The sequence below is a fragment of the Ictalurus punctatus genome, chromosome 7, assembly GCF_001660625.3.
Source record: "Ictalurus punctatus breed USDA103 chromosome 7, Coco_2.0, whole genome shotgun sequence".
NCBI classification, from domain to species: Eukaryota; Metazoa; Chordata; class Actinopteri; order Siluriformes; family Ictaluridae; genus Ictalurus; species Ictalurus punctatus.
In genome coordinates, this window is record NC_030422.2 from 151271 (window position 1) to 275141 (window position 123871).

The 123871-nt window shown below is 42.4% G+C and overlaps 3 protein-coding genes across 4 annotated transcripts in view; all 3 read left to right on the plus strand.

Annotated features, from left to right (window-relative positions):
• The window catches only part of dhx9 (DEAH (Asp-Glu-Ala-His) box helicase 9), a 14725-nt gene extending 4217 nt beyond the window's left edge, over positions 1-10508 (plus strand). For both annotated transcript variants that reach the window (XM_017471362.3, XM_053681317.1), the window contains 21 exons: positions 87-223; positions 318-407; positions 2110-2265; positions 2407-2484; positions 2612-2803; positions 2927-3068; positions 5139-5221; positions 5345-5501; positions 5628-5725; positions 5891-6104; positions 6205-6299; positions 6385-6458; positions 6607-6759; positions 6940-7100; positions 7223-7334; positions 7435-7596; positions 7777-7904; positions 8067-8296; positions 8394-8509; positions 8632-8832; positions 9020-10508. In XM_017471362.3, the coding sequence (XP_017326851.3) occupies positions 87-223; positions 318-407; positions 2110-2265; positions 2407-2484; positions 2612-2803; positions 2927-3068; positions 5139-5221; positions 5345-5501; positions 5628-5725; positions 5891-6104; positions 6205-6299; positions 6385-6458; positions 6607-6759; positions 6940-7100; positions 7223-7334; positions 7435-7596; positions 7777-7904; positions 8067-8296; positions 8394-8509; positions 8632-8832; positions 9020-9329 (3089 nt within the window). In that variant the 3' untranslated portion in view covers positions 9330-10508. The remainder of the gene's footprint in view (positions 1-86; positions 224-317; positions 408-2109; positions 2266-2406; positions 2485-2611; positions 2804-2926; positions 3069-5138; positions 5222-5344; positions 5502-5627; positions 5726-5890; positions 6105-6204; positions 6300-6384; positions 6459-6606; positions 6760-6939; positions 7101-7222; positions 7335-7434; positions 7597-7776; positions 7905-8066; positions 8297-8393; positions 8510-8631; positions 8833-9019) is intronic.
• A 12256-nt stretch (positions 10509-22764) lies between these two features.
• On the plus strand, positions 22765-97179 carry lamc1 (laminin, gamma 1). Its single transcript, XM_017471361.3, has 28 exons — positions 22765-23492; positions 64301-64605; positions 69931-70061; positions 73273-73439; positions 79812-80000; positions 80099-80216; positions 82448-82546; positions 84891-85027; positions 85112-85234; positions 85514-85703; positions 85921-86033; positions 86194-86415; positions 86525-86713; positions 86818-87060; positions 87914-88067; positions 88152-88294; positions 88392-88570; positions 89581-89734; positions 89836-90041; positions 90157-90236; positions 90955-91092; positions 91172-91316; positions 91454-91603; positions 92299-92413; positions 93447-93646; positions 93734-93892; positions 94803-94902; positions 94990-97179. Exons 1-28 carry the CDS (start codon positions 23120-23122, stop codon positions 95244-95246), a joined length of 4779 nt encoding a protein of 1592 aa, XP_017326850.1. The 5' UTR covers positions 22765-23119; the 3' UTR covers positions 95247-97179.
• A 5256-nt stretch (positions 97180-102435) lies between these two features.
• On the plus strand, positions 102436-116291 carry lamc2 (laminin, gamma 2). The gene is made up of 22 exons (XM_017471365.3): positions 102436-102628; positions 106222-106395; positions 106896-107019; positions 107107-107198; positions 107286-107417; positions 107540-107729; positions 108995-109107; positions 109218-109433; positions 109689-109862; positions 109962-110195; positions 110311-110447; positions 110571-110724; positions 111842-112047; positions 112321-112400; positions 112633-112770; positions 112999-113143; positions 113439-113588; positions 113713-113824; positions 114134-114327; positions 114653-114811; positions 114900-114999; positions 115728-116291. Exons 1-22 carry the CDS (start codon positions 102562-102564, stop codon positions 115979-115981), a joined length of 3345 nt encoding a protein of 1114 aa, XP_017326854.2. The 5' UTR covers positions 102436-102561; the 3' UTR covers positions 115982-116291.
• The last annotated feature ends 7580 nt before the right edge of the window (positions 116292-123871 follow it).

Genomic DNA, 123871 nt, shown 5'->3' on the forward strand with positions numbered 1-123871 from the left:
AGAGGATATGTCAGCACAATGCCAGTTCTGCTCTAGAATTTCTACATTATAGTGCGTTATTGTTGTGTGTGTTTAATAACGTGCAGATATTTTTGCTCGTGAGCATGGCTCCAATAAAAAGCTGGCCGCCCAGTCGTGCGCTCTTTCCCTGGTCCGTCAGTTGTACCATCTCGGCGTCATCGAGGCTTTCACGGGACAGACCAAGAAGAAAGATGGAGAGACGGTGAGTTGAACACCTCGCACATGTCCAGAGAAGTAGAACGGTATTGGGATGGTACGGTTTAACCGTCTTTGGTGATGTTACTATTTTTTGCCAGTTGGAGGTGTATAACGTGAACGTTAGCGACGAGCTGAAGCATCAGCTACGGAGCGTCATCCAAGAGCTTGGCATCCAGGTTCCTCCACCTGTAAGTATTAATGTCCAATCCTGTCCTTTATCATGTGGTCGTCAGCCAATCATAGGGCAGCAGCGTGATGCATTAAAAAGCTTCGGTGAACGTTCACGTCATGCGTTTTAGAAGAACGTGATCCCGGTGACTTTGACCTTAACGGGGTTGTTGGTAACCGTGTTTGTGAGAATTTTTTAAACTCCTTGGATTTTCACACACGATTTTTTTTGCCTGGGTGAACTCTAAACACTGAGAAGAACAGAAACTCGGATAATCACTCTTTTCAAACGAACCACAAAGCATTGTCAGGAATCTTGATGTGGATTGGCTACAACTGTAGAAGAGTCTGAATTCTCACAGTAACTTGATAGTTAAAGATTTGGACAACCTTGCCTAGGTGCTTCTGTTTTTGTTTTGTTTTACATGAATGTAAAGGTTGTAGGGCTGCACGATTATGCTCAAAATGATGATCGTGATTATTTTGATCAATATTGATGTCACGATTGTTTATTGCTTTATTTTATTAAATTTATTAAGGGACAACATATTTTTATTGCACTTTCACTTTTAAATAAACAGACCGCTGCTTTCACCTCCATGTTGTGCTACATTCCTGTTAATGTCCAAATCTTTACATCAAATTAGACTGGTCCTTAAAGTGCATCATCTCGTAGAAGCAAAATATAAATAAAACTCTACCCAAAATATAGGGATAAGTAAAAATAAATATCATCAACCAAATGAAAATATGCATCAAATATAATAATATATAACCAAATGAAAATAATTCAGGCGAATGCAGAAAAGTCAATAACAGAGTTTACACTGTGACGCAGACAGATCACCCAACAGAGAGGTGCAGGGACGACGTCATTTCGTACCGGAACCCGGGAGTTATCATCACACCGGTTCCCTCCACAAAAACCCAATAGGATTTTCACACAGACTTTTGGATTATCACAAAAAATAATCTCTGTGACCACCAAAAGTTTACAGCACTAACACGTCCCGTCCATCAAGACCATTTTCACAAATGAACACGTACGCTTTAAAGGAACTACACCACGGTCGCTCGACTTCAACGCCACCATCACCGAGCTTCCGACTACTCCAAACGTTATTTAAAACCTTTTCCAGAACACGGATTTACTCTGTGGATGAACCTTATCCACTTTTTTGGGAGTTGTGCAAACCTCAACCAGTTTATCCGCAGAGACGTTTCCTGTTCAGCGCGACGATGTTTAATGTCCCCGACAACATCTGTAGTCTCATTTAGCAACATGTTAGCGACCGCCTTTTGCAATACACTTAAGCTGTAAAAAATCATGCGTGGGGTATTACTGTTGTATTTTATGTTGTAGAATAAAACCTGAAAATACTTTTGTTCACCACAGATCTTATTCCAGGGTTTTTACCAAAATCCCATTTAAAAAATGGGACCCACTGACCTCGGGACGATGTAACCAGAAGGGATAAAATGCTAACTCGTTTCCAGGTTTTGGCGTTACAAATTGACGTCATCCCTGTGCTCTCTATAGTGACTTGCTGTACGTGTAGGAAGCGCTTGATTTGATCTGCAGCGGAGTTTTCTATGAGCGGAGGATGAACTTTAAACGTCAGTATCGCATGTTCGTGTAACCGTGGGCCGTCAACATCAAGATCGTTATTTGATTAATCGTGCAGCCCTAAAAGGTTCCTTTTTGTGTCCCCCACCCCTCAGGATCCTAGTGGTCCAGTGTCTTTGATTCAGGGAAAGTTGGCGCACTTTGAGCCGTCCCAGAAGCAGAACACAGGAGGTGTGGTGCAGTGGTCTCCTCCTCAGATCAACTGGAACCCTTGGACCAGCAGCAACATCGATGAGGGACCTTTGGCTTTTGTAAGTTTATTGGTGTTTCTATTCTCTCGGAGAATGAACGTTTTTAGATTTTTCAGTGAGGAATTTTTTTGACATAAATATTATCTGAAAATGGCTTTTTTATATATTTTTTTTCCCCACCCACTACGAACCTGTTGGCAGTGCACCCCAGAGCAGATCAGTTCTGACCTGCAAAGCGAACTCCGCTACCAATTAGATCATGACCCCATCCTGCAGGAGGTGAGATGAGGGGGATATGCTCCATAAGCACGGTTTTCAAAGACCATTCTACTTTCTTCAGCATACTAATCATCAGGGTTATCGTTCTAGTCGTTCAGTAGTTTGATTTTGTTTGTTTGTTTGGCAGAGGCTGCATGAGCGAGAGCAGTTGCCTGTTAAAAAGTTTGAAGAAGAGATCATGCGCACGATCAATAGCAGTCCGGTAGTGATCATCCGCGGGGCCACCGGCTGCGGAAAGACCACTCAGGTGCCGCAGTACATCCTGGACCAGTACATTCAAGAAGGAAGAGCCTCTGAGTGCAACATCGTCGTCACCCAGGTGAGCTGCTACACCCCGGATTCAGCAGAGTTTAATCGTTAGGCTTGTTACAGATTTTTTTGTGTATGTGCATTAGCAAACACACTGCAGATTAACTCTGAACAAATCTGGTTTCAAACGTAGCCTCGGCGAATCAGCGCAGTGTCTGTGGCTGAGCGCGTGGCGTATGAGAGAGCTGAGGATCTTGGGAAGAGCTGCGGGTATAGCGTGCGTTTTGAGTCCATCCTGCCGAGGCCGCATGCCAGCATCCTCTTCTGCACCGTCGGTGAGTGGACATCAGACCCGCCGGCCTTCACACCTTCTGCGCAGTATTCATGTGCTCGGTTATTTGGAGAGGGGAAAAAAATAGTCGTATAAAATAATACGATTTTGACTGCCCATGAACATAATCGACTGCGATACTGACATATAAAGTTTGTCCTCCACTAATAGAAAACTCTGCTGCAGATCAAATCAAGCACTTCCTACACTACAGCCAATCACCTTAGAGAGGCGCAGGGATGACGTCATTTTGTAGTGCCAAAATCCCGAAATGGAGTTAGCGTTTTAGCCCTGGAGCGGCCAGCTTCGCTTCGCGCTCCAGCGCTTTGCTAAATGGCACTACAGAGGTTGTCAGGGACATTAAACGTCATCAAACCGAATGGGGAAAAAACTTTGCAGATAAACTCAGGGCTCTACAGTGCCACAATTTCACTCGCATTTGTGACTGAAAAGTACTTTGTGCGACTGTGAATAAATATTTATTTGCACCGGTGCAAGTGACCTGTTCGGAGTTGTATAATACAATTGGAATAAAAACTACAGGAAGTCCAAAATGCATGTACCCCGAGCAACAGTTACTTTCACACTGCTTTTCATTTCCTCAGTCAGCTGAACAAGTGTGTAAATACTGCAGAGAAGCCATTATGATGACGAGAGTAACTCTGTGCATCATCTGTTTCAAATTCCCGATCTCACAGACCGCCATCTTTTATTGATCCCGCAAAATGACCTGAACTTTCACCTGCTTGTGCAGACACAGCAGTGTCGGGTGGAGTAAATTAATAATAATGCTACAAGGTGGGTTTAATTCAGACTACTTTATTAAATAATTCACCAATCATAATCAAGAATAGCAACTGTTCAGTCTGTAAACATACAGTACACTGCCGCTCTCCTTCACTAACCCTTATTCACTCCATTTAAACTCACGGTTGCCAGGTATCGCTAGAAAAGTCAACTCCAGTTTCCATGTTTTGATTTAATCCCCCAAAACACAGACATGGGCACTGTACTGGTGAACTGATCTCAAAGGAACAACTGATAAACAAACAAACAAACAGAAAACTAATAAAATGTAAAGACAGAAAATGTGCTTAGTTATAAATAAATTATTTACTATAAAAAATAGATATTATATTAACGTCATAAAATATAAATAAAATGAGAAATTAAGTGATGTTTAATTACTATGGGTTGCATTTAATATCAATTTGACATTAATTAGGACTCTATTGTTTTTAAGGTATTTAAAAGTAAATATTTTATGCTGTTTATTTATTAGTTAACCAACAGTATTTCTCATTGCTATTATTTTAATTCAATTAACAGTGACCATGAGCAGAGAGCTTACATTTAACTGTTTATGATAGACTGTTTGATTAAAGTTTAAATAAAAAAGATTGGTATCTGGATCGGTATCGGCTGTAAAAATCCTGATCGGAGCGTCAGTAATGAACACCATTAAACTAAAGCGCTTTGCATCTGACGGGTAAATGAACTCACCCAATCACATCCTATATGAGATTATTCAGATATCTACACAATACACACAGAGCGGGTCGAGAACTGACTCCAGCCCAGAACCATGACAGTGGAAATGTCTAATAGTGTAGCTTTAAATATATTTAAGAGGAGCAGGCTTCAAACACTGAATATTGAGGTTTATTGAATTTTTGTTTAGTATTGTTTTGTTGTATTTTTGTTTTGTTCCACCATGTAAACAAATGCAACATGTTAACGGTTGTGTTTTGCATACAGTCTGTAAAATTAATTGAAAATATACAATTTTGTTTATCAGAAGGTAAATTAATGTGTCATGGCTCACACTATGTTCCTAAATTCTATCATAATTGACAAATTCAAGGTTTCTCATGCTACCTGTGTGTTATATTGTGTCATGAGACCTTAATGAATATGAAAGTGCAATAAAAAAAACGTTGTCACTAAAATCAATTAATAATCGAGATCTCAGTATTGATCAGAATAATTGGGATTATCATTTTGGCCATAATCGTGCAGCCCTACTTTTCTTGATTCTTCATAACTTGCCTTCTTTTGGTTTCTTCATTGTAAGGGGTTCTCCTGAGGAAGCTGGAAGCCGGAATTCGAGGGATCAGCCACGTGATCGTGGATGAAATCCATGAGCGAGACATAAACGTAAGTTGATTCGTTTCAAATGTGTTCAGTGTCTGATTCCTGAATTGGAAGCTGTCCAAGTTTGTGTGATTCTTAAATTTAAAAAAATAAAAAATTCAAGCATGGTTTTGTCTTCGTCTCCAGACCGATTTCCTGATGGTGGTGTTAAGAGACGTGATCCACGCCTTCCCCGACGTCCGCGTTGTCCTCATGTCCGCCACCATCGATACGACCATGTTCAGAGAATACTTCTTCAACAGTCCCATCATAGAAGTGTTTGGACGCACGTACCCCGTGCAGGGTATGTAATTAGCGGACCCCCTATCACTTTATTTTATTATCTTATTGTTTTAAAGAAATGTTTGTGGGAAGTTTTGCAAGAGAATTTTATATATATCGCCATGCTGAAAAGAAAAATGTTCTCCAGAGTATTTCCTGGAGGACTGCGTTCAGATGACCGGGTTTGTCCCGCCGCCGTCTGATAAGAAGCGAAAAGACAAAGACGAGGAAGGTGGTGAGGAGGAGGTACGCGAGAGCGTTTTTGAGTCTTCAGTCCGTCATATCCGAGCTTGTTTTCTGTAAATCTGTTTATAACATTCTTTTTAATGTAGACAGTATGTTAGGTACTCAGGTGCGAGTACATTTTCCTGACATCACGTTGACTCGCGACGGGGTTTCTGTGTTCCACAGGTCAACTGTAACTTGGTGTGTGGCCCCGAGTACGGTCCGGAGACGAAACGCTCCATGGCCCAAATGAACGAGAAGGAAACGCCGTTCGAGCTGATCGAGGCGCTGCTGAAATACATCGAGACGTTACAAGTGTCCGGGGCCGTGCTGGTCTTCCTGCCCGGCTGGAATCTCATCTATTCCATGCAGAAACACTTGGAGATGAACGCACATTTTGGTCGGTTAGACTTTGTCGTTCAGTCGTGTTGTATTGTTGAGTCAGCTTAAGCTGCCGATGAAGATAGTTCATCTGCGTGGTTTTGTTTTGCGTGTACTAGGTAGCAATCACTACAGGATCCTGCCTCTCCACTCTCAGATCCCCAGAGAGGAGCAAAGGCTGGTGTTTGAGCCTGTACCTGACGGCGTGATCAAGGTGTGTTTGTGCGTTTTTAACATGTGGTTTAACATTACTGTAAAATACGCAGCTCCCTCACTAACCTGTTCGATCGTGTTTGCAGGTTATTCTATCAACAAATATTGCCGAGACCAGCATTACAATCAACGACGTGGTCTACGTCATTGACTCCTGCAAGTATGTTCTATGTTGATTAAGAAATCTTGCACATCAGCTTTGCATAATGTTTCTCAACGTCCATCTGATCTGCTTGAGCATGTTTTGTTTTTGAAGGTTTTATTTATTATTATTATTATTATTATTTACTGTGATTCTGACTCCACAGACAAAAGGTGAAGCTATTTACTGCGCATAACAACATGACCAACTACGCCACCGTTTGGGCATCCAAAACCAACCTGGAGCAGCGAAAGGGCCGAGCTGGCCGCGTCAGACCGGGCTTCTGCTTCCACCTGTGCAGCAAAGCACGCTTTGAGAAGTACGCGCGCATTAATTTAACACCCGAGCGAAACTATGCACGTTCTCACGGATGTACTGATTCCCAGTCTTTAGTGAAATTTAACTTTTATACTCTTAACTTTTGTGTTCGGTATTTTTTTTTTTTTTTTTTTGAGAAATATTCCGGTGCCAATTACCCTGTGATTTACCCACTCTGTAGATTGGAGACCCACATGACTCCGGAGATCTTCCGCACGCCGCTGCACGAGGTGGCCCTCAGCATCAAGCTTCTCCGGCTCGGTGCTATTGGACATTTTCTGGCCAAAGCGATCGAGCCACCTCCTCTGGACGCCGTCATCGAAGCCGAACACACACTCCGAGGTAGCTCATCACACCACGGCCTTGCAGATTAGTCCAAACTGTTACTTTAAAGGGCCACTAAGATTAAATTAAACTACGTGGGGAATTAAATTTTATTTATATACTTTTAAATTTTCCCCCAGAGCTAGACGCCCTCGATGCTAACGACGAGCTGACCCCAATGGGACGCATCCTAGCACGACTTCCCATTGAGCCTCGTCTGGGAAAGATGATGATCATGGGCTGTATCCTAAAGTAGCTGATTTGGTGTTATTTTTATTTTTTTAAAAACTTTTCTTATTTGCTTGCCACGACTATTTAATAATTTCCACGAGTCGTGTGTGTGTGTTTCTAGCGTCGGAGATGCCGTTTGCACCATTTCCGCCGCCTCGTGCTTCTCCGAGCCGTTCATCAGCGAGGGCAAGCGTTTAGGGTTTGTTCACAGGAACTTTGCAGGCACACGATTCTCTGACCACGTGGCCCTACTTTCTGTCTTTCAAGCCTGGGATGAAGTTAGGTAGGAATGTCCTGCTTTTGCACTAAACTGTGTATGAATGCATGTTTATACACAGATTTTTATTTATTTCTTTTTTACAGCATCTGATGATTTTTTTTTTTATGTCCTAAAGGATTTTATGAAGTAATGAACACATGGGTATGGGGATTTATTTTTAAAAAAAGTGTTTATCTTGTGTAGGATGGGTGGCGAGGAGGCAGAAGCCAGGTTCTGTGAGCACAAGCGTTTGCATATGTCCACTTTAAGGATGACTTGGGAAGCCAAAGTCCAGCTAAAGGATATCCTAATTAACACCGGTTTTCCTGAAGGTATGTAAACGGTTCTTTAATCAACCAGTTAATAGTGAGCACTGTTATTAAGGTCATTCTTTTCATAAAATGTCTTGTTCTGGCATTTTCTTAATTCTTCCTTATTTTCATTATTCTCAGTTACATGAATGTTTGTTTTATAAAAAAAATTCTTCTATACAGAGTGCCTAATGAATCAGGTGTTTAACAACGTGGGGCCGGACAACAATCTGGACGTGGTGATCTCCTTGCTGACTTACGGTTCCTACCCCAACGTCTGTTACCACAAAGAAAAGAGGAAAATCTTGACTACTGAAGGTCGAAACGCGCTCATCCATAAGTCTTCCGTTAACTGCCCCTTCTCCAGTCAAGACCCGAGTTACCCGTCACCTTTCTTCGTCTTCGGGGAAAAGGTCCGCGCTGTGCTCATCCTGGCCCCTAAAACAAATGATGCGTCATCGTTTGTTAATCGCAGCTGTTAACGTCAAATGCTGTTTGTAATTATTGCAGATTCGAACCCGAGCCATTTCAGCCAAAGGGATGACCATGGTCAGCCCTCTGCAGCTTATTTTGTTCGCTGCCAAGAAAATCTCATCTGACGGAGAGGTGGTCGTACTTGATGACTGGTAAGTTTAGAAAATGGCTGCATTCTTACACTTTTTGGTTTGTTCTGTAAGATGGATGAAAGAGTTGCCACTCCCCTACCGGTTGTTGCCCCTTGAAGGACGTGAGTTTATTCCGTTCACAGGATCAACCTGCGTATTGAGCATGAAGTAGCTGGTAGCATCGCAGGACTAAGAGCTGCGATGGAGGCTCTAGTGGTGGAAGTGACCAAAGACCCAGAGTACATCAGAAGTATCGATCCCACCAATGAACGCCTGCTGAATGCCATTCGGCTCCTCTCCAGACCCTCTTCTGCGGGACTCAACCTCATGACCAGCAATCCACGGTGAGTTTCCCATTCACTTGAGCACTGTTTGCCCTCCTGTCTTATTTTTGAAAACAAATTTATTCAGACTACTGAAAGAATTGTAAACGGAGATAAGGAATGCATTTTAGTCCAAAAATGGCACATTTGTGAGAGAATGTACCTGCTGTAGTATACATCCCATAATTTAAAAAAATTTTCCCCTCAGTTTTGGAGATGGTCCACGACCTCCGAAGATGTCCCGGATGGATGGCGGAGATGGAGGGTTCCGGGGACGGGGAGGATACAGAGGAGGTGGAGGATACGGTGGTGGAGGGTATAGGGGGTCTGGGGGATACAGGGGGTCTGGGGGATACAGGGGGTCTGGGGGATACAGAGGATCTGGAGGGTACAGAGGTGGAGGTGGATACCGGGGGTCGGGCGAGTATCGGGGTGGAGGTGGAGGTGGATACAGAGGGGGTGGAGGTGGTTACGGGGGAGGTCGTGGGTTCAACAGAGGTGGATATGGAGGATTTTAGAGAGGGATTCAAAGCTAGTCTTAACCTTTGCAGATGTCCGTGCCATTAGCACTATGTTCACTGATTCCTTGCATGATTAATTTGGTCTGTTAAGAAAAGCCTGGTTTGCATAGTGGGGAATACAGGTGCATTTTTTTTTTTTTTTTTTTTTTTTTTTTTTTTTTTTTTTTTTTTTTTTTTTTTTTTTTTTAATATATTGAAATAGTGAAATATTTCAAGCCTTTTTTTGTTTTAGTTTTAATCTTGATTTAATCTTGATTACGGCTTACAGACCTTCTGAAAGGTATGTTAATTTATGAACTGATACTTGGGCGGGGCTCCTTTCACATGAATTACTGCATCGATGCGGCGTGACATGGAGGCGATCAGCCTGAGGCACTGCTGAGGTGTTCTTGAAGCCCAGGTTGCTTTGATAGCGGCCTTCAGCTCGTCTGTATTGTTGGATTTGGTGTCTCTTGTAGATTCTCTGTGGGGTTCGGGTCAGGCGAATCGGCTGGACAATCAAGCACAGTAATACCATGGTCAGGAAACCAGTTACTAGTTGTTTTGGCACTGTGGGCAGGTGCAGAGTCCTGCTGGAAAAGGTAATCAGCATCTTCATAAAGCTTGTCAGCAGAGGGAAGCATGAAGTGCTCTAAAATCTCCTGGTAGACGCTGCATCAACTCTCGACTTGAGAAAACACACTGGACCAACACCAGCAGATGATATGGCACCTCAAATCATCACTGACTGGAGAGGAACAGAATCCAAGTAGCTTGAAGTCCAGTGTGAAGTTTCCACACTCTTCCTCCAGACTCTGGAACCTTGATTTCCATAATCATCACGATCAATAAGAAAAAAGGCTTGAAATAATTCGCTTTGTGTAATGAATCTAGAATATATTAAAGTTCCACTTTATGAATTAAATTATGTGGAAAAATTAAGTCTTCATAGATATTAATTTTTTTTAGATGCACCTGTAGTAGAAGCTATTCAAGTTGGACAATTGTTTCACAAATCTATGCATCATGGTAGAGGCTGGTACTTACAAGTTTTCCTTTGACAAGTGACCCGATTATTGTTTTAATTTACTGTAATGAGTTACATGCAATGTTTTGATAAATTGCAGAGTGGTTGTGAAATTGGTATTCTTTCCATGAATGAAATGTCCCAGTAAAGTCAGTCATTAAAATATGAAATGAGCGTCATCATTTATTTAATACATAAATAATGCATCACTATTAAAAATATTGGTTTAAAGTTAAGAACTCCAAACTGCTGTTAGTACACAGCTTGCTGAAGTACATTTTATCAACCTCTGAACTATTAATGGAGTTAAATATAATTATAAAGGCTCCAACTGGTCCTCTTAAGCTTTACCTGTGAATTACAGGATTCCATTTTAGGAGCTGACCCACATCACCCATACTGTTGGACTCAAGCTTGTTGGTGCTGATTTCTAGACTGGTGGGTTTTTGTTTTTTTTTAAAGCTGTTTAGTTTCATAATCGTCTCTCTTTGCAGTTGCTCCTGAACTTCATCTATAAGGCCTTGGCTGTTAGACACCAGGATTGTCACCACAGCCATAGGTTTAGGGCAGGGGTGTCCAATCTTATCCGGAATGGGCCGGTGTGGGTGCAGGTTTTCATTCCAACCAATCAGGAGGCACACCTGATTCCACCTGTTTAATCAGTTGATCTTGGCTTTCAATAGACTCAGGTGTTTCTTCTGCTTGGTTGGAATGAAAACCTGCACCCACACCGGCCCTTTCCGAATAAGATTGGACACCCCTGGTTTAGGGGTTGGACCAGGGGCGGAACATGTTGATGTATTGGTTTAATTTCATTTGTCCTTGTAAGTGGTCCTCCTCAATGGAACGTGTACACTGATTTGTAAATAGATGAGTATTACCATTTGGAACAGCATTGTATGTATGCTGAGATGATTTCTCATGGATGTTAAACAAACAAAACACCGGTTTATCCAAAAAGAAATATCTTTAAATATAGATGTGTAACAATTATTGGCACTTTTTTTAGTCAATACTTTGTGCTAGCTCCCTTTGCCAAGATAACTGCTCTGAGTCTTCTCCTATAACGCCTGATGAGGTTGGAGAATACATGGCGAGGGATCCGAGACCATTCCTCCAGACAGAATCTCTCCAGATCCTTCACATTTCCAGGTCCACGCTGGTGGACTCTCCTCTTCAGTTCACCCCACAGGGTTTCTATGGGGTTCGGGTCAGGGGACTGGGATGGTCAGGGCAGGACCTTGATTTTGTGGTCAGTAAACCATTTCTGTGTTGATGTTGATGATGTTTTGGATCATTGTCCTGCTGGAAGATCCAACCACGGCCCATTTGAAACTTTCTGGCAGAGGCAGTCAGGTTTTTATTTAATATCTGTTGATATTTGATGGAGTCCATGATGCCATGTATCCTAACAAAATGTCCAGGTCCTCTGCAGAAAAACAGTCCCAGAACATTAAAGACCCTCCTCCATATTTAACCGTGGGCATGAGGGACTTTTCCATACGGCTACCTCTCTGTGTGCTCCAAAACCTCCTCTGGTGTTTATTACCAAAAAGCTCTATTCTGGTTTCATCTGACCATCGAACCCGATCCCATTTGAAGTTCCAGTCGTGTCGGCACACTGAAGACACTCGAGTTTGTTTTTGGATGAGAGTAGAGGATTTTTCTTGAAACCCTTCCAAACAACTTGTGCTGATGTGAGCATTTTCAATGCTGATGCTATTTTCTTATAGACACTTCTGCTGCACATTACAGGTATATTCCTTGGTCTCACCCATGTGTTACTTTATATTTACACCCCTGTGGAGCAGGAAGTCATGGTTGAACAATTTCCTCTTCCTAGTCACCAAGGTGTACTAAAAAATGTAAAATATCAAGTGAAGATATACCAATACAGGTGCATCTCCAAAAATTAGAATATCATGGAAAAGTTAATTTTTTTTCCGTAATTTAATTAAAAAAGTGGAACTTTCATATCTTCTAGAGTCATTACACATAAAGTGAAATATTTCAAGCCTTTAATTTTTTTATTATTATTTTTAATCTTGATTATGGTTTACAGCTCATTGAAATCAAAAATCAATTTTTCACTGGCCTTCTTTGCTCATATTTACCAAGGGTGCCAATATTAGTGGAGGGCACTGTATTACTTGTATTGTACCTTTTGATTGTGTGTTAGATTATCGTGACCAAGACTTTATTGTTATATGTCCTAGATGCACTGAATACTGAACTATAAAATATGAATCAACATTTATATTTCGTTTTGTCTCGACTGTAAGATTTGCAAATGAAAGGTGTGTGTTTTCAAATCAGCATTTCCAAAGAGGAAGATGTTAAATTCAGTTACTGAAACTGGATACAAATCTGTTAATCGGAGATGAAGGTCTGACTGTCTTTGTGCAGTCTCTCTTCAGTCTTTTATAATGTGCTATTAATTCAGTATATTGACAATATATTCAAAATATCTCTCCACTGAACACTTCAAGTGACTCTCATTTTATTTAAAATGTTTGTATACACTAAGTATCACTTCAGACGTTCAGTAGCTCCAAAAAATATGGGATATTTGAAAGAAGTGCAGTGTGGAGTGATTGCCGATAGAGGGCGCATCACGACCAGATTCTCTCAGTCACTGTTTTAACAAGAGAGACCTCTGAGTTTCCTGGCACAAATACAGTGAAATGGTTTATGTTAAGATAGTAACAGTGGGGAACCAGATGATGGCTGTTAAAAAGCGTGATCTAAATATGCTATATTATATAACAGTTAGTTCCAGCCCAATAATTTGATTGGTCGAGCGGCCTTTCAAGCGTGCCTCTGTTTCCTATAACCACACTGGGACGATTCACTCTTTGCATCACTCCGCTTGTCTGTGTTCGCCATGTAAAATTCTAGTTCCTAGTTCGGAACAGTAGTGTTCACTACATCTCAAATGAAGATGAACAGGAAGAAGGGACACCGGTTTCAACAGAAGCACACCTCTAAAGGGAATTGTATAAATCAATGTGAGCTAGCCAGCAAGCTATAAAGCAGGTGTGGCTTCTTCGGGATCTACAGTACTGTGAAACATGTTTGTCTGATTTCTTCTGTGTTTGTGTGTATCTCGTACTAAAATGTTTCAGAAATTAAAACAAAATGGAAGATAAAACAAAGGCGACCTGAGTAAACACAAAATACAGTTTTGGTAGTTATTTATTGAAGCAAAAAAAGTTCTTCACTACCAACAGCTTGTGTGAAAATGTATTTGTACCCATAGTTACTAATTCCCCAAATCTATGAAACTGCATTGATAATGGGGTTCAGCTGGATGAGATGCAACCAGGTCTGATTACTGCAAACCCTGTTCAGTCACATGAATACTTATATAGAACTTTTTCAACAACATGGAGTTGGTTAAAGATCTTACTCAGTAACACACTACACCAGAGTGGAAAGAAATTCCAGAAATGATGAGGAAGAAGGTGATTGAAGTACATCAGTCTGGGAAGGGTTACAAAGTTATTTCAAAGGCTCTGGGACTCCAGAGATCCACAGCGAGAGCCGTTATCTCCAAATGGAAAAACTCAGCACAGTAGTGAACCTTCCCAGAAGTGTCCGACCTTCCGAAATTCCTCCAAGAGCACAGCGACGACTCATCCAGGAAGTCACAAAGATCCAAGGACAACATCAAAGGACCTACAGGCCTCTCTTACATCAATAAAGGTCACTGTTCATGACTCCACGATCAGAAAGACACTGGGGGAACACGGCTCCATGGAAGAGTGGTGAGGTGAAAACCACTGCTAACCCAGAAGAACATTAAGACTCGTCTGAATTTTACCAAAACACTCCTTGATGATCCTCAAACCTTTTGGGAGAATGTTCTGTGGACTGAAGAGGTGAAAGTGGAACTGTTTTGAAGACAGGGGTCCCGTTACATCTGGAGTAAACCAAACACAGAATTATACAAAAAGATCATCATACCTACGGTCAAGCATGGTGGAGGAGGTGTGATGGTGTGGGGATGCTCTGCTGCTTCAGGGTCTGGGCAACTTGCAGTAATTGAGGAAACATGAATTCTGCTCTCTAGCAGAAAATCCTAAAGGAGAATGTCCGGTCTTCAGTCCGTAAGTTGAAACTCGAGCGTAACTGGATTATGCAGCAAGACAACGATCCAAAGCGTACGAGTAAATCCTAGTCCTGGAAGTAAGTGAAAGACTGATCTTCAGGTATCGGAAGTGTTTGGTTGAAGTTATTGCTGCTAATGGTGGCACAGCCAGATTTAAGTTTAAGGGGCAATTGGTTTTTTTCTTGGGTGGTAGGTGTTGGAGAACGTATTGTTTTTCGCCGTGGCTGTGATTTATATACTGCTGATGTTCAGTATAAACTCACTCTTGCTTGTGTGATATTGCTTAATCAAATTGAAGAACCTTCCTTTACGCATGGTAATATCTGGGCTAACAGGGTACCTGTCTTTCAAACCTGAAAAGACTAATAATAATAATAATTATTATTATTATTATTGTTGTTGTTGATTTTTGGCATCCATATCTGATTACAAATGGTCATAATAAAAAATACACTGGGTGGTATGAAGACGTGAGACTGTAGCTTATCAGTGAAAGTTGTGTGCATTAGACAGAGTGAAATGCTCCCTAGATTTGCTCTCTATTTGGGCTGATATTTTTTCGCTGACACGTCACCAGACAAGGTCGGTCATTTCCTGATTAATAGTTCTTTTTTGCCATTTGGAGGAGAAACTGAAAACAGGACTCGTTTGCCCCACATCATTCCTACTGTTCCATGGATGAGACATCGTGGTATAATGCACTGTTCAACCATAATAGCTTCATTGTTGAGCTATTGATTAACATTTCCATTTTGACCAAACATCACTGCTTCTACTTGATATTTTCCCGAATTTATCTGTTCTTACTCTGCAAATGTCATAGGATGTCTTCTTCAGATCAGATCTCATGACCGAGAGGGTCATAGGAAAACTTCTTTATGTTAGCACTTTCTAGGTCATGTGATCGTCTCAGATTAACTGAGGCAAAACTCATGTTAGGTTTAATCCTAACAGAATGATCAGATTTGAAATAAAATGAAAGTACAAGACCTGTCCCAGCTATTTAAAAAAAACAAAAAACTAACCGATAAAGCTTCCCTTGGAAGCAACACATGGCCATAACACATCCTCACAGCTGTGGAAATGTGAGATTTCTCTCTGCTTTCCATCTCTCTCTTTATGTGCTTGTGGAGGAATGCTTAGATTATTGTCTCTGTTTACTTTAAAACTGCGTTTGTGGAGCCATTATTCAATCCACTACCATATTTCTCCAGTTGAGGTCATGTGCACTCTTTAAAAATAAATAAATAGGAAATTCAGTTGCTGGGTTTTAGCTTGTTGTGTCAGGTAGTTGGATCAACATGACCCAAATTGGATTCATAATGGAAAACTCAGCGTGCGTGGTTGCTGGGGACCTGAAAGGAAACAGGGACATTGCGTCAAGATTCATTTTCTGGAATATTCCACTGTGTCTGTTGAGTCAGAACAGCAGCCAGAGAAAAGCCGAAGTAAATTAGAAGAAAATAGCTACAAGTTTTTATTCACTTTCAACTTAGTTGGACTTTTCAAACGAATATTTCTACATTAAATAGACATTTAACATGTAATAACTTTGTATTGTGTAGTTTAGCTTGATAGCCAATGGTAACTCGCTGACAAAAAGTATGCTGCCTAATGTTATTTGGGGGAAATGTGGCCTAAGTTGGCTTCTAGTTTAACTTCTTACACAATTATATTAAGAGTTAGAAGAAAGTTACCTCATTTTGGGATACAATGTAACTAATGTTCTATTTAGTTCATTTTGTATGTAAACATTACGTTGCGTTATCAGCTAGCACTGGTCTCTCCAGCCCAGCAGTATTGTATATACGTTGGTCTCTCCAGCCCAGCAGTATTGTATATACGTTGGTCTCTCCAGCCCAGCAGTATTGTATATACGTTGGTCTCTCCAGCCCAGCAGTTTTGTATATACGTTGGTCTCTCCAGCCCAGCAGTATTGTATATACGTTGGTCTCTCCAGCCCAGCAGTTTTGTATATACGTTGGTCTCTCCAGCCCAGCAGTATTGTATATACGTTGGTCTCTCCAGCCCAGCAGTATTGTATATACGTTGGTCTCTCCAGCCCAGCAGTATTGTCATTTCACCCACAAGTTTGTGTAAAACTATTAACTTGGCATGCTGGGTCAACATCCTAACTCAACTGAGTCTTGGGTTTCCAAATTGCTCCCAGGTTGGTCATTTTTAACCCAGCAAATATTAACGTGTGGTTGTTTTTAACTTTCAGTTATTACTTATAAATCTGTTTTAATGGATATTTTGATGTTTATAGATTTCTATAATCTTCCAAAGCCTAGGGCTCCTGACATTCCCCGTTATGTTATATACAAGTAAAGGAATCTTACATTGATCTTATATGACTCCATGAACGACCATGTCAAATTGAAGGACCGATATTAAAAATGCGCATTAATTATAATTCTGAACTAGATGTCTTTACTTAAGATTTTTTTAGGACGGTTTTCTTAATGGGTATCATCAGTAATTTGAGAGCGCACCATAATGTCAATTGGTCTGAATACAGCAGACAAAATTGTACTATAACATGAACGTCTGGAAAGAACAAAAGGCCTCGGGATAAATTCTGGTAGCTGCAGAAATCCTCTTAGACAACAATTGCTGGTGAAGGTTTCAATTTCTCGAGGCTAAGGAATTGAGACAATGCGCATTTGGGGCATGCCTGCACATGAAGCCGAAGAGGATTGTCTCAGACAGGAAAGGTGGAACTAGTAGATGACTGAGGGTGTTGACATGCTGTACTCATTTTGACACAGAACGACAAGTCAGATTTGTCGAGGCGCTGCAATGATAGGTGAGCACATGAACCGTAGCATAAGGGGCTGCAGTTTGTGTAGGCAAAGAGATGAACGGTTCGGTGAGGAGACGGTGTTGAATTTTTCATCTATTAAGACGTGCTTGGATCTCATGAGTGCTGGTCTAAGAGGTGTTCCGCATGAGAAGGAGAAAGATTCAGAGCTGTTATCCTGACTCCTGCATGATTGAGTTAAATGCTTACGAGTCTGTATTTATTGATTGTCAGTCTTTGATCATTTAAGATGGCTGCCAGTGAGAGAGCAGATCTATAATGGAATCATGATAACGAATGTGCCTTTCTGTGTTGAGGATAACCATCAGTCAGGAATAAGGTTCAATTGATAACATTCTTTCAGAGGAATTATCGTTTGCTGGTCTGTGAATATCACTTTCATGCCATTTCTGTATTACTTTTTTTCAGTCTTAGCTAATAAGTGATATAGACTTATACTTTATTCCAAAGCGTAGTTGAATTCTTGGATCTGATTGGTCAGACAGTAATTCAAATACGTGTGATGGGTCAGTCATTAATTGTTGTTGTTGTTCTTGCGGCTGCTGCAGTTAGAGGTCACCACAACGCGTCATCGGTCCGCATATTTGATTTGGCACTGTTTGTTGTTGTTTTTTTTTTTACGCCCGATGCCCTTCCTGAAGTAACCCCCCACATCTTATCCGTGCTGGGTTTGGGACCAGCACTGAGTGCATCCTCAAGTGGCTGGGGTTCCCTGCCCGGGAATAGAACCCGAACGTGTCGTTCGTTAATAAATTCATCATTGTAATCATTGGCAAATTGCTGCGGTAAAACTCCGACCACTCTGTTGTGGATTATTTTACTTTAACAGCATGCCCTGTCGTGTTTTGTTTAGAGATGCACCGACATATAAAGGCAATTTTTCATGCTATGGGACGATAGTTTAAAAACATCCGCTGATCAGGGCCGATTATATCCTGTCAATCAAAAGAGGGCGGGAAAACACATGGGTGTGGTGCTGTGTGTAAAGATGTCGTCTCTTGTGTGGAACGAGGATGAAACTGCAGTGTGTGATGTCTGTGATCTCGGCACTGATGATATTTTACACCGGACTCTGCAGCAGTGAAGCGGGAGTTTCAGCGCGAGTCGAAATGATTTATTTATTTATTTTTGCCGAACTGCTCGCGCTGAATTAAAGCGCCAGTGCACTGTTGGAAGATTTAAATGAAGATGAGGTGATAAAGTATATACTACACAGAAATATATTTATAGAGTAGTGTATTTCATATCCAGTGAATGTTGATATAGGTTAATATATATAAGTTGATATTATATATGACCAGTGTGATGTCAGAGATGAAGTAGAAATGCTTGTGTTAGTGGAGAGTGAATGTGAGACTAACAGGAGGGTTTTTACAATTCAGTCAATGTTCATATGAATTAATAACATTCAGTAAGTTAATAATCTTACTTTAATCTTCAGAATCGAGTTCATGTGTTCATGTTCATCAGAGTAATGTGTTAATGTTTATGAGAACAGTTACTGTCAAACAATGTGTTGAAATGGAGAGAATAAAGTTTTTATTTGCATTTCTTTCAGAATTATGGAATTAATTATTATTCATTTAAAAGGAGGTATAAAAGGCAGAATTATCGGTATCGGTCGATATCACTCTGAATAATCGGTTATCGTATCGGTCGATATCGCTCTGAATAATCGGTTATCGTATCGGTCGATATCGCTCTGAATAATCGATTATCGTATCGGTCGATATCGCTCTGAATAATCGGTTATCGTATCGGTCGATATCGCTCTGAATAATCGGTTATCGTATCGGTCGATATCGCTCTGAATAATCGATTATCGTATCGGTCGATATCGCTCTGAATAATCGATTATCGTATCGGTCGATATCGCTCTGAATAATCGGTTATCGTATCGGTCGATATCGCTCTGAATAATCGGTTATCGTATCGGTCGATATCGCTCTGAATAATCGGTTATCGTATCGGTCGATATCGCTCTGAATAATCGGTTATCGTATCGGTCGATATCGCTCTGAATAATCGGTTATCGTATCGGTCGATATCGCTCTGAATAATCGGTTATCGTATCGGTCGATATCGCTCTGAATAATCGGTTATCGTATCGGTCGATATCGCTCTGAATAATCGGTTATCGTATCGGTCGATATCGCTCGGAATAATCGGTTATCGTATCGGTCGATATCACTCTGAATAATCGGTTATCGTATCGGTCGATATCGCTCTGAATAATCGGTTATCGGTATCGCTTGATATGACTTTGAATAATCGGTTATCGTATCGGTCGATATCGCTCTGAATAATCGATTATCGTATCGGTCGATATCGCTCTGAATAATCGATTATCGTATCGGTCGATATCGCTCTGAATAATCGGTTATCGGTATCGGCCGATATCACTCTGAATAATCGATTATCGTATCGGTCGATATCGCTCTGAATAATCGGTTATCGGTATCGGCCGATATCGCTCTGAATAATCGATTATCGGTATCGCTTGATATGACTCTGAATAATCGATTATCGGTCGATATCACTCTGAATAATCGGTTATCGGTATCGCTTGATATGACTCTGAATAATGGATTATCGGTCGATATCACTCTGAATAATCGGGTATCGGCGGAGAAATTTAGTATCAGTGCATCTCTAGTTTTGTTCCTTAGTAAACAGCTGACAATCCCTTTTTACTGTCGCAATCACCGTTAACTCGAATGACTCTAATACCTACAGCTCATAAAGATAATAGGGAACATAAACGTTTCCACTTGAACAATCAGAGACACTATCTTGAACTTTCCCAAGCACTACTGAATCTACAACCTGACTCATGTGTCCCCTGCCCACATTAGAAAACACTGTCAAATATTGTTGTGAATTATTCATGTTTTGATGCCATTTTGTGGCTAATTGTCCAGAGGCTCATGGGAAGATTGATACCATCGCAAACACTGCTAAGTACTGGGATATTTTTGCCCAAAACATTGTTGCCTCTGCCAGGAGGTTAAGACTTGACCAAAAATGTATGACAAGATAATGACTCCAAACATACATCCAAATCAAAACAAAGGCTTGTGGGTATAGGTTTGCGAGGCCCAGCTCAGTGTTCAGATCTGAAAACAGCGGTCCGACTTGTAGAAGGAATTCTTGAACAAATCTAAGAAAAATGCAACGCTATATATGGAGTTACGGAGCAAGACGCGGACAGAATGCTGTTCTAACCATGTTCAAATATTCTGTTAAATGAGTTTTACAGCAAAAATCAGTTACTACAAGCGTTATGTTTCACTTTGGCACGTTTTCTGCAAAGGGTGCCAATAATTCTGAAGCTGACTGTATGTTGCATGGGCAGTCAAACAAAAGGATTTGACGACGTTTACATAGACGTGAGGAATTTAGCGCTTGAGCGGCAGTTAAAATGGCCTTTATGGAGAAATGTGTACTGTAAACTCTGAAAAAGAAAAGCTCAGCAAAGTGTCCGCTAATCAGTAAACAGATATTCTCACCACTCATAACAAAATCCTGCGTGAAATCAAAATTGGGCTGATTCCGATATTGATCCAGAACTATTTGTCCAGAGGAAAGAAAATTAGGGTAGTACATATGTAGCTACGTGATGCTGAGATCCATTTTTTCACACTGAGGACGACTGAGGGACTCGTGCACAACTATTACACAAGGTGCAAACATTCACTGATGCTCAGGAAGGCAACACAATACATTAAGAGCTGGTGGGGCGGCCGGGGGGGTAAACTTTTGAACAGTATGATCGGGGTGTAAATTGTTAATATTTTGTTTAAAGATCTTTTTTTTTCATTTAGTACTGCACTACATTAGAAGCTACTACATTTGATATTTACATGTTTCCTAGAAGACAAAATAATAACAATTTACACCGATTATCCTGTTCAAAAGTTTACACCCCCCCCCCCCCCCCCCGGCTCTAAATGTATTGCGTTGCCTTCTTGAGCATCAGTGAACGTTTGCACCTCGTGTAATAATTGTGTACGAGTCCCTCAGTTCTCCTCGGCGTGGAAAAGATAGATCTGAACATCATATGGTTACTGTTGGAAAGGGGTCAAACATGGTAAATGGCGCACTTATATAGCGCTTTTATCCAAAGTGCTTTACACTGGTTCTCATTCACCCATTCACACACACACGGTAGCAGAGCTGCCATGCAAGGCGCTAACTTGCCATCGGGAGCAACTTGGGGTTCAGTGTCTTGCCCAAGGACACTTCGGTATGTGGAGTCACGTGGGCCGGGAATCGAACCTCCAACCCTACGATTAGTGGACAACCCGCTCTACCACCTGATCCACAGCCGCCCCATGCAGAATATGCTGAACATGCAGAAGATGCTGGAAAAGTAAAGAATGTGCAGGACCTGGAGGATTTTTCTGGAACTTGTAGTAGTTTTGAAAATGCTAAATGGTCTTGTTCCTCCAGTGCTTGGACAATTTGTCTATAACTTCAAAAGCAGGTCAACTAGGCTTTTAGGTGTTTTATTCAAAATGGTGTCCATGACAAAGGTCCGAGTCTGATTCAGTATGTGCTGGTGTAAGAAACTTTGAGCAAGTGTCAGACATAGTAACGTAAGCCTCTGCAGCTATAAATTCTTACCATCCACTGCTATTCTTGGTTTTCTGTGCGAGGTATATTTAACCTAGCTTTTTGGCCTCTTTGCTCACAGCATGGAATGGCTATCTTCTTCTATTTTATTCACAGCACCGGAGAACTGTTTCTCTCAGGGACATGTACACTGAACCTTTAAGCCTCACGGAACATAAACCCGTGCACGGGAAAATCTAAGATCTTTAAGCTCGTAGATATAACCCAAGTAATATTTACTTCAATATACACAGAAAAAAAAACCCAGGCAGCTCTATGAATCCAAAGATGTTTATTTATGTTAAGCATTTCGACTACTTTCTTTCTTTCCATTTGATCCACTCCTTCAGTGAGGTGTGCTATACCCAGAACAGAGAGATGTAATTACTTCAAATCACTTACGATAATGGAAAATAATGAAGGAAAAAATACATACCAAAAAAGCTTCCATCTCCGTTCGACAGATTGAATCTTTTGAATTGAAGGATTCGTTATTTTGATAGATACATAAAAAATATTTGAGCAATTTAAAAATATTTGAATACTATAGTTTTAAATACCATTTTTAGAATATATATGTCTATTTTTTAAATGCATTTTAATACTGTCATTTACTTGTCGTTTTATTTTGTTACAACTGTTCTTGTTTGTTTGTTTGTTGTTATACTCATGTACTAAAATGTTTTCCCCACTCTTTAATAATAATAATAGTAATAAAATCCAGCCCTGCCCACTGATTCGCTCACGACTGAGACTGACGGGGAGGCTGACCAATAAGAACACTCGCTCCTCATAAACCACGCCCACTCGTGTCTCAGCTATTCCTACTCGGCTTTCCCAGTGGCTCTGCGGAACATCAAAGAGAGTTCCTCGACCGGAAGTAGACACAAACTTTTTTTTCCTCTCCCCTCCACTGAAGTTCTGTGACTTGCGCACTAGCGGACAGGGTGTAGCCTGGATGGTCAGATGTAGTACTTTTCTCTCTAAAAGTTTCCCCCTCCATGGCGCTGCTCAGGAATCAATAGCCGAACGAGTGGAAGGAAGGAAGTAAAGTCGGGAAGAGAAGAGAGAGACAGACAGACAGAGAGAGAGACAGAGAGACAGAGACAGGCGTCGCGGTTTCCTGCATGATTTTATTAGTCCCTCCGCACAGGTTTTGAGCAGGCGCAGGGAGTCCAGGTCGAGAAGGAGAGTGTTTTGGGGACAGGGTCACAGGACGCACGGAGACCATCATGCACTGCGTGGCTCTAGTTTTGAGTTTACTGACTTTGTGCGCAGCGCGCGTTCACGCAGCAATGGACGAGTGCGTGGACGAGAGCGGTCGGCCTCAGCGCTGCATGCCCGAGTTCGTGAACGCGGCGTTCAACGTGACCGTGGTGGCTACCAACACGTGCGGATCTCCGCCTGAAGAGTACTGCGTGCAAACCGGCGTCACCGGAGTCACCAAGTCGTGCCACATCTGCGATGCCCGAGATCCGAGACAGCATCACAGCGCCGTCTACCTCACCGACTACAACACCCAAGCCGACACCACCTGGTGGCAAAGCCAGACCATGTTAGCAGGCATCCAGTACCCCAGCTCCATCAACTTAACCCTGCACCTAGGTACGTCTTCCCTCCTTCCATCCTCCATCTCTTCTTTACAGCTCGAGATCAGGAAAGGGCATCTACTGCACGGTCCTTCGTTACACTGTGGCTGGTCAAATGTTTGTGGACACCTGGCCATCACACACAGTGTAGATCACCCCTATCCCCCCCAGATGTTTCTCTCTATCTCTATGTACTGTGCAAGTTCTCTGTGCAGGTCCATAAAGGCGTGCGAAGTTTAGGCTTAGAACACCTACGCAGCAGCGGTCACTTGGAGGTCTACCTTCCTGAAGACTTGAGCTCCAACCATAATCTAGTCATTAGAAGCCTTAAGAAGAACAGCGTTTGCTTTGGAGATAAAACCTGCAGGAAGGTAGATCTCGAGGAAGACGCTCGGTGACCACCGGTTTAGAAGAACTTTAGCGCAGGATCTTGATCTTTCAGATGAACCTTCAGAAATCTAGTGGAAAGCCTTCCCGGGAAGAGTGGAGGTTGTCATAATGGCAAACGGGGGACGGAATCTGGAACGGGATGCTAAAAAAAAAGCATAAGAGTGTTATGGTGAGGTGTGCACAAACTTTTGGGTGGTATAGTGGACCTCGGTACGTGACGAATCGACTCAAAACTGATGTTGTATCTCAGCGGGTGATCATGATCATGCAGACCACCGTATTGGTGATTATAAGCCAAACCGCTATATACCACCACATGAATCATGAGCCTGGTCAGAAGCGGGCTGGTGTACCCCTGTGTCTCTCACTCTCTCACTGCCTTTCAAAGATCAATACTCTGTAGCGTTTACTTTTTGACCCCCACATCAGATTGTTTGCTGGTGATTGTTTGTTGTTTTCGTCAAACCGAGTGCAACAGGTCTTGGGAAATACAACCTGGATAAACATGGTATAATCAGTCCGTACATGATGTCAGGGAGTTTTTATTTATTTATTTATTTATTTAGTGGTGATTGTTGCGAGCAAAAATGTTTCGCTGCACGAGACTGTCTTGCACGCTCGTTCGCAGTGATGTTTGTTGATAAACAAGACCTTTTAGCTGTACTCATGTTCAGCGCACTTGAGTGGAGCAAGGCTTTGATTGAACGTGCATCAACGTCATGATTACGTCACATGACACAAAATTTTTAAAAAATTGCACACTCCTCTGGATATTGTGGAGTTTGCCCCCCCCCCATCCCCATCGCAAAAATCCTGGAGGGACTGTGTAAGGAAGCAAAAGATGGGGCTGATTAAAATTTTTTTCTAGCCCAGTCTGTAGATTCGTACAGTGATTAGTTTTTAGAATGAAAAAGTTATCGCTTCAACATGTTTGGAATTTCGAGGAAACCGGTAGAGCGTTACAGACTTAAAGTGCACCTATTATTATATTTTTTCAAATCTTACCTTTCATGTAGTGTTATATACGTAGCTGTTTGTGAATGCAGAAAGTCTGCACAGTTTCAAAAAGTCTAAGCGCACGTCGACGGAGTTACCGACCCCCAAAAGAAGGAGCCGATTCTGAACAGCTGAAACGAGTCGTTAGTCATTCCAGACTTTACAGGTTTGTAACAAAAAGCCCCGCCTCTCATCTTCATTGGCTGCTCGCTGTCGGCAGTAGACCAATCACGACGGACTGCGACATCTGACCAATCAGAGCAGAGTATGCTCTCTGAAAGGAGGACTTTAGAATGAATCATTTAGAACGAGTCATTTGTGACACTGGGTGGGGGGCGGTTTGCTGCATTTAAATGATGAGCACATTGAAGTGTTTTTTGACCTCGGATGCATGTAAATCTATTGTATGAGACCTTTAAAACAAAATTAGGCACGTTTCTAATCCATAATAGGTGTGCGCTAAATTATTAGAAATCATATTGTCGCTTGTAATATAACATGTTCCTCAATCCGAAAAGTTCTACGAATCTCTATATCTACGAATACTAAAGTTGACAAATGTAGTTTTACACTCTGACACGTTATTTTATTATGGCCGTGAATTTAATCTTCACACGTTGTTTCAATGAATGTTCCAGTGTTACACACGAGCCTGTAGTTCTCTATTCCAGACGTCGAACGAGAAGCTGCTGTGACAGCGAGTTTGTCCTTATGGGAGTCATTTCGCTGTTTTAGGGACAGCTGGACACGGTTTACAGAGTCATGTGTAGTTTACTCCTAATGGGAAGGCTTTGATGTGAAATGTAGTGCAAGAAAAATAGACAGTAATCACATTAAACGTCATGTTTATAGACTTAAAAACAGTGAAACGCTAATTCACAGCGGAACTCCGAGCTGGTACGGGCCAACAGGAGTCGTCTAGCTTCGTTTTCTGAGGCTGTGTGTGTCGTCGTATCCATCAGAATTGTCCAGAAAAAACATGATTATGTAATTCAGACAGTAACAGCAAACGAGAAGGCAGCTTCACTACTACCGAAACTACTCAAGCGACTACACTTTTCACCGATCTTTCACCACTCAGTTCACTGCTGCCAAGTTTAAACAGTGTGCTAGAGAAATGAGACTCGGGCTTTGTTTACACCGGTGCGTTTTCGTGTAAAATGAAAATGCTCCTCGTCCACGCTGGCTTTTCAGAAACGATCTCCGTCCACACTACACGGCCGAATACGCATGTCACATGACCATTCATACACACTGGGCATGCGCATAGTGTAAACAGGAAGTTGGCAGCTGGTCACCAGCAGGGACAACAAACTGGTGTGTCATGTAGGGCTTACGCTGCTTGAAATGACATTTCTTGCCGTTTTCTCTGATCATAGCTCGCCTCTTGTGCATGTAGCAGCTGCAGTATTATAAAATACAGAAATTAATTAATGTTAAGGATGACGACAGAGCCAGCAAAGCTTGCGGTTCAGTCTCCATGTTGATGTTGTGTATAAGATCAAGGAGGCATAACGGTCATGTGGTAGGGGCTTGACGAATCAGGGAAGGATACGTGCTGATCCAGAAGACCCAGTCAGGGGGCAAACGTGGGTGGACCCAGGCCTGCATTTTCAAAAGTCTTCGTTTTGGTCTTTTTACACGGCAACACGAGCCCGGAGTTTTCAAACTGAAACGCCCGAGTAGTGTAGACGACGGGCGTAACCGTAGCAACAGTTATGCATTTTAAAACAAAAACGCACTCATGTAAACAGGGCCTCATAACAAGCAGGGGATTGGAGTTAAGACATTAGAGGATGCAGGAGTACGGCGTGGTACACGTACTAATCAAAAGTCGGCGCCATTCGTGACCGTTTGTTTGCATGCACCCCTAAAAGTAGGAAGAGGGTTTCTGGAGGTTATGGAGTGAATAGTGGTACTCGAGTAGTCAGCGTATGTTTATCAGATTACATGAAAATCCAACAGAAACACGTGATGCTATCCTTTGCCGAATCTCAAACGGTGTTCTATTGGACGAATCGCGCACTACATTCGCTCTACAGGGTCAGTATGTTCGTATGTTGTGTTCCTTCTGTGTGCAGGTGTACTTACTTACTTTAATTCGAATAAAAACGTCTCCTGAAGCAATCCCATGGGATCCAATACGCCAACGAATGTTCCCCTCAGCCTTTGCATACAAGGATGTGCTTTTCACGTGATTTCATTTACTTCCCCCACATAGCTCATCGGATGAGCTCAGCCTCGGTCTGATCGCTTACGAACCTCGTATCGGATGAAAGATGGCACGCTTGGGGAATGTGGTCTCTAAAGCTGATCAGCTGTCGGCTTTGAGGCTGGCATGGCCAGGGGTGCTGAAGAGACCCGCATCTGTAATTACAGATGACTTTACTGCTAACGACGGGCGGAAGGGGTCTCCCATGCAGTTCCACATACTTGTACTCAGACACTATAGTTTAACCCCCCCCGGTTTTCATGGGAAGTGAAGTTAAAATATCTGTCCGTAATGATGGTGGGATTCTTTTCTTTCTTTTTTTTTTTGGATAGGATGTTGTGTGTGCATCTCAGTAGGTGGGAAGCCACAAGAAGTCTGGAGCTTTGAGGCGTAAGCTCTTATTTTTATATACTTTGCCTTTGAAGGCTTTTATCTCTTTTCTGCCTGGTTTGGGCAGGAAGCAGACATGTCCTGACTCGACAGTTCCCTCACTCTTCCCTGAACACTGCGAGATGAAGCCTGATCTAGCAGCCAGACAGAATAAGAGATGACTCGGGTCGATATAAGCAAGTAGTTTCAGATTATGTAAGCCTGGTATTTTCAAATATGTTAGCAATCAGATGTGGGCAAGTCATCCATATTATCCACGGCACACTGGTCTTTTGCGCAGGAGGAATGTATGTCTGATTTGGGTGTAAAATATGAAACTTGGACACGTCTGTAAGTTGATGGCGAGGCGGTGCATGTTGGACGCCAATCAGGGCTTTTTACACTTAATACCAGGAATATTTTCCTTTCCTTTTCTCAAAAAAGCAAACACAGACCAAGGTTTACATTTATTTAAGTTGCATTGCATTGTTATTGGGCATATTTCTTTTAGTTGAAACACAAACTCCACCTACCCTAGTTTAATCAATATTACTTATCTTTTGATAGACCTTTTCTTTTTATCTGTAGTCTTAAACTGGACTGAAAAACAATCCAGTAGTAGTTGATAAGCTCCCCACCCCCCTTTTGCGATAATCTGGAACTTTTAACCCGAGAGATCATTGTGCAAAACCTTATTCCTGATAACGTCCATGTACACTTTAAAAGCGAATACCGTTGAGAAATAATGGCAGATAATTCATTAACCTGAGCTGGTATGAATGAAATGTGTCCCAGTGGTGCCTTGGCATTCTGAGCTTATCATGCTGTATTTCCTGCCTGCAAAGAAAAGAAAGAAAGGACTGTTTACTCCTAGATAACCACTATCCTTTCCCAAATCATGTATCATTTGCTGTCAAATTACACCTAAATATTCCAGTGCCACATAAGGGACCAGGGAAGCTTTCCAGTAGATCCTAATGAACCTAAAATCCCTCGGCAACATGGTTAAATTATTATTATTATTTTTAATATGACGCTGAACATCTGTTACTTAATACAAATGACCAATGGTAGGTCAGAGAAACATATAGTACTAACTACAAGTTCAAATTATAACCAAAATCTACAAAAAGTCGGTACTGAGTGCAAGATAGTGACTGACCTTGGACTGTCACCGGCAGCGAGAAAGGTGGTAGTGCTAGAAAAGCAGGTAGGAATGCCATCCATTTTGGTTTTTCCATGCGGCTCATGAATGTCGAGTGAAGCTTGGCAAGGTCCGAGTAGTTTTCCGTTTATAACACTGAGATTTTTATCATATCTAATTACATGTGCCCAATTACACAATTATACTCATTCTAAATATTGATTAATTAGACAAAAATACAGATTGCCTACTTGCCTTTTTGTAGTATTTATCTCAGTAATAGCCTGCTATTTAACAAAAACCCAAGGTAGAACTACTCACTATTACATCACATAAACTACAAGAAGTAAATATTGTGTATAAACTGGTGACGATTCTAACTAGATGCAGTTTTGCCCACATTCAGGCACGAGGATGCTAAGCAAAGCAGGAAAAACGTAAGATTCTATATTTAGAGCTTATGTAAACAGGTTGATTCTGATTGCTTCTTTGTTAAAAACATACGTTCACGCAGTGTCTCCATGGCCAGTCTCCAAACCAAATCATTCAGAAGCAGAAGTCTCTTGACTGAGAAGTGTTCTTTTTTGCAGTGAATGGTCAATTCAGACCGACGCTACAGCTTTCAGTGAGAAGCTGATTATGAAAAGGCGCTTTAAACAATGATTATGCAGCTGTTTTTCATTCTGCCCATTTGTCCGCTGAACAAGACTTGGCCCTGTTTGCAGCTGTTTTAATGGAAAGAAGTTGGCCGTACATCTGCCTAACATTCGTTCGGATCTGGGAATGCTCCTATGACGCTCGTTTATACCAGTCGCAACATTAGCGATGCCTGTTTCCTGATACACGTCCGTTTATCGGGACAGCATTTTTGTCCGCTTACGGTATAGGATTTCGGAGTGTCCCTGGTGTACTTCACGAGGGTCAAGCATGTAGGAAGAGCGTTCTCTTCCGGTTCTCTAGCTTGCACCGGCACCCCCTCTTCCCCAGCCTCCTCCGCCCCAGCTCTCTTTCTCACTGGCCGAGTGTGCGCAGAGGGCGAAGTCCTACAGTGTGGGAAAGTAAAAAGCAGATTGTTGCCTGGGCCCTAGGGTCCGTTCTCCTTCATCCCTCGCAAGTTTTCTCCCCCTCCCAAACTCAAAGACCTTGTCATTTCCAAAAGGGACCAGCTGGGCCAGATTATACCAATCGCACTTGAGAAGGCTGGAGGGAGTGTGAGTTATCTGCTTAGAGCCTGGAAGGTATGATCTCACTGTGGGAAACTTGTGTAAATAAAGGACTGTGAAGTCGGGCCATTTACAATCGTAGGTATGCAGTCAATGCTTTGTTAGATGCAGCCAACACTGGTTGAAGTAAGTGACGGATTCATGCCAGAAAGGTTCATAGGGCATTTGGCCGAGAGTAAAAGTATGCACCGGGGACTGGGGTCCCGTCAGACACAACAAAAACGCCACTCAAGCGGGAGGTTTTTACTTTCGAGAGGTTTGATATGAAGCTTGAATTACAAGACCCGCGGAATGCGTTTACACCAATTAAAGTACTAATTTGTTTATATTTAGCAAAAATAGAACCAGCTAAATTGGTTTGGAAACATTGCAGGAAGGTACAAACCCTAGTAAATAGCGGTAGGGTTCATATTTAATAAAAGAAAACACCAGCGGTTTACTCCACACCCCATCTGGGCTTCAATCTGAATACTGAGACAGTACTAAATGGATGCAGATACAGATTCTGGCATTTCCTTACACCCCTCTGGCATTGTCTTCTTTGGTGAGAAAAGAAGTCGAGGCTGTTAATTGCTTCTCTAATTGTGTTGCCGAAGGTGGAACCCGAGTATCAGACCACCCAGGGTGGTCAAAGTGCAAAGCGTCGCCTCATTCTCCTGGTGATAAAGCCATTGTGTGCAGCTGATTCTGGCCCACATGGCCAAACACTCCAAGGAAGAGCTCCTGCTGCTTTCAGATTGTACCTCATAGGAGCTGTCAAACATACTGCTCCTGCTTTTGTCAGTGGACAGAGCTGTTTAACCATGAAAGGAGCGAACCTCGTGGCCAGACTATTTACCATTTCTTATAATGGTTGTTGGTAAGAAAGGAAAGATGATTTAGCATTTGGACTTGAGCACACTTCATTAATTCCATTACATCATCTTATCAGGAAATCTTCGGTGGTGGCGAGTGTGACTCATTTCTAGGCGAGACGCGATCTTGTCCCTGAAATGACCCTAGAGTACTTCATTCCCACCCTTTTGGCACACATGGCTGTGAAATGCACCTGAATCCAACGCGCTCTTGCAAGTCAGAGGGAGCCGTATTCTCTCTCACCTCCAATTAGTTTGTTTGAGTTCAGCTTATCTTTTGTTTTAGCTGGCTTTTAGTTACTTCAGTATGCCAAGGGCAAATTAGTGGGGAAAATTCCTCCTGGGTGAGGTTATACTTGAGTCTGTGTGGCTTTTACCCAGATGGTTGTAGTAGTACATCTTCAAATTCACATTTACATTTCCGAGGAAATATTTTCCATTAAAAAGAAAAGACGCACAATCATGGTGCATGCAGTAGAGACCATGCCAGCCGGCCACGCTGCTTCAGGATAGCCTTTGAATTGCCAGAACATACAAAGGTTCGGATAAGCAGCTTACGTGACTGGTGATTACGATGACTATTGCCTTTTAATGCGTAACCACTGGTGATTCGTTTATTGCTACAAATAGGACCTTTTGGAAGTGGTTGCTGCGACCCAAAAAAATGGCCGACCAATCCCACCACCTTGATCAGGACCTGCCTAAGAGCTTTTCCAGCAAACGTCATTGGTTATATTTCCCAAAATGTAAACAAATGAGTCCTTCAAAGCACCTACTCTGTCAGGGATCGAGCAGCTTCTGAAGATGACTGAATGAATGAATTAAATACATTTGTTGCACCTTTATTTGTATTAAAACGGAAACTGCCCACTCCCATGACTTTTCTCAATACACACCTCTACTCTGAACCCTCCATCGATCTATCCATTTTCTGTACCGTTTATCCTACACAGGGTCACGGGGAGCCGGGAGCCTATCCCAGGTGACTCTGGGCGCAAGCCAGGGGGCAACCTGGACAGGGTACCCATCGCAGGGCACATTGCTCACACATTCTCACTCAATCAGTCTACGACGCATGTCCTTGGGGGGAACCAGTTGACCGCCTCCGATGATATTCCTACCAAGCCACCTGCATTAACCTATCGCTATATTTTTATCATTCGTAATATTTTCCTTTAGATCACCTGAGGATTCTATCCATCAACACTTGAGGCCTGAGCGATGTTTTGCGCGCGTCACGTCATCGTGCCGAAGCAGATGGTGTGATGTGCTTTATAATTTACTCGCGCATCTCCATTGTGAAGGGACTCTTGCTTAAAAGCATATCCACCGCCGCAGCTTTTCTTCTTTATTTCCCAACAAGCAGCTCTTCAAAGACTTCAAAGTGGAGTCGTGAGTGCTTGAAGTGTGAAACCGAGTGGGGTGTCAGTGGCCAAATACAGCTGGTTTTCACACATTAATGACGAAATGGATAACCCTGAAAAATGAGAAGGCGTCTCTTGCTGTTTGTTTGTTTGTTTGTTTGTTTGTTTGTTTTTTCACCCCCGACTGGTACGGCGCTTGAAGCCGTTCTGACTGCTTTGTATTATGATAAAATGTCCTCCCTCAGGCTGCAGTGTTAACACCTGCTTTTACAGGAGGGGGTGTTTATTTTTCTTCTCCAAGGTAGTGCTGCCAACCATGAGAGCCGCACAATATAGCCAAGGGAGAAAAAAATGAACTTCTTTCCGGATATGTTTTCATCATACAGCGGTAAACTGTGTTTAGGACATGTACTTTCTCCCCTGCCTTGTTTTAAAGCATGTTGATGTTTGGCTAGTGTCACATTGTGCTTAGACATGTTTTTGTCCTAACTAACTCCTTTGTCAGCTCTGGTGCTTTGGGAGGTGTTGTACATTAAGCAGGGAGTTCCCTGTACTGTATGGGGCAGGGTTGACAAACATCTATGGTGGCCTGTAAGCACCAAACATTCACAAAAACAAAAATGCAACATTAAATCTGAAACCGTAACAGCAACTCCACAAACAAAAGTTTGGAAACATTGACATTACCTCAAATCAGAACAAAGGGGAGGTCCTTAATGAACATGGCATGCTTGTTGCTGATTGGCTGCATCATGTGTCGGTCTGAGAGACTACGCAAAACGAAGGTCGTTTACAGTCTGAGGAAATGGAAGCCTATTTGATGGTTTTAGTCTCAACAGCATTCATGTGATGATAAAATAGATGTCAGTTTTAACCTTGGTGCGAGTAGCGAGCGCTGGAAAGATGCCTCCAGGAAGCCAAATTATTCAGAAGAAAGGTATCTGCTGTAATAACTTCAATAAATGAGTTTCGCTCGACTAACTAGATAACAGACTGCAAAAGTGCAATTCTTTCTTGCTGTGAGAGTCATATGCCGTGTCCGATCAACAACAAGCATGAGATGTTTAATAACATCCTCCACTTTTTTCAGTTTGAGTCAATTTTGATGCGTTTACAAATTTGTTGTTGTGCCTGCTGTTTCACTGTTGCGTTTTTTTTTGTTTTGCTGTTGTCTGTTGTTGTCCTCCACTTTTTGTTTGAGTTAATTTAGCTGTTTTTCTGATTTGCTGTTTCTATTTAGTTGTTTCTATTGAGTTTTTTTTAATTTTATACAGCCGAAAAGGCTTGATTTTGCTGCGGCATTTTTCAAAATTTGCCGTGCAGTTTTTTTTAGTTTTTTTTTTGTTTTGTTTTTTTTTTTAAAAAATAAAAAATTTAAGCAGGAAACTTCTTGAACTGGCAAAATTGCAATTGCATGAAACTGTTCGGCACGCTCTTTCACAGCAACGCACACGTCGAGGCCCGAATCTGCGTTTATTATTTTTTTAAATTGCACGGATCTCAGAATATTGTGCCGTTTGCTTCATTCTGTTTTCATCACAATGTGTGCGATCGCGAAATCCTGGAGGGACTGATCTGAGTGCTGACGGCCACAGGAACCCCGAAAAAGTCTGTGTATTTAATCCCTTTCTAAAGATCGGTCCTTTTGTAAAGGGTTTTGGGGATTTGTAAAGGGTTTGGGGGGTTTGTAAAGGGTTTTGGGATTTGTAAAGGGTGTGGGGATTTGTAAAGGGTTTGGGGGGTTTGTAAAGGGTTTGGGGGATTTGTAAAGGGTTTTGGGGATTTGTAAAGGGTTTGGGGGTTTGTAAAGGGTTTGGGGATTTATAAAGGGTTTGGGGGGTTTGTAAAGGGGTTGGGGGGTTTGCAAAGGGTTTGGGGATTTGTAAAGGGTTTGGGGGATTTGTAAAGGGTTTTGGGGATTTGTAAAGGGTTTGGGGGTTTGTAAAGGGTTTGGGGGGTTTGTAAAGGGTTTGGGGGGTTTGTAAAGGGGTTGGGGGGTTTGTAAAGGGTTTGGGGATTTGTAAAGGGTTTGGGGGATTTGTAAAGGGTTTTGGGGATTTATAAAGGGTTTGGGGGGTTTGTAAAGGGTTTGGGGGGTTTGTAAAGGGTTTGGGGATTTGTAAAGGGTTTGGGGGGTTTGTAAAGGGTTTTGGGGATTTGTAAAGGGTTTGGGGGATTTGTAAAGGGTTTGGGGGATTTGTAAAGGGTTTGGGGGGTTTGTAAAGGGTTTGGGGGGTTTGTAAAGGGTTTGGGGATTTGTAAAGGGTTTGGGGGTTTGTAAAGGGTTTTGGGGGGTTTGTAAAGGGTTTTGGGGATTTGTAAAGGGTTTGGGGGATTTGTAAAGGGTTTGGGGGGTTTGTAAAGGGTTTGGGGGGTTTGTAAAGGGTTTGGGGGGTTTGTAAAGGGTTTGGGGGATTTGTAAAGGGTTTGGGGATTTGTAAAGGGTTTGGGGGGTTTGTAAAGGGTTTGGGGGATTTGTAAAGGGTTTGGGGGGTTTGTAAAGGGTTTGGGGGATTTGTAAAGGGTTTGGGGGGTTTGTAAAGGGTTTGGGGGGTTTGTAAAGGGTTTGGGGATTTGTAAAGGGTTTGGGGGGTTTGTAAAGGGTTTTGGGGATTTGTAAAGGGTTTGGGGGATTTGTAAAGGGTTTCGGGGGATTTGTAAAGGGTTCGGTTTGACACTTTTGTTAATCTTTTTGAGTCGAAATTGATTTATTAGATTTTTTAAAAAAATATTTCAGCGGCTAATGTTGACGAAATATATAATTTAATGTTAGCGAAGTTCATTGAACGATTTTTATTTCACATTTATGAGCTTAACATATTCGGAGTAGCTGAGGGGGCGGGGTATGTTTGGTGTAGCTTGCGCTAGTGTATGCTGATGTTAAATTGTTAAGGGCTCCTACACGAAGTTAGGAAAGATTAGTCAGGATTGGTAAGACAGTATATTGTGAGTAGACATCCCTGGATGTCATAGCAGCGTGACATCACGTAGATACAATGAACAAATCCTTAGCTATAATCACGCAAGCCTACAGTGAGCTCTGGTGCAGCGATCGTTTGGTCTCCAGCAGTACTTTCATTTCTGTATTTTTTGTTAAACGCCAGTCATTCACATCTTTCTGTTGTTGTTCAGCCAGAGGTCAGTGGGGCTTCCGGAGCACGGGAGAAGTAGAGCCAGGGCTGTAATTGGATTCCCCTCGGTCGCTTCCTTTTGTCTGGCTTGACCAAACATGCTGTCCTTTTATACGTCAGCCAAGCGAATTCTACACTTTGTTGTGACATTCCAGCGTGCTTTGTGCTCTGCGTACTCCCGGCTTGTACGCTCGCCTTGACAAACTTCTAGTTTCTTCATCTGTTGAAGGTGTTGTGACGAGTCGTATTATAATTTCTGTAGTGCGGAAGTTCTTTCGAATGGTGTTTAGCACATGTTCTAGTCCAGAGCAACGCTGGTGATGAAGTTCCTCTAGAAAAGGAAGCGAATGTCGCTGTAACGAGGATGTGGAGGTTTATTGCCGCCGAGGTTCATGCGTGTGATTTCAGTAAAGCGCTGTAAGATGTTAACTTTAAGGAATGTATACTTAACTATTCCAGGAGAGCTCACCAATGGATAACATGGAGAAGTAAATGTATAACTTAAAAAAACAACAACCCTGTAGCCTTTCCATTTTTTTAGTCTCCAAGCTTTGGAGAGACGTACCTTCAGGTTCCTCCTGGAGATCGTCAGTAATCAGGTTTAGATGCTTGTTTTAACCCCTGCGGGTGTTTATATTCCGCTCCTATAGGACACGCCTGAATAACGCCTCAGCACGTGTGGGAAACAAGCACCATGTTGATCCTCCGCATTTACATCGGTTCATAGTCCTCAAGCGTTGCTAAATAAATCAGATTACTTCAGTAAATCCTCAGATCAGCACTGTGAGGAGGTTTATTAAAGGAAAAATAGGAGTGTCTTCACCTGCGGCTCCATCTTTAAGCCTTCTGAAATGTCAGTCTGCACTTTAAAGATGATGATGATTGAGTGTGTGTGTGTGTGTGTGTTTGTGTGAGTGTGTGTGTGAGTGACACAGAGAGAGATGCACAAACAGAGAAAGAGACCGAAAGAGAGAGACACGTGGACAGGGAGAGATGGAGAGAGACATATTCACGGACGGGATGGGACAGAGCGAGACACACAGAGACAGGCAGAGACCAAGGGAGAGACATGTACACGGACAGAGAGGCACACACATGGACGGGGAGTGACCGAGACGAACAAAGAGAGAGACCAGTGTAGAGAAAGCAACACAGACACAGGGAAAGAGAGACACACACACACGGACAGGCCTAGTCCGAGAAAGAGCGAGAGAGAGACACGCGCGCACAGACGGGACTAGACCGAGAGAGAGACACACACACACGCGCGCACGGGCAGGCCTAGTCCGAGAGAGAGAGAGACACACACACGGACAGGCCTAGTCCGAGAAAGAGAGAGAGAGACACGCGCGCACAGACGGGACTAGACCGAGAGAGAGAGAGACACACACACACACACGCGCACGGGCAGGACTAGTCCGAGAGAGAGAGAGACACACGCACGGACAGGCCTAGTCCGAGAGACAGACACACAAAGACAGAGGGACACACAGCGAGAGAGACAAACATGAAAAGAGAAAGAGAGACAAAAATGAAGAGAGAGACACACGTGTCTAGAGAGAGAGAGACGGGGTGAGACGCAGAGAGAGACATGAGAGAGACCGGGAGAAGACGTCAGGGTCCTATCTTTAGATATGAGGTATAAGCTGTCTCTCCCCCTCTGTCTCTGGCCCACCTCTCTGAGCTCTAGAACATCACAAAACTCCTTTGTCTTGTTGTGTGTGTGTGTGTGTGTGTGTGTGTGTATGTGTGTGTGTGTGTGGGGGGGGGGGGGGGGTGTGTCATCCTTTCATGAATTACTCTTTTTGTTTGCTCATTCCTACTCCTCTGTACCTCTTGCTCTCTTTTCCCTCTTGTCTTCTTTCATTTTACTGCTGTCCATCTCTCCTGTGCATGATCCCACCTCTCTTTCTCTCTCTCTCTCTCTCCCTCTTTCTCACACACACACACTCGCGCACACACACTCGTGACACAGGTCAAGACTTCATCTGGAGATGTTTTACTGCCTCAGATTTCTGTCCGTTCATCAGTATTCATTTGGAGTTAAGACTCGACACTCTTTGGCACTGGAAGCTAACTGAACGTTTGAACGTTTGCTTTGCAGTCTTCGCGTTTGCTGCGAAAAGTCCCAAATAACAAAAAATAAACGATGCAGTGGGATTCTACGCCACATTGAGCGAGTAATCAGCTCCTGGATAACCGCGTCACATTCCGCACGCGTTTCATTCGTCTTCTGAGGTTTCCAGGCGTGTCCTCCCGTCGTTACTTCATCGTATACTTTGTGCCGGGACGTCTTTCCCTGTACTTCGTCTGCCCGCGTTCTTGTTCTCGATGAGCCTCCTCATAATAATTCCCCATGAATTTGTCCAGATCTCGTTGTCTTCACGCCGAACCCCTTCCTTGATTAATTGCGGTTAAATTTCCATGTTTTTTTGTTTGCCCGTTCAGAGTGCTGCTTCACGGTCACGCATGGTCACCAGCATGGTGTTCGCCTCACACGATCATCCGTGAAGGAAGAGCGAGAACACAAACTCTGAATCATTCTGCGAGAGTGCACTTTTTCTCCTGGCCTGAAGGCGCTGACCCGAATCTGACCCGTGAGATTTTACTCTGCAGGTAGACAGCCTGCACGCTGAGACTCGTTATACGCGGTGTATCGCCTTCGGGATACAGTCAGCCAGTAGCCGTTACCCAGCTTCCCATGTTTCATTGACTACGTTTACATGGACAGCAGTAATCTTATTATTGAGCTTACTCTGAATAAGACAATGATCTGATTAAGGTGTTCACACCAGTCATGTTTAGAATACTCCTGTCATGTTCCCGTGTTACATGTTCTAGAACAGAGATCGATTAACGGCTCACGTCATCACGTCACCGCGCCACGCCGTCCGACGTCCCTCCAGAATTTCACGTATCGACATACAGTTGGTCTTCGTTATGGGACCGTATACAGTTCTGGGTGTTTTTATTTTTAATTTTACGAAAGCTTCGAGTGCAGTTCATTATTTGTCATGCTGCAGATAGACGACAGCTTGAAGCCGTGGGCTGCGTCCCAAACCGCGTACTTACTTATATAGTATATAGAGATGCATGTATTTCTCCTACTATATCGCAGGTAAGTACGCGGTTTGGGACGCAGCCGTGCTCTCTTGTTTACGTGAAACGGTCGAGCGCCGCCGTGTGTGTACGTGTCCTGTCGCACGATGCGGTGAAAACTCTCACAGGATGTTAATAGTGTGATTAAGGCGTGTACATGTCTGTAATGCGACTAAAACAGGAATACTCCACACGTCTTAATTCCATTTGTGTTCACTTCGAGTGTGACTTTAATCAGATTAAGGTGGTCAATAATCTCTGTTCACATGCTAGTTTCTTAATCAGAGTATCGTCTAAATCGGGTTCATATCGGATTATTGTTGTCCGTGTAAACACACGGAGTGACTTCCAGTTAACTCCTCACCTGTTTTTAGCCTTTTTTTTTTGGTGGAAGCTCTGGCATTACACCACCTTTTGTTCACGTGGCTGCTGATAACAACACCGAGAGCCGAGCTTCTGAACTCCCTGCACCTGAAATGCTCATATGAGGATTTATGCATCTTCATGAAAATCCACTTAGTTTATAGGGATAAAAACACCGGTGTTTGTGTAATGTGAACCTTCACTGAAGCTTCAAATCATAGAATTAGTTGTTGTAAATACATATTATTTATTTAATATGTGCACAGAGATTTCTTGAAAAATATGTGACAAATAAGATTTGCCGTTCAATTCGGACAAAAGTGGTGGGGTTCTAGAAAGGGAGGCGGAGTTAGGGTGTGTCTGTGGCAGCTGCAGTCCATCCCTCCAGGATTTCGCACGTTTGCGATCGCAGAAGTGAACGTGAAACTCCGCGATATTCCCAAGGAGCTTGCAATTCTTTTCCAAAAGTGTCGCAGGTGTTCTGCGGATTTGGGCCAGGACGCGTCACGTGACCTCATCACAAAGCCCGATTCAATTCGCGTGCGTCGGACGTGAGTACAGCTAAAAGGTCTCGTTTACCAACAAACATCACTGCCAAGACACGCACAAAACGGAAATGTAAAAATGTTTGTGCTTGAGCAGAAGTGTGCTGAATGAAGCCAGCTGTCCGGATTTGCCTGCAGGGGAAGTGCTAGCTCTGAGGTTAATCTGAAGTCCACAAGTCCTAATTCAACTAACGGACCAACTAATGGTTAACATTTTATATAACGTATTATAACTATTTCTTGAGTTCAAACCCCAGCAGCAACAAGCTGCCACCGCTGGGCCCTTGAGCAAGGCCCTTAACCCACAACTGCTCTGCTGTAAAAATAATTGATCATTGTAAGTCGCTCTGGATAAGGGCGTCTGCCCCCTGCCGTAAATGTAATGTATATTAGTCCAAGTCACCTTCCAGTTCTCGCTGTAGCAGCCGAGTTCTGCGCAGAACTACCTGCCGCTCTCTCCTCATGTCATAATTACATGCATGGATATAAGCAGGATTTACAGGCTTTCCACAGCATGCAATATTTGCCTTACCGAGCGCTGCGAGTTCCTTCTGGAGCGGAAATTTGCTCGGATTACAAGCCTGTGTAATGGTAGGGGAGGCCTGCCAGCTCTCTCTTCTCGCTTCACTCATGATGGAAACATGGCATGCCCAGCAGTGCATTACATTGTCACCTGCAATAAAATTTGAATTAGGGAGAGTTTTCTTGTTGGCTCATGCTTGGGGCTTCCTTTGGGTCTTTCTACCCCCCCTCCCCCCTCAGGAAAGTTGAATAAAAGCTCATTATTGATGATGAAGAACAGGCCTTCATCTCAGGCTGTTTTTAAAGAGATAAGCTCGGCACAGACATGGAAACCAGCAGCACAAAGGTCTTAGAACGCAGATTGTGGCGTCAGTGGTTACTGATTAAGACGGAAAGACACGGCACCTGGTTGCCATCATGTCTCTCTCTTGTTTGAGTGTAACAGGCATCTGTTTTTAACCACGTTCTCACACAGATTTCATGTTAAAACGACATATTGGAGTTACATATTACATTTGTACAGCACTTACAAACAGAATAGTGTTTTAAGTATGTACGAAGTAGGGCTGCAACAATTAGTCGATATAAATGTCCAGATAGCAAAAGGATGTTGGGCCAACATGGTCCCGCTGGGCCCACCTCAGCCGTTCGGTTAGGTGCCAACACTGGCTCAGCATAATATTGTCTGTTGGGTCAACGTTGGGTACCAGACTTTCCGCAAACTTCAAATCCACCTTAAGTCCACCCTGCCACTTGGCAAAATTATGTTGGGCCAACGTCGGCACCCAACTGAATAGCCGACGCTGGGCCAAAATCATTCTGCCCATCGGACCAGTGTTGAGTACCAGACTTTAACTCACCTTTAATCCAGCTTGTCGCTGTCGGGCCAATGTTGGGTGCCAGTGTTGGCCCACCATAAGTTTCTGTTGGTCCAACATTGGTATGCCAGGGCCGAGAGACTTTTCATCACCTATAAATCCAGCTTGCCGATGGATTGGCAACCAACTTGGCCCAAAAGAATGGCCGACAATTTTGTCCATCAAGTTTGAAAAATGATCAACATGGATTTTTATATTCAACATGTTGTTTACTGTAACCTACAGCAGCTATTATCTATATCTCTAAACCAAACAGAACAGTGCGACTGAATGTGTTTAAAAAATAAAATGAAAAAAGGGTTAATATTGTTTCACGTGCATTTTGTTTTTCAGGTTTGTGTGTACTTTAACGCACATTTCCAACCGTTAAACGGAGGACCGAAAACTAATGGTTAACAGTTTGATATCACATTTCATAGAAGGGGCTTGATATTTTGAACAGGATACAGGGAGAGAAAATACGCACTGAAGAAGTAAACAGTGGGTTGTTTTTTTTTTGCTGTCAAATGTAATATGATGTCCCACAAATGTGAGAGACAATTTTATTGTTGTCATTAATATAATTTCCCCCCCATTTGCTATACAAAAACACAATGTTATATGAATGACTCTAGTCTCTTGCCAGTATAGTGCAGCATTAATGGTCCTCGTTGTAAGTACCACGGTAGTCACTGCACGTTTGGTTTAAAGGTGCATCAGGTGGATTAGGTCTCGGTTAAGCGGGTCCGACATTTGAACGTCCGTGTTCGCGACGCTCCGTCCCCAGGATCTTCGGCGGCCACGTGGTATCTATAAAATGACCGACAGGAGGCGTGTCCAAACACACACGCACGCCAGACCAGAAGTTTTCTCAGCAACTTGGTTTTTCTGAGGCCATGGCTTGATCCACTGGTTTTTCCTCATGTTCTGCGTATCTTCCGTGTTGTGTGTGTTGTGTGTGTGTGTGTGTGTGTGTGTTTTTGTTTTTTACATGGAAGGAATTTTTTTTAAAAAATCAACTTTTTGTACTTTTAATTTAACAACATGGCTTCCACCCTCCATTACTTGGCAGCTTATAAAATAGCACTTGATCCAGCACGTCCTGTTAGTGCTCCGATAGATACACAGCATTTCCACACAAGATACACAATCGAGGTGATGAAACTTTTTGGCTAAAGTATTTTATTTTTAAAAAAAAAATATTTTGTAGACTTCATGCTCTCACATGTAAAGAAAACATGCCCCTGGTTTAAAGGATCAGCTGACCAAGCACTTATCCGCTACTCTTGCAGCTTACTTTTAATTTATTTCATAGCTTTTCACGTCAGGATGAGACGTTACCCGGGCCCTGTGCGACCGTCTGAGTAAAGGTCTTGTTTTTGATGAGGTAAAGGGAATGTGTGTAGACCTGGTTTATAAATCAGGACATTACAAAGTTCAGAAGAATGCAGCTGTCCATGGTATTAGAGGCGATAATCACTGCTCTTTACAGCTCCTGCATGTTCCTGTATAGCAGTCGTACGCGGAGTCGGAGAATGCAGGTTACTGTATTATTATCCACCAGCCCTTCAGCCATTCTGTGTCCTGAAGTAGCGGCAGATTTTCCCCTCGTGCTCCTTCAGCCTCACGTTAGCCGTAGCAGCTGTTCAATAGGCGTCTGTCCCGTTTTAGCCTTTTCAGAGCTGTATTTAGCACCAGCAGATAAGGCCACTCCAATTAACCTCCGATTCTGTTCTTTTCTTCTGGAGGATTTGCGAGCCGAGTTTGTCCAGGGCTGAATAGCGTACTCGGGTCCATGCTAATTAACGTGTTTTGCAAGCTTCATCTAAGCCTTCATGCAAAGCTTTGTAAACTGGAAACGTGTCCGCAGGAAAGCAGTGACGGGAAAGTCATTAAAACTGGATTTAAGTGAAAGTCGTTGAATATTTTGTAGTTTCCACAGACCAAAACCTTCAGAAGATTTAAAGTAGCTTTGTGTTATTTATCTGTATGCTGTAGAATATTCTGTGGTTTAGGTTTTTGTTCTTACTGGGTGATTATAAAGATGATCACTGAAATATACAGCGACGTTACGTCTCGACACGTGATGCAGATTTCACGTCTGGGCCGTTTTATTTATTTATTTATTTATTTATTTATTTATTTATATATTCATTCATTCATTCATTCATTAATTACTTCAGTAGTTGCCCAGCAGAGAAGTAGGACACAAAATCCCGGACACACAAGTATGTGGAAACGCAGCAAGTTTGATTGTAAACATACCGAGAGACGATTTAAAAAAAAAAAACGCAGACCAAACTACATCGAGATATTTTATCTCGTAATCAGAACTTTTTGCTCGACAGCTTCCTGTTTTCGTGGAAGGACAGAATGCAACGTGGTACGTTTTTAAAAGTGACGGAGAACTGTCTTTACTCTTAGTACCCGTCGAGACACTTCAATAACTTGTCGTACATTATCGTATTGTTATACACTAGCTACCACTTGTTATTTTGTTTGTTTGCTCGCACAGTGTGCTAGCTATTAGACTTCTGAATCCCTCATCGTTAACCTTTACCAACAGGTTTAGTGCGAGACAGCAACCTTCGAACAGATGTTCATTTTACGGTAGCCTCATCGGAGTTCCTGGAGCGCCTTCGTTCTTTGACGTTGTAGAATTGCTGATGGAATATAACTGATGTGAAGAGACCTTTGGCTCGTTTCTTTCCTTTTCTTGTACCGTGGTCCACGTCTATAGGAGTAGAAGTAGAAGACTGGCATTACTAGTGCTCTTTTATAAGATGTATAAAATATGGTGACGATAATGACGCTCGACTTGAGCCAGGTTTTCCTTTTAAGTGCGTCACATGCAGGTTCAGACTAAACAGGTCTGAAGCTTATGATGGCAATCTTCAAGCCAGAGTAAGTTCAGCAGGAGGTTGGAGAGACTTTATCTCCTAGCAGCAGGTAGCCCGAGCTCGTCTCTTGCTTCAGATCGATCAGCAGATGGTTTTATTTATTTTTTTGCTGAGTGAGGTGTCTGTGGCTTTGTGTATCCCCGCCAGCTGTGAGGCCTTTTCATGCTCTTAAGCTGCTGTGTGTGCTGCGTGTTATTCGGATGATTTTTGTTAATGATGATGAATTCAGTAAGGCAGAGCACAGGAACTGCTTACAGCTGGCTCTCGGTGTTCTCCTTCCTCCTCCTCCTCCTCCTCTTGTGACCCTGACCCTGGTTTTGTCTGAGTCAGCCAAGGTTTCCAAAAGCGTAGGTAGAAAGAGCGGATGGTGTGTGTGTGTGTGTGTGTGTGTGTGTGTGTGTGCGTGGGGGTCGGGTGGGGGGTGGGGGTGGGCTTGGCTTACATCCATGTTTCCCTTATCTGCTGCTGTTTTTTTTGTTTTGTTTTGTTTCACAGGAAATACTAAATCGCTTCAGGGAGTTTAGAAAAATCAGACACAGACTGGACTTGTAAGAATAAGTGTGTGTGTGTGTGTGTGTGTGTGTGTGTGAAAGCTAGAGCAATAGTATTACACATGCAGATTTAATATCATTTTAAATCCCCTCATGCAGTAAACCTAGACACAAAGGGAACACAAGTATAAAGAGTTGCTCGCCATCGTTAGCGGAGACGTTGCTCTGACAGTCACAGGAGAATGTTACGCATCTGCTTGTAGAAGCTACAGTGATGCTTGAAAGTTTGTGAACCCTTTTTCGAATTTTCTATGTATCCGCATAAATATGACCTAAAACAACATCAGGGTGATCCTTGTTGGTCTGCGCTCCTGTGGAGGGGAACAATGGTGTTAAATTTCCTCCATGTGTACACAATCTGTCTGACTGTGGACCGGTGGAGTCCAAACGCTTTACAGATGGTTTTGTGACCTTTTACACCATGATGAGCTTCAACAACTCCACAACTACTCTTTTTTCTGAGGTCTTCAGAAATCTCCTTCATTCGTGCCATGATGCACTTCCACAGACACGTGTAGTGAAGATCAGACTCTGATAGATCCCTGTTCTTTAAATAAAACAGGACGTCACTCACTCACACCTGATCATCATCCCACTGACTGAAAACTCCTGACTCTAATCTCACCTTCACATTAAACTGCTCATCCTAGAGGAGATCTGTAATATTGGCTCATTTTCCTCGGTAAATAAATGACCAAGTGTAATATATCTCTCTCATTTGTTTAATTGGGTCCTGTCTACCCGTTTTAGGACTAGTGTGAAAATCTGATCCTGTTTGACGTCGTGTTTATGCAGAACTCTAGAAGACGTTCAAGCACCACTGTATATGCTGGCAGAATGCACTGCAGTGTCGAACGCGGTCATTTTTAAAGCGCTAAATTCCATCGGATGTCTCGCGTCCGTTCGTTTCAGTCCCGGGAGCGTTTCCATGACTCCGTAAACCCTCATGTGTTTGCGTCCTCGGCAAAACACGATAACAGGAAGTCTCGTGTCTCTCTTGCGTCTTTGTGTTTCCACACGAGGTGTTTGTGGAATTAAAATCTCATTGAAGCACAATAACCCCTCAGGCTTTTCAATACACACTCCTCGTAAACCTGACGGGAGAGTCTCCGCGCGGACTCTGCTTATTTCCTCCCGCGGATAAACATTATTTACCTGTGTATATAGGGCTGGGCGATACGTTGATATCGTGCGATATCGTGATAAATGATTACGCGATACACTTTTGAGATATCGTTGGTATGGTGATGTATTATTATCATTATTATTGTGCTGTTTTTATTTGATTTATTTTGCTACAGTTTGTTAGCTACATTGCTGCTTATCCCTGATGGGTTTAGTCACTCATACTGAGAAGTGAAGGTCCATGCCCCAGTGAAACTATGAAAGGAAAAAAACACAACTAAACAACAGCGTTTAAGAGTTCCTAAAGCACTTTTTACACACCAGGGTTAGACGCACTCATTCTTTATTTATTTATTTCCCCCCACGTCTTAGAATAATTATAAAGTCATCAAATCTCTGGAGTAACACAAATGGAACTATGGGAATTATGTTGTGATAAAAAAAGAATTGAATATTTTAGCATGTTTAAAGTAAACACCATTTTCCCTAGAATTTCCAGAAATGTGTTCTTGGCGTTTTCTCGAGTGATTTCTTGAGGAATTTCCCCGAGATGATCTTTAAACAGTATTAAAGGAGTTCACACCGACGCCGGACTCTTATCGGCTGCTTTCCGGAATGTTTCCCTCAGAGTCGCCCGTTTAAAAATACATTTTTGTTGTAAATAAATTCTCTTTCATTAGAAAACTGTGTCGACACAGTTATATTTTTGATTTCAAACGTTTAATCACACACCTTCAGATCAAAAGGTTTCTTTAACATCATGAGAAACGTTTCACTCGAGTGTCCACAAACTTTCGAGCGGTAGTGTAGATCTTCCTCCCCAAAGCCGTACACTGTACAGTCGGTGTTATAGATTTAACGTGCAGATATGTCTGTGTTGATTTAAGCAGAAATCTAGACCAGGTACTTGTTTGTACAGAGTCACGCGTCGGAAAGTCAGACACGCCGCCGTGTTGATTTGAGATCACCAGTCGGAATTCCCAGTTCATTTTTATGTGGAAATTACAAGTTATGATCTTTAGTTGAAGTGCAAGACGAACCTTTCAGTTCCGTGTGTGTGTGTGTGTGTGTGTGTGGTCTCAGTAGTAGTACACACAGTATTTACCTGGTACACACCTGGTGTTCTTTTTTGGTGAGAGTGATGTGTGTTTCTGTCCAGATAAAGCTGCACAGCGCGAGAATGAAATGATTCCATGCATCATTAGTTAATACAATTGAAAATAATCTGAAATTCCCTGCGGTTGCTGTTTAAACAGAGACAATTTGTCACCTTTTTTAATCAGGAAGCGTGACCTCTCCTCCTCTTCCTCTCCTCAACCAGAGCCCATGAATACTCCCCTCCCCCTCCCCCTCCCCCTCCCCAGCGCAGGGCGTGCTATGTTGGGAGCTTCTCCTCATATGATTTTGACAGAACCTCAGACTGTTTATGCAGCTGTTCCCTGTTTGTCGCCAGTGTTAAAATAAAAGTACGAGGGCCTGGATTTACAGGGAAACTGCTCTCGCCCTGTCCTCGGAGCTACGGTTCGCGACTTTCAGATCTGGAAGGGCCTCCAAACGTGCGTAGATTTGGAAAGAGGTCCTCACATGCAGAGCAAGCTTGAAGTTAATGAGCAGCAGAGTAATTGCTGGGCGAAAGAGCGCTCCCTTTGTAGAGCTTTCACTGCTGTGATTGGGGGTTGATCATTAACTCGGTATAGGTTGAGTAGAATGTCATTTAGGAGCTGGCTTCAGGATGCAACATGTAGAACTCGTGGTTCTCTCCGAATGCCTCATGGGTACGGGCTATACTTTATCTTGGATTTGAATGCTGTGTTCCTGTAATTTGGAGGAACTTCATAAAACATGAACCAGCAGGTCGGACGTGCTGATGAGCTGGTGTTCGACTAGAACTGGATGACGAGATCTTCCAGACGCTCCATCATGGCCCACTGTAGCGTTTAGATTCCTATTTTTGTCTGACGGGACGAGAACCCGATGTTGTCTTGTACGGTTGTAGCGCATCGGCCTCAAGGTTCGACGTGTCGAGATGCTTTTCTGCTCACCTCGGCTGTAAAGAAGCGGTTATTGAAGTTACTGTAGACGTCCTGTATATCACCATATACAATTTCTGCTGCATAGTCCACGCTTTAGTCACATTCAAACCTCACGTGTGTGTGTGTGTGTGTGTGTGTGTGTGTATGTGTGTGTGTATGTATGTATGTATGTATATATATAATATGTGTGTGTGTGTGTGTGTGTATGTATGTATGTGTGTGTGTATGTATGTATGTATGTATATATATTGTGTGTGTGTGTGTGTGTGTGTGTGTGTGTATGTATGTATGTATGTATGTAACTCGCTGATGATAGCAGACAGACAGGATGAGCTCCAGCAGACTTCCCACCGCTGGTGTCCTTGAGCTTTCTTAAACTCGACAAGATACCAGCATGTGTGTCGCTGCATCGAGCAGAAAAGCCTATTGTTATGACTGGCGTACCACAAAGACTCGTCTGTGAATCGTCTCTGATGTGGTTCCTGAGTATTTGCAGTGTGTGTGTGTGTGTTTGTGTGTTAGGGCTGCACGATTAATCGAATAACGATCTTGATGTTGACTGCCCACGGTTACATGAACATGCGATACTGACATTTAAAGTTCATCCTCCGCTCATAGAAAACTCCGCTGCAGATCAAATCAAGCGCTTCCTACACGTACAGCAAGTCACTACAGAGAGCGCAGGGATGACGTCAATTTGTAACGCCAAAACCTGGAAACGAGTTAGCATTTTATCCCTTCCGGTTACATCGTCCCGAGGTCAGTGGGTTTTTTTTAAATGGGATTTTGGTAAAAACCCTGGAATAAGATCTGTGGTGAACAAAAGTATTTTCAGGTTTTATTCTACAACATAAAATACAACAGTAATACCCCACGCATGATTTTTTACAGCTTAAGTGTATTGCAAAAGGCGGTCGCTAACATGTTGCTAAATGAGACTACAGATGTTGTCGGGGACGTTAAACATCGTCGCGCTGAACAGGAAACGTCTCTGCGGATAAACTGGTTGAGGTTTGCACAACTCCCAAAAAAGTGGATAAGGTTCATCCACAGAGTAAATCCGTGTTCTGGAAAAGGTTTTAAATAACGTTTGGAGTAGTCGGAAGCTCGGTGATGGTGGCGTTGAAGTCGAGCGACCGTGGTGTAGTTCCTTTAAAGCGTACGTGTTCATTTGTGAAAATGATCTTGATGGACGGGACGTGTTAGTGCTGTAAACTTTTGGTGGTCACAGAGATTATTTTTTGTGATAATCCAAAAGTCTGTGTGAAAATCCTATTGGGTTTTTGTGGAGGGAACCGGTGTGATGATAACTCCCGGGTTCCGGTACAAAATGACGTCGTCCCTGCACCTCTCTGTTGGGTGATCTGTCTGCGTCACAGTGTAAACTCTGTTATTGACTTTTCTGCATTCGCCTGAATTATTTACATTTGGTTATATATTATTATATTTGATGCATATTTTCATTTGGTTGATATTTATTTTTACTTATCCCTATATTTTGGGTAGAGTTTTATTTATATTTTACTTCTACGAGATGATGCACTTTAAGGACCAGTCTAATTTGATGTAAAGATTTGGACATTAACAGGAATGTAGCACAACATGGAGGTGAAAGCAGCGGTCTGTTTATTTAAAAGTGAAAGTGCAATAAAAATACGTTGTCCCTAAAATCATTGAATAATCTTGATAAATAATGGAGATCTGAATATTGATCAGAATAATGGTGATTCCAGCGTGTGTGCGCGTGTGCTGTGGTGTAAAGAGCATCAGTTCTATTTGTATTCGAAATGAAGAGGTGATGATGGACGTGGTGGTTTGTGTCCGAGTTTGAGCGTCAGACCTTTTGAGGTCATTCAGTATTTAAGGAATAAATCACTCGGAGGCATGCTGTAGTATTAAAATAACGTGTCCGGACATGAAAAGGAATTACTGATACCACATGATGCGTTTTTTTCTTCTTTCTTTTATTGTGAGTGTCAAAAATGCGTATGAATTTATTAAGGAATGACGCACGGTAGGTTTTGTCCATTTGTAGTGGAATATCCGTGAGACGTGCGACAGTCGTTCCCTCACCAGCCACTCGTATTCTCTCCGTCAGTATTCCAGATGCACCGATGTGTCGGACGATAGTTTAAAAACCTCCGCTGATCAGGGCCGATTATATCCTGTCAATCAAAAGAGGGCGGGAAAACACATGGGTGTGGTGCTGTGTGTAAAGATGTCGTCTCTCGTGTGGAACGAGGATGAAACTGCAGTGTGTGATGTCTGTGATCTCGGCACTGATGATATTTTACACCGGACTCTGCAGCAGTGAAGCAGGAGTTTCAGCGCGAGTCGAAATGATTTATTTATTTATTTTTGCCGAACTGCTCGCGCTGAATTAAAGCGCCAGTGCACTGTTGGAAGATTTAAATGAAGATGAGGTGATAAAGTATATACTACACAGAAATATATTTGTAGAGTAGTGTATTTCATATCCAGTGAATGTTGATATAGGTTAATATATATAAGTTGATATTATATATGACCAGTGTGATGTCAGAGATGAAGTAGAAATGCGTGTGTTAGTGGAGAGTGAATGTGAGACTAACAGGAGGGTTTTTACAATTCAGTCAATGTTCATATGAATTAATAACATTCAGTAAGTTAATAATCTTACTTTAATCTTCAGAATCGAGTTCATGTGTTCATGTTCATCAGAGTAATGTGTTAATGTTTATGAGAACAGTTACTGTCAAACAATGTGTTGAAATGGAGAGAATAAAGTTTTTATTTGCATTTCTTTCAGAATTGTGGAATTAATTATTATTCATTTAAAAGGAGGTATAAAAGGCAGAATTATCGGTATCGGTCGATATCGCTCTGAATAATCGGTTATCGTATCGGTCGATATCGCTCTGAATAATCGGTTATCGTATCGGTCGATATCGCTCTGAATAATCGGTTATCGTATCGGTCGATATCGCTCTGAATAATCGGTTATCGTATCGGTCGATATCGCTCTGAATAATCGATTATCGTATCGGTCGATATCGCTCTGAATAATCGATTATCGGTATCGGTCGATATCGCTCTGAATAATCGGTTATCGTATCGGTCGATATCGCTCTGAATAATCGGTTATCGTATCGGTCGATATCGCTCTGAATAATCGATTATCGTATCGGTCGATATCGCTCTGAATAATCGATTATCGTATCGGTCGATATCGCTCTGAATAATCGGTTATCGTATCGGTCGATATCGCTCGGAATAATCGGTTATCGTATCGGTCGATATCGCTCTGAATAATCGGTTATCGTATCGGTCGATATCGCTCTGAATAATCGGTTATCGTATCGGTTGATATCGCTCTGAATAATCGGTTATCGTATCGGTCGATATCGCTCTGAATAATCGGTTATCGTATCGGTCGATATCGCTCTGAATAATCGGTTATCGTATCGGTCGATATCCCTCTGAATAATCGGTTATCGTATCGGTCGATATCCCTCTGAATAATCGGTTATCGTATCGGCCGATATCGCTCTGAATAATCGGTTATCGTATCGGCCGATATCGCTCTGAATAATCGGTTATCGTATCGGCCGATATCGCTCTGAATAATCGGTTATCGTATCGGTCGATATCCCTCTGAATAATCGGTTATCGTATCGGTCGATATCCCTCTGAATAATCGGTTATCGTATCGGTCGATATCCCTCTGAATAATCGGTTATCGTATCGGTCGATATCCCTCTGAATAATCGGTTATCGTATCGGCCGATATCGCTCTGAATAATCGGTTATCGTATCGGCCGATATCGCTCTGAATAATCGGTTATCGTATCGGCCGATATCCCTCTGAATAATCGGTTATCGTATCGGCCGATATCGCTCTGAATAATCGGTTATCGTATCGGTCGATATCCCTCTGAATAATCGGTTATCGTATCGGTCGATATCCCTCTGAATAATCGGTTATCGTATCGGTCGATATCCCTCTGAATAATCGGTTATCGTATCGGCCGATATCCCTCTGAATAATCGGTTATCGTATCGGTCGATATCGCTCTGAATAATCGGTTATCGTATCGGTCGATATCCCTCTGAATAATCGGTTATCGTATCGGTCGATATCACTCTAAATAATCGGTTATCGTATCAGCTGAAAATTTAGTATCGGTGCATCTCCAGTCATTACGTTTTCCAACAATGAAAAGTCTACAGGAATGCTATGACACTGGAGACTCCTTCTGATCAATCAGATTTGAGAATTCTCCAGCACGGTGGTGTTGCCCTTCTCCCTTCACTTACACTAAAGCAGAGGTGCAAAAGCTAATATGCATTGTAAGGCCTCATTTGGGGGGAAAAAGGGTTCAGATCTCATCAGCCGAAGGATCAACACTGAATGCAGCATTTTGTTTCACACAGCAGGAAGTCCTTCAGTCGTTTTGTTTGTTCCTCTCGGTTCCTGTACTCTCATGAGCCGTCCGGGTGGGCTGTTTTTGTTTTCTGTCTCTCGTGTGCTATCCCTGTTGGTCAGCTCATGGCTTTTTGGGTGGCCTAGCATGGCGAAGTAGAAGCAAATGAAGCCTCAAAAAAACCAACGTTAAAAACTTTACACTTAACTTCGCTTGATGATCATCAAGGTGTGGAATTCTTTAATACTGAAGGATAAGCTGTAATCACCGCCTGTGTGTCTCTTCCTAACACTCTTTCCCGTCGCCCAGGGCCGTTATTGATTCTCAATCGTTACCGCTGTCCCGTAGCCTTTCCTTGGTCCCCAGTCATCCCTTCTCATCCCGTCCTGCCCAGAGTTCACCCCAGGGGTCCGGGCACCCTCCCGGGCCTCAGGGCTCAACGGTGTTGACTTCTCACCAAGTCAGTACGAAGCCCTGAATAGCCACTCGGGTGAACAGAGGAGGATTTTAAGAGGATTTCTCCAGACGAAGACGCGAAGAGCTTAAGATGCAGGCGCACCCCCCCCCCCCCCCCCCCCCTCTCCTGCTGTTTAAACTAAAGCAGAGTTTGTCCTGACCTCTTTAATTATTTTAACATAGTAATTGAAAGCATGCAACTCCCACGTTCACCTCTGACCTCTTAACATTCGCACCTGCTTATATACGAACACTGGGACAGAGGGCTTTGTTTGAAGAGAAATCTGGTCAAATACGGAGATTAGAAGAGCGAAGGTACAATTTTCTCTCCTTAATCCCATCATCAGAAGTTCTCTTTCTCATCAGCTCGTCTCCGACGACGCGTTTGAGCGCATTCTTCACATTCCTCCATTGTAAATGTGCGCCCCTCCCCTCCTCCTCCTCCTCCTCCTCCTCCTCTACCCGTAATCTCCAAATAAAAGCTCTCTGTTTGCTCACTGCTTAATCTGGACAAGATTTGCTTTATTCCTTTTGCTAATCTTAGCAAGTGAACATCGTGGTGTCTATTCTTTCCCAGTGACAGAAAGGGAAATGCAGTCCTGAATCTTTTTAAAGCGAGCCCTGCTGCACGAGTTTGGAGGTTAAACCGGGAGGCTGTGTTCAAGTGGCTAATGGCCACAGAATTTTTTTTTTCTTTTGTAAAGTATCCATGACTCCCAAGCTTCTCCTGCCAAAGTTACTCGTTCCTCCTCACAGGAGGACGCAGACGAGTGGGGGAACAGTGCAGAGGATTTAAAAAACGTTCATTTAACATCAGAATTTCAACAGTTTTAGACGGGATGAAAGAGCCGAAAAATATTATAAATACACAAATAAATGTACAGACATCAAGTTATAGTTCAATTCAGTAGTTTTAATTTGAAATAATGACATTTTTAAAATGTATATATAAAATCTCTACTGTAAAATACCAGCCCATTTCTTAGTAGAGAGATTATCAATATATTTGTTATTATATTTCAGTCAGGATTTCACCATCGCAGAACTGAACGTGAAATCACGCGATATTCAGAGGAGCTTGCGATTAAAACGTTTTTCCAAAACGAGCAGATTTTCCACAGATCCGGGCCGAGACGCATCATGTGACGTCATCACGACGTGCATTCAGCCGAAGCCTCTTCGATTCACGTGCGTCCAACACGAGTACAGCTAAAAGGTCTCATTTACCAAAAAAAATACAGTAAAAATCTCTGAAAAATCATTCAGAATAATTTTGTGCACTTGCAGTTTCGCCAATTCAACAAGTCTTCCACAAAAAAAGCACAAAAGACCGTTTGGGAAGAGCGGCTGCTAAATCCAGCATAACTCTGAAATCCTGCACGGACTGATTCATTTAATATTAATTATATATTGTATGTTGATATTTTATAATAAAAATCTGTTTATTTAGTTGTTTTTTAATTTATTTGTTCATTTTATTAATTTGGTATGAAAAGGTGTTTTTAAAATTAATTTATTAATTTTTTTTTACAAATAATTAACGTACATATTAGTTTTCAAATAACTGTTTTCCAAAGACGATAAAGCCTTCCAAAATATATTTATATACTTATTTAATTAAAAAAAAAAACTGTATGTGCTTGTTTTTGTTTGTTTCCACTTTTAACCCCGACATATTCTCGAATGACGTTTTATTTCAGAACAACGTTTTTCACCATGAGGAGCCTGTTTCAGTCAGTGCAGTGCTGCCACACTGGTGATTTAGCGGACCCTCTCGAATTCTTGCCAGTTTCCCTGTTCTTGGCTGGTGGTTGTGACGAGATCGTTGTGAGACGTTAACGTGGACGACTTCAGGGAAGTGAATAATTGATGCTTGTGCTGGCTGATCGTGTAGACCAGCGCTCACCAACCCCCTTCCTTGAGATCTACCTGGCCGCAGCTTTCCCCTCCAACCAAAATCTAACCCCGCTGTTTTAGTTGATCAGGAACTTCGTACGGCAGGGATTAGATGGTCAGGTGGACCCGGTTATGGTCTTCACGAAGGCAGATCTCCAGGAACAGGGTTGGTGACCACTGATGTAGACGGACACGCTTTAACACCAGGAGAGCTCTTGGTACGCGTTCGGCATGCTGGGCCGGATGTATATAACTTCAGGCTTGCTCTTTTTTTTTTTTTTAAGTGCTTAGTCGTGTTTAGAGAAGGATCTTGAAAATGTAACCGAATACCGCACACATCAGTCTCATGGAAGGTTCCGTGGGAGTGAAGAATCAAACAGATGTTCTGCATATCTCCCAGCTGGCTGATGGGCAGCTGGTGGAAAAACTTTTGCACAGGGGGAAGAGAGGACGGTCATGCCCACACGTCAAGAAAGTCAAGGCTGTGATTGTTCAGTGCACGGAGGAAGAATGTGATGAGGTCATGGGAGGAAATTTAATTGGGCCAAAGCGTTGGGCTGAGGCGTCCCTCTGGATTCTCACAGCGCCCCCTAATCCTGGCTTCTCCCAGGGGGGACATCTTTCTCTCTCTGTCTCTCTTTCCTGTATGTGTGTGTGTGTGTGTGTGTGTGTGTGTGTGTGTGTGTGTGTGTACGTGCATGTGTGCACTCGTAGGCTGTACTTGGGACTGCAAGAGGAATGTTTGAATAGGCACAGGTTCACAATTACCTCACTTGGTCTAGTCCAGCAAACACCCTGCTGAAAGAAAAAAAAACAATAGAAATCCTCACAGAAATTCTAATGGTTTCCACTACCAATACCATTACAAACAGTCAGCTGACCATTAAAACCATTACCATTATTAGTCCTCAATGGTATCCACTGGACATAACATGCCACCAATAGAAGGCAACAAATTATCAGTAGAGCCCCATTACAGATTCCATTAAAACCAATACAATTCCCATTATAACCATTACAAATTCTATGAGGGTTTTTAATGTTATTGTTGTGTTTTTTCCCCCCACAGAGCGCACACTACAATCAGAGCAGAGTGACAGTCAGGAGGTCGTAGTAACTGCACATCTGCTAGTAATTTGAAATGAAGTGTTTTTCTCAGCTCAGCATGGCGTAAGACGTTGAGCACATGACTCACACGTGTGTGTTCTGGAGCCTGCCTGGACTTTTTAGACTTTTCTGTCTTTCCAAAGCTGATGTGAAGTGTTTGAAGCTTGCTTTTGTGTGTGTGCTGGTGGATACGGTGTAGAGGACGAGCAGCACCTTGCCTGGCTTTGGCCCTGTGAACTGGAGACTCCTGGGGGGTGTGTGTGTGTGGGGGGGGGGGTTTACCTCAGATTTAACATCTTTTTCTCACAGAAATTTCTGTCAGAATTTGTTTCAAACGAGAACCGAGAACACCTGAGGCGTGACGCAGCTCGACACAAAGCCAGTCACTGTTGTCACACGGAAATGGATCACTTTCCGCTACGTTTTATTCCTCTTATACTACGGAATTAAGTTTGTGCCTGAAGTATTGAACGTATCTTTTCAAGAAATCTACAATGAGAGAGCAGGAATACACTCAGAGAACAACTGAAAACCGTGAACTCCGTGGCGAAAATCTAACATGGTCTTCAAATAAACAGTATCCTCTGTTAACAGTCTCCACTATTCACGCTTTATGAAGGCGCTGCCAGAGTTATCGCTCACGCAAGTTTACGTTCACCATTCTGGCACAAATCTCTTGTGTAGGCGGGGCTTAACAGTGATTTACTCTCATCGGCTAGTGAGGTTAGGATCGACTGATCCCTGACCAGGAAGTGGAGACTTCAGTGGCGTGAATTTTGGCAAGCGTTCAGGATGCGGTTCTCTGTATCGTAGTGTTTGTACTTTGTGGTGGAAATGACTTACTTACTTATTCTATGTTTTAATTCGTAAATAATACTTAAGGTTCGGCGGTCTCATACGACTGTGTTGTTTTTGATAAAGCATCACGCAGCGTCATCATCATCAACAACATCCTCCTCCTCCTCAGCTGGACACAAGCTGTCAATCCAAATCTCACTAGCCAATCAGAGTAAATCGCTGTTAAGCCCCACCCACACGAGAGGGTTTTTGTCAGAATGGCGAGCGTAAACGAAAACTCTGGCAGCGCATCAGTTTCAGTGTTTTTATTCTTTCTCATTGGAGATTATTGTTTGTTTCTGGTAAAGCTACATTCAATGCTTTCTTGGTACAAATTTCATTCCATAGTATACTACAGCGAATTGCCAAGCATTACAGTATTATCACTTTGTGCTTTTTAACCGTTTATGGTTAACTGAATTGCTGTGGAACATCCATGAGACAGGGTTACTCGGTAACAGCTGGGAACAGTTGCTCCGTTGGTACAAAATGCTGCCACCGGAGACTCTACTTACAGGAAGCTTCACCATATCAACAATTATGCGATTTTCTTAATTAGTTTATTATTAGGCTTCGATTATGTGAGCGTCCACCGTACAAGTCCCTGTGTACGAGTCGTTACTATAGAGACGATAAAGTATTAAAGCGAGCGCAGTAATATAAAGCCGGCGTGTGTTTGAGATTTGAGAATTCAGCACTGCTGTGGGAAAAGGGCAAATAGAGAATGATTACGGATCACTTTTAGGTGTACCCAGGACAGAAAGAGCTGCAGGTGCAGAGGTGGAAGCGTTTATGTTTTAACCATAACATCTACGATGTTTGACTCTTGGTGTTTCACACTTTGGCTTTCTTAGTCAAAGCATCAGTCAGAACAATCTCGTGCTGTTTAGTCTGACATTTATGTTGTTAGCCTGGAGCAATCTCAATCACCACCACCACCACCACCATCATCCGCTAGTGGTTTTGTTTTTCTGCCTGCTGTTGATGGCGACAGTGTTGTTTTTGTAAGATTTTCAAGTAAACATTGTGAATTCTAGCTAGCAAAGAGGCCCTGTGAGTTTTGGTCTGTTCTGATGATTTGTCGTCAGTTGTTTGCTTTAGCAGCGTTAGCTCAGGCTCACTCAGGCAAAGTTAACATCCATCACCTTTTGAAGGTCTGTGGCGGGATTTGAAGGTGAACTGAAAAGGCGTGAACTCCTTTATTATTATTTTTTTGTCGAGTTGGGTAACGTCCACGCTCAAAGGAGTTTCTCAAATCAGAAAGGTGGGTCTGACTTTTAAACTCGTGAATGAAGGGGGAAAACGCTAATGGGATTAGCGCTATCTTGTGTGGATCTTGGGGCTGGTCATGGGCTTAAGTAGAAGCTGAGATAACTATCCTTTGACAAGAATTATTAATCTAGCTCGAAAAAAGGCTTTGTTTAAGCCAGTTCCTTTCCTGTGTCCGAGCTAGCATTGTGCATCACACGCAAACCAGCGAAACTAGCATGTCATCTGATCTGATTTTCCAAATAGCGCCACTTGTTCGCACCTTCTTTCAGACTGTGAGTGATGGACATTTTGTAAGGACAAGCTCTCCATGTTTTAAATGAGTCTTTTGTAGCTTGAGCGAATGAATGAATGAATGTTTCTGGCACGTCTGTGGCTCCTTTGACTGCTAAACTACCATGTAGCACGCAAGAGCTCAATGAGGCTCTTATTGTTTTTTAATCACTTCGCTCAGATATTGTAGCAGAACACTGAAGGAGGAACAGCGCGGTTGTGTGGTCTGGTGTCGAAAGGCAGGAAAACACAATGACTCCTCGCATCTGATGCTCCAAGTGTGTTAAACATTCCAAGTCTGCAGTGGTTGAGTAATCACTAGTGTGGAAACATTTGGATGCAGTAGTAGCTTTCTGCACTTGCTTCCTAACTGAACAAACCATTCATGATAAATGAGGCTCCAAATACTCAGCTTGTGCTATTTGTGCACCAAATGGCCTGTTTAAACATTAAACATTAATCCGGACATCCATCATTAAAGAAGGGTTCTTTATCTGGCTCATTGGTTAAAAATAATCATCACTCTTATAGCTATTTGTTTTGTTTAATAGCAGCATTGCTATCTCTCAGCTCCGTGGTTCCTGAAGTCGGGTCATCTTCTTCCCATGTCTGCACGGGTTTCCTCTATCCAAAAAAAGTACCAGTATGTGGACTGGCTTAGATGACTCGGGTGAAGTGTGTGTTCATGGTGCATTGCGATGGACCCGAGGGTGTTCCCCTGTCACGCCCAGTGCTCCCAGAATAGACGTGGGATCCACCCCAAACTCCAGTGAGGATAAGCAGTAACTCAAATTTTGAGGAGAGTTATAGAATTAAACAGATTTACTCCAAGCCTCACAATAACCTCCATGTCAAGCGAGGTCATTTATTGTCCTGTTAAAGGGCTTCCTGCCTACAGCGAACAACATCCTCGCATATATTAACCTTCCATCACAACACACTAATAATAGTAGTAGGTAGGGGTAAGATGATTTTGGTACGGTTCTTAAGAAGTAGTACTTTATTTACTTTTAACTAATAAACGTCTCGTCAGTGAAGGACAACATTATATCTTATTTGCGTATCTTTTCATCAAAATAGGTAGAATATTTTAAAGCCAAACACTATTCAAACTGAAACGTGCGTCTCTGAGAAGTTGGCTGAGAATCCACCTGGACGTTTATACAGGACGCTACTGAGATGACGACTTTTCAGCAGTTCAGTCTCTGTGGTGGTTTGAGAGCTTTGCTTTCACAGGCATGTCCTTGATCACTTGGGCTGAGAGGCCTGTATTTATGGTCCGAGTATAAGCCTCAGCACGCTGCGTAACATTCTTCCCATGTTCTTTAAAGAGCAGTTAAGCTCCACTAAAACCACACAGTGTTTGTTTGTTTGTTTTTTTTGTTCTTTTAAAAAAAAAAAAAAGATTTATAACATCTTCTCTGCTCCCCCTGTTGTGGCCCGACTGCATTGGATCGCTTTAATCGGTATGTTTTGAAGACCACTTTTGGTATTTTGTCTCACGTTAAATTCAGCTCGTCTTCTATAACCAGTGTCTTATAGTCAGTGTCATCGGCTTTCTTGTGCTCGTCAGCCTGCCCAGCTTCCCCCCCGTTTCCCCCCTGGTTCGCCCCTTTCCCCCCGTTTCCCCTGGCTGGCGTCACTCTGCTGTGTACAAGCGCATTCCACCAGGGAACCAGAGACATGGTACAACCCCCAACTCTGTCTCTGACCTTATAGACACAGAACAAGTCATACAGTCGGGAGCTCGGAATCCACAGCTCGTCCCAAAAGGGTTTATGTGAAGCTCAGTGAAGTGTCTCGTACTGTGTTTTGGATTTATCTAAAAGTTAAAAGGAACATAAAGTCTGCTTAGAGAAGACGAAACACGTCACGTTGATCACGTCTGAATAGTATTATGGAAACGGATGATTTGTTTGCTTCCGTTCAAAAATGATCTTGTATTGTCACATTCTCTGAATTTAAAATAATATTTGAACAGTCCCTTGTACCACAGCGCTTTTGTGCTCATGTTGGTCAGACGATGCTACATGTAGTGCAACCCTGATAGTATTTCCAGCTGTGATTGTAATGATCGCATCATATTAATAGTAACAGCTACATGACCCAAGACTAATAATAAACATAGTGTTGTCGTTTAACAGCGTCTAATTGTTGATGTAGTGACGTTTCCTGTAAGGACAGTCTCCGGCGTCAGCAAGTTGTCTATGGAGTGAAATGTATGCCAAATAATATTGAACGTAACGTTTCAAGAAACGAACAAAAATGTACAACGAGAGCGAATAAAAACACTCGGAGACTGCAGCCTCGGTGGGAAAAGGTTGACATGGTGGTCAAAGAAACGGCGTTCTTGAACAGTTTACTAAGCTTAGATTTCACTAGTCATGGGTTATGAATGCGCTGCCAGAGCTTTGAGCTCCACAAGTTTACGTTCGCTGTTCTGGCACAAATACTACGTGTGGGCGGGGCTTAACAGCGATTTACTCTCGTTGGCTAGTGAGATTTGGCTCCACAGCTCCCTGACCAGGAATTAGGGCTTCAGTGTGGTGCATTCTGGATGCGGTTCTCTGTATAGATGTAGTGTTTGTACTTTGTAGTGGAAATGACTTACTGACTCACTCACTCAGTCAGTGTATTGGTTCGCGATTAATATTTGAAGTTTGGGCGACACTCGAGCTGTCGATCCAAATCTCACTAGCCAATGAGAGCAAATCGCTGTTAAGCCCCGCCCACACTAGAGGATCGTGCCAGAACGACGAACATAAACTTGCAGCGCGTACGTAACCCGTGATCAACGAAAACGAAGCTTAGGAAACTTAAGAAAGAACACTGTTTATTTGAAGACCGTGTTACACTTTTGTTTCAGAGGGGTTTAGATTCTTTCTCGTTGTATATTGTTGTTCGTTTCTTGTAGAATTATGTTCAACACTTCAGGCACAAATTTAATTCCATCGTTTTCCGTCATGGGAAAGCCTTCAGGACGAGCTTCCAGATTCCTGTCATTTTTATTTGGTGTTATTAATGTTGAGGGATGGAAAAGAGAGGCTGGTGAGGGGCCGCTGTGCACGCTTACTGTAACGCAAGTGTTGCGGACGTTTCACAATATTAAACGCAACGAAAACTGTTTTTAAGCCACCGCTAGTGCTCAGTTCCAGTGAGTTTCAGGCCAGGATTTTCCCCTCAGGCTGGTTACGAGGTCCAAGGAACACCTATCGCTGCTTCCCGTGCAGCTGCAGTGGAGAACAGCACAGTCTTTTCTCTTTTTTTCCTCTTCTTTTTACTGGTCTTGCTGTACTTCCAGCAGCTGTTCCAAAGGAAGTGATACATTGCTCTCAGGATACACAGTGTTTTCCGGCGCATTATGGAATATCAACAGTCAAGCGTGAACGTAAACGTTCCACAATACACGCCTGTAACATTTCAAAGTGTGAAACCGTCTGGCTGTATGTGTTGAGGCATTTTGAACCTAATTCAGTCTGCGAAGGCGTTTGAGTTGTAGAGAACCTTCTGACTGCTCTCTAAAACCAGCACCTGTTACTAAGGTGTCGCAGTGAGTGGGACAAAAGCAGGATGTTACCAGAGCTAAGTTCGGCGCACACATCTCCGGCGGGGCATGACCCTGTCCTCGGCCATGCCTCCGAGCTCCAGAGCTGCTCCACCGAGCACCTAGCGCTGAAGTTCTCTTTGTAGGTGGCTCTGAAAGCATTTTTCCACGCCGTGTTGCTCAGATGAAGGGCTTTTGTGTGTTAACTCACAAAAAAAAAATCATGTGCTGCCATGCCAGCAGATGCTCGTCTTGTTTTTGCAAGGTTGCGTGAGTCGCTCTAAAATGTTTTTTTTTTTTTTTTTCATGTGCTCCTAGAATAAGACGTTATGAAATTCGTACCACAGCACTGGTGTAGTCTTGATTTTGATTGATTCGATTGGTCAGATGGGTCTAATATGGGTCTCATCATTTCTATAGCAACGGCTCATTCACAGAGTTGTATGGTATCATAAAAATCATAATCATGTTAGTGGATGTTTACTTGACATTTGTGGGAGGAGTCTCCAGTGTCAGCACTTTGTACAGTCAGGATGGTTCCCACCATCGGAGTCTTCAGTTCAGAGGTTTTTTGCACTTTGGGGGTTTCTCAGTAACTTTTCTTTTTTTTTTTTTTTTTTTGTCTTATTAACTTCGAGACAGTAAACAGAGACATTATGAAGAAAACGAAAGCTTGTAAGGTAGATGGCTCTGGTGAGTCTGCATCGCTAGTACAGTAAAGTAAAAGAAGAATCGCTTGTTAAAGTTGCGACCCGGAGTCGAATCAGTGGAAACCAGTGAAACCATGGCAACTAGTGGGAAATAAAAGTGCTGTTAGTGTATCGTAATGCTGACGGTTCCTCCTCAAACCAGTCATCTGTAATAAAGCTGCTCAGAGGGTAATTCAGATAAAGGCTAAAGGTTGTGAGAAATACATAGCTGTCCCGCTGCCAACTATTTGTATAGAGTGGATTTTAAAGTCCAATTAGAAACGTGAGCACCTCCTGGATTAGTTCCTGCATTGTTGGAGCCTTGCTCTCGCTTTGTGTCAGCTTTTCACCCGGGTATCTCGAGCGCTTTGACCGTCGTCTTTCCCCAAACACATTTCTAGTACTTTTCTAGTGCTTTTCTGCTTTGTTCGTGAAGTGTTATATGATCTTCTGTTTTTTAAGCCACGGTTTGCCCACTTCATTCATACTGTGGTGCTAACACACAAAGGCCTGCATCCTGCCGTTAAAACATTCTCTCCCTCGAGCTGGACTTTGTCCTTGGCAGTTCGACGTGTGTCTCTGAAATCAGCAAGGTTTTCACCACGGTAACCTTCACAGTACAGTCAAAGGCACCGCCGATATCGGTCGATTCACAAACCCCCCCCATTTCCCCACCCCGCCGGCCTCGACAAACTTCCTCCTCAGTCTTTTAGCCGCAGTGGATTTTGTTTGCTCTTTATATCTACATAGTTGGTTCTCCCTGCTAGCTTTTGCAGAATTGTTTGGAGAGCAAATTCTTCGCTAGAGCAAACACTGTCACCCCCCCCACCCCACCGCACCCCCCGGCCCTGTTGAAAGACGGTGTCACTTCCTTCACGCAAAATAAACGATGCCGTTCCATAAGGTTTCTGTTTGGCTTGCGGTGTAGCTGTGTGCTCATCCTCTCGAGCATGCCTGGCCTGCACAGGCTTGCTGAATACGTTCCTACATGTTGGAGGGCCTGGCAAGCTGCTTAAAGTTAGAACTGCGGGAATAATGCTCTGAGAGGATGGTGCGTTGGAAGAAGAAAATAAATAAGTTTTTGTACAATCTCGGCTCTCTGGGACCGCACTCTGACGCTTATTACGTGGGAGGGATATAGTATGTCGTAACACTTTTCACTCGACTCTGCTTTTATAGAGAAAACACAAAGACTTTGTGTCTGTCATGAATGGATCAGTGTCCGTGTGACTCAGCGGGTTGTCCACTAATCACAAGGTTGGCGGTTTGACCCCCGACCCCTCCAAATGCCGAAGTGTCCATGGGCAAGACACTGAACCCTGAGGTGCTCCTGATGGCAGGCCTAGTGCCTTGCATGGTAGCTCCGTTGCCGTGGGTGTGTGTGTGTGTGTATGAGTGTATGTGGGTGAGGGTGTGGGTGAGGGTGTGGGTGAGGGTGTGGGTGAGGGTGTGGGTGAGGGTGTGGGTGAGGGTGTGGGTGAGGGTGTGTGTGTGGGTGTGTGTGTGGGTGTGTGTGTGGGTGTGTGTGTGGGTGTGTGTGTGGGTGTGTGTGTGGGTGTGTGTACTCAGTGCTCTGTAGAACCTCCAAGGTTAAAAGGTGCTATATAAGTGCAGGTCATTTACCATAACAACGCATAAAGTTTACATCTGCATGTTATAATTTAAATATATATAATAATATACGTGTGTGTACATATATAAAAACATGCATGTTTTTATATATATATATATATATATATATATATATATATATATATATATATATATATATATATATAAAATTAAAATAGATCCCACAATGCACACGATATTTGTAATTATATGCTCATATCGCGCGGTGTTAGATTGTAGTTACAGTTAAAATATCCACATGTCGTTGATTTGTTTTCCTGTAATCGCTCATCCTGGAGCGTTCTGATGTAATTCAGCCGTGTCCTAACTCCAACCTTGACGAATACGCCTGCACACGTGTACGTGACGAGGCGGATTGGGTGGAGTCTCATGCTCCTGCTTAAGCAGAGCATCTCGGTTGAGGCGTACACCTGAGACTGGGATCTCGCTGGACCGAAATACAGTAGCAGGAGAGACTTTGCTCTCGTTAACTCCCGTGCACGCGGGGGCGAGCGGCCGAGTCCGACGCTCACGTGACAAAAGAAAAGAAACGGTCACGTCGATTTAACCAGAGCGTATTAAGTGTTTGAATGGCGCTTTCATTTATCATGGTGGATTACAAATACTACTTTATTTACCTTTTGACAATTAAATGCAAATGAGTTCGCCTTAAAAAAAGAAAAAAAAAGAAACGTACATACGCAAACGTTAGTAACAGCAGTTGGGATCGGTCAAGGGCGTCCGCCAGAGCGGCGGGGATTGTTCAGAATTCCTTCGGGAGCAGGCGGGAATGGGAAGAATATGTTCCTTTTGGAGGAACACTGCTCTGGACAGCTTGGAGTTTGAGAACCGGTCGTCCGGAGCGCCGCATTTCCTTGCTGCTGTGTATCCGTATGTCTGTTTGTCTGAACACTCCGTCCTAAGTCCTGTTTCTAACCGGAGATAGCGAATGAACTGAACGTACCAAGTGTCTTTTCTATTTATTTACACATTACTCACTACACTGCAGTTCCTGATCTTTTTGGGGTTTTTTTTTTGGTTTTCTTTTTTAAATTTCGCAGGAAAGTCCTTCGACATCACCTACGTGCGTCTGAAGTTCCACACCAGCCGCCCGGAGAGCTTCGTCATCTACAAGCGCACGCGCGAGGACGGCCCGTGGATCCCGTACCAGTACTACAGCGGCTCGTGCGAGAAAACCTACGGCAAGGTGAACCGAGGCTTCATCCGCACCGGCGAGGACGAGCAGCAGGCGCTCTGCACGGACGAGTTCAGCGACATCTCGCCGCTCACCGGAGGAAACGTGGCCTTCTCTACGCTCGAGGGACGTCCCAGCGCATACAACTTCGACCACAGCCCGGTGCTTCAGGTAGAGACGCGTCATCAGAGTTTTACATTAAATCCAGCTTCAGCATTAGCATCATCGCTAGCATCGGTTTTGCTCACTTTGTATGTGTCCAGCTCTGACTAGCGTTGTTTCAGTGCGAGTTTTAGAAAACGGAGAAGCGTTTGTCACGTATACATTACGGCACGGTGAAATTCTCTGCTTTAAGTATTCCAGCTTGTCAGCATGCAGGAGTCAGAGCGCAGGGTCGGCCATCATACGCCGCCCCTGGAGCAGATATGGTTAAGGGCCTTGCTCAAGGGCCCAGCAGTGGCAGCCTGGCGGTATTGGGGCTCGAACCCCAAACATTCTGGCCAGAGCCTTAACCTTTGAACCACCACCTCCCTCACGCCCCCTGTTATTAGACAAACAGTAACAAACACACCCTCACTCACTCCCTCACTCACTCCTTCACTCCCTCACTCACTCCTTCACTCCCTCACTCACTCCCTCACACCCTCACTCACTCCTTCACTCCCTCACTACCTCCTTTACACCCTCACTCACTCCCTCACTCACTCCCTCCTTTACACCCTCACTCACTCCCTCACACCCTCACTCACTCCTTCACTCCCTCACTCACTCCCTCACACCCTCACTCACTCCTTCACTCCCTCACACCCTCACTCACTCCCTCACTACCTCCTTTACACCCTCACTCACTCCCTCACTACCTCCTTTACACCCTCACTCACTCCCTCACTCACTCCCTCCTTTACACCCTCACTCACTCCCTCACACCCTCACTCACTCCTTCACTCCCTCACTCACTCCCTCACTCACTCCTTCACTCCCTCACTCACTCCTTCACTCACTCCTTCACTCCCTCACTCACTCCTTCACTCCCTCACTCACTCCCTCACACCCTCACTCACTCCCTCACTACCTCCTTTACACCCTCACTCACTCCCTCACTCACTCCCTCCTTTACACCCTCACTCACTCCCTCACACCCTCACTCACTCCCTCACACCCTCACTCACTCCTTCACTCCCTCACTCACTCCCTCACTCACTCCTTCACTCCCTCACTCACTCCTTCACTCACTCCTTCACTCCCTCACTCACTCCTTCACTCCCTCACTCACTCCCTCACTCACTCCTTCACTCCCTCACTCACTCCTTCACTCACTCCTTCACTCCCTCACTCACTCCTTCACTCCCTCACTCACTCCCTCACACCCTCACTCACTCCTTCACTCCCTCCCTCCCTCCCTCACTCACTCCTTTACACCCTCACTCACTCCTTCACACCCTCACTCACTCTCACTCACTCCATCACTCCCCCTGTTATTAGACATAACAGTAACAAACACACCCTCACTCACTCCTTCACTCCCTCACTCACTCCTTTACACCCTCACTCACTCCTTCACTCCCTCACTCACTCCCTCACACACTCCTTCACACCCTCACTCACTCACTCCCTCACTCCCCCGTTATTAGACATAACAGTAACAAACACACCCTCACTCACTCCCTCACTCACTCCCTCACACCCTCACTCACTCCTTTACACCCTCAATCACTCCTTCACTCCCTCACTCACTCCCTCACTCACTCCCTCACTCACTCCTTTACACCCTCACTCACTCCTTCACTCCCTCACTCACTCCTTCACACCCTCCCTCACTCACTCTCTCACTCACTCCCTCACTCCCCCTGTTATTAGACATAACAGTAACAAACACTTCCTCACTCACTCCTTCACTCGCTCACACCCTCACTCACTCCTTCACACCCTCACTCACTCCTTCACTCCCTCACTCACTCCTTCACTCCCTCACTCACTCCTTCACACCCTCACTCACTCTCACTCACTCCCTCACTCACTCCTTCACACCCTCACTCACTCCTTCACTCACTCCTTCACACCCTCACTCACTCTCACTCACTCCCTCACTCACTCCTTCACACCCTCCCTCACTCACTCCTTCACTCTCTCACTCACTCCCTCACTCCTTCACTCCCCCTGTTATTAGACATAACAGTAACAAACTCACTCCCTCACACTCTCACTCACTCCTTCACTCACTCACTCACTCCTTCACACCCTCACTCTCTCACTCACTCCTTCACTCTCACTCACTCCCTCACTCACTCCCTTTCTCACTCACTCCTTCACTCTCACTCACTCCTTCACTCTCTCACTCACTCCTTCACTCTCACTCACTCCTTCTCTCTCTCCCTCACTCACTCCTTCACTCTCTCTCTCCCTCACTCCTTCACTCCCTCACTCCTTCACATGCTCACTTCTTCACTCTCTCTGTCACTCTCTCACTCACTCCCTCTCTCACTCCTTCACTCGTTCACTCTCACTCACTCCTTCACTCTCTCACTCACTCCTTCACTCTCACTCACTCCCTCACTCACTCCTTCACTCCCTCACACTCACTCCCTCACTCTCACTCACTTCACACACTCTCTCACTCCTTCACTCCCTCACTCCTTCACTCCCTCACTCACTCCTTCACTCTCTCACTCCGTCACTCACTCTCACTCACTCCTTCACACCCTCGCTCACTCCTTCACTCACTCCTTCACACCCTCACTCACTCCTTCACTCTCACTCACTCCTTCACACCCTCTCTCACTCCTTCACTCTCACTCACTCCTTCACTCTCTCACTCACTCCTTCACTCTCTCACTCACTCCTTCACACCCTCACTCACTCCTTCACTCTCACTCCCTCACTTACTCCCTCCCTCACTCTGTCCTTCACTCCCTCCCTCACTACCTCACTCACTCACTCCTTCACTCATCAGCAGTGTGTACTTTTCCAGCTCTTGAGTTTGCTATATGAAACTGTTTTTAGGCAGATTGCAGAACTTCAGTCTGTTGTAGCACAGGATAGATTGCTTGCATGAACTTTAAGAATAAATGTTTCCAGGGTTGCTTTTTTTAATTTTTTATAGTCGATTAGTTTAAATTCACTGATATCGTGGCAAGATAAAAAGATTTATTAAAAGCATGAATATGTGAATAATTATTAGTGACATTAGGCTACATTTAGCTGACAGGACCCGGGCTGAATGGCGATGCATGGAGGAACATTAGGAGGTAGTTCATCACACTGCAATGCGTTAGCGTCGTTAACAAATAACTGGCTACCGCTAACATTACATGGAGCGTAACGTTAGCTGGTTTCATGGCTACAATTCCAGCTGCCTCAAACAAACATAATATAGGACCAGTCTTTCAGGTGCTTCGCCAAATTCCAGGTGTTTCCTTGCTTTGTTTGAAATGAACGATAGCATCCGTTGCACACCGGCATCCGATGCTAGCTTTGCTCTCAACGAGCTATCCTATCTTTGCCTCTCAACGAGTCGGGGCGGAGCTAAACTTCTGTACTTTTTCCCGTGCGCTTGTTGACGTTTTTCTTCTTCTTCACCACTTGTGGACCGACTAAAACACTTGCGCGTATTTGCTGCCATCTTCAGTTCCGGAAGAATTGCAACACGGTATCTTCATTAATAACGGAACCCACGCTACTGCAGAAAAACAAGTACCGTCACATTTTAAGAATGTTGGTACCGAAGTATCGGTTCTCGTGACATCCCTAAAACCTACGTAGGTTAGTACAGGAAGTGAGTCTGGAATCACTAACAACTCATTTCAGCTGTTCAGAATCAGTTCCTTCTTTTGGGAGACGATAGGACCGTTTTTCCTGCACGTTGATTTTTGAAACTTTGCGGATGTTTTACATTCACAAACAGCTACGTATATAACACACTACATGAAAGGTGAGCTTTGAAAAAACATAACAGGTGCACTTTAAGGTGTAGTTGGGGTTGGGCATTGGTTGAGACCTGGCAACACTGCACATTGACATTTAACTAGCCATTATGGCTGTTATACTTGATAATCAGATGTCCCTCGAGAAGCAGGGCTTAGACTCCCTTTTGTTGAACCTGGTTTCCTTGATAGAATATTTGAACACTCCGTCTGCTGAGACGCTTTCCCTCAGTCTATTTAAACCCGGTGACGGAGGTGAGAGCAGTGAGTCAGCTAGTCGTCTGGTTGTGAACACATCTGATGTTTGGGGAGTGTGGGCAGGATTTGCTGAGGGAGTAGAATCGGGCATGGACTGGCGATAAGAGAAGCTCCCACTATATCCATGTGCACGTGTACATGTAGGAGATATCCCTGATGTTTCCATGACAGACTCGTCTACCGTTCACTGGTCACTTCCAGGAGTTGCAGCACGTTGCGAGCTGACGCCTCCAGTTTTCCCACCCTGGCTCTGATTACACTTGGCAGCATGCGGTCACAGCTGGAAAGCGTTTGTACGTCTGCTCGCCGTTTGGACGTCCAGTGCGAGCCAGATGTGCTCGCGAACTATGCGTGACTAAAGCACGAATCTTCGCCAGAAGTCGTTTGACATTATCAAATTTTGCGAGGCTGAGACTTTATCGGACGTGTCTTTATCTGTAGCCGAGCAATTAGTTTTTGTCTTGCAGCACAGGTTTAAAGAGCTTTAACCGTTTATTTCTAACACATGAAGTTGATGTGGAGACTTGTTTATTTTATACTGAACTACACACATGTATTACTGTATGCTCAGCTATTGTGCTGAGATTACTGCTAATCATTAGATGTTCTAGTGGGTCAAACTGTGTGTGTGTGTGTGAGAGAGGGAGAGATTTTGGCAGCCTGCCTGAGCAGGAACATGCACTGAATCACAGCTGTGTGCTATGGATAACGTGTCAGAAAGGCTTGAGGGTTTTCTGCAGCTCTTTGCCAGCTGGGCTTTACACGTTACAGATTTTTCTCATGCTTAGATTCGTGAAGGCTTTCCTAGGACTTTTTTTCTTCTCTTTTTGCACCTGAAAGCTTATTGCAGATCCATATCCTAGGGGAAGTGTTCTCGCAGCACTAATATGGCTTTAAATCCGACATTCATCCATAATCGTACATAAACACAGATCATTTAAAATCTTCCATGAGGTTACTCATTTTGGTCTCTCAGTATCACCAGATATATGCAGTCAACATTGTGTTCCACATGTGTCCTAAATCCAGATGTTGGAAGTACAGTGTTTTCTTTCCGCTCCACTATCTCCATACCACGTTCTTACCGTTCCTGGGTCACCGCAAACCATCTGTATCTTCGGTTTACTTAACGACTCACTGTTTTATTTATTTATTTTTATATATATATATATATATATATATATATATATATATATATATATATATATATATATATATATATATATACACACACACACACACACACACAGAAGATTAAGAAACTGTACTTTGCTTTGTCTGTGAAAGTGTCTTGCTGAAGCGTTCTTCTGTTTTGCAGGAATGGGTGACTGCGACAGACATCAAAGTGACCCTGAACAGGCTGAACACGTTCGGAGACGAAGTGTTCAATGACCCCAAGGTCCTGAAGTCGTACTACTACGCCATCTCCGACTTTGCCGTCGGAGGAAGGTGAGCGCTTTGTAATGAAAATCAGTGCATCGTTACTGTAAATCTGCAACAGTTTCTTTTCACACGCTGTTCCTGATATTGATTGACTGATTTTATTTATTTCTTTTCAAACATGTTGCGTCAGTCACACCAATCCAAATTGAGGAAGTTGTCTAAACACAGAAATTCTTTCAACGCTCTAGACAAGCACTTTCAACCCCTCCCCACACTGCCCCCCCCAAAAAAAAAAAAAAAAAAAAACGGACTCGAATTTGACAAAAACGAACCCAAGCTCTTTTCATCCAAGTTCGAACAAGTGCAAGAGCGGTGATGTAAACGTTGAGCTGAAGTGTAGAGCACGCTGCCAACCTGCGGACACTAGCACAGGTTCCTAGAGATGTGACTCCTGAATCACATCCAGGTTTTGCTGCACGACTCAGAGCCTGGAATGAGCTGTTTAAATAAAAAAAAAAATAAAAAAATTTCTTTATGGGATCAGACTAGTGTTTAGAGCGTGTTAAGCAACAGCTCCTCCGCCCCGCATCGTGTCTTTTCACCGTAATGTGTTTGAAATGTCGATCAGATTTCCAGGACACAGCCCACGTTCCTGACATTCCTGCACTGGCGTGCGGGATTACAAGGCAGAGGGAGGAGAACGGGGCCGACCGGGCCTATATGCGTATAAGAGCCAGAGGAGTTGTTTAATCTCGCTGGTCCACAGACCCCCAAACCCCCAGCAACTAATAATGCACAAGGCTTCCTCAGGGTGTTAGGGTTTGAAAAGGGCTTTGCATTCAAAAGTATTTTCTGAGCTCGAAAGTCCAGAAGACTGCTACACAGACCATGATAACATGAGCTGTTCTAAAAGTTCAAACACTAAACATAATGGAAAAACCATTTAGTGTTGGTGTGTAATAAGTAGAGGTCGACCGATAGTGGATGTTACCGTTACGGATAACTAAGCTGGGGGCGGTACCTGCCGATAACCGATTAATCACCCGATTAGTTTTTAAAATTTACGCCATATGAAACCATAACAGTCAAAGAAAAACATTCCTGAAATTTATACCAAAAATAAATAGAGTACTGACTGTACCATGAAAATGTACTGTACTTTTCTAAATGAAATAAATATGAATATATATGAACTATTAATAAATATTAAAGCAAGTAAAAGATACACATCCAAACTGAGCCCAAAAGTAACACTGCAAATAACAAATAAAAATAGAGAGGTCCAAAATAAAACAGACAAACAAATAAAACACTACAAATAACACAATAGAGTTTGTCAGCGATAGTTTTTATTTCGCCTCTAGAGGCCGCTCTCGTACCGTATAACAACAGCGGACCCTTCTTAGCTGCTCCCGCAACGGACGCAACCGGGGAAAGACCTATCGGTGTGGATTTAGCTCGTCTTGAATAGTACATAAGCATGCAATTTCAGACACAGCACTAGTTTGTTTCGTAGAGTCAGATAGTCGGGGAACTGTGTCCATTTTTATTAAATAAAATAGCACGTATTGATTTAAACAAGGCTTCTCCGGATGTGACTTCCGGTAACCTTTCAAAATAGCAGCACACAGAATGGATCTTTTGATATTTCTAATATTGCGACGAGTTTCTCTCATGGCCCCATTTGTAAATCAAGGACACGTGGGATCGTGACCCCTAATTTGGGAACCCCTAAAGTAGATGGTAGTATTTTGAAAAAGCTCAGTGGTGAGGTAACTGTATGATCGTACACCATAAGTAACCCTGAGAGCAACCTTTCAGCGGAAAAACAAAACGACAACATTTCTTTCCAGAAAGTTTGGCAGAGCGTCTGGTTACCACTAGAGGTGTGCATCGGGAACAGGACGAGAAAGTTGTGTGAGTGGGAGGTTTCAGGGAGGGCTCGGATATGAGTCTCAAACAGTGTGCGCTGGTCCTTAGTGACTGCCTGGTCAGGTTTGCAGTGCTTTCGATTACGCTACGAGTTTGTTTATATTTTGGGAAATAGGAGCAGCTAAATTTATTACTAATATCTCCAGCAGGTCCAAACAAAAATAATAACACTGCGGAATTCAAAATGTGACTTTCATGCACATGAGTGATGTAGCTGAGGTTGAGGAACTGCCAGAGCCAGAATTCACACTGTGAAGCATCCCTTGATGACAATGCTTGGATTCCAACTCCAAGTTTTTTTTTCTTTCCCCTCCAGGGTTTATCGAGACATAGTGGCAGGGTTTGTAGTTAACTGAAAAAAACACATCAACTTTTTTTAAGGCCACGCCCACTTCTGGTCTAAATTCAAATATTTGAAGCACTAAACAAATGATTATGGTGTTGCGTGACACCCCAGCTTTCTTGATTCTTCACGGACTTTAATTATAACACCGCTACAATTCAGAATGCTTTGACAGCCGAACACGACCTGCACGCTTTCTCCGTTCCTTCCGTCACGTTTTCCATAAGGCTTTGCCAAGAAACACCTGAGACAATAGCCGAGAGGTGACTAGCCGCACAAGTCCTCTCTTGTTCGGCGGAGCCCCTTGTCAAAGTGTCTGCAGGAGAATGTTCCTGCCGCCTCGTGCTTGAGCAGTGGCCAGGAGCACAAACGAAGCATTGTGCCACGACAGACTGCTTCTAAACGGCTGCGGTAGAGTTGACCATTTGATTTGGTAATCTTGACTGTTGTTATCCTCTCTGGAGGGTCCTTTTAGCATTTAAGTAGATAATAAGATTGCATCAGATGTTCAGTTACTGTATTTAGCATGCAAGTTGAAGTTTTGGAAGCGTTTTGGTTTTTTTTTTTTTTGTACATGTGTATTAGAAAGAAATCCTCTTCAAACAGTGGAATTTGTTCAGACAGCCCTACCTGAGACTGTTTAAAGGGGGCCTGTTAGTGCAGAGCTCTTTATTCATGAAAGAAGACAATATGCCGCTGCTCTCGATGAGAGATTCAAAGGTCGGACCTATAAAGACAAGTCATTAGGCACAACAAAGGCGTGGTGACATAGTGATAGGCTCCGTAAACAGTCGGCGTGTTCGCTGTTTGAACAGTTCACTGTTTTGTGACATGCGTCATTCCACTCTTGTCTCACAGCCTTGCCTCTATATTAAACCCAAAACACAGACAGGATGTGTATACACACCGCAAGTGTGCTTTATCATAGTGCTATAGAATATGGTATAGAGTGTGTGTGTGTGTGTGTGTGTGACCACCTGCTTTTTTTTCTCACCCCTCCAGGTGCAAATGTAACGGTCATGCCAGCGAGTGTGTGAAGAACGAGTACAGCAAGCTGGTGTGTAACTGCAAGCACAACACAGAGGGTGATGACTGCAACGTGTGTAAGCGCTTCTATAACGACCGCCCATGGAGAAGAGCCACCTCTGACAGTGCCAACGAGTGTCTGCGTGAGTGCCAACTCCTATGTAATGCTTTCTTCACTGGACCGTGCAGTACGGCATGGTGCGGTTACCGACCCGAATCCAGAACTGTCCATACTTTTCTCAGTACACAATGCTATCTGTGAAAGGAGGAGGGGTTCCTCACATGGAAACAAGTGTTGGACACGAGAAGTAAAATTCTTCTGCTTCATAGAGGTGACATTATAGTGGGGTTATAGTTGCTTTAGAGGGGCTTTCTAAAAGACAGTGGTGTTACAGTGACAGTATAGTAGCATAATGGCATTATAGTGGCATATAGTGACATAGTGTACTAATTTCTTTATACTGAGGTTATAGTGACATTATAGTAACATTATACTGGTGACGTTATAGTGGCATATAGTCATATTATAGTAGGTGTGATATAGTGGCGTTATAGTGGTGATATAGTGACATGGTGGTGTTATAGTGACATTATAGTGGCGATGTAGTAGCGTTATTGTGGCGTTATAGTGGTGATATGGTGGCGATATTGTGGCGTTATAGTGGTGATATGGTGGCGATATTGTGGCGTTATAGTGGTGATATGGTGGCGATATAGTGATATCGTGGTAATATAGTGGTGATATAGTGATATGGTAGTGATATAGTGGTCTAATAGTGATATGGTGGCATTGTAGTGGTGATATAGTGATATGGTGGCATTGTAGTGGTGATATGGTGGTGATATAGTGGTGATATAGGGATATGGTGGTGATGTAGTGGTGATATAGTGAAAAGGTGGTGATATGGTGGTGATATTGTGATATGGTGGCATTGTAGTGGCGATATGGTGGTGATATGGTGGCGATATGATGATATGGTGTCGATATGGTGGCGATATGGTGGTGATATAGTGGCGATATGGTGGTGATATTGTGATATGGTGGCATTGTAGTGGCGATATGGTGGCGATATGGTGGCGATATGGTGGCGATATAGTGGTGATATGGTGGCGATATAGTGGTGATATTGTGATATGGTGGCATTGTAGTGGCGATATAGTGGTGATATAGTGGTCTAATAGTGATATTAGTGATATGGTGGCGATATAATGGTGATATGGTGGTGATATGGTGGCTATATAGTGGTGATATAGTGATATGGTGGTGATATAGTGGTGATATGGTGGCGATATAGTGGTGATATAGTGGTATGGTGGCTATATAGTGGTGATATAGTGGTCATATAGTGGTCATATAGTGGTCATATAGTGATATGGTGGCGATATAGTGGTGATATGGTGGCGATATAGTGGTATGGTGGCTATATAGTGGTGATATAGTGGTGATATAGTGGTATGGTGGCTATATAGTGGTGATATAGTGGTGATATAGTGGTCATATAGTGATATGGTGGCGATATAGTGGTGATATGGTGGCGGTATAGTGGTGATATAGTGGTATGGTTTCTATATAGTGGTGATATAGTGGTGATATAGTGGTGATATAGTGGTATGGTGGCTATATAGTGGTGATATAGTGGTATGGTTTCTATATAGTGGTGATATAGTGGTGATATAGTGGTGATATAGTGGTATGGTGGCTATATAGTGGTGATATGGTGGTGATATAGTGGTCATATAGTGATATGGTGGCGATATAGTGGTGATATGGTGGTGATATAGTGGTGATATAGTGGTCATATAGTGATATGGTGGCGATATAGTAGTGATATGGTGGTGATATAGTGGTGATATGGTGATATGGTGGTGATATAGTGGTCATATAGTTATATGGTGGCGATATAGTGGTAATATAGTGAAAAGGGGGCGATATAGTGGTGATATTGTGATATGGTGGCATTGTAGTGGCGATATAGTAGTGATATGGTGGCGATATAGTGATATGGTGGTGATATAGTGGTCATATAGTGATATGGTGGCGTTATAGTGGTGATATAGTGAAAAGGGGGCGATATAGTGGTGATATTGTGATATGGTGGCATTGTAGTGGCGATATAGTAGTGATATGGTGGCGATATAGTGGTGATATAGTGATATGGTGGTGATATAGTGGTCATATAGTGATATGGTGGCGATATAGTGGTGATATTGTGATATGGTGGCATTGTAGTGGCGATATAGTAGTGATCTGGTGGTGATATAGTGGTCATATAGTGATATGGTGGCGATATAGTGGTGATATAGTGAAAAGGGGGCGATATAGTGGTGATATTGTGATATGGTGGCATTGTAGTGGCGATATAGTAGTGATATGGTGGCGATATAGTGGTGATATAGTGAAAAGGGGGCGATATAGTGGTGATATTGTGATATGGTGGCATTGTAGTGGCGATATAGTAGTGATATGGTGGCGATATAGTGGTGATATAGTGATATGGTGGTGATATAGTGGTGATATAGTGAAAAGGGGGCGATATAGTGGTGAAATTGTGATATGGTGGCATTGTAGTGGCGATATAGTAGTGATATGGTGGTGATATAGTGGTCATATAGTGATATGGTGGCGATATAGTGGTGATATAGTGAAAAGGGGGCGATATAGTGGTGATATTGTGATATGGTGGCATTGTAGTGGCGATATAGTAGTGATATGGTGGCGATATAATGGCGATATGGTGGTGATATAGTGGCGATATAGTGACATAGTGTACTAATTTCTTTATACTGAGGTTATACTGACATTATAGTAACATTATACTGGTGACGTTATATTGGCATATAGTCATATTGGCATATAGTCATATTATATTAGTCGTGATATAGTTACATTATAGTGGTGATGTAGTGGCGGTATAGCGGTGATATAGTGGTGATATAGTGATATGGTGGTAATATAGTGGTGATTTAGTGATATGGTAGGGATATGGTGGCGTTATGGTGGCAATATAGTGGTGATATGGTGGCGTTATAGTGGTGATATAGTGATATGGTGGCAATATAGTAGTGATATGGTGGCGATGTAGTGGTGATATAGTGGTGATATAGTGATGGTGGTGATATGGTGGCGTTATAGTGGTGATATAGTGATGGTGGTGATATAGTGGTGATATGGTGGTGATATGGTGGCGATATAGTGGTGATATAGTGATGGTGGCGATATGGTAGTGATATGGTGGCGATGTAGTGGTGATATAGTGGTGATATAGTGATGGTGGTGATATGGTGGCGTTATAGTGGTGATATAGTGATGGTGGTGATATAGTGGTGATATGGTGGTGATATGGTGGCGATATAGTGGTGATATAGTGATGGTGGCGATATGGTAGTGATATGGTGGCGATATAGTGGTGATATAGTGATATGGTGGCAATATAGTAGTGATATGGTGGCGATATAGTGGTGATATGGTGGTGATATGGTGGTGATATAGTGGTGATATGGTGGTGATATGGTGGCGTTATAGTGGTGATATAGTGATGGTGGTGATATTGTGGCGTTATAGTGGTGATATAGTGATGGTGGTGATATGGTGGCGTTATAGTGGTGATATAGTGATGGTGGTGATATAATGGTGATATAGTGGTGATATAGTGATGGTGGTGATATAGTGGTGATATGGTGGCGTTATAGTGGTGATATAGTGGTGATATAGTGATGGTGGTGATATGGTGGCGTTATAGTGGTGATATAGTGATGGTGGTGATATAATGGTGATATAGTGGTGATATAGTGATGGTGGCAATATAGTAGTGATATGGTGGCGATGTAGTGGTGATATAGTGGTGATATAGTGATGGTGGTGATATGGTGGCGTTATAGTGGTGATATAGTGATGGTGGTGATATAGTGGTGATATGGTGGCGATATAGTGGTGATATAGTGATGGTGGCGATATGGTAGTGATATGGTGGCGATATAGTGGTGATATAGTGATATGGTGGCAATATAGTAGTGATATGGTGGCGATATAGTGGTGATATGGTGGTGATATGGTGGTGTTATAGTGGTGATATAGTGATGGTGGTGATATGGTGGTGATATGGTGGCGTTATAGTGGTGATATAGTGATGGTGGTGATATAATGGTGATATGGCGGTGTTATAGTGGTGATATAGTGATGGTGGTGATATAGTGGTGATATAGTGATGGTGGTGATATAGTGGTGATATGGTGGTGATATGGTGGCGTTATAGTGGTGATAGTGATGGTGGTGATATGGTGGCGTTATAGTGGTGATATAGTGATGGTGGTGATATAGTGGTGATATGGTGGCGATATAGTGGTGATATAGTGAAAAGAGGGTGATATAGTGGTGATATTGTGATATGGTGGCATTGTAGTGGCGATATAGTAGTGATATGGTGGCGTTATAGTGGTGATAGTGATGGTGGTGTTATAGTGGTGATAGTGATGGTGGTGATATGGTGGTGATATGGTGGTGATATGGTGGCGTTATAGTGGTGATAGTGATGGTGGCGTTATAGTGGTGATATAGTGGTGATATGGTGGCGATATAGTGGTGATATGGTGGCGTTATAGTGGTGATATAGTGATGGTGGTGATATGGTGGCGTTATAGTGGTGATATAGTGATGGTGGTGATATGGTGGCGATATAGTGGTGATATGGTGGCGTTAGAGTGGTGATATAGTGATGGTGGTGATATAGTGGTGATATGGTGGCGTTATAGTGGTGATATAGTGATGGTGGTGATATAGTGGCGATATGGTGGCGTTAGAGTGGTGATATAGTGATGGTGGTGATATAGTGGTGATATGGTGGCGTTATAGTGGTGATATAGTGATGGTGGTGATATAGTGGCGATATGGTGGCGTTAGAGTGGTGATATAGTGATGGTGGTGATATAGTGGTGATATGGTGGCAATATAGTGGTGATATGGTGGCGTTAGAGTGGTGATATAGTGATGGTGGTGATATAGTGGTGATATAGTGATGGTGGCGATATAGTGGTGATATGGTGGCGTTAGAGTGGCATATAGTGACGTTATGGTGGTGGTGATATAGTGGCATTATAGTGGTGACATAGCTGTGACAATCATAGTATTGACATTATAGAAGCATTTTGGAGGCATATAGTGGTGTTATAATATCAATATAAGCAACTATAATGCCTCTAAAATGTTATCATTATGACATAGTGGCATACAGTCACATACTGTTGTAATGGCTTTATTGTGATGTTATAGTGGCGTTATAATGGCTTTACGGTCATGTTATAGTGATGATGTTATAGTGGCATTAAATTGAGGTTATAGTGACTTTTTAGTGGTGATGTTATAGAGGCTTTATACTGGTGACAGTGACATTATAGTAGCATGTGTGGTATTCTAGTGTCATGGTGACATTGTGAAATCATAATAGTGACATAGTAGCATTATAGAGGCATATAGTGATATAGTGGTGTTATAATGACATTGTGATGTTATAGTGCCATGTAGTGACATTGTAGTGGTTATAGTGATTTTATAGTGGCACACAGTGATAGGTTGCCATTATAGTGGCATTATAATGACTTTTAATGAAGTTTTAGTGACATAGTGGCGTGTCAAAGACATTATAGTGGCATACTGACGATGTAGTGGCGTTACTGTGGTGTTATAGTGATATAGTAGGGGCACTATTCTGGCATTATTGTGATTTTATAGGTGCAGCATTAAAGTGGCATTGTAGTGGCATTACAGTGAAGACATAGCGGTATTATTGTGGTGTTACAGTGAGAAACTGGCATTATAGTGACGTTATAGTGGCCTTATAGCGCAGTGGAAACCGATAATCAATTTATTTTGCTTATGTCCATACGATTTCCTGCTTTTACTCCCATAAAATCCTTTACAGTCATGGAATGAGGAGGTAAATGGACAGTTAATGCTTTAAAAAAATGTTTTTTATTTAACTGGCCATACAAGCAGGCATTTCCTAGAAATGCATGACTAATGCACACATGTGAGCATGGAGTGTCCTAGAGCACAGTGCTCCCACACCCTGTCTCTCGCCTCCTCTCTCTGTCTCTGTCTGTCTCTGTCTGTCTCTCTCTCTCTCTCTCTCTCTGTCTCTCTGTCTCTCTCTCTGTCTCTGTCTCTCTCTCTCTCTCTCTCTCTCTCTCTCTCTCTCTCTCTCTCTCTCTCTCTCTCTCTCTCTCTCTCTCTCTCTCTCTCTCTCTCAGAGGAAGCCTGCTTATCTCCAAGCAGCTCCTTCTCCTTTCACATCACTGCGTTCATCAGGATGCACAAACTCCTGACTGATCCTGGAACAGTGGTATTATTCTGTGATATAAATGAAATTGTTCCGCGTTCGTGACACACATACGACGCTTATGCTAGAATTTCCACATTAATTACCTGTGACGTTTCACTTTATTTATTGCCTGAAAAGGTGCGAGATTTCAGGAATCCTTATTTCTTTTGTGTAAACCTTGAACGCGAACGTGTGTTTCAGCATGCAACTGCAACGGCAAGAGTGGCGAATGCTACTTCGACCAGGCTCTGTACCGCGCCACGGGTCACGGAGGTCACTGCCGCAACTGCGCCGACAACACGGATGGACCCAACTGCGAGCGCTGCCTGGACAACTACTACAGAGTGGGTCCAGGCCAGCGCTGCCTGCCCTGCAGCTGTAACCCTGTTGGTGAGGGATGACACAGGACTGTGTGTATGTGTTTGAGAGAGAAAGAGAGAGAGAACGTCTGAGCGTGTGCCTTTTCTTCTCTCTCTTCCCCTCTTCAGGTTCTCAAAGCACTCAGTGTGACAACACAGGTCGTTGTAGCTGCAAACCGGGTGTCATGGGAGATAAGTGTGACCGCTGCCAGCCCGGATTCCACTCGCTGACCGAGGCAGGCTGCAGGTACACTTTAACCCTTTACCGCATGGTGTTGCCATATGGCAACAATGAATTTATCTCCATTGTTGGATAATAATATAAAACTATTATTTTCCTGTTTAACTGGAAAAAATGGGCTTTAACTTTGACATGACATTAAAAAAAAAAATGCCGTGTCACATGACCAGGAAGCACTTTCTTTTCTGCACTCACAGGGCATGGTCATCAAAGGGTTCTCAAAATAGGATTAATTTAATCATTTAGGCAAAGCTACTTAAAGGAAAACTTGAAACACGATCTGAGTAAACATTTACATTTTTTTGTCATTTAAACAAGTTTGTATATTTTGAGTATTTTGTTAAGTGAAATGTAGTGTATGTGCGTTCATGAATTCAAACAGGCCTACACAGCAGGAGAAGACACTAGGCTTCTCTTATAGTATTTATTCATTATTTTTCACATTCAAAGTAAGAAAATCTGTTGTAATTTCAGACATTTTCAGAATTTTATGTTTCAAGAGAAAGAATGAAGAATTCATGAACTTTGTACAACTGTAATTCCTTTCTCGAAGGCAAAAAAACTCTAGTCGGGAAAATGCCATAATCGGAAATGTAATCTCATACATTTTGTGTTACTTCTGACTGTATCATACTTTCCACTGCTGGCTCAAATTTAGCCTATTACCTGAAGAAACTTAAAAATTCAACATAGAAGCAAATACTCACGTCTGTAAACCCAGTTGGAGATAGAAAAAAAGACACCAGCCGTGAGTGAGAAGAAGCAAGGGTCCAGATTTATTGGTTCCGTTCCACCACAAGAGATCCACACCGATGAGTATTCTCAGAAGCGATCTGACACCTGGAGCTCAAGCTCCGGTATTTATACTGTATTTACACAGTAAATAACCAATATATCTTAGAAAGACTATGATATCAATACCAATAGGGTTAAAAAAGAGCTCATCTACATTACCATGATGTTTTGAAAGAGGCCTTTCCAATTTACCAGTAGAACTGAAAGTGGGAGAGAGACAAAACAATTTCGAGAGACCTTGGTCTCACGGGTAGGGGGGGCAACTTGACTCACTCAGCTACCCTTATAAATGGCTCCTCATGGTTCTCTCTTAAAATTAAGGCCCTCATTTACACCACGCCTGACCCTTCCTCGCGAGACAAGAATCTTCCCCATCTGAATTATGAGTAAGTTTCTTTTACATTTTTCTGTATTTCTGGTTTATAATTTACTTTCATATTTGCTCTATATCTCTATTTTATATATAGTTATACTGCTTATATATCACTATAAGCAATATGATATCATTATATTATTCTTCTAATATCCTACATATCCTACTACTCCTTTTTATTATTCTTATAAAGTTATAATGTTATGTGTGTGTTTGTTATGTCTGCACGCCCGTCCTTGACTGTGTAAGAGTGTGTGTGTTAGCTATGTGTGTGCGTTTCTCTTTCTCTGTGACTAATAAACCATAGTGTGTTAATCTTAAAATGTGAATCCAATTCGTCAATATCCGCCTAATACCGCTTCTGCTTCTGTGTGTCTAGGTGCCTGTCTTTTTTCATTCTCTCCTTTGCTGGAGGGGGTGGACTTGGATCTAAACACACATTATCAGCTTGCGCATCTCACTGCTGGCATCATGGTGCTACTTAACGTTCTTCGCAGCATCCCCTCTGGAAATGGAAATGCGGGGTCCCCCCCTTCTCAGATACAGAATCCACCACGTGAATGTGTGTAGTGACGCCTCTACACAGACAGACCCTCCGCCTGACCCTCCCTCCAGCTCCCAGTCCGAGGACGACACCGCCTTCTCTGATCTGGGCTCTGACCACTCTTCCCTCTCCTCACCTGTCAGTCCGCCGTACTCTCAGCGGTCTCCTTATTTCACCCTTGCTGACTATCCGATGTCCCCAGGACACACCCCATTTTCTTCCCCCTACCGCTCTCCTCAAGATTACGCACCCACCAGTCCTGTGAATTTTCAATAAAATTACATATTACTCATACTAGATCTCCCTCGTGTTTATTTCATGTCACAACACCACCGTTACACATTCTTGCCGTACAGCAACACTTTACAATGTACCAGTTCTAATTCTAGTGTTTCTTGTCTCCTTTTCTCTCTTGTTCGTTTTTTTTCTCTCTCTTCCTGGAAGATCATATTTGCAGATCCATTTTAGTCAGTGGCTGTAAATTCTTGCCCTGTAACGTCTCTCTTTCATTCTGCTCCTCCACAGCCCCTGCTCCTGCCACCCTGCCGGAAGCACACAGGAGTGCGATGTCAATACAGGACGCTGCCAGTGCAAGGAAAACGTGGACGGCTTCAGCTGTGACAGGTCAGCTCTCTCTCGGTCTCTCTGTGTGGACAGGGACATGCCGCAGTGCTGACGCACGGCGTCAAGAAAAAGGGCCTCCAGTTCACATTGTTCTCAAATTAGATACCAGCAGCTCGTGTCCCAGTACGAACAAGTCATCCACATGTTATAAAGATTCCCAGCAAAGTCCGCTTTAAACACGTCTCTGAGGAAATGTGCTTTTAATCAGCTGTCGGTTATTAAAAGCTTTCAGAGGTTTACTCGTTTTGGAAAGTCCCTCTGTGTGTGTGTGTGTGTGTGTGTGTGTGTGTGTGGGACGGGACGACAGACAGACAGCTAATTGGGGAAGTATGTGTGAGAGACAGAATTAGGATTAGTGTTGGAGGCAGGAAAAAAATAGCGCAGAGATAGGAGCAACCGCCCTGAGCACTGCCATGTAGGGCCTTCAGACAGGCCAGCTTACCCCACCGCAGCACTAACTATACACTCCATCCCCTTTATATATACATGCATACATCCACATTTTCAGTAGGAGACTGTATTCCTTAACATGAATACGTCTTTAAAACACAAACGGCCTGCTCTTCGTTGGAGTGAATGACAGATGTAAACAGAATTCAATTCTAAATATGTAAATAAGTAAACATGCAGTTAAGCAGTGTTGGATTTTTTTTGTGTTTCTGTGGAAGGAAGTGCAACAGCACCACCGAATGGTATTGAGAAGTGAGGCTGAGGCTGATTTCCTTTTAGCCCATAAAGACTATACATTTAGGCAGCCTGTAGACAACTAATAACGGAGCCTCAGTGTCTTGTTCTAAAATGCAACGAGCAGTTGGGTAGAAATAAATGTTGCTTACATTGTTGCATATACAATAATATAGAAACACTCTAAAAATAAAGGTTATATTTTTATTTATATATATATATATTAGCGATGCACCGAATGTTCGGCAACCAAAATAATTCGGCCGAAAATAGCAAAAAAAGCATTTTCGGTGTTCAGCCGAATAAGTGTAAAAGCCGAATAAATTTGACCGAACAGTGGCGTGTTTGATGACGCAACCAAATAGCCTGGCAACCAGAGTGAGACGCCAGTGTCACGACCTCGATGAGGGAGCGTGTGGATCCGTAATACGTGCGTTTGTTTTGTTTCTGTCAAGTCGCGAGACGTAAGGGAGTAGAGTACGGAAAAGACGTATTTATTTCCGGGCAGGCAGAAAAATCCCATATCTACTCTAACACTCGGCGAGGTGTACAGGGACGCGAGCGGTACATATCCCCAATATAATCAGCCGTATATAACCCAATAGAACCAGTTTCTGCACTCTTGTCAATGCACTTTTTAATGCACTTTTTATTTGTAGGCTACAGAGTGTTCCATTCTTTCAGCAGTCAGTTATAGGCCGAACATAGGGTATTCAAGGGGCTCAGAGATGACCACATCACAATATTTTTATTTACTCATTTATTTATTTAAAGTTATATTGTGCCTTGTTGGTAGCCTGTGCCTGCTGGAATGAAAAAAAATGTTCAGTGTTAAATAAATATTTTGAAATTGTAGTTTTTGTCATTTATTTTTTTTCTTTGAAAAGCAAGACAAAATAGTAAAAAGCACATTTTGACTATTTAATTTATGCAGTGGTGAAAAAAATGGCAAAATAAATGGAAAAAACACAAAAAAATGTGTTCGGTTTCGGCCTTCAGACAAGTTTTTCATTATATTCAGTTTTGGCTTCAGCCAAGAATTTTCATTTCGTGCATCCCTTATTTATTTTTATATATATATATATATCCTCCCTGATTACACAGAGTGGGCTGATACTCCTTCAGTCCATGTCACTGACATGTCCAAAGCACGTCATCAGTAGAAGGCACACGTGAAATACATGAAACGATTATTTGCTCCGTCTTATTATTCAAAGTAAACGCAGTATGACTCCAGTGGACCATTATGGACTTGAAATGAGGAGTGCAGCTCAAGCCCCTTTGTGTGCGATTCTGTAGACTGTTGAGCGAAGAGCAGCTCCGATGCGAGACTTGGACAGACCTGTCCTTTCGTTCATGCACCAGTAAGCTGTTTATTAGTTACTAGCAGTGCTGTGTGATCAGATTGTCTGGGAGTTGAAATAATGAGATAATAACTAGAAATAATGACATCCCCTCGCCGCTCCCTCTTACAAGCTTTCAGTTTCCGTACAGTCCGAGGCTCGATGTTTGGAAATGGGCGAATTGGGCGCCGAGAACCTACGTAGCTAACGACGAGCTCTGTTTAAACTTTTAGCTGCGTTGTTTAGCTAAGTCATCTTTGGGTTCCTGGATGTTCGGTAGATCTTAACTAACAGCCCGTGATTTGCACACTACTCAGGTGTAAGCTCGGCTTCTTCAACCTGGACCCTCAGAATCCTCAGGGATGCACGCCATGCTTCTGCTTCCACCATTCCACTGTGTGCGAGAGTGCAGAAGGCTACAGCGTACACACCGTCACGTCCACCTTCGATCGAGGTGAGTCTCGCACACACGTTTGAGAGATCATGTGCGTGTAGCTGTGCTTTGCCGATAAACGCGTCGTGTTTTCCATGTCGTCAGGTGACGAAGGCTGGACGGGTCAGCAGAGAGATGGCTCCAGCGTGCCAGTGCAGTGGTCTCCGAGCTCTCATGAGATCTCGCTTGTTTCTGAAGACTACTTCCCCATCTACTTTGTGGCTCCAGGTATGGCTGCATGTACGATACATGGTATACAATACAAACAAATGATTGTGATTAACAAATGATCGGCGTTTATATACTTATTGCACAGGAGGAGGAGTTTTCAGTTCAGTTTGGCCTAGGAAAGCGTTTACTCCCAGCTTTACTAAATGATTTGATAAACAAGGCCCAATATTGGAGCTCTAGCCTCAGTCCAGAATTTGGAACTACATGCTAAGTGATGTGTGGCAGAGAGGACAGAGTGTCTGTGCTAACTGGTTAATGCATTACTTATTCCCGTAGAGAAATTTTTGGGGAACCACGTCCTGAGCTACGGTCAGAACCTGACCCTCAGCTTCCGGGTGGATCGGCGTGACACTCGTCTTTCAGCCGAGGACGTGGTGCTGGAGGGGGCAGGACTCCGCGTCGCTGTGCCCCTCATCGCTCAGGGAAACGCTTACCCCGGAGACCAAATGCAGACCTTTGTGTTCAGGTAAGCTGACGTCAGGACGGCCGCGCTCGTGTTCAGGTCAGAGTAAAATAACAATGCAGCCATCTGGAACGCTATTAAGGAAAAAAGATATCGAAAAGAAATGAAAGCGTTAACGTTTCAAATCGGACGATTCCATGAACGTACGGGTCCTGACGATATTCCCATCAGTCCGCGACATTAAAGGAGTTTTAAATAATACGCGTGTTGTCTTTGACAGGCTCCATCACACCTCAGTCTCTACCTGGAGTCCAGAGCTTGAGCACGGAAAGTTCCAGAAGCTTCTCCACAACCTTACTTCCATCAAGATCCGTGGAACCTACAGCGAGAGAAGTATGCTTCTGCATTTTTAACAGTAGCCATGTCTCGAGGCAGCTTTACAGAAACGCAGATGTAGATTTAGATTCCTAATGACCAAGCCACAAGTGTCAGCGGCAAGGGAAATCGCCCACCCTTGATGGAGCCTAATCTAAACTAATCTATTGGCGTCCAGGTGCCGGATATCTGGATAATGTGTCTTTGGTGACTGCGCGGCGAGGACATGGGGATCCAGCGCGCTGGGTGGAGAAGTGTTCGTGTCCTCCCGGCTACGAGGGCCAGCACTGCGGGAGGTGCTCTCTTGGATACAGGAGGAGCCGACCAGAGCTGGGTCAATTCAGCCCCTGTGAAACCTGCAACTGCAATGGCCACAGCGACACCTGTGACTCTGTAACAGGTCACTCACGTTCATAACACGTTCATACCTACAGTGTGTCTGTCTGTCTGTTTATATAGTCGTGGCGTTATTCGGCCATGCTCTCACACCGTCTTTCTCTCTTTTACAGGAATGTGTAACTGCGAGGACAACACATCTGGCATGAGCTGCGAGAGGTGTAAGGATGGTTTCTATGGCGACGCCACGGTGGGCTCTTCTTCGGACTGTAAACCGTGCCCGTGTCCTGCAGGCGCCTCCTGCGCAGTCGTGCCCAAAACCAAAGAGGTGGTGTGCACCAATTGTCCGCTCGGCACCACAGGTCCGTTCCTGAATCTGCTCAAGCTCAAATCTTACTTCTGCTACTGTTTCCGTGTTCGATTATCATTCCTATCGATCGTAATTGTGTCTCGTGTCTGTACCTAGGGAAACGGTGTGAGCTGTGCGACGACGGGTTCTTCGGAAACGGAAACGGGAACGGGAACGGGAAGATGTGCCGGGCGTGTAATTGCAACAACAACATCGACCCCAACGCTGTGGGGAACTGCGACCGCGAAAGTGGCGAGTGCCTCAAGTGCATCTACAACACCGACGGCTTTTTCTGCGATCGCTGCAAGGACGGTTTCTATGGCAACGCCTTGGCTAGCAACCAGGCCGAAAAGTGCAAACGTGAGTACCTCCTTCCAGGACCACCGCAGAGTAAACGCACACAAGTATGCTGTTTGTTCACCGTCCCACTGCGTCATCTCTGGTTCTTAGCTAAACTGTAGTGTAATTACAGCTGGCCCAACTTCCTGTGTTTATGCACAGTGCATCAACTGCACTACATCCTATTGGCATATTTTACTATTCTGTTTCACTTGTTTTCTTTACACAACACTTTAAAGCATTATTATTATTATTATTATTATTATTATTATTATTATTAGGGGGCCAAGCACCAAAGGTGCATAGACACCCTATTGTTATTTTACGTCTTCCTCTCCTTCTTCATAGGGTGTCTATGGCATCCCATCTGGTAAAAAAAAAAAAAAAAAAGTTGTGAAATTCAGCACACCTATTGGGGAGGGTCAAAGAAACATTCTAACCAAATTTGGGCCTAGCGCCACCATCTGGTCAAGTTTAGCACTAATCTGGATGCATGTTTATGGTCATAACTTTAGAACCACGTGTCCAAAATTGAAAAGCCAGACATTCAATGCACGAGTTCAGCGCGCCCTATGAGCCTACATCACTTTACACCTAATTAGATTTTCCACCATCTTGAAAATTGTCAAAATTATGTTCAATTGCCACCAGATTTGGCATACGTCACCTTCAGACCAATCCGGACAGAAATTTTCAAAAGAACGATGATATTCCAAAAGGTTTGCCCGTAATGAGCCAACAAGCCTGCCGGCGAAGACGTTGCCAGGAGGTGCACTATGTTATGATAAAAATCAGTCAGACTAATGCATTACTTGCAGTGCTGACCATATCAGAGCAGGACTTTTGACCCTTCCTCTCCTGTTCACCTCTGTAGCTTGTTCGTGCAATCGGTACGGCACGGTGAACGGCCAGACGGCCTGCATGCAGGTAACGGGGCAGTGCGAGTGTCTCCCTCACGTCGTCAACCGAGACTGCAGCGCCTGTGAGCCCGGCTATTACAACCTGCAGAGCGGAAAAGGCTGCCAACGGTACTTGATGCACATTACAGTAACGACACCGCTGATTTCGTTTTGACGTGATTGATTTGCCATTTTAAACGATTGGTCTTTCAGGTGCAACTGCAACCCCATTGGCTCCACTAACGGCCAGTGCGACGTTGTGAGTGGACAGTGCGAGTGTCAGCCCGGGGTCACAGGTCAGCACTGCGAGCGCTGTGAAGTCAACTTCTTCGGCTTCAGCTCGTCCGGATGCAAACGTAAGAGACTCGATTAAGATTTCATTACGGGTGCACGGGTGTGTTTCTATCTTTAGCGGAAGTCCCCATCATCTTGCCCCTCTGTCTCTTCTCGCAGCCTGCGACTGCGACCCCGAGGGCTCCCGGGCGGCTCAGTGCAGAGACGACGGCCGCTGCGAGTGTCGCCCCGGCTTCGTCGGTAGTCGCTGTGATATGTGCGAGGAGAACTACTTCTACAACCGCTCCATTTCTGGCTGCCAACAGTGTCCCAACTGCTACAGTCTCGTCAGGAACAAGGTAAGAGCAGTCCAACGCTACAGAGAAGGCTTTTATATTATTTAGGTCGCAGGTGTCTAACTTGAATACATAATATTGAAATGATCTATACTACCTACCTACCTACAACTCCAAATTTTGAGCTATTATTTTTGCTAATTCATCAACAAATCTAGTTACTAATTCGTATGCCTCAAACACCCTTAAAACATACTTCTGTCGAAGATTTCAAACATTTGACCTCGCTGTGACCTTGACGCTGTATAGATCAATTCCAAAATTTGCAGAGATAATTCCATACAAATCCTACGATCGCTCCAACCCCTCGTTCTCAAGAAGACAAAAAGTCATGCAAAGTGGCGGAGGAATAAAAAGTGATCAGTTCAGTGATCAGAAGCACGTGCCTTGCACATTTGTGCAGTTTCTCAGGCTCAGATTCCTGTTCCTGGCTGACAGGAGTGGAACCCGATCCAGCCCTCCGCTGTTCTGCTTTTCTGCTCAACACGGTTGTAAAGAGTGGTTTTTGGAGTTAATGTAGTCTCCCTGTCAGCTCAAACCAGTCTGATCAGCAAGATGTTTCCACTCGCTCTTACTGATGTAAACTCTACAGGCATACAAACCCCAGGAGATCAGATGTGCATCACGCCATAAAGTAGAACCAGGAACAAAATCCATTCTAGCACTCGCTCGTATTGCAAAATGGTGACGTCTCGTGTTTCCAATCCCCTGCCCGTGCAACACCACATGGTGGCTGAACACGCTTTGAAAGCGTAAGTAAGCTAACCCATGCTCATGTTTGGCTAGGACAGATTTCCTTTCCACACAGAGAGCATGATCAGGTCTTCTCCTGAATTCCTGGCCATATTGGTCAGATTTTAATATTTTTTAGTTTGTTTTGATCTTTTAACGTTCCGACCACAAAAGATCATGCTATGGTAGACCGCAAAAAACTACTGTTAATAGTAAATATTGTACAACGCCTCTGTTGTAGCCGCTGCAGCGAACGTGTGCTCTCTCCGTTTGTCCCGCAGGTGAACCAGCAGAGACAGAAGCTCCACGACCTGCAGAATCTGATCGACAACTTGGGCAGCCAGGACACGGTGAGCGACAAAGCCTTCGAAGACCGCCTCAAAGAGGCTGAGAAAACCATCATGGATTTACTAAAGGAGGCTCAGGCCAGCAAAGGTACCGCCTACCTTAGACGCCAGCATACAGTCTCGCTCTTGTACTGTTCCGCATGATTTTCCAGCATGTTGCTCACGCGTGTGTCTTTCTAACCTCCACAGAGGTGGACAAAGACCTCTTAGATCGCCTTAAGAGCATCAACAACACGCTGACGACGCAGTGGAACCGGCTGCAGAACATCAGGAACACGGTGGAAGACACCGGAAACCTGGCGGATAAGGCTCGCAGCCGAGTGCGCGAGACTGAAAAAATCATCGAGCGGGCTAGAGAGGAGCTGGACAAGGCGAAGCATGCCTTCAGCAAAGTGGTGGGTTGTTGTAGAAGACGGCACGTTTAATAGAGTTGACGTTTACCGTTACTTTGGACTAACGTGATGACATGAGTGTGTTGGAGAGTAATGAATGTGTTTTTCTTCTCACCAGGATTTCAAAATTCCCACGACTACTGGAGATCCGAACAACTTGACGCTCCTGGCTGAGGAGGCTCGCAATTTGGCAGAGAAGTAAGATTTAAAGATAGTAATTATTGCCCTATTTCAATTGGACTCGATTTATATGGGGAAGTGAAGTCATGGAATTATTTATTCCCGGGATTAGTAAACAATTTTATGAACTGCATGCATCTGGAAAGTTTATCTTAAATTTTTTAAAGAAATGACCAGTAGACATAACTGCAGCTAATATACACACACCGGCCACTTTAACGTTCTTTCGTGCAATTATCCAATCAGCCAAACATCACCTGCGATGCTTTTCTCCTTACCGTGGTTGTAAAGAGTGATTAGTTCCGGTCAGTTGACTTACTTTCAGCTCGGACAAGTCTAATCATTCTCCTCTGATTTCTCACTGGATTGTTGTCGGTTTTTTTGGTTTTTGTTTCTGTGTAAACCCTACAGACACAGCCTCACAGAGATCTTTTATATCTGATTGACATGTCAGTAAAGATTTTTTTATATCCTGTGGGATAATTATAAAGGCCCTCTAGTTATATTGGATGTATATCTTATTTACTTTAATATATATATATATATATAAGTGCAGTACATTTTCATGGTACAGTCAGTACTGTTTATTTGTTTTCTGATAAAGTTCAGCAGTATTTCAGTTCTGTTATGTTTTCATTCAGTATCAGTTTGAAAAACTATCGGTCGACTAGTCGGTTTTCGGAGCGGACCGCCCCAGGGTAGCACTTTAGTTGACCGGTTTTATTCCTCTACATAGGCACAAGACAGACGCGGATCAGATTGAGAAGATCGCGAAAGACGCCAACGACACGTCGACTAAGGCCTACAACCTGCTGATGAAGACTCTGGACGGCGAGAACAAGATCAACAAGGACATCGATGACCTGAACAAGAAGTGCGTGTCTTTCGAGTAAGAGAGTTGCCACCCTGTACATGCAGTACACTTCATGAACTGTAAACGAACTCTTCCGCAGGTACAATGAGGTAAAGGATCTGGCGAAGAACCTGGAGAAACAGGCCACTAAAGTACGAGCTGAAGCAGAAGAAGCAGGAGACAAGGCTATGAAGATCTACGCAAACCTGACCAGCCTGCCTCCGTTTGATATCAAATCACTAGAGGTAGAGATTTTTTAAAAGATTTTAGAGTGTAAAATCAACTCCACGTACTCCTCAGAACATGAACATAATCCAAGTATTGAGGTACGTAATACTGTACTTCACGAAAATGACTAAATGAACAACCATTGTGCTTTTAGGACGAAGCCAATAAAATCAAGAAGGAGGCATCGGACCTGGATAAGCTTATCGATAAAACCGAGAGGGAATACAATGATCTAAGAGAAGACTTGCGAAGCAAGGAAAATGAAGTCCGCAGACTGCTGGAGAAGGGGAAGACTGAGCAACAGGTGCTTTTCTTTTTTTATATATATATATATATATAATATACACACACACACACACTCAGCTGTGCTCCCGCTATTGTATGAATACATTCAGTTTGGTGTATTAGTGATAATTGGTGTTTAAGCAAGCAACATTTCCTTCCGTTTCTTCATAATGGCCCCATTTGTTTGTTTACAAACCGACGTGCAGGCTTAGAGATTGTTTAATGAGCTTCGTTACACAGTTATTCGAGAGAATGAAGGCCAGGCTGCAGGGAGGTCCAGATTTAAAAGTGATGAAAGATGAGAAAGATGATGAATCTTTTAGTCCACAGCCTCGTCCTGTTCTAACTGGGTGAAATGTCACGCTAATGAAAGAGCTGATCCCTGAGCACACACTTTATAGTAAGAAAACGACACTGTGTGGATACACACCCAGGCTTTGTAAAGTGATCCTGGCAGATTCGATCAAAGGAGATGGCGTACATTTTGCCGCTTGTACATTATTTTATTTTATGCACTTCTTTGGATGTTGCCTGTGCATCTAATTACAGTAATTCAAACACAGAAAAGAGCTCGGTGAAATCGCTTTAGTTCAAGTGGTAAATAATTGCACGGCTGAATGAAGTTTCCATCCCTTCTTTTTTTTTTTCCCCTTTCTTTTTTTTTTTTTTTTCTTGCCCACTCACGTTTCTCTACTTTCACTTCGTGCTGCTCAGACAGCGGATCAGTTGCTGGCACGGGCAGACGCAGCCAAGGCCCTGGCAGAGGATGCAGCAAAGAAAGGCCTGTCCACATACCAGGAGGCAAAGGACATTCTCAACAACCTCCGAGGTAAATGAGGTTTGCAGATGCTGAATGTGTTTGTTCGTTTGTTGGTTGTTGTTTTGTTTTGTTTTTTAAAGAAAAAATATATATATACTTATTTATTTTAATTGAGTTGAAAATGCCAGAAGAAATCCAACTTATCCTGTGTACATTTCAAACACAAAACAGTCAGCTGGTGTAGAGCGCCACCTGTTGCCTGCACTCTGTAACAGTCACATGATGGATGGATGGATAGATCTTTACAAAGAACTACCAATATATATATCAATATAATGAAAGTATCAAAAAAAATTCTGTAGTATTAGACTGAAATGTTACTTTTATTTATTATATACACTGCCAGTCAAAAGTTTGTGGACACTTGACTGATGCGTTTCTCATGATGTTAAAAATCTTTAGATCTGATGGTGTGTGATTAAACGTGTGAAATCGGTGTCGAAGACACAAAATATCATTGTGCCGACGCAGTCATTTCTTTCAAAAAAAATTTTTTTTTTAAATGGTGAAATATTCGGAACAGCAGGAGATAAGAGTCCGGCGTCGGCGTGAACTCCTTTAATACTGTTTAAAAATCATCTCGGGAAATTCCTCAAGGAAATCTGGTGAATGCGTACAATACGAGAATACTTTTCTGGAAATTCTCGGCAAAAACTGTGTTTACTTTGAAGACGCTGAAATATTAAATTATTTTGATTGATTTTTGGATTTTTAATTTTTTTTTTATCATCGCAACATAATTCCCATCGTTCCATTTGTGTTACTCCAGAGTTTTAAACCCTGGCCTTTGCAGAAACACTTATCATAGACATAAGTAGCACAGCTGGTCAGAAACAGACCCTCAGTCCCAGCTATTATTGTTCAAATTTGCTTGGAGTATCAGGTCTTGTTTCAGGTCACATGCAGCGCCTGTAGTCATATCATAATCTCCGAATCCCTTCTTATATAATAAAAACTTGGATCTTGTTGAAAACGTTCCTCTCGTGGGAGTGCAGTGTTTGATTTTTGTCATTATACCCATGTTGCTCACGCCTCTATGCAGACTTCGATAGAAGAGTGAACGACAACAAGACCACCGCGGAAGAGGCGTTGAAACGAATCCCACAAATCAACGCGACAATCAATGCAGCCAATGAGAAGACTCGGCAGGCTGAGACGGCCCTCGGCAACGCGGCGGCCGACGCCAAAGAGGCCAAGTCCAAAGCAGAGGAAGCCGAGAAAATCGCTAGCAATGTCCAGAAGGTATCCGCAAATAGTCCGACGGGGCAGAGTGAATGCTCGAGGGCGCTAAGTAACACACGGTAACCACTTTCACGTTCTCCCGCGCAGGGTTCTGCTAAAACCAAAGCAGATGCAGAAAAGGCCTTTGACGACACGATGAAGCTGGACGGCGAGGTGAAGGACATGATGAAGCAGCTGGCAGAGGCAGAGACCGAGCTGGAGAAGAAGAAAGAAGACGCAATGCAGGACATGATGATGGCTTCTATGGTAAATACAGAGTGGTGTTTGCTATTGGATTGGCTTGTGCGTGCCGTAGATGGATAACAGAGTAAGGAATATATAACACCACCTTACTGGTCACCAAAGCGACCGTGAAGCGTCACAGCAGCATACAAATAACAACAATCAGTCTGATTCATAATATAATTCGTTCCTTTTACCTTTTCTTTTTGATCTAGACACTCTGGGTTCTACAGTTTGCCACGTTCACAGTGGAATAATCTGCTCTTAAAAGTAACGTATGCACTATCACCGTATTAATGGTTCTTTAAAAACGTTTAAAGGATACGGCACAACCATAACCGTTCCCTAAAGGAGGCCATCCCATGAAGTCAGTCACGGGGTTATGAGCGGGGATTAGTCAGGGAATCAAGAGACGAAGAATAATTCTCCTCCCACCACCATGCTTCACTGTGAGGACGCTGAGAACAGTATTAACAACCATTTAAAAACCTCCACGCTGGCGGGGAAAATCAAAGCGAAACTTGATTACGAAATCTTTATTATTTTACGTGTATGTATGTGTGTCCTTAATTTTTGTTCTAACAGTTGGACGCTAATTGTTCTTTCTTATTTTATTTCGATGATCTGTCCGTATTTATGTTGTTAGGGTGGATTGAGTGGCTGTGAGGAAAGGCGGCACACTGAGCCCAAAATAACCTAAGAAAACGAACAGCCCCTGCTGAAAAACTAAGATTGCTGTAGTATGATTTAGGGACTCAGAATCCAACCTATCTGTGTATGACAGTCAGATACAGAAGGGATAAGAACGACTGACAGGTGGTAACGATACACGTTAGATCATACTCCCAGGACTAACGGTGAAACTGTGACAGTCCTACAGTCCTAGCACACACAGTAACCGTCATGTCCACCACCATGTCCGTCTCGTCCACAGGCATCAGACAACGCGAAGGAAGCAGAAGAAAACGCCCGCAAAGCCAAAAACTCCGTCCGCACCGTGCTCAACGCAATCACAGACTTACTCGGCCAGCTAGGTGAGCTCAGAATTCATTACTGTCTGCATTCACTGCGTGTGTCCTGGAAAAGATTTTCTGTTCCAATCCTGTGCTCTGATCATGCAGGCAACATTGACAAGGTGGATCTGAGTAAGCTGGACCAGATCGACCGATCGCTGAAGGAGGCCAAGGAGAAAATGGCAGGCAGCGACTTGGACAGGAAGCTGAAGGAGCTGAACGACATGGCCAAGGGCCAGGAGGATATGATCAGCGATTACGACCGGCAGATCCGCGAGATCCGCGCCGACATCGCCAACCTCAACGACATCAAGAACACTCTGCCGAACGGCTGCTTCAACACGCCATCCCTCGAGCGGCCTTAACCTCTCCCCTCATCCTCTCCTCCCTCCATCTCCACCACTTCTCGTCTCTACCACACCTGTCGTCATCTAACATTTGGGGCGAGATGCCATCCTTTACCAAAATCTCACTGTGTTTTTTTTTTTTTGTTTTGTTTTGTTTTGTTTTTTGTCTTGTTTGTTTTAGCTGTGTTTTCTTATCAGTGAAGCCACATTTTTATTTTATTTTAAACTCGACAATTCAGACATTAGCAGCTTTTTTTATTACCAGATATTCAATCATACTACCGTGTGAAAAGACAGGCTTGGAGAGGTGTCTTCTTGAGGTCACCTCCAGAACTTTTATTCCTCCTCCATCCTGCCTTCAATCCCAGTGCCATGCAGTCATGTCGGTTTGCTTGGAGAATTAAGTGATTTCTTTTTGTTTTCTCCCCCCCCCCCCCTCCATCACATTACTTTATAACGCCATCTATTTACCATTTGGTTCAGAAAACGGACAGTGAAGGAATCTTATTTGCTGTTTTCTTTGTAATCTGCCTCTTCTCTCTCTCTCTCTCTCTCTCTCTCTCTCTCTCTCTCTCTCTCTCTCTCTCTCTCAGTTATAGAAGCCTACTATCAGCGGCCGTGCAGAGAGAGTTAGTAACACACACTACAGTACAGTATTCAGCTCATCTCGTCTTGTCTCACGAGCGTATCCAGCTCACGTTCAGCTCAGTGATCTAAACACGTTTCACACAGTTCTTTAACACTACGTTTAACGCCATCGTCTTCTATAAAAGCTGCTGCTTACTTATTGCCAATCTCGCGTTCACGTTTTTATTTTCAAGGCGGAAAAAAAAATTCAACACTATGCAACTTTGTACATTTGCGTAGCAAGACCTATCTGATACACTGGTGCTAATAATTATTTCAAATGTTATATTTTTGTGTGAATGTTTTTTTTTTTTTTTTTAATTATTATGATGATATAGAGTGAGGATTTTTTTTGTGTAAATATATTCTTAAATGTTTCAGGAATGGCTGATTTTTTTGGTTTTTTTAAACTACACCACCACCCTGCCAGCTGTAGGTTATTTCACCTAAGAGAAAATCAGCTAAAATCTCCACCTCCATAATATATAAATCTATATATAAGACCTGTGGTATAATATGCTTGCTTGTATACATGGCTAATTTTTTTTTTTCCCCAGTCGCCTTATAGCGCTGCCATTTATGCTAAATTGTGTTTAATTCTCAGCGGGTGGTTAATAAATAAAAACAAGATATAACGCTTTTGTACAAAGAACACTCCCTTAACTAAAACTGTCCAAATGTGTACAATATGTCTAACATTTCAAAAAGTGTTTTGACAGAAAGCTGGTCATTTGACTAGTTTCGCAGATATGACGGTGTCTTGTGCCTTAACTGCTGGAGAAGATCATCAGCCCACCCAATCCACAATTTATACACTATTTTTTAATTATCATTATTTTTTTTATAAGGATGTAATCAGAAAATGTGCACACACTATGCGATTCTTGTTGTCGCTAGATTTAAAGAAGCAGGAAGAGTATTAAGCACTCCACTACAGATATGGTTTCTCAGAGTCTCTAATGGCCTCGACACTCCTCCTTTATGTATCTTACCTGGTGAATTTATCCAGAACATTTCCTCGAAACCTCTCGCCTTACCAATGTGGACACGAGTGCAACATGTACACAATTATGTATACAGCAGTATTTCTAATTTATAATGTATCAAGTATTTTTTAAAGCTGTTCTTCAGTATATGGGTGTGTGTTGCACGGTCTTTAAGTTGGTTTCCTGCTTTAATCTGTTGATCTTCAAGGCACTCTTCACACACACACACACACACACACACACACTTGAAAGGGCCTGAGAAACTCCAGCTTGTCACCCATTTGCCTGTTAAATCGAGTTATAACATTTGAATAATAAACAGTGGTTACTTCCAGACATGATAATGTGTGACCATGGTCATTTAATGTGAACCATTTAATTGTGACTCACCGAGTCGTCTAGACGGCACTGATTCACCTTTCACGAATCAGACCTTAAGTATACAACAGTTAAACCATAAATCATTAGATTTGTAGGAACGCAAATGCGTTTTGAATATTGAAAGCGTATTACTCATGGCCTATAATCTAATAAAACTTTTGATTTTCCTAGTACAGTTTGTGTGATCAATATAGTTTGCAAAATTAATACAAATGGGGGGGGGGGGGGGGGGGTGATCGCATAAATACCCTAATATGCACCCCGATTAGTGTGAACCCCATAAACCCGTCATCATTAGATATCACGTAATTAGTTCAATGGAGTCGAGTTGTATGCAATTAAATTATGATCTCATTATAAATGCACCTGTGCCTCGAAGGCTCCAGGGTTTGTTAGAGAAAATACCTAAACAAACAGCATCCTGAACACCAAAACAAGTCCTGGACAAAGTTTGATAAAAGAAAAAAAAAGACTAGATGAAGGACAAGATGGACTGACTTAATTTCTGATTTATTTACTAGTTTAGTAACTTGATTACTGGTCGACTGACTTGCTTATTGACTTTCTGAAGTATGTACTTACTGACTGACCTACTGTTTTACTTACTTACTAAATAACTTAATGACTTACTTTATTGATCCCAAGGGGAAAATTTGAAACATCCCATACTTTTAACATCCTTATGAAATCCGTTATTTAAAAATGCGACAAATTTGGCCCAACCCTAACTCTGCCTAGATGAGGCTATCCACCAAAAATCAGTGACCGGGTAATGAGAAGCAACCAAGAGGGCGTCTATGAAGGAGCTGGAGAGCTCCACAGCTCAGCTGGGAGAAGCTGTTCACAGGATAACTAAATCCAGAAAGCTGGACTTCATGGAAGAGTGGTGAGACACATGAAATCCTGTTTGATGAAGGCATGTTGGAGACTCGGGGAGATAAAAATAAAAAGAAGATGGAAAAGGTGCTCTGGTCTGACTGAACATTTTGGTCTTGGCAAAAAGTTCTACATTTCTCAGAAACCCAATACTGTTCAACACGGACAGAACACCATCCTCACAGTGAATGGTGGTGGGAGCATCATGTTGAGCATTACCCTTGGCCTCTTGATTGACTAATCTCCTCTTGACCCAATCACTGACTTTTGGTGTATGGCCTCTTTTAGGAATGTTTATGGTTGTGCCATTTTCTTTAAATTTGTTTGAATAGCAGATTTAATGGTGCTGTGAGGGATGTTCAAAGTTTGGGATGATTTTTTAACCAAACCCTGAATGATGTTTGTTTTGATAGCTCCTTACTATTCATAATGCTGTTTGTTTAGAGATGTTCAATAACTCTATATAAGAGGTGTATTCATCTTGAGATCACGTGTAATGGCTTTGGAATGTTTATGCCAGTTAATAAGTGAAACGAGCTGGATGGGTCACCGGATTTGGCTAGTTTCATTATAGCAGATACAAATTCGGACTTGCAGCTGTATTATTCGTTCATAGAATCACTGGTGTTAAGAATTAATCATGATGAGCTGCATGTTCTAATCTCTGACTCAGCAGGTATGGTAGGCTTGTCATTCGGGTGACTGGCCAAAGGCTTTGTTTCTACTGAACTGAGCGGATCTCTATGCTGAAGCCTGTAACACGCATCATAAGGACCATCATTGTTCCATTTTTGGTCTCTGCAGACTGTGCACCACTTATTTCCCCCAAGTTATTTGCATGCATTAAAATAAAGGGCCTTCTTTAACATGCTAGGGAGTCATTCTGGCTTTAAAGCATGCATAACAATGTCCCTGTTCAAATTGCCATGAAAATCTTTGGCATTTAGACTATAAAAAGTATAATCAAATTCATCATGTGATACATGGAATGTTGAATGTTCTGACATTTGAGTAAGCCTTATTCACACAGAAGGCCTAAAAACCTGACATGGTATTAATCGAGAAATAATTCTACTTCATTCAAGTTTACTAATTCTTCAACATCCATTTTAGACAGGTTGTTTCATGTATAAGTATTCCTTTATCACCGTTAGAACACAAATAGTGAATCGTACAGGCTAAATCACGCATGTTTAAGCAGGGTGTGGTATTGATAGGATAGACGTACGCAGGATGTGACTTGGGACACATCATGAGTGTAGTGTGTGTGTGTGTGTGTGTGTGTGTGTGTGTGTGTTTGAGGTCAAGTTCAGGTAGGGCATGGTGTGTGCAAACCAAGCAGGGCGTGGCTGTGTGTATGTGTTTGGGTAGGCTTGGAAACCTCTGACTCAGCCCATGTCTAAAGTACTTTGATGTTGTGTGACACTCAGGGTGTAGCTTTTAGTACATGGTTATGAAATCACAGCCTTGAGGTGCTGTTTTTTTTTTTTTTTTTTTTTTTTTTTTAAACCTCACCCAGCTGGAATTTCTTTCCTTGCTGCAAGCTATGTCTTTATCCCAACTAGCTGGCAACTTTCCCTCATCTCCCACATAATTCTAGGTGTGGCTATGCCATCTATATATAATAAAACTACATAACAATAGGCATTACAGTCGGTGTTCAGGTAGAAATGATTTGTGCCATTTACAAAATCTAATGATAAACCGTGTTTGCACACTTTGCTTTTTCATGGAAATGAATCAGTGCCATCAGTGCATTTATCAGCTTGGATATCTTTCCAGCGTGTTTCAGCTCTTTTCCTTCTGTTGTTATGAATCCTACTTCTGTGAGGACTTTCTAAAACACTTATCATAAAAAAAGATTAAGTGGCTTAGTATAGCATAACAACAACCAAACCACACCCAATCTCTCTCGCACACTTTCCTTGTCATACTCCGTCCATTCCGTCATAATCACTATCCACTGTAATTACAATACAACAATATAACATTCTTAAAATGGCTAACTATGCATAATTTTTGAATCGGTGGTGTAGAAACATCTCAATGTATTAATTAACTACTGACTATTATGAAAATGCATCACCCCATAAACTAAATAAAAAGCAGTTTTTCTAATTATAAAATTTACCATAAACAGCTTAACACTGCTTAATGTAACAGTGCTTAAATTATAAGCACTGTCTATTATATAAAATGCAAATGAATGACCCCAAATATAAATATCATGATTTGATGTTACTTGGTTGTTGTTTTCAAGCATTTTACAAGCTTTTAGCTTTAGAATGTGCCCTGTTTTTCCTCAGAGAAATGTCCACTCATTTCAAATTTATAACTTTTCATGGCAATTCAATTCGTTTTAGCGTTTACAAGAACATGGTATGTATAACAGCATTTTTGGTATATAAGTATATATACAATTTCTTAGAGGAATGAATTCATTGGAACGTACCAGAGTATTGCAGTGTTATGAATTAACTGTACCAGGTTTTTGTGCTTTTACAATATTGACAACATTTCATTAATTGGAGCATTTCCTTCCTCAGTGGTTCTTCGGTTTGTCTCTGAATAGGTTAACCCTTCAAGGCCATAAGTAGAACCCTTTCTGAAAAGATTCCTGGAATAACCCCATCCCTACTACAAAAAAACAACAACAACAAAAAAAAAAAACTCAAATTAGACCAACTACCAGCTGCCAAAACAGAGTCTGATCTGCTCGAGCTGGTAGATCATGTTTGCCAGATTGTCATTTATATTCCAGCTTCCTTATTACTTGACCAAAGTGATCAATAAATGTTGGAGATTTTCTAATTTCTGATAAATAAACCTTCTAAAATGTAACTGCAAAGATGGTCTACAAGTTTGACTAGCTCAGTGTGTGTTCTGACAGATGATAGCTAAAGTTGGTCAGACTAAAGATTAGATGGTCAGAATGAAGTTGTGTCCCAAATGACGCACTATACACTGTGCACGCCGCTGTGTAATTAAAGCTGCGACAGTTGAGTGCATGAAGTGTCCAACATTCCACACTTTGTTTTTTCGCTTTATTAAGTGCATCATCCGGGTATTTAAAGTGTACTTTTTCTATATGGAATTTTTCGGTGTGAACACACTACTATTTAGACTACAAAATGGCATAGAATAGTGCATATGTACACTAATTGGGATGCACCTATAAACTGGATTTTTCATTAAGCTAAGAGCGTAAACCAGCCGTAGAACTTTTGAGCAGCACATTAAAAACCGTGTATTTCAGTTTTACACTATTAGTAAAAAAATAATAAAAATAAATCTATATAACTGTAGCTTTCTTTGTCACTGAGGTGGTAATGTTACCATATTCATTTACTGTATACATATACATACATATATATATATATATATATATACACATACACACACACATATATATATATATATATATATATATATATATATATATATATATATATATATATATATATTTGTGTGTGTATGTGTGTGTGTGTGGTTCTTAAGGTCCCATTATGTACTTTAAATCATTTTAAATGTATGCTACATTCACAATACAGCGTAAAAAAATAAACAATAAAGGGACAAAAGCTGTACTATTGAGACTAGCACACCAGTGACAAGAAAAGGTACAGTTTAGTACCTATAACTACCACAGGACATTATTAAAAACTTTGTGATATCATTTATGAATCCAACAAAGGGGAAATTACTTGGGTGTGCTTGTCTGTCAGCTTCTTGTTGGTCATACAATACACTTTCTGAAAAAGTGTACTAAACGTTCTTGTCGTTGTGGTGGTACCTTCAGTGTACCTCCTTTCCTTTAGCGTGTATCTTTTATCTGGAAAGTTTTACTCTAAAAGATAATTACGGTCCATTTACGTAGCTTCAATCATGTTTAAAGTTAAACTACGTTCACAATTCCAGGTGAAAGATACGTGCTAAAAGTACAACTGGTGTACCCTTTAGAGTACCACCCCAAACACAAGAAAGTACAGGTACAAAGTCCTTTTTATTTTCTGGAGAGTAAGTGTGTTTAATTACCACATGTCATTAGTAAATAATGTTTGATATCATTTATTAACCAAAAAAAAGGGGGGTGGGGAAATGTACAGTTTAGGAGCCTTTTTTGACTCAGAGAGAGCGAGTTTTAAGAAAGTTTGAGTTTGGGTGTGCTAACAGGTAACAGCCAGTCAGCGGGTCGCGCGCTTTTGAATCAGCTCCGAGTCAGAGTCAGTGAGTCAGTGAAGCGCGCGCGCGGCGTGTTGGCGCATGCACGAGCCTCCAGACAGTTTAAAAGCTCGCGCACTGAGAGCAAAGGCAGCAAACACGTCGTGCAACAAGTCGGGATCGTGCAGTGGTTTATATTATTATTATTATTATTATTATTATTATTATTATTATTATTATTATTATTATTACACCACAGCGCCTACACACAACACCTGGACTTTACTCGGAGTGTCCGGAACATGAAGAGCGCTTGGATCTGTTTGTGCGCAATCTGCGTCTGGTATCCAGTTCAAGGAACATATCTGTGTAAGTGCAGTTTTCTTTATTGAACCCGATTTAAATAGACTGAGCATGGGGCAGAGTGCTGCTGCAGTACACCTGGTGGTTTGCTGTTATAGGAAAACATTCCGCGACGCCCATGTGTCTCCAAACGTACTGACCATTAGGCAGTACTGACACTGGAGACTCCTTCCATAAATGTTAAATAAATGGTTCCTTACAGTAAACGTCTTGAGATCAGTGATTATACACTTTCTTAGTTAAACTCTATTACTCAGTGTTTATTAGGCTTAGGTCTTTAGACTGTCTGTCATACAAATCCCTATGAATTACTATATACTTACTATAGAAACAGTAGTATTAGAAGAACGCATTAATATAGGCCGAGACCTTGCAGCCAGAATTAGGAATGAATCAACACCTGAACAATCAGAATCAAATAAGTCACCAGTACTGTGGTATAAACAGCTGTAAAGGTACCAAACTACCAAGGGTACTATAAAAAAGAATAATTTATAATACATAATCGGGCTTTCAGGACCACGGATGTACCGTTAATGTTTGACTCAGAGATACATACTAAAAATACAAGACATGCCCCCTTAATGGTAACACCCAAGTGACAAGGGGAAGCACCACTGTCTCAGAAATGTACTGGAGGCTTGACAATGAAACGATCAGTGGTTTTGGTGATTGAATAATCCTAGCACAAATAATGGCAAAATAAATTGTGCTCAAATGAGTTGTTAAACTTAACGGAATACTGTATTTGTTTCATTTAAACAAATACACCAGACAGGCTTAGTGGTTTGTATGTCTGCCTCGCACCTCCACGGTCGTGGTTCGATTCCCACCTCTGCCCTGCGTGTGCTGAGTTTGCATGTTCTCCCTGCGCTTCGTTGGTTTCCTGTGTGTACTCTGGTTTCCTCCCCCAGTTCAAAGACAGGTTTTGTAGGCTGATTGGCATCTCTAAATGGTCTGTAGCTTGTGAATGTGTGTGCGATTGTGCCCTGAGATGGGTTGGCACCCCGTCCAGGGTGTCCCCTGCCTTGTGCGCCGAGATCCCTGGGATAGGCTCCAGACTTTAGGCACTTAGAATAGAATAATGCTCATTGGACACGATACAAAAAAGCACAAAATTAAAAGTAATACAAGATTCAATGAGTCAGTATTTAAAATGTTTGTTTCCTACTGTACATTTAGTCGAAAAGTTCAATAGAAAGGAGGGTGATGAGCGAACTTGCTGCTTTCAGTTAGTTGTTACTGGGTTGCAGGAAATTGGTAGGATATCAGATCATATATCTTGAGTGTGTAGATGCAGTAACTGATTGGTGATGAACGGATAAAATCTTTTCAGAAAGCTTGCCAGAAAGGATCCCAGGGAATATGGTGGAGAATAGAAGGTTACGATGTTCATTAATATCAACACAATGGATTTACAGCATTCATTCATTCATTCATTCATTCATTCATTCATTCATTCAATCAACATTAGGAGCTGCTTGGGTTACTGGGTAGTGGTCGTTTAAATTAAGCTACTGGTTTGTAATATTTTGGAAAATTTTTGTTTTAGAACCTGCAAAATTCATTAGCAATAACTATATATATATAATATTTTTTAAAAACCCTCACAATTCCGCTAGGGTGTCTACATACCTTTGGGGTTTGGCCCACTAAATATGATGTGCACATGCAAACAAAAATAATAACAGAACTAGCGGGATTTAAAAAAAAAAACAAAAACAGTCCGGTACACGTCTCTAGCTGGAATCAATTATGAACAGGAATGATGTCGCTGAGGTTGAGGAACTGTCAGAGCTGGTAGGGTTCATATTTACTGCAAAACACAACCCCCATTACAGTGTTTAGTCAGATGATACGTTAGGTAGGAAAGAATAAACAGTTATTCTACCACTCCAGATAGCAGTTTAAATCAAATTGTAATTAGTTATTTATTTGTAAACAAGGACACGATTAAAACGGGCGTTTGCTAATTATAATTTTTCATTTCAAAACATATATGATCTTGGACTTGTTACTACAGAGCTCAGTAAACAGCTGTTTGATTACTAACCTGGCAGAGAATGATTCAGCGCAGTGTGGGTATGTTAGTAATAATGTTATGTCTGCCTGGAGCTGAGGAGGTGTGCAGCTGATGTTCATTATTACCTGACCCTTAAATCCAATTGATTGGATCAGCCTGGTGCTGAATACCTCAGAGTACAAGACAAAACCTGCCCAAAGCCACTACCTAGATATTGTTCAGCCAGCAAAAGCAAGTTGACTTCATGTTGCTATGTGGACACACCTGTGATTGACTCACTTTATGATCCTTGATGGTCCTGGCCGTCTTCTTGTTGCCCCTTCTGCCATATCCTTTTCACATTCTTTGTGTTTGCATAGAATTGCCTGCTACTACTACTGGATGAATGCAGGTGTCTATCTCAGGGTGTGGTCTAACACTGGCCTAGGAGTTTATACAAAGCAGCTTGTTTGGAAAGTTTGGATTATGATATCATTTAAACTTGAACACTTAAACACAACTTTTTTCCTAAATTCATCAGCAGAAAGTTTTTGAGCGAGCAACTGGCAAAAGTTTCTTGGTGCCCTGTTACAACCTGCAACTGAAAAGTGTCACATGATCTCAATATAAATTCACCTAGTTTGATTTGGTTATGTTGGCGCGTTCGCCTCACACCTCCAGGTTGGGGGTTCGATTCCCGCCGGGGCCCTGTGTGTGTGGAGTTTGCATGTTCTCCCCGTGCTGCGGGGGTTTCCTCCGGGTACTCCGGTTTCCTCCCCCAGTCCAAACACATGCATGGTAGGCTGATTGGCGTGTCTAAAGTGTCCGTAGTGTATGAATGGGTGTGTGAGTGTGTATGTGATTGTGCCCTGTGATGGACTGGAACCCTGTCCAGGGTGTACCCCGCCTTGTGCCCCATGCTCCCTGGGACAGGCTCCAGGTTTCCCTGTGACCCTGATGAATGGATGAATGGATGGATGGATGATTTGGTTATATATATATATATATATATATATATATATATATATAAAAAGATCCCAAACTTTAAACATCCAAAGGAACACTATTCAATAAATGATCAAGAAATGGTAAGAACATGGCACAACCAAGAGAAGGTCATCAAAAGTCAGTAATTGGGTCAACATGATGCAATATGATCCCACCACCACCATGTTTCTCTGGTCTTATTAGACCGCAGAACCGTTTTCCACATGCCCACAAATCTTGATCGATGCTTTTCCATGTTTCGATAGCTCCTTCCTATTCATTCTGCTGTTTGTTTACGTATGTTTTCTAATAAACTCCTTCTAGGAACAGGTGTATTGAGATCACTTGATATGACACTTTATTTATGCACACTTAGGCTCCATTCAACTAATGATATGACTTCTGGTTGCAGCCAAATTAATTTACGAAGCAACAAAGTTGAATGCTTATGCAGTCCCAACTTTTACATTTTTATTTGGGAATAATTTTGCAAACGATTTATGTAGCTTCATAATATAATCAAAGTTAAATCCATTTCAGTATCAGGTTTTAACACTACATTTTATTGGGAATACTTTTTTTTTTTTGTCTGTTTGCTGTTTAATTGAAGCCTCGAGATGTGCATGTAATGGAAAGGCTCTGTACTGCGTGCGGGACTCCCTGGGCCTGCGCTGTGCGAACTGCCAAGACAACACTGATGGCCGGCACTGTGAGAGCTGTAAGGAAGGATTCTACCACCAGAGAGCAGGAGAGAGCTGCTTGCCCTGCTACTGCAACCCCACAGGTAGGTCAACATCTGGGTGGAGCTTATTCCATTAATCATCTGCTCAACCATTTGGTAAAGCACATTTCCAGTAATAATATATATTGAAAAGTGCATTCAACCATCTAAAATCCCCCACAGTATATTATGGCTTCTTTATATGTTTATTTTAAAAAAAATGTTGCAAAACCACACAAATAAGCATTATCCTTTTTATATAACAACTATTTAGGTATTTTTTTTATCAGTCTAAACTAAATTAATTTTTTTTCATTAAAGAAATGATATATATGGAACATATTTTTACCATTGATTGATATCTGAACTTGGTAGAGGCTCAGAATTAAAAAAATACTATTCAATTCAATACAATTCATTAAAATTTTATTTATACAACACTTTTAACAACGGACAATGTCTCATAGCTGCTTCACAGTAATCCGGATATAAAATTTTCATTTATCCCTAAAGAGCAAGCAGAAGTGATGGTAGCATGGACAACCCTGTTTTATGTTATTCAGGCTCTGAGGGCTCAGGATGTAACAGTCAGGGGCAGTGTGTGTGTAAGCGAGGTGTGCAGGGGGCCCAGTGCGATCGCTGCGCTAACGGATCTCCAATCACAGCCACCGGCTGTGAGCCACTGCAGTGAGTAATGGATGATGCGTATAATTACTTAAACATTCCTGTCATTTTATATATATCTACAGATTATTTTTTAAAAATTCTGTTTAGGCAGAAAACCTGTTTCTGTAACGGTCATTCAAACGAGTGCTCTCCAGCACAAGGTTACTCGGTTTACAACATCATCTCAACATTTGATCAAGGTGAGTCGGTGTTTCTGTGGGTTAAATTGTATGCATGACAAGCCAATAAACCTGAGGAATAGTTGATAAAAAGTGGTCTAAATACAGGGACGGAGGGCTGGCGAGTCGTCACTGCTCCGAGTGTAAGTCCATCCCAGGTGCAATTCCGCTGGTCTCCAACACACCACAGCGTCGAGGTCATCTCTGCAGACGTGATGCCTGTTTACCTGTCTGCTCCAGGTTCAGAGTTTTACTCAGTGAATCGCATTTATCACAATTATTCAGTATGACCGTAACGATGAAGTGTTTTTAATAGAAATTTTAATGTGCTTTCTTTTCCTCCCTTTCTGTGTCACGCTCAGCTCAGTATCTGGGGAACCAGGCTCTGAGCTACGGTCAGACACTGTCCTTCGTACTGCGTCTGAACCGGGGAGTCCGTTATCCTTCTACCTCAGATGTCGTGTTAGAAGGTGCTGGACTAAAGGTTTCTGCTCCGCTGGGAAACATGAGGACTGTCATCTCCTGTGGCAAGAAAATCACCTACACTTTCAGGTAAACATTAGCAGTTTGCTTCCAGTAATCTGACCTAACCTGTATTCCATATAGCCCACGCAGAGCACATGCAGCATACACAGCAAAAAATTATAATTTGCAAGGGAAAATATATTGGATATTTTCAAATCAATATATCCTTATTAGATAGATCCTTATTGCACAATTACAATAAACCAAATATATGTAAGATGTTTAAACCTAGACATGTATCTGCCGATTTCAAGTTTGAAATAATCTTATTTTATATATATATATATATATATTTGCCCATACTCGAGAAACTAAGATATAATATTTTTGCAGCTAACTAAGCTAATTCATTAAAAAAATTTATTATTATTTTTTTAAATCTTTGTCATTCTACACTGTTATTAAATGAAAACCATGCAGGCATTAAAACAAAATGCTGCTTAAAGGACCCCATTTGACTAGCAGCAGCACTGTGTCCCAGCGTCGTAGTAGATTCTGATTGTAGTAGATTTTCTGTATAAAATATGCGGATACTGTATAAACAGTACGATTATGGAATTCACTCAAAACCTTTTTTGAGTAAATATTAGAGTGTACTCTTTGGTTCTGTGTACACAGAAATGGTAGTAATGCAAACTCCGATGCGAATGCCTTGCTGATTGTTTTTTCGTAGATTCATTAGGCGCTAGAAGAATGGCTTAATGAGAGCACACTTTTTTCAGTGCCGGCTCTGCGTTTACTAACAGAGAACCTCCTAGACAGACATTTTGGCATTTAGTGTGTGCGGTCTGGGCATAGCAGTGTTTAAAAAAGCCTCAGCTACTGCAGTGCCAGCCTTACTAGCCTTCCAGCTGCAGCACTGCCTGAGTTCAGCACTTTAGAGAATTCAAAAGAAACAAGTACAAATGACGTGAGGAAAATGCCACATTAATTAATGACTTGCGTGTACGGTTGATGAATGTGTTGCTATTCCAGTTGGATCTTGAAGATACCGTACAATATACAAATGCACTTTTACTCATTTCGAGCTTGAAATTGGCTCGTTGTATTGGATTTTAAGCATTCATTTCTAGAAAGAAGCCAAGTGATCAGCAAGCAGATTAAGAAAAAAAAGCATCTCAAAACAAGCTAAATAACATAAGATTTGATTGATGATAATCTCATAATGTTAGAAATATTAGATCAATTCACCTAGACCTATCAACATCCACAATATTCATTATTAGACAGCATGTTTGGTTTATTTTATTCATTCTGTACAGGAGTATACAGTACTGTAATTTATTTTATAGGCTGGATGAACAACCCAGCAGCAGATGGAATCCCCAGCTCTCAGTGCTGGAATTTCAAACCCTTTTGAGTAACCTTACGGCCATCAAGATCCGAGTCACGTTTGGGGAAGGGGGTGTGTATGCAAATATATTGATTGAGGTCTATTCACATCTTTTTTTTTTTTTGTAACTATCCTTAATGGTTAGTTTGTTTGATTTTTGAATCCCTATGTGTTTACACCAGGAAATGGTTATCTGGACGACGTGGTTCTGGTCTCGGCTCGGTTGGGTCCTGGCCTCCCTGCATCCTGGGTAGAGAAGTGCCGTTGTCCGACAGGTTACGAAGGACGGTTCTGTGAGCGCTGCGCTACAGGCTATAAAAGACGTTTCCCTGGTCAGGGTGTCCGTAGCCAGTGTGAGCCATGTGCCTGTCGGGGAGGAAGCTGTGATCCTGAAACAGGTACGCTACTCGGAAAACAGTATTATTGTATTGATAATAGTAGGGGTTGGAAGATTATTTGTTTTTACTAGTCGACAAGTAATTTAAAAAAATACGGTAGTAGACTGGACGACTAGTCATCTTTTACATGTAGTTCCACCAAAAAAAGGATTCGGGATGTGCCTATTTTTTTGGGATGTTACTAATTACAAAAGGCCAAAGCCACCGGGACATAATGATAACACATGGTGGTGGGGCGTGGTGTGTCCTTTCCAGGGGACTGCTACTCAGCTGATGAGACACCCAGTGGACAAGCCTGTGGTACTGGTTACTACAGCGACCCTGAGATTCCTGGAGCCTGCAAGAAGTGCCCATGCCCCATGGGCTACATCTGCTCGCTCACTGCAGGGACACTGAACGTAAACTGCAGATGCCCACCTGGGACAACAGGTGAGTAGCAAACAACAGGACTGGAGTAAAGCGTCACTAGAGAGCCGAACATTCAAGCCTAAAATAATTGTCTGCTCATTTTCCTCTGTTGAATTATAGGCTCTCGGTGCCAAAAGTGCAGCGATGGATTCTATGGCGATCCTCTGGGAGAGAGTGGCGTTCAGCGACCCTGCCAGAGCTGCCAATGTAACGGACACTTGGACTTAAATGCCGTGGGCAACTGTGACCGCTTGACAGGGGAGTGTTTCAAATGCATGAACAACACCACAGGCTTTCAGTGTGAGAAGTGTCTGGAGGGATTCTTCCACAGCAAAGCCGGCGATGCATGTCGAGGTAACATAGACAAATACTGACACGCAAGAAGGAGTGTAATCAAATCCTGCGTCTGTGTAGTACGTTGTACTGGTGTAAACAAGCGTTCCGTTATGCTCTCCTCTCTGTCTTGTAGCTTGTAACTGCAACCCAAAGGGATCAATCGCCAGTTCCTGCAGCGAGCAGGGCCAGTGCAAGTGTAAAGAGGGTTTCGAGGGACAAAAGTGTGTCGGATCTACGTGTCCATCATGCTTCAACCCTGTTAAGAGCCAGGTGGGGGGAAATGTGTTCTGCATTTCAGACACAGCCAGTCAGTTTGTGTTCTCGCAGCTGTAAATGAAGACGTTGAATGAGAAACCTAGTTAATGGCTGTGTCGCGATGTTGTGATTAAACAGATTGGGAAGTACGTGAAGAAGCTGCAGCAGGTGGAGGCTCTTTTTAATGAAGTGGGGACTGGTGGTGTGGACATCACAAGGGCCATGGAGAAAGCAATCAGCACTGCTGAGGAAATGGTCAAGACAGTGGAAAGTGAAGCGGAATCACTTATTGGTAAAACACTCACTTTCTTTTTTGTCGAGTCCAAAAAGAACCCCAAAACAAAATAAAGAATATGATCCATCACTTGACAGCGTACACCATACTAAGTGAACGTACGGAAACTGTGTCAAAAACCTGGCTAGTAAAAATGCCACACACTTAAATATAAAAGTAAATTACTTTAACTGAATTTTTGTCCCAATACGATCGTAGCATCGTGATTCACAGCACTCAATTTGGATAAAACTTATGGAGCATAAGATTAGGGTTGGGGGGCGGGGGGGCGTGTTCATACCTTTTCTAGTGACTTCTTTCATATGAAATAAAAAATTTAACCACATTGCTCTCATTTGTTCAAATTCATAGACATTATTAATGAGATCAGGTAATTTCCCCCTTCATTAAAGAATGTCAGAAGTATAAAGTACACGCCAGAGTAATAAGCGAAATGTTCTTTGTATAAAAATCACTGGTTGTGATGAATTTTTAATAAGGACTGACTATGATTTAATATACTTAGGCTTCAGTCATGGCAACTATTATATTTGTAAGTGAGTGAAACTGAGAAATCAACGAATTTAGATGATTGTGACTGCAGGAAACTAAGCAAGAAGATTACTGATTACACGTTACTTCAATCATGGAACGATCCACTAAAACGTACTGACGTCACTGGTGTTGTGACACAGATACACCGTTATCCATGTTATCTTAAGTGAATTCTCAAAGCGGATATCCGTTTCCACTTGAACCTGCTGAAAAAATGAACTGGAGGCCATGTATTTAAAATGATGATCTCGCAGTGTATTAAGTCATGGTCTCAAGTTACACAGTTCAAGACTATGACTTTGGTATCTCATGATATACTTCATTTGTGGCCTCGAAATTTTATCATGTGTCCTCAATATACTAATTCGTGACCATGCCTTGTTAGAGAATCACCACTGTCACGTCAGAGGCTCCGTAGATAAGGATTTTGGAGGTTTAAAATAGCTATAATTCAATCTATGCTGCACAAAACGTAGGTAAATGAACAATCCTCTAAAACGATACGCATAGTAAGTACAATTACTTAAGTACGTTTTAACCTCTGTTGACTGATTATAAGTTTTCATCATTCCTCCTGCAGAGGCAGAGAAGAGTCTTCATGCCCAGCTGGTAGCCATCGGCAACGATCAGCTGAAAGACGAGGGAAAAATACAGGACATCTTACAGATCGTGGAGAGCGTCGTCCGACAGGAGCGGCAGTATCAGACAGAAGTGGCTGACATCCAGAAACTCATCAGTGATATTAGGCAAAATCTGCAGAAGGCCAAGCAGGACATCCAATCAATTGTGAGTGTTTTGTAATATTTAAATAGCTCCTGTAGCAATTCTGTTGATCTTGTAAAATGGGGGCTGAATGTCAGTCACGGAGTCTCCGTCGGTGACGTGCACTGTGTATACATCATGGTTTTGTTTACAATGCTATGTGCTCATGTTTCTAGTCCCGTCTCCAGTATCCGCCCATGCTGTGTTACTGGTTTGTTGCCCTACTGTGTTCACCTGTTCCATGTTAAGTCATTGATTCGTTTGTCTATTTGTACTGTTTATATTGTTCTACTTTAGGAGCTCCCCTCAAGTGATGCGGTACCCGGTACAAACATCGCGTCCGATTTGGTTCAGAAAGCAAGCGATCTCGCTGAGAAGTGAGTGCAGCATCTTGTCAGTGCTTTCGGATGACGCTACTTATAGTTATCTTATTATTTAAAGGCGTATTAACCTAAAAAGTACTATTACTCAAAGGTGAAATTAAAAAGAAAGAAGTGTATAGAGCATTTTCTTTCTAGAAAGTGACCGTGCATGTTTAAGTACGTAGCTTTATTACGGTACATTTTTTTAACAACGTTATTGACTTCAGAATGTTATTTCTCTCTTTAGGCACATGGGTGAGGCAGCAACAGTGGAGCGGACAGCGAAGAGCTCTCTTCTCGAAGCTGAGAAAGCTTTGGCTCTTATGCGCACTGTCATCAGTGGAGAAAACAAAGTCACAGAGCAACTAAATGGCCTCAGGACTCAGTAAGCGATTTGGTTTTTTTGACACAAGCTAGCCGCTGATTTCCTCACAACAGATATATATATATATATATATATATATATATATATATATATATATATATATATATATATATATATATATATATATATATATATATATATATATATTAGATAGATATATAGATAGATAGATAGATAGATAGATAATTAGATAGACAGCTCAAACTTTTCTTTTACTTACTGTTGCAGGTACGAGACAGACATAGCCCAGGTGAATGCCATGAACAGACAGGCGTCTCGTCTGAGTAAAGCAGCAGAGACGGAAAGCACAGTGGCACTGGATACTCTGAAACAAATATCTGACCTGGAGAAAAACCTTCCAAAGGCCCCAAAGGTACTGAGCAGTGAGCTGTAGATTTCAGCTTAGCATAATCAGTGTGTTTTTAAAAGTATTAGCCTTATAGGGTAGTAGTCAAACCATTCGGCATGCTTCCTCCCTGACTTCGTGTTTCAAAAGGAAATGCACTGACATACAGCATCAAATCACAGCTCTCATTGGCATTTTAATCAGTTTTGTGACTACTCTGTGGTAGTATATATATATATATCAGCAGTGTATTTGTTGTGTGACGTGGGATGCGCTCCTTTAAACAGTGAGTACACTTCTGAGGTCAATTCTCTGTCTACAGAAGGACATCACCAGCTTGGTTGCCACACTGGATGGTTTGAAGAATTCATTTGGGAGTAACGTGTCAGGGTTCCTGGAGCTGCATAATCAGGCCGGGGATGATCAGAGAGAGGCAGTGGAGCTAATGAAACAACTTAAAAATGCTGAGCAGGTAAAGGAATATCCCATGGACACATAATAAATAATATAACCTCACTTGTTCATTATTTTCACACATTTTTGGCGAATAATATTAAACCGATGTTACCAAGCTTACCCTTGCCTTGTGCTTTAAGGTCCAGGAAAACCTGCTTGCCAGGGCCACCATTGCCAAAGCAGATGCAGATAAAGCCCTGAAGCTCTTTAACAATCTGGGCAGTGTGGATCAGGCTCTGGAGAAACTCAAAGGTTAGGACACATTTTAGGTCTAATAGCACTCTTCTGTCAGACAGCAAACTAATCCTGTCGTACTGGGCTTAGCGTTCTTACACAGGTATTGTGTGACCCGAAGTGGGACATAAGGTATAGCCATTTTGACGTTAAATGAGATATACATACTATGCCATGCATGTTTATGACAGTTTATATATATATAATGTGAATATGTATATGAATGGGGTGGGGTATATGTTTATTTATGGGGTGAATTTAAATCTTTTAATATAATCATTAGAAATTATTATTGCTAAAAAAACCCCAACTTTATATTTTGCTTAGGATTTGAAGCCCAGCTCAATAGTAGTAAGGCTTTGGCTGATGATGCCCTTAGTAAACTGCCCATAATTAGTGGCATTATTGGGAAAGCCATGGTCAACAACGACAAGACTCAGGCCATTCTGGACCAGCTGGGTGACTTCAGTGATGCTCTGGGCACGCTCGACAAGCTAAACATCTCTCTGGCCAAAGTAGAGGTACAGTATGAGAAATATGTTACAGCTCATTTACGTCCGGGTAACTCAAGTGACAAGCGAAAGAATTAATGAAAGGACGAAATGCAAACCTAAGTTCCATCAGAAAATTGGAACTTATTTATTTATTCATATTTATTCACAACACAGTGGTCCATTTTCATGTTTGTTCTGCATTTTCTAGAAGGAAGTTTGTTTTTCTCTCTGTTCGCATATCGAATAAAGTCTTGCTGGTGCGAGTCTAGGGTCAAGCCGTGCTGCCACTCTGAAAAGTGGCTACACAAACATGTTGAATTTGCTCGTGAGGCTGTTCTCTTTGTCTCCGTAGAAAATATCTGGTTCCCTGCCGTCCTCGTCAGATCTTTTGAAAACAGCTACGGCGCTGAAGGGAGGCCTGGAAGTGCTAAATAACCAAGCAGTCTCAACCATGAACAAACTGACCGAGGAGAAAACAAACGCAGAGAGAGAGCGGGAGCTAGCCGAGGAGGTAAGACCCACACGCCTGCGCTCAAGTGAACTGGACATCGCGTTAAATCCTGAGAGTACTCAATTCCACATTTGTTTTTCCACTTCAGGTTAATTGGGAGGCCAGTGGAGCATATATTAATGCAAATAACACTAGAGGTGCTGTCGGAGATGCTCTGAAGACCGTTAATAACCTTCTAGGATTAATTGGTGAGTCTTGATGACAAACATGCTGTTTTTATTCAGTTGATTAATTGAAATATTGATATATTTTTTATGAATTACACTACTTAAAAAAAAATAATAGACACGAATTAATATTCGAGGTAGGAATGGCAGTACTGTCATCATGGTCTGTAAAATCTGGCTCTGACACTTCCTCAACCTTAGCTACATGACTCGAGTTCATAATTTGCCTGCAGTATTCAGTAGCTCCTGTTTTGTTTTTTTATCCTGCTCAAGCAATTACGATTTCTGTTCGTAACTCTCTAACGAATATAGTTGGATTTAAAGCAGCCTCATTTAAACCACCATGACCCTGGCCAGGCAGTTAGTAAGGATGAAGGAATGAACCTCAGCAGCTCATATTCATGTTAATGAACCCGCTCGCTCTTTGTTCTGCGAGCTTCATGTCTGGCCGCATGTTCACCTGAAAGAAAAGACCTCCCATTCAGGTGCAGTTTTTGTCACGTTCCCTGGGATCCCAGTCGCAATTCACACCTCTAGTTTCAACCAGATTCCTGGCAAGCAAAAAAATAAAAAATAAAATAGTGCGCCTCCTACACATTGGGATTCAGTTACGTTCCTAGTGCAGGGAGACATTATGAAGAAAAAATACAGCTTGAAAGGAAGCAGCAGAGATCAGGACTCCATTTCAAACCTCTGTGTGATATATGATCTAGTCCGTTCATTCCTAAAGTCTGGCACGTGTCCCGCAGGAACACCAGGAGCTGTGGATGAAAAGAAGGTGACGGATCTGGAGAACGCTATAGCCACGAGCCGTAGACGTGTGGAGACAGAGCTCAGGCCCAGACTCAGAGAGCTAGAGGACAAAGAGGCTGAGCAGAGAGCTGCCATCACACGCATGATCAACGATATCGACACCATCCTGGCTGATATCGACAACCTTGAGCACATTAACCGTACCATTCCAACTAGCTGCTATAACACGCCGCCCATCGAGAGGGCTTAGTGGCTTAATGTAAGAAATGGACTATGGGCCTATGGATAGACAATGCCTCTGAGACTTTTAGAAAATCGACACCACTTTACATTTAATGTGTTTTTTTATGTGTATTTTTTACTGGAGATTTAGGAGTCAGTGGCTGTCACTAATTATATTTATATATTCCATGACTGTGACGTGTAAGACACAAACAATATTAATGCAGGTAGGAAAGATTTGGATACCTTTTTTTTTTTTTGTTTGAACCAAAGACATTCCCATGTGTAATCAGTATTTATTGTATGTATTGTGCTTTTGAATAAAATGTTGATGTTGATTGATTTTTCCCCATTCAATTTTGTAAGCCTTACTGTATTCAGTACATCCATTAGAGCTGCACTATTATGCTAATGAACACTTTAACAAATCACAATTTATTTAATTTGTTTTAAAGCATTTGGACCACTTTAGTGGTCCCAAATCCATTTTCTGTGGGCATTGTGATAAACAGCAGTGGCTCATGGCCATAGATTTCGGTCAGGCAGGACGTTACTAATGGCATAGCTTCAAACAAAATTAATTCTAGGGGCTCTCGCACTTGATTTATGCTGTAGGCTACTGTCTAGTGAATTTTTAGAGTAATCCCACAACATGCAGTCATCTAGCACAGGTGTGTCCCCAGTCTAGGGTTAGAGACAATAACTGATAAAGTGGAATGAATAAAGAACGCTGGCAATTATTTCTCTGCGATGGAGATATGATATAAGAAATTTAAATGTACAGAGCCACCAGTAAATTGCATCAGGCCAGTCCAGACCAAAATAATAAACAAACACCCAGTCTAACTGTACAAAGAGAACCCAAGTTACCTACACAATAAAGAAAATAAACAAATGCCAATCTGCTCTTTTCCGACCTAAATAATCCAAAATCAAATACGAAACACCCACACACAACAAAAATGGTGGCCAAGCCAAGGGGGACAGGCTAATCTCAAAATACACAAGCAAGCTTAGGGACACATACCCAATCAAAAGTAAAAAATAACATAAAATGAAACTAATGAGTCACTAACCTCGAAGCACAACACAACAAATGAGCACAACAGTGGCTGCAGTTTGTGCAGAACACAACGATGATTACAGTTTTTCCTCAATTGCTTACACGTTTTCTGAAAGCATGTCTGATTTTCTCAAAACTCTAAAAACACATCCAGAAATTCACACACAAATCCCTTGCAAAAGCAAACACTGCTTCAAAACAGTGTCGAGTCTTCCCGAAATGATCCAAATGTAGTTTAAAACTGCAAACTGAGTAAGAGGCGAGAACTTTGGATTGTTTGGATTTGTGCGGAAGGCAGAAATGGTTTTGTATAAGCTACAGTAGTTTCAGGCTTTGGTCACTGCGTCTCAAATGTAAACTATTGAGAGAAATTATATTACTATAATATGCTATTATTAGAACAATACAGTAACAGTACTTTTACACTGACAAAGTAGAAATATGTACAGTTTTTAATTTCATGAATATATTAAATCTATTTTTTGTTTACAGCACAGTATTTAGACTGTCCACTTGCAATACATTACAGCAGTGTCTTGAAACGTATCTGCAAAACGTTGGTGTGGCTGCAGGCTTTTATTCCAACCAAACAAGAGCCACAGCTGTTTCCATGTGTTTAATCAGTTCATCTTGGTGTCCAATCAACTATCAAGTGTACCTCCTATTTGTACCACTTTTCGGCCTCCTATCTATTATCTAGTAACTATTTCCTACCTATTCTCATTTCTGAATGTCTGGATGACTGAAGCCACATTGAAGTAGCACAATTTTGGCTGAACTCTCAGCCCAGCCTCCTTCAGCCTCAGACCATGATTGACCATGTGGTCAACCAAAGTGTCCTGAATCTCATCAGATATTGCTCTCCTAGGTTATCATCTTGGTCTTCCTTTTGCTCGTCCTCCTCCTCTGACTCCTTAGCTCTCACTGCAAAGCAGGTATCTATTGTTCTCAAACAAAACAGGAGCACTCACCTTTGGCCCTTTCATTGCCTAAGCTATGATCGCTAATTGAAAAGCAAGAGGTGTTTGCCCATGTGCGCGGTTAAAGGTGTAACCAGTGGTTTGAGTTTAGCATTCTGAATAAGTAATTTTTTTTAAATGAAGAAAATGCAAAATGCAAAAAAAAAAAAAAAGTGTTGTAGAATTTTGTATTTGTGCAGAATTGGTGTACATGGCTACGTGAGTTTCAGGTTTTGCTAATAGCCTCTCAAGTTCTAGTGCTAGTGTGTAAACTAAAAATAATGATAGAGAAAAACTATAACCAAGGTTAGCAGCATTCCGCAAAATTACCACCCAACTACATCTCAACAACCACACAAAAGACCTGAAACCTGAAATTCAGGCATAGAAGGCAAGAAAAAAGAGACACGTTTTTCTTCTTGAAATTCTTCAGATTGAGCATGGGGCAGAGTAAATTTGAATCAAGTAAAGAAAAGGCTGCTCTGGCTTAATGTGGGTTCAATCTCTTGGCTGATTGGATTTATAGTATTTGGAGTTCTGTGGTCAGTTAGAATGAGGAATGGGTGTTCAGCCCCTTCCACCCAGCGTCGCCATTACTCCAATGCAGTTTTGATTGGCAGTAGTTCTTGATTTCCTATATCATAGTTTTCAGAACGAAATGGCTTCTTCCATGCACTTAAGAGTTTTCAGCGTTCCCTTCAGGAGGGATATTAAGGGGCTGCCATGGTGCTGAATCTTGTGAGAAATTGAACCCCAGTAATCTCTGTATCTCCTTCATGGTTCAGGGTTGTGGCCTTGATCTTACAGCACCTCCCTTTTCCTGTTCCATCTTTACTCAATATTTGTGTAAGATGTAAACAAGGAACTTTACAGAAGGATGGTGAACATCTCTAACTTGATGAAATGCTGGTTCTCCATCAACTTCTGGAGCACTTTTCTGATATGGAAGATGTGAAAATATCAAAATGACATCAATCTAAACTATTCTTAGAGTCTAGATACGAATGTTGTTTTGCCACTCATTACCCTCTCTGATGCAAGTGAGGTTATAGGCACGTTGAAGGTCATGTTTAATGTAAATCTGAGCTCCTCTCACCTGTTCCAGAGCTGGAGGAATGAGTGGGAGAGGATACCCATGCTTGATCATGACAGAGTTCTGTAATCTATATATGAGTTCACCTTCCTTCTAGGCGATTGTTGGGGTATGAGTGGTGAACCCAAAATGATTGGGAGATCTGTAATGTGACCATAAATTAAATTGTTTCTGTATGCATTACCCAGGAGCACATCTACAAGGGAACAGTGCACTGAGTGATCCTTTTTTTGGCCAGCAGCTATCCATCCAGCACATGCACACTTAGAGAGCTTCTCAGGGAAACAAGGGGGGTTTCAAGCACTTGAGCCATTTTCTCATCCAGGAAATTCCCTGATGTACCAGAGTCAATACGTGCTGGAAAGCACTTTGAATGTTAGCACTAAGACAAATCAGCCTGGGGGGTGGTAGTTTTGCTGACCTGGTCATGTTGTGTATTCTTGGGTCTTAGGATGCATTCCACTCAGAAAGGGCCTTTATTTCTTTGATACAGACAGAATCTCTGCAACACACATTTTCCTCACAGGAGAGGCTGACATGTCCGACTTCTATATTCTCCATTTCCATGTGTGTTTTTGGACAAACAGGGTTGTGTCGTGGTGAAAGCATGTGGTTGTCATGCTCTAATCAGTTTATCTGTGTGAATGGAAAGTTGGATGAACTGACTGAGAGAGAATCTTTGTCACGAGATTAAAACTTTTCCTTGAAACCCTGATTAAACAGGCTTTTGAGTAAGCTCGTTCTGCCTGCTTTGCACGGCAAGTGGATGAAACTTCACAGCATAATCCACGTCTGGGAGTTTTTGATTGTTTAAGTGCAACAAGTCTTTAGCAGAAACTGGGTAGTTAATGTCATTTGATCAAGCATGGTGGTGGCCCAGGTAAGCGCTCTTCTGGTGTGAAGAGATAGCACTGATTTTGTCCACATGGGCCTTTGGATTAACAGAGGGAGAGCTGGTGCAGAAAATTGATCATTTCATGAGAACGTCATTGCATTTACCAGGAGAACCACTGTAATTTTTTGGACAGGGCAGTACATGACTGGAACAGTTTTACTTCTAGGTGATGGGTTACCTGCTTAGGTATCTGTTATTTAAAATGTTAGTGTTAACACTAGTATCTGGATGTTGCTGGGGTGTTGAGAGCAGCTCCACTCTACAGGCCTTGATGAGTTCCTCCATAGCGTAGGAAATGCGGTGGAGCTGCTGAGAGTGAGCACCCATTAACTAACCCTGAGAGGCAGTGGCAGAAAGGAGATTATGAAGCCTTCTGTAATAGATAGGACTCAGAAACCTTTTCCGGAACCTTTATTTTAAGAGTGTACATGGCTTGTGGATTGTAGAATGTAGAATATTTTGCAGTGATTAAGGGGCCAAGCACTTTATGGCCTCATTCCTTAGTTATTGAGAAAGATGAGATGCCGTAGGGACCACCAGTGCTTTTTCCAAAGAGACATACTAAATTTAATGCCACTTTATCAAGCCCTTTTTGCTATATGGTCTCATGTCCTGATTGGCAACTTCATTATCGAATTGTTCACACATTTTGTATGAACCATGTGGAATAAAAAAATCTGATAAATATTTTTTGTTCAGCATGGTCTGACAATGCAATTGTTCAAACGTAGAAATATTAGCAGAAAATTGTGAGTAAAGAAGAATAAAAAACATTTTTTGGTTAAAATGAAAAATGTCCAACTGTTTTGCAGATTATCGGAAAGAAGAATCATGGTTTGACATGAAGCAGCTAAAAACTTAGGAGCAGTTTTACAAATTTGTGAATTATAGCACCCACAGAGGTAAATTTAAACAAAACTACTTGGAGACCTTTAGGACATGGTCCTTTTTACTCATGTACAAAGTCTGGTCTGAGTAGATTTTTGCTGAGATATGCCCTCACATCCTGTTTGGCAACCACCGTCAACGTAGAAGAGGTGAAATAACTGTTTTTCCTAAAACTCAAAATGTCCGAGTTTCTGTTTGGCAAATCACAAATTTGTTACATCAAGAACACTCTGCACTTTCCAGGGAATCAACAGAAAGAAGGATCATTATTTGATGTTGAGAACTTCGGTGCTCATTTTATTTTTAACATTATTTTCACATTTGTAATCTATACTTGTGTTTTATTCATTTTTGAATTATAGCATCCCCTAGAGGTGAATTTAGACAAAGCATGTTGGAGTCCCCTGGGTCCTGGTCTGTCACTCACATACGAAGTTTGGTCTGAATAGGACAGACCTTAACATCTTGATATCGTGGCATCAATGACCCAAAGCGTCAGAGGAAAGTGGAATCAGGTTTTCACGATCCAAATTTGCCGTTTTGGTGGGGCTACCACTATCACTCTTCCAGATTTCATGAAAAGTGTTCTATGGGCTGCCATAGACTCCCATACGACATCCAGTACAGCATAATCATAATAAGAAGAAGTAAACATAAAATTGCAGTAGGGTGCCTATTCACCAGGGGTGTCCAATCTTATCCACAAAGGCTCGGTGTGGGTGCTGGTTTTCATTTCAACCAAGCAGGTTGTGCTAATCAGTTGTGCGTAGCTTTCAATAGACTCAGGTGTGACTTCTGCTTGGTTGGAATGAAAACCTTCACCCACACCGCCCCTTTCCTGGTCACATTTCACACCCTTGCTATTCACCGGTGCTTGGTTTCAAACACTTTTGGTTGATTAACTATAGATCAATCTTCACACTTCATGGGTTCATCAATTTTAATACATTGCAAGTAGCAATATACTATTTTCTATCCATAATGTGCATCCCTAATATGAATAAACTGTAAATCAAACTCTGAGCGTCTCTGTCCTCTTATACATGTCACCATAAAGAATTACTTGACATGAACTAAAACACTGGCAGCACAATGTGGACTTTTTTTTTATATGTCCGTTCCATCATGTGCACATCAATAGACACATACAGTTATAATCAAGCATTAATAATAAATATAAAAAGCAGAAATAAAATGTAAACAATCTGAATCTAAATGGAAAGGATGTCTAGAGAGAAGATTATGATTTGCACTAACTTCATAGTGATGTACAGGAAGCTGAGTGGATTATAGAGGTATATTACAGCAAAACTGCAGTATGCGTAAGCCATGCAGAGTCAAGTGTTCAGCGTGTATCCGTTGTAAACCTGTGTTAAACCGTATTATTGCATCATGCACAATGATTTGATGAGCGAGATAACTGAAGTAACCTAATCCTAATGACCTAACCTAATGTATCCACTTTGATGAAGTACGGTTACTGGTCACGGTGTTGTGAAGTTTAAGTAGCAGCGAGTATACAATACGTGCAGTAGATTGAACTCATTCAGTTTAAGTAGGTCACGAAACAGTGAAAAAATATACCTTCTACAAAATACTTGCCAATACAACCTAACCAAATGCTCCATTCTGTCAGCCCTTAGGGAGCTAAAATCACTACCCTTACTTATATTGTAAAAGAATTACTCAATTGAACTAGGTCATATTTCACTTATCCAATATCCAATTCATACATTCACATAATATTACGTGACAGGTGACGATGATGTATTACAGCTTAATTAAGAGAGATGTAGGTGTGAGACTCCAAAGCAGTGGTGGGGCATAAGGAAATATACTGAATAACATCACTGGTCTGTACAGTTATACAACTGAGAAGTGCGACACACTCATACAAGCCATTTAAGGCACAATCTACCATCAACCAACCGTGCCATATTAATAACATTACCATCATAAAACTTTAAGAGCTGAAAATGATTAAAATACCAAGCTAGTAATGATATCTTATCTTATAACATCACATCTTCCCCTTCTTTATCACCTCCTGCTGTAAAACTTTTAGTACTTCATTGGCTGTCACCTCAGTATTTCTATACTTATAGTGTAGCTAGCTGGGATTCGGGGGAAGGGGGGGGGGGTGACTCTGACAGGTTAATCCAGTTTGTTTCTCACCACAGCAGCTAATAGCCAATAAACTTGATTAAACAAACTAAGGGACATGTTCAGGTGACATTTGGGGTGGTTATATATAGAATCATAATGATAACTTTGTTGATATTTTAGAAACATCATTATAGTACAATTATGGGGCAGATACAGGACAAGAGCTTCAGTTCCTGTTCACGTCAAACATCCGTGTCATCAGAGATTCATCAGAGAATGATCGGACTGGTTGTAAAATTAAATAAGGTAAATGTTCTTGATCAGGATAGAAGTTCACTTGCAAGCCTGCGCAAGACAACAGAAAAAATGACATGGAAATATTTATATTAAAAAAATGACTGATGAGCATGTAGATTTTAGAGAACAGTATTTAGGTTTTAGAGCACGCCACCTGGCAGAAAGCTGGGGTGCTGTAGAATCTGAAGAAAAAAAAAAATTCCTGTGGCTTTGAGTGCTGCTCTTTGAGCTGACAGGATGTGTATGGTGACTGAAATAAGCACTCTTTACAACCGTGGTGAGCAGAAAAGCATCGCAGAATGCACAACACATCAAACTTTGAGATGGGTAGGCTATAACAGCAGAAGACCACACCGAGCTCCACTCCTGTCAGCCAACAACAAGAAATCTGAGGCTACAGTGGGCTCAAGTTCACCAAAACTGGACAGTTTAGAGTTCACGACAGTGTCAGACCTCTTGACCTGTATTTGGATGCGTTTACAGTATGCATTGCGCTGTTGTCACACGACTGGCTGGTTGGATGAATGTGAATGTGTTCCTAATAAAGTGGCCGGTCAGCGTATATTACGTTTATATGCCCTGTTTAAACTCACTGCACTGTTCTATAGTTTAACCGC

Bases quoted from the DNA above. Each gene is read 5' to 3' on its own strand.
- lamc1 (XM_017471361.3), top strand. From the start codon at position 23,120: ATGCACTGCGTGGCTCTAGTTTTGAGTTTACTGACTTTGTGCGCAGCG. The intron at 70,062-73,272 runs GTGAGCGCTTTG...TCACCCCTCCAG, and splicing joins GACTTTGCCGTCGGAGGAAG to GTGCAAATGTAACGGTCATG. The intron at 82,547-84,890 runs GTCAGCTCTCTC...CACACTACTCAG, and splicing joins GACGGCTTCAGCTGTGACAG to GTGTAAGCTCGGCTTCTTCA.
- lamc2 (XM_017471365.3), top strand. From the start codon at position 102,562: ATGAAGAGCGCTTGGATCTGTTTGTGCGCAATCTGCGTCTGGTATCCA. The intron at 107,199-107,285 runs GTGAGTCGGTGT...GTCTAAATACAG, and splicing joins CATCTCAACATTTGATCAAG to GGACGGAGGGCTGGCGAGTC. The intron at 110,448-110,570 runs GTGGGGGGAAAT...GTGATTAAACAG, and splicing joins TCAACCCTGTTAAGAGCCAG to ATTGGGAAGTACGTGAAGAA.